This window comes from Equus quagga, chromosome 14 (assembly GCF_021613505.1).
Source record: "Equus quagga isolate Etosha38 chromosome 14, UCLA_HA_Equagga_1.0, whole genome shotgun sequence".
NCBI classification, from domain to species: domain Eukaryota; kingdom Metazoa; phylum Chordata; class Mammalia; order Perissodactyla; family Equidae; genus Equus; species Equus quagga.
The window spans coordinates 44,871,595-45,015,773 of record NC_060280.1 but is presented as its reverse complement, the minus strand read 5'-3'; the positions used below and the strand labels follow the sequence as shown (position 1 = coordinate 45,015,773).

The 144,179-nt window shown below is 43.7% G+C and overlaps 2 protein-coding genes across 47 annotated transcripts in view; one reads left to right on the top strand and one right to left on the bottom strand.

Moving 5' to 3' along the window:
- Window positions 1-43,706: 43,706 nt before the first annotated feature.
- LOC124225162 (putative uncharacterized protein WWC2-AS2) lies at window positions 43,707-104,907 on the top strand. 44 transcript variants are annotated; one of them, XR_006885013.1, is made up of 7 exons: window positions 43,707-43,823; window positions 44,996-45,076; window positions 45,945-46,162; window positions 51,021-51,106; window positions 68,671-68,768; window positions 82,657-82,733; window positions 104,134-104,907. XR_006885013.1 is itself a non-coding variant. In XM_046637645.1 (4 exons), the coding sequence occupies exons 1-3, from the start codon at window positions 44,070-44,072 to the stop codon at window positions 94,212-94,214; spliced, it is 243 nt and encodes an 80-aa protein (XP_046493601.1). In that variant the 5' UTR covers window positions 43,854-44,069; the 3' UTR covers window positions 94,215-94,230; window positions 104,146-104,907. The 44 variants fall into 44 exon arrangements, 13 of the variants coding, with proteins under 13 accessions (XP_046493601.1, XP_046493600.1, XP_046493599.1 ...); XR_006885005.1 differs by lacking the exon at window positions 43,707-43,823 and adding an exon at window positions 44,269-44,586; XR_006885004.1 differs by lacking the exon at window positions 43,707-43,823 and adding an exon at window positions 69,166-69,216 and having other exon boundaries at window positions 44,724-45,076.
- A 24,103-nt stretch (window positions 104,908-129,010) lies between these two features.
- DEUP1 (deuterosome assembly protein 1) overlaps window positions 129,011-144,179 on the bottom strand; it is an 88,354-nt gene continuing 73,185 nt past the window's right edge. For all 3 annotated transcript variants that reach the window (XM_046637498.1, XM_046637500.1, XM_046637499.1), the window contains 2 exons: window positions 141,274-141,382; window positions 129,011-130,939 (listed from right to left, as the gene is read on the bottom strand). In XM_046637498.1, the coding sequence (XP_046493454.1) occupies window positions 130,763-130,939; window positions 141,274-141,382 (286 nt within the window). In that variant the 3' untranslated portion in view covers window positions 129,011-130,762. The remainder of the gene's footprint in view (window positions 130,940-141,273; window positions 141,383-144,179) is intronic.

Below are 144,179 nucleotides of genomic sequence, written 5' to 3'. Positions count from 1 at the left end.
GTTCAGATTACTGGCCACGAAGGACTCACTGTCTTTCTCAGCACTAGCAGTAAACGCTGTTTCATCGAGGAGCCCAATCACCCATGGAAAAGGCTAGTACTGCTGTAGGCGTTGTAGGGGACAAAAGAAGCGTGAGCCATAATCCCCACCTCAAGGAGCACAGAGTCTGCTTGGGAAGACCACACCTACACACAGTGCTTAATCGCCATGGAAGGAAGGAAAAAGAGGTAATTTTGAAACAAACCCCACTGCTCTCCATGTGATCCCTATTCATTAATTTTAAATTGAATTCAAATTAATTTATTAGAGGTTCAATGTTTAATTTTTTAAACTAATGAATCATTAGCATTTTAAGAAACAAGATTTCATACCTAGTAACGAGGGTTCAAACATTACACTACCAATATCTTCATACCTATTTTGCTCATAACAAAACAAAGTCTTTCCCTCAAAAAGCTCTGCTTTTAACATGTCCTCATCCTTATTGTTTGTAATGGCAGTGAAGGGACAGTCTTGCAGTAGCCACAAATCCCTGAGTTTCTGAGGAGAGAAATGAAAAAGAAGCTTTCCCACTTCTCCACGGACCCAGGAGGTGGGGGCCACAGCCCAGCAGAGATTTCATTTGGTTACACAGTACCACACATAAAGACTTACTACATTCGGTTTCCTCCTCAGTATCTCTCTAACTTTGTTGAATGTGAAAGAGGCTGAGCTCCCAGCAGACCCAGCAGAAAAGGAGGGCAGCCACAGATTGATTTAAAAGCAATTTATTAAAGCATAATTCCTCAACACGTTTTTCCGAAATAATTTCAAATTTACAGAAAAGTGGCAAGAATAGTATGAAGAACTCCCATATAGCCTTCACCCCACTCCCTAATCCCTAATTCCCTAATGTGGTATTAACATTTTACCACATTTGCCCTGTTATTCTCTCTCTTTCCATGTATATTTATACATATAGAGTTTTTTTTGAACCTATGAGAATAAGTTGCAGATATGATGGCTCATTACTCCCTAATACTTCAATGTATGTGTCCTAAAAACAAGGACATTCTCCTACAGAACCACAGTATAGTCATCAAAATCAGGAAATGAACACTGATACAATACTACCATCTCGTCCTCAGAGCCCACTCAGATTTCTCTGATAGTCCTAATAATGCCCTTTATAATTGCAGGATCACACCCAGGATCACGTGTTGCATTTAGTTATGTCTCCTTTAATCAGTTCCAGTGGCGTGCTGCTAAACTGGCTCACTAGGAGAATAAAAAGAGCCCCGATTTGTAGTGGTTGCCAATTTTTATGGTGTAAATATTCCCATTCTGGCCAATTTCATGTTACCAGCTTGATATCACTATCACGGAACTGCAGAGTTAGGAAGAGATCAGTGGATTTTCTAGAGTGGGTCTGAGCCAATACTAGCTAGCTCCAATGTACCACTGACTTCCTCTGTCTTGTCTTGTATTTCACGACTATTTATGAATATGATATATATATTTTTTTTTGGTGAGGAAGATTGGCCCTGAGCTAACATCTATTGCCAATCTTCTTTTTTTTTTTTTCTCCCCAAAGCTCCAGCACATAGTCATATATCCTAGCTGCAAGTCATTCTAGTTCTTCTATGTGGGATGCTGCCACAGCATTGCTTGATGAGCAGCATATAGGTCCGCACCCAGGATCCAAACTGGTGAACCCTGGGACGCTGAAGCAGAGTATGCAAACTTAACCACTCAGCCACCGGGCTGGCCCTGGATATGATTCTTTTGAAGAGTATAGGCCAATTACTCTGTCCTTCATTTTGGGTTCGCCTGATACTTCCTCATGTTTAGATCAGTTTATGCACCTTGTGGCAGGAATACCACAGAAGCGATGCTGCTCTCTTCTCAGTGCATCAGATCAGGAGGCATAGGGTGTGGATTTGTCCCATTGCTAAAGATGATAAAAGAGATGTCCCAATCTTTTATCACATGGTAAATAGTGTCTAACCAGGTTTCTCCACTGTAAAGATGAACAGTAAGTATTTTATACTGTATTTGATAAGTAATTAATAAGCATTTTGTAGGGACATACTTTGAGACTACTTAAATACCCAGTTCCTTCTTGAACATTTACCTGCTGATTTTAGGACCCATTGATGATTCTTGACTGAATCAATTACTCCTATTATGATTACCAAATGGTGATTAATTCCATCAATCCTTAGTTGTCCTTCTACTATCAGGCAGATCGTTCCTTTGCCCCCAGTTTCTTTATTTGTATTAGTGTGTGCTCAAGGATCCATATTTTATGCAGTGGTTTATAATTTGTTACTGCCATTATTTATTTTGATGCTGAAATATTACAGATTTGGCCAAGTTGCATCCATGCAAGTTGGTGTCTATTTTCTTTTGATAGGTTCTCATCACTCTTGGATCAATTCCTTAGTTTATGGCACAAAATGTTCCAGCTTCATCTTGTACTTTTGCTGCATCAGCTCTGAAATCAGCCATTTTCTGAGAAGCCTTTGTTCCTTTGAGCAAAGAATGGTACTTAGCAACCAAGATCTGGACACTAGAGGTGTTCATTCCATTGGAGTTTCATTGCTTACAGGCCTTCCCAGAGCTAGGAGATACATATATGTACTCACACACATGTGCACGTGCGTTGTGGTGGACGTGAAAATGTCCCACTTGGGGCCCCCTTCAAGGAAAGATATTGTGGAGAACTGTCTTGCTGGATGGCACACCTTTCCTGTGGCAGCCCGCCCACATCTAACAACTAGTCAAGGAAAGGGTATAAAGCTGGTCATTTTGGTGTGGTGAGGAACAACTCTGATGGGCCACGTGCACTCCACAGTGGAACTGGCCAAGGCTCTCTTGGGCCTGCCTTGCAGCTCAACATCTCCTTTTGCCCAATCTGTTTTCTTCCACATGTTTTGATTCCTAACAAATACCCTATACTCCAAATTTCATCTCAGTGTTTGCTTATAGAGAACCCAGTCTGCAACAAACGCACACACACACAGAGCTATTTCTATATTTATAAATATATGAGTTCACACCAATACTTCCAATTACAACCAATTACATGCATTTAGTCTAGTCTTCCCCTCTCCTATCATCATCAATATATTTACTTATTTTCTCTGTCCCTCATATGTAAGCAATCTGTTGACCATGCAAGATGTCTCCTCATCTCCAGCCCCACTAGCCCAACTGTGCTGGCCTGATCCTTGGCCCTGGTCCTGCTGGCTTCACTGACTGTGTTAGTTGAGTCCTCAGCACTGAATAAAGGAAAGGGAAGTCCAATTCATTTTACAAGATACGGGGTTATAAAATTTCCTATAAATAATATATTTTATTTGGTTTGAATATACATTTCAACAATAATGATGCTTGTTTCCTTTTTACTGGTGACTAAGGCCTATTAAAAATGAAATTCTGTATTATAGTTTCACCTCGGGTTAAATGGAGAGAGAGTCTTCAGAATCAGCATCATGGCATATATGACAGAAGAGAAGTGTCAAGAGAAGGCCTAATTACTTTAGGAAGTTGCTCAGCAAAAATAGCAATCATTTTCAGCTGAGAGAGGAAAGTCTTTGCAGAGGAGACGGGGTTTGAACTGGCTTCTCTAGGATGTATTAGATTTGAATAAATGGATCAGAAGTGGATCAGGGAAAGAGAAAGATGGGACATGGAGTCAAGAAATAGGTAGAGTGGGTTAGAACAAGGAATATCAGGGGGAAGTGAGTAGATCGATTTGGCAGGAGAGAAAGATTTGTGTAGGGAGAATGGGAAACATAATCCTAGAAAGTTAGCTTGTGGAGGATCCTGACTGTGCTTCAGATTTTATTTTGTAGGCAGTGGAAAGCTACTCTTCATCCTTTGAGTAGAGTGATAAAGACGAATCTAGCAGCAATGGTCAAGGTGCACTGGTGTGAGAGAGAGAGCAGTCATCATTATTGCAGTGATTTGAGTGTAGATAATAAAGGCACTGGTCAGGCTGGTGGATCAGTCATGGTTTAATCGGGGAAGCAGACCCACCATGAATACCATGGAATAGAGATTTATTAGAGGAATAGATCTTATACTATTGTGAAAGAAGCTATGGAAGTAAAGATCTGGAAGGGGTGGGGGCAGTTGGAAGGTCAGAGAAAAGTTACTGACTAATCCTTCTGAAGCACTGGCATGGGTGGAAAAGTTCTAGAAGAATCAAGAGGATGGGTATGTCTAGCTTCTACAGTGAGACCACCAAGGAGAGGTGGTAGAAAATTCTAGAAAATTGTCACCTCTATGTAACTACTGTTTCTGTAGGTCTGTAGCCAACCATCTGGCAGTGAGCCTGGGTTACTGTTAGTCATCAGGGTCAGCAGTTGGGAAGGAGAGCTAATTGTCAAGTAAGGGAGAACAAGGACAAGCTGGAACCTACCTGTGCCTCTGCATCTGTCTATCACCACTTCTAATCACAATGACCCTCAGAGAGTAATGGCTGATAATTCACTTCACCTTCCAAAACTTGCACAAATTCTTTGTGTTACTCCAGGTCCTCAGGGAAACAGAAGTCAAAATGGGACTAGCTATGCAAGAGACTTTTTAAGGGAAACATCTATGAAGGAAAACGGAGAGAGAGCCAGGGCAGGAGGGAGGATGAAAGAGCCAGCAGACTGTGCTGCAAGTCTGGTCCTGGGTGAACGAGAGAGGGAAGAAAGGAAGGTTGGGTGGATCAGTGCAGTTCTAAGAGAGTTTGCCAAAGCCATCGAGGAGCCCTCACGCCAAATCAGAGGAATGTCTACCAGAGGAATGTCCCACCTCCTAGTTACAAGCCTACCTTAGTATCCCTGCCATGCTCAGTCACTGGCTGAGAGTGGCCTGTGGGAAGTGTGGCCAGGGTGCTCAAATGGTGATGGATTTCAGAGGGCAGCAGGTGAGGCCAGTCAATTGCACTCCTTGCATTTGGAAATCTGAATACAATGGGCATTTGGAAATCATTCTCACAGCCATCACATTCTTCTCTTGGTCAAGTCTTACCTGGAATCATATAGGGAAATGGACTAAATTTCGGCGTAACCAAATTGGCACAGCACAAACTGCCACAGATGGTAAGAGTGCAGATGAGCAGAGGGCTTGGGAAATGCCTGAGGAAGGTAGAAAATGAGAGGAGTTGGTGACAATGTATCAAGGGCAAAATAAATGTATGAAATAAAAATAAATATGTCTCATCTAGGCTGTTAGGTATCCTTAAGAGAAGGAGAGAAGGAAGTTAGAAGTGAGAGCTGTTCTGGAGGAACGCTGACAAATACAGTTTTAAAGGTGTTAAATTTGAGCTCCTAGAAGGGCATACAAGTGGAACTTTCTTTTCTTTCTTTTTTTTTTTTTTTTTTTTGAGGAGGATTAGCCCTAAGCTAACTACTGCCAATCCTCCTCTTTTTGCTGAGGAAGACTGGCCCTGAGCTAACATCCATGCCCATCTTCCTCTACCTTATATGTGGGACACTCACCACAGCATGGTGTGCCAAGCAGTGCCGTGTCCGCACCTGGGATCCGAACTGGTGAACCCTGGACCACCAAAGTGGAACATGCGAACTTAACTGTTGCGCCACTGGGCCGGCCCACAAGTGGAACTTTCTAACAAGCAGCTGGAAATATTAGACTAGCTCTTGGGTGAAAGCTCAGGGAGAAAGATGTGATAGCCTTGCAGGTAAAAGGATTTGTGAAAGGCATGAGACTAGGTGGATTCTGAGAGACTGCGGAAAGAGAAGAGGATTTAATCCAGATTTATGTCTACATCTAGGGGAATTCGAAGAAGAAAGGGATAGAAGGGTCATTCAGAGATACAAAGAGCTCCGAGAACCATGATCCCAGAGTGCCACCAAGGCCAGAGGAAGAATTAGGGTCTCAGGGAGGAAAACACCAGCACTATCAATGCCCCAGAGAGGCCAAGAGATTGAGGACACAACACAGCTGACACTAGATTTGAGATTCGAAGCTCATTTGTGTTTTTGCTGACTGTACCTTCCATCGAGAGGCAGATGCGAAAGCACATCTTTGGGCATTATGAAATGAGTGGCAAGTTAAAAAAGCGAAGGGTGCGCATGTGGACCAGTGGAGCCGTTTGATCAGCACTGAGAACAAGTGAAAGCTTTTCAAGGGGAGGCAGATTTGAGTAGAACTACACACCAAGAAGGAGGAATCAGTGGAAAAAGGAGAGACTGACCGTATTAAAAGAACAAAATGCTAAGAAAGCCTGGCAGAGGTGGAATCAAGAGCTCAGGAGAAGGAGTGGTTGGTGTCAGAAAGAAGACACACGTATTCTTTTCACAAATGCACATCCTCCTCCCCTGCCCCCAGCAGAGGAAATCCTGGCCCCTTCTACGGAGGGCTTGCTCGCCATCCTCACACTGATTAGCACCATGCGTTTTTACTACTAACAATACCTCATCCGCCAATCCTATATTCACAAACTAGCAATATAAGTCACCTGGCTCTTTACACAGCTTTTGCTTATTAAAACGAACTTCAGGAAGCAATTAAGAAAGAAAAATATCTTGCAACTCACTGGAGAAGGGTCATCTGTCGATGTCAGGGTTCTGGTATTTTATTTCTACATTAAATTTAAGGACATGAGGGTTTGTTAAACTGGCTCTGTATTTGGAGATTTGTGGAGTTAGCATATTCTGAATGTCTTCGGCAAGACAATTTAGGTAAGAAAGTTTGTGCATATCCGTCAGCGCAGGTGACAATATTCCAATGAAGTATTTTACAGAGTGCGGAAGACAGTCATTAATAACACAACGTCCTCAACAGTCATGCATATTTCTTTTTTATAACAAGCATCTTGTTTGGTAATGGCAGGACAGCAGAGTGAAGATCCTGCCACATTGAAATTCATGAAGTACAATCCATTTTATGAAATGCACATATAAAGACTTTCTACTCTACTCTTTCTAAATTGCTGTCTCTATCCTTATGACTTAGGGATTTGGGAAATACTCTCCTGGTAATAATACTTTAAAATGCCTCTCCCCTGCAGTATACCCATTACGTCGATTGAACTACATAAGAAATTCTTACAATATAGCCTGCCTTATCTATATAAGGATAATTATCCGTGGAGGATGCCATGCTTACAAGGAGTAGGGGGAAAGGACTAATGGCTCCAGTGGAGGATTATCCTGGGGCTCAGCATCTTTGTAAGAGCAGCTGGGAGTACATGCTGTCAAAATACATCAGGCAAATCAAAAGGTTAGAATCTCTCTCCTTTGGTAAGATGAAAGGGAAAAATGAATGAAGAGCATACTCCGCATTGCTATGGTTCACTTCCTTCTCTAAGCTGCTGGTCCAAGCCCTGCTTCTTGAGACTAACCGGGGAGAAGAAATGTCTGATTTATGGGATGTTTTCAAAGAAGTGCAATTTGAATACGCCTAAGTACAAATAGTGACTCAAACCAGGGACGAGTTTCGCCAGGTGGGTGTTCTGGGAGGGCCTGTTTTGTGACCAGAGCTTTGGAAATTTTGTAATTGGCATAGTGACTGTGTGTGCAGTAAGTTGATACTTCTAAACGATGTCTTTAAGCACATTTTTTTTTTTTTGAGGAAGATTAGCTCTGAGCTAGCTACTGCCAATCCTCCTCTTTTTGCTGAGGAAGACTGGCCCTGAGCTAGCATCCATGCCCGTCTTCCTCTACTTTATAAGTGGGATGCCTACCATAGCATGGCCATGTCTGCAGCTGGGATCCGAACCAGTGAACCCCGGGCTGCTGGGAAGCGGAATGTGCGAGCTTAACCGCTGTGCCACCTGGCCAGCCCCAAAGCACATTTTTTACTTTCGAATTTTCAATACATTTCTTGCTACTTTGTTTACCCTACTAAGTAAGCTTTCAGAAATAAACTTCAGTCACGTCCCTGTTTCATGAATTCACATTTAGTGGGACCCCAGTTCAGGAGGATTGATTTGTGTATGTGTGTGTTTGTATGTGTGTTTTAACCTATTTTATTTTTAACTCAGGAAGGAGAAAAAGAAAACAGCAAGTTATAAGCCACAATGTCATATAAATTCTGAGGACGGCAATAACGGTGGGGTCACAAGGGAAGTGAATTAATACTTTTTGAATATACGCCATGTTCAGTCACTGAATTAGGTGATTTTTTATTAGAAGGAAGGATTTCTAAATCCCAGTCCAGAGATTCTTGTAATCTAATCTTTGAATCATTTAATTCTTGTAATACCAAAATATACTCTCTTGAAAGACAGAAAGAGGCATGGGACTAGCCCTTGGGACAGAAGAGTAATCTGAGGTCATGTAGCTCAACCAGCTGAAACAAAGTAGATGACCCAGAATAAAGCCAAAAAAATCTGCCCCCTTCAAAACAAAAACAACAAAAAACTCCAAAGCAATGTCAAATACTGAGCAAGTAAAACAGATGGCCTCAATTCAGCAAACTTAAACGCATGCACTTTTCTTATAATAGAGCTTCATGACTCTTCACTCAGAATGGATTTCCTCTTATACTGGACTCAATTTTAACTGGCTTGAATGAGTGGATTCATAGCCAGCTGGAGAATAAAGGCAACCTGTTCCATTAGGGTGCCGGGAGTGGCAGCTGTAATTGCCAATGGAAGGAGGCGATATAGCCTACGGCTATAGACCAGCAGACGTCCAAACTCGCTGCCAATCAGGAGTCTCCGATGCAAAGGATACAGTGCTTCAATAATCCCCAATTATATTTCTGTACGATGGCAGAGAAAGGAGACTCTGAGAAGTCGAGCAAAGATTAATTTATGTCGAATGGACTCAGGTTAAGGCGGGAGAAATATCTAAAATATCAAAATGTTTGGAGTAGTGTTTCCACTATATTTAAGTTTTATTGAAAAGGAATATTTTACTTGTAGCACCTCCAGAACAACAGTGTTTTGTTTTTCTTTCATTTCATTCATTCTTCTCCTCAATCATTTACTTGTTCGTTGTTTTTATCCATCCAACAGAATTTAATGTGTGTGGCTGAGGTGTTCCTCTGTTAAGACATTAAGGAAATACTGTGGTTGCAGATGGCCTGATTGCCAATTGATCTTAAATCATTTATACGGGGTCCAAATGATATCTAGGGAAATCTTTCTCTGATGAAAGGGAAATGAAGAACTTTGGAGTGCCCATAAGACTTGGGCCACAACCCACGGCAGTTCCTTTGAGAAAAGCATGTCAGTGAGTAAATCTCCTTGTCATTAATGTAGGTCTTGTGCATATAAACAGAGAAAAATCATTAAGGCAATGTTATATTATGATATTCAAAAGAATAAATATTTGAATATATGGTTATATATTCAAAGGAATAAAAGGGAAAAGGAATGGGAAGAAAGAAGAAAGAAAAGGGAGAAAACAGATTAAAACAGGAGGATGAGGCCCCCACTCAGGGCAATGCAAGTACTTATCAATCTACTTCTCAACTCAGATAAAACAAACTCTTCACCAGCACCAACTCAAGAGGTGCGGAAGGCCAGCCTGAATTACATCCTAGGGCAAAGTTTTGCTTGATACCTCTCTTTGGAAGTTCACTTCCACATACACATTCAGTTCTGTCCAGCTAATTTATCAGACATTTACTGAGCCTCACAATAGGGCAGGCCTATTCCATGTGTGCAGTCTATTAAAACTGCCCCTTAGTAATTAGTTCCCCAAATCCTTGGAGACATGCACACGCACATACTTGCCCACATTTTCTTTGCTTTTAATTAATCAATTAACATTAATCAAGTGTACCATTTCCTTCTCCTTCTCCATTCTCTTCTTTTCCCAAAGAATTGGAAACTAGAGAAATCAAGTCTTACACAAACAGCCAAGAGCAATTAGAACAAAACTGGTTCAACAAAATTGTGAAATTGGTTAATTTGATCTTTGCCTTCATGAAATGCCCTTCCTGTAGCAACATCATTTAGTTTCCACATTTATTGAACACTTACTATCTTTCAGAGTCTAGGAAACCTGTTCTCAGACAGCCTTTTGGTATTATTTATTTATTTATGGGTGAATATATATATTCTTTTAGGTGCCAGGTTAGGTGCTGGTGTTTCACCAATAAACAAGATAGATATATTTACAGTCCAGTGTGTGTAAGGCAATGTGCTGTCTTCCCCAGGGTACCTGCTTTTAAATTTTCTCAGATTGCAGAATAAAAGGCTTTAAATTGTAGGAGAGGAAAAAACTATTCCTCCACCCTCTTATGTTAGGTAACTAGGGCCTGTGAATTAAGCTGACAAAAGACAAATTAACAGGAGAAAAGGTATACACATTTCATTCAATGTCAGTATTTTAATTTTTACATGCACAGAGACCTCCATAGAAAAGAAATGAAGACCCAAAGAGGCATCAAAGACTTGGGGGCTTATATGCCATCTTAACAAAGGATAATACATTTGAAGAGAAGTGACAAGACAAACGAAAAGGAGTTTGGGCTTCTGGGGGCAGTAAATCGAGGGAAGGTAAATGGGGGGGGAAATAATGGAAGATAGGGATTATCTTAGTCAAGTTTGTGCAGACCATCTTGGTGCTGACTTTCTTCTCCAGTGATAAGGGCTGCTCTCCTCCTAGTATTAGAGAGAAGAGGGGGAGCACTTTCATAAAGGAAAATTTTTTTATCTGGTTTTACGCAGACAGGGGGAGGGCAAAGAGCTCTTTCTGTGTTTGCTGCTTCTTAAGTGCCTTCAGCTCAAAATAATCTTTATGTCAAGGTGTGTATTTAGGGGGGCCTATCTTGATCTCCTTTAGTACCTTATTAAACGGTTCCAGGAGTGCAGGGACTGTAGCTGGGGGTGGGGTATTTGGGGCATGGAGACGGGATTGATGGGACTACTACTTCCCAGTCTGGATGAAAGAATTAGGAAGGCGGGGGCTTCGGGTGGCATTCTTCCCGGAAAAAGGCCATCTGCACAGCACACCCTCCAGGTGACCTTGTTGTGATGATTTCACCCAGACCAGAGAGCTGGCCTTCTTCTTCTTTGAATCAGGCTTTAACGTGTTCTCTTCATTGAACTCCCTGATCTACCCCGATGTTACGGACTTCCCTGTTCCCACCTTCCTTTCCATCTCACACCCCAGCCTCCTGACCCCGTGGAGCTGATTTCCCTGGGCTGTGAGCTTTCTTGATTACTGGCATAGGTGAAAAGTGGGCCTCAGAGACATCAAACCTGCACTCCTTAACCTATAACTCAATGATCTTGGGCAAGTTACTTAATTTTCTAAACCTCAGGTTCTTCAGCTATAAAATGGGGCTGGCAGCATCTGCTGCAAAGGTCTCTGTGAGAATTATTTTTATGGGAAACTTTCGCTTGATCTTAGCCAAAAGGCTGAGAAGCAATAGAGAATCTTTCAAATAACAACTAACATTGATTGAGCTCTCGTGGAATGCCAGGCACATTTCTAAATACCTGACATATATTTATCTCAGTAAATCATTAAAAATAACTGTGCAGAGGGGGCCGGGTCGATGGCGTAGCGGTTAAGTTTCACTCACTCTGCTTCAGTGGCCTGGTTTGTAGGCCTGGATTCCAGGCATGGACCTACATCCCTCGTCAGCCCTGCTGTGGTGGCAGTACATATACAAGAGAGAGGAAGACTGGCACAGATGTTAGCTCAGGGCCAATCTTCCTCAGCAAAAACAAAAACAAAAAAACTGTATAGAGTAGACACCATTATTATCATCCTCATTTTATAGAGGAGGAAAGTGGGGGAGGGAGGGAGGCAGAGACGCCTGAGGTCAGTGGCTCTTTAGGTGCTAGAGCCAGGTTTGGGATCCAATCTGCCAGTCTCTGGAGCTCTGGTTTCTAACCACCATCCTACTGGCAGCCAGCACAGGTTAATTTTCTCTCCGTTCTTTGAGTGCTCTCTAAGGCTTGCCAACTGGCTGCAGCCTCCCGCACGGTCAGCAGTTTTCTCTGCCGCCCCCTACCGGACACCGACGTCACAGCACTAGGGCAAGCTGAGGGCTCGCGTTAATTAAAGCTTGTGGCTCTGGCAGATGAAACCCGGCAGGACCCATCCCCTCAGGGATCCCTCTCTCTCTGTCCCGTTGCACCACCACCACAACTGCCAGTTCCTGATCACGGGCCTAATCATCTGCAGAAAGGCCCCCGATGCTCTGGAAAGCAAACACTGAAGTGCCCAGGGGCCTGGCATTCAGACCCTCTCCCAGTTTGACCCAACCTGCAGGTTAGTCACTTACACACAGTGAAACTGGCTTGATGAGTGATTTCCAGGCTCCGAGTGGACTGTGCTGTCTCTCCTGATAGCTGTTCCCAAGTATTTGAAGCCCTGAAGTGGAAGAGGGAGAAACTTACTTTGTGTAGCCCAGTGAGGCTACACCGGAGGCATAGTTTGGTTCAATATAAAGAAGACTTTAAAAACAAAAAAAAAGATAGGGCCGGCCTGGTGGCATAGTGGTTAAGTTCAGGCGCTCTGCTTCAGTGGCCTGGGGTTCGCAGGTTCGGATCCCAGGCATGGACCTAGCATTGCTTGTCAAGCCACATTGTGGTGCATCCCACATAGAAAGCAGAGGAAGACTGGCACAGATGTTAGCTCAGGGCCAATCTTCCTCACACACACACACACACACAAAGACAAGTAAGCTTGTTTCCATTGGATATAAGAAATTGTTTTATTTTCAAGTATATGGGGAAGCCATTTTGGTTTGAACTTAACCTGGACTGAGTTTTATTTGAACCAAAAAAGCCTGACTCATGGGCTGTCAAACATACATCACACATTCACTTTAATTATTACCCTAAAGTAAAAAAAAAGTACTCTTTTGAAAATAAGAGTTAATGCCTCTCTTCCTATGACACCAGGGTCACGTAGACCCACTGTGCACATGCTAATCTGTAACAAACACCTCCTTGAACCCTTGGAGGAATGTACCCCGTCACCCTTCATCTGTGCATCTTTGGTTTAAAATGGTATGCAACTGTGCTAGAAATCGCTCCTCTCTAGGCTGCTTTCTTCCTCTGCGAAGGCTGCCATTCTCGAGCTATTGTCCTCAGTTTGGCTTGAATAAAACTGTCTTTTTTTCTCTACTATAGAACAAGTATCAATTACTTGCATGAACACATCTATAGAACGGGCCACTCTCAGAAGGATGAGTTCTCTGTCTGTGGAACTGTTCAGGCCCCAGGAGGACTCCTCGTCAAGGGCACTGGAAGGTCACAGTCAACAGTAAGAGCAACGTAGATTTTGAAATCAAACTGAGTTTGAATTCCAGCAATGCTGCTTACTAACAGTACGCAGCAGACAAGTCACTTCATCCTGCTGAGTTTCCTTGTGTGTGAAGTAGAGTAAGGGCCCGGGAGAGGGTTAAGTGATATGACATACATACAGCACCTTGATTGGTTCCCACATTTAGAGGACACTCAACAAATGGTGTTTATTTATAGCTGACAGTCATAAAGGCCTTATTAGGTGTCAGACACCATTCCAAGTGGTTTGCAAATGTTAGCCATTAACTCTCATGACAGTCGTATGAGGCGGTACTCTCACTGTATCTGGGTAGAGTATTGGATGCAGTGACTTCTAGAGCCCCTTCCGACTCTGAGATTCTATGACAAGGCTCCCATGACAGCAATACTAATAGCAGATCCAGCCGGCCAGCTCTTGGTGAACAAAACTGATAGCTGATGGACTGTTTGACTATACTAGCTACAAGCTTTCCTGAACCTACGGGTCAAGCACTTAGATGAATGCACCCCTTAAGTCACATACAGCTGGGGGCCCCTGAAAATACCCCCTAATAAAGCATTTTCTCCATTACAGCCATGTCCATTAACACATTCTGCCATTATTCTTGAAAGCATGCTCTGGCTGCCTGGGAAACGCTCTCCTCTTCCCCCGCTTCTTCCTCCTCCTCTTCCCGCTCTTCCTCCTCCTTCTCCTGCTAATTAATTGCTACCGTGTGTTTAATACTTACCTATGCCAAGATCCATGTTAAACTAGATATATGTGTGTATATATACACCTACAGACAGCCATAAACATATACACATATCTGAGCAGGAGAGTGACGGGATCCAGTTATGTTTTGGTAAATTATTAAATATAGGTCCAGTCTGATCTCGTTTAGGCCCTTCCTTATTTACACAGCCACTTTAATGTGTCTGGGATCTATTCTTGTCCCCGAAGATCCCTTATTCCCTGTCGGTGAGCGCCTGCTCCAGCTAAGTAAATAGCAGAACTGAGGTTTTCCACGACAACAACTTCTCATTATTTAAAAGGAAAAAAAGTGCTTTATAATGAAAGGTGGTAAAAACAAGATTGAGGTAAAAGACAAGGTGATCAGAAGATGAAGAATGAACATGGCATCTAAAGAACTGAATTAGGCCGTGAGAGGCCAGGGCAGTGCAAGCTGGTAATTATGTGTTAAGACTGACGCAATGTATCCACGTTTCTCAAAAGCTAACATTTTGCATGATGGATTTTCTGTGAGTAAATGCATGACTTCTTTTTTTGCTCTTAGAGCTTTTTCTTTTTAATCACAGAAACTCATAGCCTAGAAGGAAGGAAGGAACAAAGGGTGAATTATTCCTTCATTTATTCATATAATTGTTCAATAATCATGTATTAAATTTTTATGATGGCAAAGTTTGGAGTCCCATAATATGAGAAGCATTTGGAAACTGTTAAAGAAACCAATTGATAAAAGGGTAAAGAAAGTTGGTCATTTGCTCAAGGAAAAAGATTGAAGATTTATCAGCAAATACCTTTAAGTATATGAGGGGTTATTATAAACAAGAGTGATCCATTATTTTTCTTTGCCAGGTAGAAAAAATAAGAAGAAATAGGTTTCACCTACAGCAAGAAGAGTTCCGAGGCTATAATGGAGCCTCATTCTAGAATTAGGAAGAGTCCACTGACTGGGCTGTCTTAGCAAAGGGGAGGCCCAGGCGTGGTTGAGAGATAAGGAGCTCCTCACGCTACTTTCTGCTGATCTCCATAACCCGCCACACCCTCACACGTTCAGTCTCCGTCCAGCAAGACAGATGATTGGAGCAATCACTGCTAATTGCCTGCTCAGCACTGCTGGACAGTCTTTGCTCTGAGGCTAGATTTGACTCCCAACAGCACATCTCCCAGCCCTGCTGGGGCGGCAGACAGAGCAGCAAGCTCAGGATGAGGACCCTGGCTTACAGGTCCTGAACCACGTCTTGCTTTCCTTCTTTGGATGCCAGTTTTCTCGTCTGTAAAATGAGCAAGTTGGTCTCAGTGCTAGCAGTCCTCAAACTTCAGTGTAGATGAGAATCTTTACTATGATGATGATGATTTTTTGGAGAGGGTACATGTTTAAAATCTAGATTTCTACCCCCTTCACTACATAACTTTTTTTTGGAGGAAGATTAGCCCTGAGCTAACATCTGCCACCAATCCTCCTCTTTTTTTTTTCTTGTGGTTGAGGAAGACTGGTCCTGAGCTAACATCCGTGTCCATTTTCCTCTACTTCATTAGTGGGACGCCTGCCACAGCATGGCTTGACAGCGGTGTGTAGGTCCACATCCAGGATCCGAACTGGCAAACCCTGGGCCACAGAAGCAGAATGTGCAAACTTGACCATTGTGCCACTGGACTGGCCCCCCCACATAATTTTTTATTTAGTTAGTCTGGGGTAAGGCACAGGACCCAAGATTCTGTTTATTACTAAGTGTCTGATATGAGGGATCCTGGGCTAGTATGTTAGGTTGCTTGGGCCACCATAGCAAAATATCACAGACTGGGTGGCTTAGACAACAGACATTTGTTTTCTCATGGTTCTGCCGGGTCCTAGTCCAAGATCAAGGTTGGCAGGTTTGGTTTCTCCTGAGACCTCTTTCCTCGGCCTGTAGAGGGGGACTTCTCGTTGTGTCCTCACAGCCCTTTCCCCTGGGTGCACGGCCCTGGTGTCTCTTTGTGCTTCCTGGGCTTCTCTTCTCAGAAGGACACGAGACCCTAGAGACCTCGTTTTAACTTAATCACTCTATCTCCAAATGTAGTCACATCTTAGGTACTAGGGGTTAGGGCTTCAGCATAGGATTTCTGGGGGACACAGTTCAGCCCCTAACAGTCAGATAATCTCTAAAATTTAACGACCAGTGAAAGCCAGATCACCCTTCTCCCCCAGCTCAGCCTCCTTTTTGAGTCTTGTTATAGAACTGTTGCAAGATAGCTAAACTCCTAGTTTTATGGTCTCTCCACTTCTCTAGCCGAAGCTCTCAACCCAATTCTGGTGACATCTGGCCTTCATCTTCTGGCCCTAACTGGTATTACCGCCGTATCTAAGGAGCCTGCCACCTCCCACCTCCCACCTCCTACTCTGGTTTCGGATCTGTTATTGCCTTATTCATTTATGTCCTTACTTCCTGTCTTTCTCCCCTGCTGGACTGTAAAGTCCATGGATCACCTGACCTATATAGAATGTTTTGTTCTCAGCACCATACACGTTGCCTGGCAGACAGTAGGCACTCAGGAAATAGTGATGCAGGAATAAATGACCAAATAAGTAAGATGAGTTGAGATAACCTTTAAAGGCCCATTCCAACCCTCAAATTCAATCGCCTTTTCCCTCTTTATTCTTCCCCTGGAACGGGGTTTAAGAGACTTCTTCCCAGCCACCGGGAATAAATAAAATATGAATAAATAAATAAAATACTGAACCACAATAATATCTACCAGAAGCCTGAGAGAGGTGAGAATCATGCTCACTTGTCATCCTACCGATGTCTTAATCACCAATATCTTAATCACCAATGCCTTAATACTGCCCTGGACCTTGAGTCCTTGAACTGTTACTACCCAGAGATAAATCAGGGACAGAGGGAGGCAGTTAACTGGCCAGGAAGAAATGTCACGCACCACCCATGATGTGTAAAGTCCTGCCGGTGACTCTGCAGGGTCCCACAACTGCAGTCTGCGGGTACTCATCAGTTTTCCTGCAGGAGCCCCAAACTCTTATAAGCTTTGGGCCAGAAACATTTGCTTGGACAACATAAGCAGTTAAGCTTTTTAACTTAAGTAATTGTCTTAGGTTGGTGGAAAGATGCTGGAGTGTGTCAGCAAAAGCAACAAGAGTAAAGCAATAAAACTAATAAAAATAAGTGAAAAAATAATAGTTTAAACAGAGAGTCTGAGGTATACAGGTGAATTATAATCTCTGATTGGGTTGGATCTGCAGACATCAAGTGAGGTCGTATCTTAAGGCTACAGAAGGCAATATTTTTAGATAGCTCTCATGTATGTCTTCATTGAACACCTCGACCCCGGGCTGAGTTGATTACTTTTTCCTTATATTTATTAAATTTGAGAGCAAATATTTGTTTCTGTGTCTGTTCCCTCCACTATACCAGTGGTTCCTTGAGAGCAATGATCAAGTCTTATTTATTTCTGCATCCCCTGCACCTGCTCCATGGCCCTCAAAAGTTGTTTATTGAATGAATGACTAACCAGGAGATTTAAATATTATTGATGAGTGGATTGCCAAAATGTTTTATGGCAGATTGGACTGAGACTCATTAATTCTGCCATGACCCTTCTAATGTATCCTGCTCTCAGAGATTTTATTTATAGAATTTTTAAAAACTAGTTTTTAGTCTAAGGCCAAAATTTCTCAGAATGGGGAATGCCAAGCATGTTGAGGGCAATAAAGAAGCCAGGCAAACAATGCCTGCATGCCCACCTCTGGGAATGCTAAATGATTTTCAAATTATCCCACGTCAGACATAATCAAGAAAGTAAATATATTGAAGAGGAGTCAAATACTGTAACATAATGCAAAGCATTTAAAGAAATCATCTCGTGCTCCAGATTATACACATTGTTAATCTGCTCAATAGTGTACCTAATAGTAAATTGACTCTAATTATTATTAACAATAGTTCCATTCACTGAGAAATCAGTTTATAATAAAGAGTTATAATAAAGAGTTGTTTAACTTCCAAGCTCCTGGGGCTTAGCCAAGCACCTGCCAGAGAGGCTGTCATGGGGGATCATTATTAATTATAACCAAATTAATTACAACCAAAAGCTAGAACAGAATTTTAAAAAAGAATTTATACAAATGGACAAGCACATGAAAAGATGCTCATTGTCATTAGTCATCAAATAAACAAAAATTAAAATCACAATAAAATACCATTGTACACCCAGAAGAATGTCTAAAATTAAAAAGACCAACAATGTGAGTGTTGGCAGGGATGTGGAGCAACACATATTGCTAGTGGGAATACAAAATGCTACAACCACTTTGAAGAACTGTTTGACAGTTTCTTGTAAAGTTAAGTCTATATTTACTGTGTGTTCAAGCAATTCCACCCCTAGCTGTTTCCCCCATAAGAAATAAAAACGTATTCCACACAAAAACTTGTACGTAAATGTTCATAACAGCTTTATTCATAGCAGCCCCAAATTGAAACCGACTCAAACATCCATCAACAGGTGACTGAATAAACAGAATGTGGTACATCCACACAATAGAATACTGCTCAGCTAAACAAAGGTGCAAACGCCTGATATAGACAACAACCTGGATGGATTTCGGAAATATTATGGTGAGTGAATGAAGCCAGACAAAAAAGAGTGCATATTGTAGGATTCAACTCACATGAAATTCTAGAAAAGGAAAACCTAATTTACAGTGGCAGAAAACATATCAGTGGTTATCTGGGTTGGGCAGGTTGGTGGAGTTTTTTACGGACTGTTGAGGGCATAAGAGAGCTTTTTGGATGATGGAAATATATTCTATACCTTGGTTGTGGTTACATGGGTTTATACATTTGTCGAAACTAATCACACTGTGTACTTAAAATAGATACATTTTTACCTTACATAAATTATATCTTTATAAAGTTAATTTAACCAGTCAACTGAAACTAAATAAATGTGTTCAACCTCTTTCTTCTCTTCCTTTCTGTTACCTCCTACGATTAATCAATTATTCAACTCTCCTGACTTGATTTAAAAAATTTCTCTCAAATGAGTCTCTCCTTTCTCGCTCTCTATTGCCTAGTCTTAGTTCAGGTCTTCAGTCTCTCTCCTCTGCACCAATTGGGGAGCCTCTTGTCTTTTCCCACTCCCTTCAACTCCAGCCAAGGCTTTCCTTCTCACTACTCCTAATCATGTTCAGTCATTCCCTTGATGGAATACTTCCATTGGCTGCCTTTTGTCTATAGGTTGAGATTCAGATTCCATCCTTCCTTCTACAGATATTTATCGGGAAGAGGCAGGCAATTACACCCCATACAGGGCCATTCCTAAACTGTTCCCTTTCAAGGTTCATCTTTAGTCGCTTGGAACTTTCACGACTCCACACTTTCATACGTTCTGTAACTGTCACCTGTTTTGTCCTTCCATCTCTTTCTTCCTATGTACTTCTGTTTCTTAGAGATTTCCTCCTCTGTGAAGCTTTTTCCCACTTACCCAGGCAGACCGAGGTGTCTCAAAAGCTTTTGCTTAACCATAACACAACACTGCCTGGTTATCACTTCATTGTGTCTGTGAAGTCTGCTCCCTTTCTGGGCTGTGTATGATTTGATGTTACAGACTCTGCTGTAGTCATACCTGTGCCTCTAACAACTAACATCACGGTGCTCAACAAATGTGTATTGAATGAAAAAACCAGAAACATCCTTGGCCATATTTCTATCGATGATAAAGTTAGCAACATAAATTCCCCTGTTAGAATTTTCTCCTCTCTGGTCCTCTCATAGTCTTTTATCAATACATGTCTCGTATCACTTATTATTCTCCCACTAGACTGTGAATTTTAAAAAATTTTAGAAATACTTTAAGCACCTAGAAAAGTATAGAGAATAATAAAGTAAACTTCCAGGAACCCATTCTTGTCAAATTTTTGTTCTATTTGCTTCAGATGTTTTAAAAAAGTAAATATGACCTTGATAGACACAGTTGAAGGCTCTGAGGACCCCTTCCTGATGCCTCTCCCTTTCCTGCCTCTCAAAGACAATCACTCTCTTAAATTTGGTGTTTGTCATTTATTTGCATATTTTTATACCTTGTAAGTATGAATTCATAAATAATGCACAGTGTTTTTTACATATTTTAAAACTTTCTACAAATACTGTAATTCTGCAAGTTGTTTTTTGTTTTGGTTCAACATTATATTTTTAGAGTTATCTATGTTGGTACATGCAACGCCAATTTAAATGAGTGAGTTAAAGAATATATGCCTGCAGAAATCTTCAACTAGATGTAATCCAACTCTGTAGAAGCAGAGAACATGCCAGATTGTGCCATTGCGAATTTTAATAATTGGTCTGCCACAAAACATGATATTCCGTAATTAGCCTTCCTTCTTTTGGCTACTGTACAGGAGACCATGCCACAAGATCGTACAGATGTCCCTGAAGAGATGATACCTTAAAAATCAGGACTGGAAAGCATCTTTCATAAGCTATAGAAATAGACTAAATACCCAAATTTCAAATTTAACAAAGACAAATGTAAGGTGTTGCATTTGGGTGAAAGAAAACCAATGGCACAAATATAGGATGGGGAGGCGTGGCTTAGAAGCAGAACATGAATAGAAAATGGAGCGGTTTAGTTGATGGGTAAGGGAGGCTGTGAAAGGACGCTCCAGTGGAGAACCACCGAGATGCAGCCTGCAACGAGGAAGTTTGGTGACAGAGTGAGCTCCTTGGGCTCACTTGGAAGGGCCTTCAGTTTCTGAATGTAGAGCTTGTTCAGGAGAAAGAAATGAAAACAGTTGAAGGACAAGGTCATGTTTCACTTCAAGAAAAGAGGTTGAGACCTGGGGGTTATCTGGATGGTTCATTTCCATGATGGGAAGGGAGTTCTATGTGGCCCTGAGAGAGGAGTGGACCAATCGTGCTCCTCTTCCTGAATTCCCACTTCAGACCACCACCCACCCTGTCACACAAACTGGAAACCTGGGAGGGGCTTCAACTCTCTCTCACTTTTTTCCCTCCTCCCTATCTGGTGGTTTTTAAGTCCTGTCAGATCTACATTCTCACCATCATCTTATCTACCCACTCAGCAGCCTTTAGTATTTGGAACCAATCCTCCTATGTGAAACTCCATCTTCTGTCGGTTCTGCACGTTGCCTATTTTCCCATATTTCCTCCTTCCTCTAAAAATGCCAGAGGCACAACCAGAATATTTTCTCAGCAGATCCACCTCGGGCCTTTTTTACACCCATCTTCTTCTAAACCATGTGGTGGAATTCCTAAAGACATGTCTCAGCCCTTTTCTCTTTTAATGCTATCTACTCTCCTGGCTTGGAGCATTTCACTCACATCTTAAAGTTCCATGACTAACTGGTGACTCCCAAGTTTATGTCCCCAGCCCTGGCCTCTCTGAGTCCCATGCTCAGACAGTCATCTTGACTAGGGTATCTCAAAGACACTGCAACTTTCTTATAGCTGAGATGGAATCATGACCTTTGTTCCTCTTGTAGGGCCGCCAACTCACTAAACGGTACCCACATCTACCCAGTTCCGAAAGTGAGATAACTCAGTGGCATCTTTAACACCTCCTTCTCTCTCACATTTATACCCAATCTATCTTCTGTCCTGTCCTATTTACCTTAAGTATCTCTTTTCTCCTCTCCATCTTCATTGCCACCATCCCAAGCCAAGGAACCATCAGGTCTTGGCTGGACCATCACAAAAGTCTCCCAACTGGTCTTCCTACGTATTATCTGACAACTGCCCCCACTGCTGCTCTTCTCTTCCTGGCTGTCAGCGTATCTTTCCAAATGGTGTGACTGATATGAACTTGATCTTAGAACGCCTTGAAGGCATCTATTATTCTTAGGAGAAGGAACAAATCTTTAATCAGGCCCTGAAGGTACTGCCTGCTCTGGCCCTGCCCAGCTTTCATCTCCTCTCAGCAAGCTGCCTCTGCTCTCTGGTCTCTCAGTCTCTCCTGCATCCCCAGCCTTTGCTTGGAAATCTCTTCCTCACCCTCCTCACTCCTAACTCCTCAATCTAAGTCAGGTTCCCATGTTATTCACCCTTAAAGAACTTTATTTCCCTCCTGAATCTCTTGATCTCTATTCAATCTTATACATTCACTAGTGTGATTGATTTGATTGATGTTAATATCTAGCTCTCAAGTAGACTCTAAGCTTCATGCAGGCTTGGACCAGGCATATCTGTGTTTGCTTTTCCATGTTTCTAGACCTTGCTCACAGCAAGTCCTTCAATAAATATTTGAGAGTGAATGGGCTCCTGGGAAATGGATAAAAAAATAGATCTATAGGATGATGCAAGCCTAGCCTCTAAGTCTTGGGTCAGAGAATCATTTACTTTGAACGAACAAGATTCAAGGACACTATAAATTGCAGAGGCATGTGCCTTGTTAGGCCAGGAAACATATCCCTCCCCGAAGGCTAGGACTTCGCAATTCCCGATACCCTGTGTCAGAAGTCAGCTGGCTGCTTGCACTTTTGAAAAACACGGTGATACATTAACCCTCAAAGACAAGGTGCAAGGGCATGACTTTGCTGTAGGGCTGCCTGACTGCAGCTTTAATAGCCTGTTCTCCAAATGTGCACTGACGTCAGTGGAAGTTGCTTGTGCTCAGCGCGGCTGACACAGCCTCCATGGTGCAATTTGGAGAGAAGGATTTGGCCTGAAGACACTTCACCTGCTACCTGTTTGGGGCTTAAAGTGAAATTTAGCCTTTCTTTGTTTTTTTTTTTTTTTGTGGCCCTGATGTAGTTTAACCTTCATTTGATATTGCATTTGCATTTCCTCCTATTTTATTATTTACAGACTATTAAATAAAAATCTGAAGGTGGAGCTGCGCTGGGGGAGGGGAGCAGAGTCAAGTTCTTTTTAGTCTTTTGCCAAAGTTCCAAACAAGCACAATGAAAGGCACAGGGAGAAATGTTTTGTCACTTTAGGATTCAATAGAGGTTGCAGGATTCTGTGTTTTATGCCTTTTTTATTATTAAAAATCTTTTTCAACCTTAAAAATAAGATGTCTTAGCCATAGGATCCCAGAAAATCCTCACCAAATGACTAATCAGAGCATCGTATTACAATACAAGAAATATGTTGTTGATGGAAAAGATTTCCTACTGAGTGTTCATAAAAAGTAGTCCTATGAAAGCTGAAGTTTCATACGGGGTTCTTTAAAATATGATGTCGCAAGATATCAGAAATGTCTGCAAAGGCCTCGAAGTTAATTTCTCCCCGTCACTGCTCTCAAAGTACCTTAGACACACCTCAGTGTCGCGCTTCTCAGGGCATTATGGTAAGTTGGCGGCGTGTCTCTTTGCTGAGATTGTGAGTCCTTGAGGCCGGAGAGCATTTTTCAACTCTCTGTGATAGGCCCAGCTTCCGTCAGGGTGCCTGGCACATGGTAGGTGCGAAAAGAATAGGAATTGGGATCAGAGAACTTTCTGCTCCAATCCTACTCTCGCATTTTCATGCTCTAGGATCTTGGCAGATACCTAACCTCCTCAGGCTCCATTATTTTGTGAAATAGGGAACCATACCTTCTCGCAGGGCAGCTGTGAGAATGAAGTATGTGTCCTGCATGCAGTAGGTACTCAGTAAATGTTACTATCAAGGACTTACGAGCTAGGATGTTGGATTCTGCTTTTTGCTAGCTGTGGGATCTTGGGCAAGTCCCATAACCTCCCTGAGCCTTGGCTTCTCATTTGTAAAATGAGAATAATAATATCTACCCATCAGAGTTGGAGTGAGAAACAGATTTTAGACTGCTGGATTTAATGGATCAAAAGCAACCAAACAAACAAACAAAGTCTAGTGACAAAGGCAGCACCGCCAATTTTTTGTTTTTCTAAGTATAAATGTTCCATAAAATAGCCTATCATCTACCCTCATCATAAAAGAGTATTTTAACACCAAAAAAGTAGGGAGGATTTATTCCTTTAAATGAATATATCTTTAAGGAAAAAGGCTTTACAATGTCTTTATTTTAGACCAGTGAAAATCTTAGTCTTGCGCCAGCACTAGTCCATGTCCAGCCTTTGGAAACTACTAATTATGAAAATTAAATGAGATGTGTATAAATAGCTGAGCATAGAGTCCAACACATAGGAAATACTAAATAAATATTAACTGTTGGTGTTTAATATTATTTTTATCTCCATCATAAATTAAAATACTTAACTATTCCATGAAAAAGTTTGATAAATGAATGAACTAAATGCCTGTTATGTTTGTGATCAGTGGAGCTGAAGAAGGAAAGGACTAGTGATAGGAATGACTGACCAGACGCTTTGGGATAGGAATATTTTTGGCAAACACTCATGGAGCGCTTCCTACGTTTCAGGTGCTCCTCTAGGTATTTCACATGTTTGATCTCATTTGTGCTTCATAAAAACCCCATTTGTACAGATGAGACAGCTGACGCACAGAGAGTTGATGGAACTTGCTCCAGGTCCCCCGTTAGGAAGCAGTGCGGCTGGGGTTCCAACCCAGGCAGGCGGGCTCCATCACCATGATCTTCTGCCTCCCTCTAGTAAAGACGAGATATATGATAAATTCCACTTTAAATGAATATAGCGTATAAATAGAGAGAAGTAAAAGACAACTGAAGGGCAGAGCAACAGATTGTGTTGTTGAACTAGATAGGAAGGAGCAAAAAAGAGCGTTAGATGATAGACACATCGTTCCATAAGCGCATCCAGTTTTATGTAATATTTTCATGCTCTAGAAATGTGCCAGATACCATTTTAAGTGCAGTTGAAGAATTTGATGTGTCGAGGGCTTGGCACACCACCTTTATTTTCTGCTAGGCCTCTCCACTTGGGTTTTCTGAAGTGTGACATATCTTTGATAGTGATGTTTCGATGGGTGAGGGGTGAGAATGAGAGGAAAGAATGTCAGTTTGGCTCTGAGTCTTGTTAAGCATTTCCAATCCATGATATTGCCAACAGCAAGAGGAAAGTGCTGGGAGGGAACCACGTTCCAGCTAGAAGAGGGGCGAGAGGCCAGGCAGGCAGGGGTAGCCTCTTTGCCACTAAATCACCTGTGTAGAACCCAGGTTAATGAATCAATCTCCCTGTGAAGGAGACCCCGCTATATTGCTCTGCACCAGCTCTGTGGTGGGGGCCAAAAGCCAGCTCTGGAGATGGGCCTGTGTAGAATATAATGAAAGAAGAGGTCACATTTTCCCAGAATCTGCCTGCCAACATGTGGCCAGCACACAGCTGAAATTGGCAGTAGTGGTCACCCAACCCTCCCTCCCGCCGAAAGCAGAGTAACTGGCTTCTTGGAGACGGTTCAGTCACAACCATGCGCTGGATCATTCCCAAGCTGACGCTCCATAGCAGGGACCCGTGGAGGACCCAGCCAAGGTTGTGGAAGGGGCTGCCAACTCAAGTTGCTCTTTTGGAGACCAGAGCCCTCTCTGCTGGGTTGAGGTTAAGCCACCAAGTTTCACAGGATGCCAAATCACACAGGCTTTCCATCATCTCATTACTAATCTTGTTTCTTATTAACCTAAACAAACACTTCAGCCTCGACTCCAGCGCTACTCAGCACAAATATTATATCCTCTTTACAGTTCAAATTGATGGCATTTTCTGTGTTCCAGGCTCTAAACACCACATGTGGATTATCTGCTTCTCACGACCACCCTTAGCAGAAAATGATGGGAAAGCATAGAGAGGTGAAGGAACTCACCAAGGGACACACAGCAAGTGTACTTAGAGCCCAGGCTAACTCCAACGTCTAAGAGCTTCCACCACATATCAGCACCTCTCTCTCGTGAGGGTTGTGAAAAGAATTATTACTTAAGTGTTAGCGTCTCTCTTTTCTTCCTGGACAGATTATAAACTTGTTGAAGGAAGGGACCATTTCTTACCAAGGTGGTTCCATAACGTGTCAGTCAGCTTAGATTGCTATAAGAAATGCCACAGAAGGGCTGGCCTCCTGGTATAGTGGTTAAGTTTGCGTGCTCCGCTTTGGTGGCCTGGGGTCACAGGCTCGGATCCCTGGTGCAGACCCAAGTACCACTCAGTAAGCCACACTGTGGTGGCGTCCCACATAAAACAGAGGAACACTGGAACAGTTGTTAGCTCAGTGACAATCTTCCTCAAGCAAAAAGAGGAAGATTGGCAACAGATGTTAGCTCAGGGTAGATCTTCCTCACCAAAAAAATAAACAAATAAAAGAAATTCCACAGACTGGGTGGTTTAAACAACAGACATTTATTTCTCACAGTTCTGGAGGCCGGAAGTTTGAGATCAGGGTGCCAATACGGTCAGGCTCTTGGTGAGGGCCCTCTTCCTGGTTGTGTACTCACAGGGCCTTCCTTGGTGAGTACATGCAGAAAGCCTCTCTTCTTCTTTTAAGGGCACTAATCCCATCCCTGAGGGCTCCCTCCTCATGACCTAGTCACCTCCCACAGTCTCTACCTCCTAACACCATCATGCTGCGGGTGAGGATTTCTACATCCGAATTGGGGAGGGGACACAAACATTCAGTCCATAACACGTACTGGTCCTTCATGCATTTGAGCACCTATCACGTACCGCGGACTGTGCTAAGCATTTGCCAATACAAAGACAAAAAATCACCGGGGCTGTTCTTTGGGAGTGAGTAGTTCCATGAGGGTAATGCCCAGCATAACCAAGTCGACGGGGCATGACATATGCCATTCTAGCAGATCTTAGCAATTATTTATGGACTGTTAATATATTTTATTTTAGATGCAGTGAATAAGGGTGTTATACTCAGACAAAATACTTAAATTAGTCCAATAGTAGGTGTGGCATAATCAGATCTATATGCTTGATCTTTGTCCCTGGTCCTGACATAGAACTCCAAAATCCCTTGGAATTTCCTGAGTAATAGGGATGGTAGGAATGCTTTTTGTTCTAATGGGCTACTCTCGGTGGGCCCCCAGATAGCTCCAGGATGAGGGCACGTGGCCAGAAGGACCAAATCTTTATTAGAAGCCTGGAACTTTAAGCACTAACCCCCAACTCTCGGGGAGGGGAGAGAGGCTGAAGATTGAGATTGAGTTAATAATTGATCGTGCCTACGTGGTGAAACCTCCATAACACACACGACAGTGTTTGGAGAGCTTCTGGTTTGTTGGACATACTGGGAGGGTGGTGTGCCTAGAAACGGAATGGAAGCTGCACACACCCCCCACCCCACTTCCTTGCCCTGTACATCTCTTCCATTTTGGCCGTTTCTGAGCTTTATGCTTTATAATAAACCAATAATAGTAAGTAAGTTGTCTTTGCCAGTTCTGTGAGTCTTTCTCACAAATTGTCAAACCTGAGGAGGGGGTCATGGGAACTTCCGATTTATAGCCTGTCGATGGGAAGTCCAGGTGCCTCGGGATTTGCGATTGGCATCTGAAGTGAGGGCAGTCTTGTGGAACTGAGCCCTTGAACTTGTGGGATCTGAGGCTACCTCCAGGTGGTTAGTATCAGAATTGAATTGAACTGTAGGACATCCAGTTGGTGCCCGAAGAAGCAGAGAATTAATCGTTGGTGTTGGAAAAAACTCCTGGGGCATTCTTGAGAGAGAAACATCAATTTGTCCATCATTAAACGTGGACATCAGAGAATACAAACATCTTCTGTCAAAAGTGTATAGCTGGGGCTGGCCCTGTGGCTGAGTGGTTAAGTTCATGTGTTCCGCTTTAGTGTCCCAGGGTTTGGTGGTTTGGATCCTGAGTGCAGACCTAGCGCTGCTCATCAAGACGTGCTGTGGTGGCATCCCACATAGAACTAGAATGACCTCCAACTACAATATACAACTATGTACTGGGGCTTTAGGGAGGAAAAAAAAGAGGAACATTGGCAACAGATGTTAGCTCAGGGCCAATCTTTCCCACCAAAAAAAAAAAAAAAGAAAAGTGTGTTGTTGACTCAAAAATGCATACAATTTCATTTTTATGAATTATATTAAGATCAAAATAAGAGATGGGTGTTGAAACATTTTATGTTAAGTTCCTGTGAAGATTATTGTAAAGACCCCCCCTACTCATCTTCCTGCTTCCACTCTTGTCGTACTCCAATCTCTCCCCACTGAGGAGCCAGGGAATCTTTTTAAAATGATAAATCAGACCATGTCACTTACCTGCTAAAAGCCCATCATGGCTTGCAATTGTTTTTAGCTTAAAACCTAGATTTCTTTCCATGGGCTGCAGTAACCTGCATGCTCCATCTCGTATCTGTCCAAACCCTTATGATGACGATGATTGACAGATAGCATTGAGCATTCACTAAGCACTCTACATGCTTTCTCTCATTTGATCCTTGTGACAGCCCCAGCTCTCCTCCTCTCTAATTTGCACAGCAGCCCCCCTCTGCTCCTTTCTGTTCCAAATCTCACAGAGCGCTTTCCTACCTCTGCATTGGTTATCCTCTTGGCCCAGGATGCCCTTGCTCCAGCTCTTCTCATGGCTGACTCATGTGCACCCCAGGTGTCAGTGCAAACGTCACCTCTTTGGAGAGGCTGTCCTTGACCACCCGGTGCAAGCAGCTCCCTCCAATTGTGATGCTCTTTCCTGCTGATGAGGACTCATCAGAGCCTGTCATGGTCACATTTATTTCTTTTCTCGTGTTTGTCTGTTTTCCTTCCTAGAATATTTTGCAAGCTCTATTTGACGGTTTGTTACCAGTCCAGCACACTAATCTATCACTAGTGCCTGTGTTTGCAAGGATCAGAGGACGTGCTCAATGTGTATTTGGTGAATGAATTGATAAATGTATCTTAAAAATATTAAGTAGCAAACGCTTAAAAAATCCCTATGCATTTCTTGTAAGTAGTGACCAGCTAACTGTGTCAATAAACAGGCCTGGTGAATTAAGGCCTGGTTTTTGTAAGGTCACCGGATGGGTGTGCATTTGGTTGCTGAGTGACCATATGAAAGGCAGGTCAGGTGAACCTTGGGGGAACATACCTACGTGTTTCAGATGTCACTGGATGATCAGGTGCACACTGTCACGCAGTTAAGAGCAGAGAGCTGTGGGAGGAAGGAGTGACCAGCTGTCTGGGCTGTCAGAAAGGCAGCAGGTGTGTGCTCCTCCGATAGGGAGTGGGTTGGTGTGGGCTGGACCTCGGGGTAGATGGGATGAGGATGGAGGGGTGAGGAGTGGCGGGAGTTGAGGTTGGAGGTTACACTACAAACAAGGAAGAAAGATTCTGAAAGATGTTAAAGAGGACAGATTTTGTGTTGAAAGCCCTGGCCGCCCATGGAAGTGGCAAAGAGCTTAGGAAATCAGAGCGATTACATTAATGCCACACAAAGAGAGGAGAGGGATTGGAGGAAGCAGAGACTGCAGGCAAGACATGAGGCCCTCCCCCAACTAAGGTAGTGCAGTAAGAATGAAGAGGATGCTGTGCACTGAGTTAATGCTCAACATGTTTGCTCAGTAAATAGCAGAGAGTCAACATATGCACATTGAAATATACAACACGGGGGTCGGCCTGGTGGCTCAGCGGTTAAGTGAGCACGTTCCGCTTCGGCGCCTGGGGGTTCACCAGTTTGGATCCCGTGTGTGGACATGGCATCACTTGGCAAGCCATGCTGTGATAGGCATCCCACATATAAAGCAGAGGAAGATGGGCACGGATGTTAGCTCAGGGCCAGTCTTCCTCAGCAAAAAGAGGAGGATTGGCAGCAGTTAGCTCAGGGCTAATCTTCCTCAAAACAAACAAACAAACTAAACAAAACAAAAAAGAAATATACAACACATTGTATGACTGGATAAAGGAAATTTGGGTGGTGTTCTGTAAGCCCCAGCACGATTGTTAATGCATAGACCAGCATTACAAGTCCTTAAATGAACGACTGTAAATGTGATTTGTAGATAAGTCACAGGATTAAGAACTAGAAGGGCCTTCAGGGTGCACCTGTGTCCTTACTCTTTTTCTCACCCTTATGGCCTTGCCCTTTCACCAGGGGCTTCTTCACACTCCCTGTCTATGCCATACACTTGCTAATCTCCAGAGTTTTACTCTTGCTGCTCTCTGAGCTCTCCGTTTCTCTCTCCCATCCCTGCCTGGTGAAATCCTACTCATTTTACTTGCCCAAGATACACAGTCGTGTCTGATGCCTTCCTTAACTTTGTTCAGATAAAATGAATTTCTCTGCTGTATGCTGCTGTGTCATTTGCATTGAGCTCTCCTATGTAGATACGTATTGGGGTGAAATTGTGTGGTGATTAACAGGGTGGACTCTAAAGCTAGACTGCCTGGGTTTGCTTGGGACTAGCCACAGAAGTTACTGGACCGCATTGTGCTTTAGTTTCCTCATCTGTAAAATGAAGATAATAATAACATCTCTAATAATATTATCCATCTCTTAGGGTTGTTGGAAGGATCTGATGAGCTAACACGTGTGAAATGCAAGAACAATCCCTGGCACATAGTAAGGTGTTGTGTGTGTTAGCTATCTTCCTGTTTGACTGTGGGTTTCTGAGGGCAGAGGGTGCAGGTCTTTTTCATCGCTGTAACTCCAGAGCCTGGTCCAGTGCCTGGTCCACCGTGGTCCTCAGAGTGCTCTGCTGAATGGGTGGATTGCACAGACAAGGAACCTGAGGCTCAGAGCAGTTAAGGGACATATCCACGGCCCCACTGGAGCATGCACCCAGGCCCTTGTGAGCCCCAGGCCAGTGTTCCTAGGTTGGCCATTGTACTGGTCACCCCTAAATGTGGAGTCAGCTATTCTGTCTGTGTGCCTTTGGTAAGGAATACTCAGTGTACTTAAACTCACTTCTCAGGTTGCCTTTTATGACATCCATGAGAGCGACATTTACAGTTATAAGACACAAAAAAATGAGTGTAAGTGTTAACTTCTGAAATTACTACGATTGAGGAAATGATAGGTGTTATTTTTTCACAAGTTTTATATAATGTGAGTGCATGCTATGGAATAATCTGAACGAAAGTTGTAAATAAACCTGAAGAGTAGTTATTTCTAAGATAGGGCATAATGGCAGTGTATGCCTTATCTTTCAAACACTTGCAAATGTGTGGTATTTCTAACAGTTTAGATGTGAGATATTTCCTCACAATATTTATTGGCCTACGACGTTGTGAAACAGGGGCATAATCATATTTTGGGGCCCTGATTTAGAACTCCAATTCTTCAAGTGTGTGTGCTAGGAAGAAGCAGGAGGGCAAGGAAGGCTCCAAAAGACCTCTTTTTTCCCCACTAGCAGGTATGCACCCTGCGCTGACTCCGGGCCCAGTTCTGATTTGAGGGAGAATTTAACGAGCCTAGATCCTTTGCAGGTTAGCTTTGCTGCTGGGACCTCTGAGGTGGGTCCTAATTCTGGTTAAGGGAACCAACTTGTTAATTGCTTGTTGATTGCCCTCTCTATGTCAGGCTCTTCCATGCTTTATCTTGTTGAATTGTCATAAAATTTCACCTGTGATGAAACAGATGCCCAGAGAGGTTAAGTGACTTGACCAAGTCCTCCTGCATTGTAAGTGGGGGAACCAGGACTCAAAACCTGGTGCAAGGTGGAAAGCACCCAAATGTCCATCAGCTGGTGAATGGATGAACAAAATGTGGTCTATCCAGATGAGGGAATATTATTTAGCTAGTAAAAAGGAATGGAGTACTGATGTACTCATATATCTATGTATTATTCAGAGTTCACCAGAGAAACAGAGCCAATAGGATACATATTTATATATATTATATTATATATATGTTACTTAAATATTTATATATTATTTATATATTTATGTATTATATATTAATGTTATATATATAGAGAGAGGAATTAACTCACATAATTATGGAGGCTGAGAAGTCCCCAAATTTGCAGCCTACAAGCTGGAGACCCAGGAGAGCCCCTGGTTTAATTACTGTCCAAGTCCAAAGGCAGGAAAAGACTGATGTCCCAGCTTGCAGACAGTCAGACAGAAAGAGATGGAGAACAAATTCTTCCTTACTCAGCCTTCCTGTTCAGTTCAGGCCCTTCAGTGAATTGGACGAGGCCCACCCACATTGGGGAAGGCAATCCGTTTACTCAGTCTACCCATCCAATGTTAATCTCAACCAGAAACACCGTCACAGACACACCCAGAATAATGCTTCACCAGATAACTGGGCACCCCATGGTCCAGTCAAGTTGACGCATGAAATTAACCGTGACACACTACAACATGGATGAACCTCAAAAACGTTATGCTAAGTGAAAGAATCCAGACAGAGAAGGCTACATGTTGCATGATTCCTTTTCTATGGAAGATCCAGAATAGACACATCCGTAGGAACAGAACGCAGATTAGTGGCTGCCAGCGACTGGTGGGGAGGGGAGAAGCGAAGTGACTGCTTAATGCGTACGGGGTTTTCATTCGAGGTGATGAAAATGTTCTGGAACTAGATGATAGTGATGGTTGACAGCACTGTGAATGTACCTAATGCTACTGAATTGTGCACTTTAAATTGGTGAAAGTGGCAAATTTTATGTTATGTGTATTTTGCTACAATAATAATAATAAAAACGCCCTGCTGCATCTCTCTTTGAAGACCTTGTTTTTCTCACACAACAGGATGTGCTTCTGCCTTGTTCCTCATTCTCAGCCCCTACCTTGTAACGGGATCTTTCTGTGGAGAAACTGCCCAGTCCCTCAGAGTCACGGGCCGCTTCCTTTTTAAGGCCACCCCACCACTTCTCTTCCCTTTGTCCTATGGTGGGAACCTATAGTGTCACTCATTCCGACTTCTGCCTGCTCGTAGCTCTTGGCTGGGGGTTCCCTCATCTCTCGATGGCTCCACCTGATACCAGCTGTTTGTCTAAACTCTCGTCTCAGCCTGTCGTTGTCGGGGCTGGGTTTCCGTGGCCTGGTGCTGGGCCGGCACGTCCCATCTCAGGGCGCTGGTCACACTGACCTGTGTCAAGTGCTCTCAGTGCCCTCCTCCCCACTCACCTGCAGTCCTTTCCCCCAGTAGACCCTTCCTACTTTCCTACCCTACTCCTGACTCACCTGTCCTGCTCTTCTGACTCCTGGTACCTGTCAAAGTGTCCCCAGAGTGACAATTAATCCTCTGCAGAAATTGAATGAAGGTTATTCATTCTGGCCTTCCTTGCCCTTCCCCGTCTTCCCAGCAAACATGTGGGCATTGCCCACCCCACCCCTGATTAATTTTCCCAATATGTGCATCTAGGAGAGCTGGTGTGGCAGGGAAGAAGCCACATAATCTAAAACAGAGAAGAACTGAAATGAGAGGAATTTTGAACACAGAAGGAAAGAAGAAATCATTATTAGCTCAAAGGGACGTAGTTGAAGCCTCCTTGGGTTCTTCCAGCATCGCTGAAATCACAGGATGCAGGTGGTCTTGCCTTTCATCCTTGTCCCCAATCCCAAGAGCCCTGTCCTCTCCTGTGGGTGCCTGATGCTGCTGAACCCCATCTTCCTGCCAACACGATCCTCATACCACCCCTCTCCAGCCCTCAGACATCTGAAGACAGGGCACAACCTGTCCATTCTCTGAATAAGCCGCCACACTTCATTTGCCATGAATTTTCCCAAAGTCCCTGCCTGAAAAGGATGATGTCATTAGACATGTAAAGGGAAAAAAAGAGCCGTTTTCATCTTCCAGCTACAAAGGAAACAGGCTGCATGTAAGAGAGACGGTGTAGCAGGGAAGAAGCCCTGAGTGAGGCCAGGCTCACCTGTGCAGGGCAGGCTGGCTAGAATGACTCAGAACCCCATCAGACTTCCCTCGTGCGGAAAGAGAAGGACGGAAGCTGGGAAATAGGCTCAATGCTTCGGGCTGAAAAAATTAACCTCTTGCTGATTGAGAGAATCAAGCAGTTTCCGTGTCTCAGTCCTACCAGGCACTGCAGTAGATACAGACAGGAATAAGACACAGCCTTGCCCTCAGGGAGGATTCTCCCTAACGGGGGTAGGAGGGGAGGCAGGCAAGACACAGACTCCCTGTCGGGTGACACCTGCACACAGTCAGTGAGCAGCACTGTGAGAAATGGGGATTCAGAGGAGGGGGAGCACTGGGGTCTGAGAAAGCTTCTCGGAGAACAGGGAACTTGAGCCAAACCTTGAGGAATGAGTGGGATTTGGAATGTGGAGAAGAGAGGCATTCCAGGTGGAGGCCCCTTGTGACCCAGTCAGGGGACAGTGAGTAGAGGAGCCTGGCTGAAGCAGAGGACAGAAGTGGCAGAGGAAAGATTGTAAGGGAAGGTGCAGGGAAATGTAGTGAAGGCTTGACTAGTTGTGCCACTTTCAGTGACCCTGTGCCTGGTTTCCTTGTCCCCGAAACAGCCATGGTTAGACCCTGTGGTGCTGTTAATGAGAAACATGGTAGGAGAGCCCTGACCCAGCGCCGGGCACTGTGCTGGTCCTCAGAAAACGGCAGTTTTGGTTCTCCCTTCCTGGGCTGAGCTGCTTGGGCATTATCCTGCCGGCTGTGTGGAGCCGCAAGGGCTGGTGAGCAGGAAGGGAACCTCAAAACCCTGGCAGAAAGGGAATCATGAAGGATGTGAGAGGGGCTGGTGAAAGGTTAATCCAGGCCTGCTCTGATGGAGGCTGGCAAGGACCAGAAGCTCTAATGGATACACTGAGGGCCGGGATGCCAGGCAAGTTACTGGAATGGGAAGTCTTTCAGTGATCTCGCAGACCCTGCTGGAAGCAATCAGATCATGTCTGAAATCTCTTCCCGAAAGCTCTCTAGAGCTCTCAGGCAGTAGGGGCTGCCAATCGGTAGTCCCCCGGGCGGAAGCAGAATGTGTGGGATAGAATGTCAGACTCTGCCCTCCCTTCTCAATCATCATTGCCAGCCGTTTTTCACTCCAGCTAAAATTTAGTAGGTGTATTAAAATGCATCCAGGCACAATAAAAGCTTGTTTGAGGTTTAAAATATAGCTTGTCAGATGAGTATTTAGTGGTGTGTTTTAATATGCATAAGTGCAAACCAGAATTTAATGTGTAGGCTAAAGCACACATTAGCAATTTCCTAAGTGATCTAAGATTGCAGTGTACATGAGCAACTTGAGGGGAGGGTGGGGTGACGGGGAGACAGGGACCCAAATACCATAAAACTTCAGGATGTTTTTTCTCTGTTCCCCGAAGTAGGACCTTGAATTCCCAGGTGAATTTATAATGGAGTTCCCTCTTACTTGGTTATTATTTTATGTTTTGTTTTATTGAGATAGAATTCACATAACATAAAATTAACCCTTTTACAGAGAATAATTCCATGGCATATAGTACAATCACGATGCTGTGCAACCATCACCACTGTCTAGCTCCATAACATTTCCATCACCCCAAAAGGAAACCCCGCATCCATTAAGCAGTCACTCCTCATTGGCCCCTCCCTCCAGGCCCTGGCAACCACTAATTTGCTCTCTGTCTCCATAGATTTACCTATTCTGGATCTCTCTCTCTCTCTCTTTTTATTTTTTCACTTTTATTTCTGTCCTATGACTCATATAAGCTTGTGTGTTTCTCTGGACCACAGGCAGTGCCTGATGCTTTGGGAGAATTTAGAGGGTGCAGTGCTGAAGCCTGTATGTCAAGGTGGTGAAAAGAGAGGAATCACAGGACAGAACCTAGCTTTCAGTATAGGTAAGGCTAGGAGACAGTGCCACCAAGGTTTTCCTAAAGAGGCTACTAGCATTTTTGTATTATCGGCCCCTTGGCGATCTGATGAAGCTCTTAGACCTCTTCTCAGAATAATGATTTGAATAAAATAAAGCAAATAGGATTACAAAGGAAACTGATTATATTGAACTGTAGTCATAACATATTAAGGTAATTGGTGATCAAGTAACATATATACTTCTTTATTAACATGTTGAGTAACAAGATCTAGCTGTGAGTGTAATAACACTGTAATTTTAAAGTCCTGAGACATGTAAATTACATTTTGAGATATCTGCAATACTATTAATGTGACAAGAAAATATCTGATTTCTATGGGTGGCAAAGTCACAGGTATTTCTAATAATACTTGTTTTGTTCCTTACATTCATAATTGAAGAGAATGTGAATGCAAGTTAGTGAAAACAAAGATGTAATTTTCTCCCATCCAAGTTCATGCACAAACCTTGGTTAAGAACCCTCGCTCCAGGTTTTTAACCCATTTTCAGCCATGAGTTCCTTTGAGAATCTAACAAGAGCTGTCTGTAGACCATCTCACACAAAAAATGCATTTATCTACAGATATAAAAATTATATCATGTTTGTGGCCCCCCGATGCCCATCCATGGACCATTTCTAAGTCCAAGGACCCCAGGTAGGAGCTCCAGTTCCAGATGTACCAGCAGTCAAGGGCACTGTACTGTTTAGCATTCTTTGGGTACGAATAACAGAAACTTACTCTGGAACTAGGCAGTTTTAGAGGGTCTGTGTAGCAGAAGCTTCTGGGCAGTGTTATCTGTATCCCACGTCTGGAATAAGTAGGCTTCAATCTGAGGCCTGGCTTTCCACCCTCTACCATTGTTCCAGTGTCTGAGTGGCCTCAACTTGGGTCAGGCGCCCACTAGGGGAAAGCTGAGCGCCTTGATGAAATACCTCTGCAGACTATATCTAATGAGGAAGAATAAATTCTCAGAAGAAATTTGAGACGCTATTACCAAAAAAAAAAAAAAAGAAGGAAAAAGAAAATAAAATTTAAAAAATGGTGTGGACATGAGGCAGGCAAAAGAGAAAGTTTACTTTTAGTCCCATGCAAAGTGGTGATGAGTACTGATTTTTTTGTACTTTCTGGATACATTTTAATGTTTCTGAAATCAGGATATGGCTCTCAATATACGTCAATATCTTGAAAGCAGCCACCCCCTCCTCCCTTCTCCCAGAAAAGCTGACTGTTGTTAAATCAGTGTTGCATCCTTCAGTTGAGGAGTCTTAGAACTGAGGAACCGTGACCTTAACAGAGTCAATCAAAGCCACACAGCCTGGATTCCTTGAAGTTTCAGGAAGGGCTTCCACACTTACGTTCTTCACGCCATTTTCTTCTAATCTCTGCATTTCTAAGCATTCTTACTTTGTCTAATTCAGCTCTTATTTCACGTCAGATGTTCAAGACACTACTAAATGCTGAGACGAAATTCAATTCCATGAAGCAAGTATTCACAGAACAGTTGCTACTAGTTAAGCTCTCTTCTAGGCACTGTGAGCGTCACAAAAGGATTATAAGACAGAGCCACCTGGTCTCCAAGACCTTAGGGCTTAGGTGTAGAGACTGCAGGCACACAGGAACCAGGCAAAATACTCATCCGGAGTGCTAACCTAAGTGCTGCAGCCAAGGGGACTCAGGGGTTTGGAGAGCAGAGTGTGGGTTGAGTGGGGAAGAGCGAGCCTGGGACATCCCTGTCCTGTGTCTGACCCGTGGGGGGACAGGGCTCCCAGGACCCCTTCTCTGAAAGCAACGAGGCACTGAGAAGCTGCATTCCTGTCCTGCTCATTATCCAAGACATACAGAAGCCTTAGCTGAGGAGGACCGTGTACCCAATGGACTCCTCACTGGGTCGACACCCATTCATCTCTCAAGTCTCTGGTTTAAGGTCACTTCCAGAGAGGTCTTCCCAGACCTCTCATTTTAAAACTAGGCCCCTGGCCTGGTGGCGCAGCAGTTGAGTTCTCACGTTCTGCTTTGGCGGCCCGGGGTTCACTGGTTCGGATCCAGGGTGTGGACATGGCACCGCTTGGCAAGCCATGCTGTGGCAGGCGTCCCACATATAAAGTAGAGGAAGATGGGCATGGATGTTAGCTCAGGGCCAGTTTTCCTCAGCAAAAATGAGGAGATTGGTAGCAGATGTTAGCTCAGGGCTAATCTTCCTCAAAAAAAAAAAATTAAAATAAATAAATAAAATAAAACTAGGCCTCTTTATTAAGCTAATAGTACCTTGTTCTTTTCCTTCAAAACAACATAATTTGTAATTGCATGTTTATTTTTCTCTCCATTGGTCAGTGAGCTTCTCTAGGCAGGGAAAAGACTGTATCATTTTTGCCTCTGTAGCCACAAAACTCAATACATTGCCTGCGCATCCTGTGTGCTCAGTAAATATGTGTGGACTGATCAAAGAGTTAAGTTCAGGCTAGAAACCATATCAGTGCTTTCTGATAATGATGATGCTTGGTTGGAGGCAAGGACACTGTTGATAGGAAACATCTTTTGATGTTAAAAATATGCCAGCCAAAAGGGACAGCTGGTGTATGAGTCACTGATGAAGATCTTGAGGATTATGGATCTGAGAGTTGAGGTAATTGAGAAGTGTGGCTTTTTGGTTTGGAATTAAAAACCCGTAGTGGACCATTTACAACCCACGCAATAAAGGTGGAGCTCTTCTGCTCTGTTCCACCCAAGCAGACTGATCCATCTTTAATGAGACTCTGAGGAGTCGTATTGTGAGTGTTGTCTTATTTTCCCAAGCAAAAAAAAACCACAACACCAAAAAACAAAAAGCAAAACACAAGCCCTTGAAAGGAGTTAGATGAGTATGAAGACAGGCAAGTTCATGAAGCTCTTCCTTCTCCTGAAATAGAAACTTAGCATGTGCCAGCAGGGAGAAAGTTGTGAAGAAACTACGTTGAAAGAATCCATGCTGTTCTTGGCTTGAGAGTTTGCCTTGGCTGCTGGTAGCGGGGGGTGGAGTAAGGATTCCTTCTCATCCTTTAGCTGAAGACTTCAGTTTCACGTTCAAACCACAGGCAGTGAGCACAAAGATCTTGGTCGAACCTTTCTGGAGTGCTCCAGCGCCTTTATCCAAATGAAAGCAGAGATCTGAAAACTTTCCCTTATATGAGATTTTACAGCTTCGCGAAAATGGGCAAGACTAGCTTTGAGCAGAATTGAGTAGGTAAATTTGTTCAGTCTTTGTTTAAAAAAAGTATGATATTACTTCCAGGGAGAAAAGGACATTCTTATGATAATACTTGACTCTTATGAAGCAGTCTTCTCTGAGGAATTCAGATCCCAGCTCAGTGTATGAAATGAGTGGGCTGGCTTCTGGCGGGGCTCTAAGTATACAGGACTTCTAGCTACACTACTTTTCAAATACAAGGAAGTTGGATCTTTTCCCCTCGCAGCTTGGGGAAGATAAATTTCACCCCTTTCCTCGTTCTAAGAGTCTTTCCATAATGTCAGGTTTCTGGGAATTCATGTCAGATTCAATGCTAACTAACACCAATTGAGCACCCTGGGAGGGAAGCATTGCCAAAGGGGTTAATTGTTTGACCTCTGTATTCGGCTAGGCCTTGGGTGGAATTACTTAAATGTTCTAGGTCTCAATTTTCCCCTTTGTAAAACAGGGAGTAAACCAGTATCTTCTCTTAGGGTTAAGCAGCTCCCCTGTGGTGGAACAGTGTTGGTGACCTAAGAAGGATTTGCTCTGCCACAAGCAGACACAAACACACACACACACACACACACAGTCACTGATCAGATCTCAAGCCCAGGGCTTCGTTCCCAGCAGGACATCTCCAGAGCCACAGCCAGCTCGCTCCTGCCCCTCGGCTGCAGAGGCAGTCCTGGGCGTGAGGCCTCTTCAGCCCCCTGTTCTAATCACGGAGCTGATATGACTGCTATGAGGCTGAGTCGTCTGATGGAGACAATAGCAACAACAACAGTTGATTTAGTGACTGGCTACTAAGTCTGAGGAGCCCTGGTGGGGCCTGCCCAGGTCTCTGAGATTGTGAAGTGGTCATTTCTGAGGCTTTCAGATTGTCTGGACCAGCAACAGTACAAAAATATTTAGGAGGGAAACTGAGGTTGCCAACTTTTAATTTTGCCAAAAAACGACCAAAACCAAAACCCCCAAGCTATCACAAATATAACATTCACTGATACAAAAAAGGAATACATTTAGCTTTATATTGCTCCAATAAGCTCTCCTTTTGCCCCAGACTGGCAAAAACCTCCCCACGGACCTGTGGCCATCAGCAGATGAGCTGGGGCCTCTGCTGTCGAGACTCACAGACAGCACGTAAGGGGCCGAGGTTTATGAACATACACTGCCGACCTCTGCTCTTGGCAGCTGCAGCCAGGCCACGAAGCCAATTTCAGTTTTGAAGGTTCCTACTTCTGCAAACACTCTGAGGCCCAGAGCTTCACCATTCTAGACCTCCTCGCTCTTGGCTTCATTGCTGATATAATTTATCCCCCAAGACAAGGACAACACAGTGCAGCATAGCACAACCCGGCACATCTCTGATGCACAAGGTAGTGTTCGTCATTTATCTTGAGTATGAGTCCTTGTCTTCTTCACAGCATCACACAGGGACCCAGCATGGCGTGTCTTTCACAAACCTGTACTCACCATATGCTCTTTGTCTTTTCTCTCCTGTTCCTCAAAGCTAATGTCATGTGGACCAAGTCTGAAGAACCACAAGGCCTATATTATTCATTCATTCATTCAATAAATATTTATTGAGAGCCGATTATGCACCAGTCTCTATGCCAGGTGACAAGCATGTAGTAGTGGGCAAACAACCACAGCTCTTTGTCTTATGCAGGGAGAACATGAGAGGAACAAACAAACAAATAAATATGTAATTATAAAATGTGATAAGAACAGTGAAAAATAAAGAGTGTCTTGAGAGAGTATAACAGATGGAGTGCTTAAGAAAACTTCCCTGAGAAAGCGACATTTAAGCTCAGGCCCGAGAGATAACGTAGCGGACATTTGTTGTTTTTGTCATCTTCGATCCACTTTCTCTTCTGCTAACGAGACCCTGATGATTATCTTTGGGGGCTTTCATTCAGGGAGCCCTGTTCTTCTGGTGCTGGAGTTGGGCATGTGGCCAGGCTGGGCCAAGCTGATTTTCTTTCAGGTCCTCTAATCTTGAGTGGGGTGATGCAAGGACAGAAAAAACTGGGGTGGATAGAGTGTTCTGTGTGAGCAGTAGAGCTGAACCAAGGCTCTGGAGGGGCAAGCTGCACCAGACCTCGTGGGGCCAGGTTAAGAGTTCAGTTTATTTTATCCTAAATACAAAGGAAAGCTGTCAAGATATTTTGATCATGAGGGGGATATTTTTAGCAGCCAGCAATATCACAAAGGAAAAACAGGACAATCCACCCAACAGTGTAAAGAACTTTGAATTGGTCATCCCGGTTCTGCTCTGAGCAACCTAAAGGACCCTAGGAATTTATTAGGTCCTTATAATCTCTCTTTGCCCCAGTTTCCTCCTCTTTAAAATAAGACCGTGGATTAGCTCATCTCTAACTTCCCTTCCTTCTCCAACGTTTCATGATCTATGGTGAAATCTTGTCAAACTGGACAAGGTGTCCATTATTAAGAAGTTTACAAAAAAGTGAGAGAGAGAAACACACGTGACCTCTATAACACCTGTTATGTTCCAAGGAGCTACAATGTTTAAAGCAGCTGACTTTGTCAGCTTGTGGTCATGTCAGCTGCCCAAGGATTTTTAACAGTACCAGGCTTGGTAGGCATTCATTGAAGAACTTTGAAAGGAGGCGTAACTTAAAGTGTGTTACCCTGATAAACTGAGACACAGAGATGTCAATTGAATGCTTCATGAAAGAAAACACTAGTAAGAGTCCTGACTCTTGGGTGAATTTCACCAAGACCTTGGAACTGTTGACAGGCCAGTGTGTGATGTATCAGTTGTCTATCGCTGTGTAACAAACCACCCCAACACTTCGTGGCTTAACACAATGGTCTTATTTCTCACAATTCTCAGGTTGCCCGGGCACGCTCACAGGGCTGCGTTCAGCTGGTGGGTTGGCGGGGGGCTGGCGTGGCTGAGATGGCAAACCTCCCTCTGCTTGGGGTCTGTCATTTTCAAGGAGGTTGGACCAGTTTTCTTCGCAGTGTTCCAAGAAAGCAAGGAGCCAGGCACAAGTGCTTATCAAATGTCCCTGCTTTTGCCGTGTTTGCTGATGTCCCAGTGGCCAAAGCATGTCACATGGCCAAGCCCAGTGTCAATGTGGGAGCAGCCACCACCAAGGGCGTGGATACTGAGGTATGATTCATCAGAGGCCATTAGTGTAGCAATATGTGAACTCTCCCTTTTAGACATGCATTGCGAGATATGCAACTTTAACTTATAAATTATGGTGCTGTCACAAAGTTACAATATACATGTTATTACTAGTATAAGGAAGGATTTGGAGTCAACCTATTAAGGGACTGAATCCTACATCAAACGGCTCTGCTTGCCTCATAAAATTATTCATTAACTTTTAGCAGTGGCCTTGGGAAGTTAGGTACATAATATTTAGAGGAAAAGAGCATTTACAATTATAATGAGTTAAAGCAATCCACGACGCAGTACCACTGCCCCAATTTGGAGCTTCAGGCTTGCTAATTTCATTCATACTTAGCAGCATCATGTCCCCCCAATCCTTCTGCCCCAGTATGTGCCTGCCTGTCTCATCCACAAGACCTCAAACTCCTTTGAGGGTGGCAATCTTACCTCACCCATGCTTGTTGCCCTCACTCTTCTAGCATCTACAACACTCAGTAGATGCTCCCTAAGTGCTTGTTAAATAAACTAATCGATAGTGGCCTTTTATTAAACGTCTATATGTTCCAGTGACTGCATGCAGACTGGATCATCAGTTCTCTCTCAACGCCACAGAGAAGCGTTATTCTCCACAGTTTACAATTGAGGGTACCGAGGTGCAGAAAACCCAAGGTGGACGGGCTGGGATTCCAGCCTTGTCCTATCTGATGCACTTGACTGTCCTCACTGCCGCTTTATGCGTGGAGCAGGAAGGAGACTGTCAGAAGCGAAAAGATGGCCTCAAGGTGTTAAGAAAGGAGCAAGAAGAAAACAGGAAGAGGCAGTAGACCGCAGGGGCCCTCAAACTGTTCACGGCCTTCGCAATAAAATAAACACTTGTTAATGAAGAGATTGGCCACCGAAACCCAGGTGGAAAACCTGCAGGAAAGCCGGTTCTACAGCTCTTCAAAAAACCAAGACCAGTTAATTCTTGGGGGCGGCAGAGGAGGCACTGGAGAGGTTTTGCCACCAGGGTTGGCTCTGTTGGGCAGGTGATGATACACGCGTGCAAGGGTATTAAGGTTGTCCTCAGGCGAAAAGGTACCCATTATCTTATATTTTGCCCATAGCTTCTATCACCTACTAGACCAGTAATAATACTACTAACAATAGTTACCATGTAGATAGTACAGTACACATGGGGGGATGGGCCGTGCAAAGTGCTTTGCACACAATGCATGATGTCAATGACTCTTCACAACAACCTTATGAAGTAGATTTTATTATTCTTTTTTTTAAAGATTTTTAAATTTTTTTTCCCTTTTTCTCCCCAAAGCCCCCCCGGTACATAGTTGTATATTCTTCATTGTGGGTCCTTCTAGTTGTGGCATGTGAGACGCTGCCTCAGCGTGGTTTGATGAGCAGTGCCATGTCTGCACCCAGGATTCGAACCAAAGTAACACTGGGCCGCCTGCAGCAGAGCGCGCGAACTTAACCACTCGGCCCCATGGCCAGCCCCGATTTTATTACTCTTAATTTATAGATAAGGTAACTGTGCCCAGGGAGATCAGCTTTCCCGGGATTTCCCAACTTTGAAGTGGCAGATCTAAAACCTGTCTATTTGACTCAAAGCCCTGAATAACATCTAGCTGTGGGCCTTGTGTGTCTTTGGCGCTGGGCTGAGGTGGGGAATGGTGAGTCCCATTTATTCATGCAAAGAAAGCTGCACACGCCTGTGTGTGTGTGTGTGTGTGTGTGTGTGTGTGTGTGTGTGATATACAAAAAACAAATCCAGGTCGGGATAGCTGTCCACTTGAAGTTTGAAAGCCTACTTGGGTGGAGAGTGGCAAAAATCTCTGTCTACTCATTCATTCACTCTTTCGCTCCTCAAGAAGTATTCATTGCGCACTTGGATATTCCAGGCAGGGCGCTTAACCCAGCCCTAGGAGAGAAAACGGCGAATGCGGGAGACGTGGTGATTGCTCCCCTGGTACCCCCCCCCCCCCAACCCCGTCCGATTTTACTATCTCCTGGGGGAGGCATTCAGAGAAGCTGGAAATGTATCAACCCGGGAGCTGCGCGGGAGCGGGAGGAAAGGCGCCCAGCGGCTGGGTGGTCAGGGCAGGCTCCCCGGAGGCAGCGGCGAGGCCGGGGGAGAAGCGGGAGGCCGGGGCCGAGGCCCGGGCGGGGGCGGCCAGCCAGTTAGGGTTAGGGCGAGAGGATGCGGCTTCCCGGCGGCAGAGGGCGCCTGGCGCTGCGGTCCGGCTCGCCGGAGCCGCCCGCGCGGGCGCCGAGAGGAGAGGCGAGGCGCGGCGAGGCGGGGAGCGCGAGCGGCGGCGGCCCCTGCCACGTCTGGCCGGCAGCGGCGGCGGGAGGAGGTGAGCGGCGCCGGCGCCGCGGGCAGGTGGGCAGGCAGCGGCCGGGCGGGCGCGCGGGGCCCCGGCTGCGGGCCCCGGGCAGGGGAGGTGGCGCCGGGACAGCGCGGTTCCCGCCACGCCGGCTCCGCCTCCGCGCGGGCTGACGGCCGAGGCCCGGGCGCCGAGCGGGTCCCGAGCGCAACTCGTGCGGCGGGCGCCTGGGGGACGCGAGCCGGGCCGCCCGTCGCGGCGCCGGACGCCGATTGCCCGCCGCTGCGGGGCCCCGGCCGCGGCCGGGAAAAGTTGGGGCGGACCGCGAGCCCGCGTGGGCCGGGCGGGAAGTGCGCGTGCCGGGCGGACTCCGGGGGCCGGAGGGACGCGGTGAGAGGGGCCCCGGGCTGGAGGCGGGCCGGCCGGCCGGGAGGGCCCCGTTTGGGAAGGCGGGAGACGCAGGGACTGTGCGGGCGGGCGAAGGGGGTGCGCTCCGCGTCTTGGGCGGGAGTGGGCAAGTGTCCGGCCGGGGCTCTGCGGGGGAGGGGGGTTGGGGGGAGGGAGGCAGGGAGGCGGGCCCGCGCACCAGAGGCTGGCCAGCGGGGTAGAGCGGTGGAGGGTGGGCTTTGCCTCCTCCCCTCCTCTTTCGGGGCAGACCCAGAGAGGGGTCAGGCTCAGAGTTGGGGACGCCGCTGGCATCTGAAGACCCGATGGGGAGTTCCTGTAAGGGGTTGGGGAGGGAGCTGAGCGTTGCTTCCTCTACCGCTTCGGTCAAGTACCGACCCTCCCCACCTGCCAGATTCACCTCCAGACTGCAGTGCTTTTGTCCTGGGGAAGTTGAGGAGGACCCCCTGAGTGGATGGTATTTTGGGGTTCCCAGGTGAGTAGGATGGGGTTGCATGAAATCGTAACTGTCGCCGGGAAAACACAGCTCTGACCTCCTCCCACACCCATCCACCCCATTTCCTCTCCAGGACCGCCAGCTCTGGATTCCCTGCGTTGGGCCAGCAGGTCCCCAGGGCCCAGCAGCATGTCTGCTAACCGGGTGGTGGGTGTCCTGAAGCGGGTATAAGACATGGCCTTTTATTCTCTGGCTGAGGTTGGTTATTTCAGAAACAAGTGGTTGTGGAGATGCTGGATGCTTTATTAGAGCAACCTGTGTGGTGTCCCTTGACAATGGAGATGACTCATGTTGGCTTTTTTTCCCCTTCAAATAAACTTTGTATTCAAGACACAAGTATGCCATGTCATTTGCAGCAGTGATAGGGGTGGAGGTGCACACTGGGGGCCTCTTGAGCCCTAGTTCTAGTCCTAGATGTATTAGAAGGAGTATGACCTTGGATGAGTCACTCGCCCTCTCTGGACTTCAGTTTCCTTATCTGTGAAATGGGGTATAAAGAGAGCTAGACAATCTGAGGGAGGCAGGAGTAGGTTTCTGAGGGAGACTGAAATCTTTCTTCTTGTGAGACTAGATCAGCCACACAAAATCAACCTCAGCCTATTCTTATAAAGCAATTAGGATGGACTTAAAACAGATAAGAAGCAAGAAAGATGGCCAAAAGCAAAACAAAACAAAAACTAACCATCATTGGTACTAGATTTACAGTATGAATACTGTTCCCATGCAGGCAATTCATGTACATGGCTGGCCAGCTATCTTTACAATAAAGTTGTTAATTGTGCTTAAAGAGAATTCCGTGTTATCTCACCTGTGGACCTGAATTTCTTCTTTTGTTTTAACCTTCAAGCCTGGAGTGATGCTCAGTTGGATTGGTCTTGGTGCAGCTTCACTCAGAGAACATCCCCAGGATCCCTCACTGCCATAGTGCTATAGATTTCCTTGTCTGACTGATGCTGGGATCCTTGTGCCACCACACTTCTGTCATCCTTTCCATTCTGGCTTGAGACCTGGTGAGCTGATTCCTGTTGCATCTGGCATTTCTGAACTTCCCAGCTTTCTTTTCAAGTGAGTGTAATTAATAGGCAAACAACAAATTAGATGCAGCACATTAAAAGTAGCTGGAGGTAATGATGTATCCACTCTACCCCTATTCCCCAACCCCCCTGGGCAGCCTCTCACTAGAACTTCCGGGTCACCTGCTGGCCATCCTGTGTTGGATGTTGAAGGTCATCACAGAGTTGAAATGACATGGCTGGGTCAAACAGCACATTAATGATCAAGCCATGGTGCTGGAAGGAGAGGAAGATTTTTTTGTATTTTATCGTAACTGAATGCTCCTGTCCTTCTCTTCTCTTCCATTAGTAGCTTTCAAAATCCATACTGGGTTTGACCACATCATTTTCAGTAATCCTTTTCTGTCAGTTTCTTGGAAGCTGCAGTTAGTGGTTATCTCTGAATTTGAGGTGGTGATAAAATTATATCCTCTCCAACAAGTAAAGGCTTGACTAATTATGCTCAGTCTTTAAAGTATCTGTAGTATATATACTTATGTGTGTGTGTATGTGTGAAGGCTATTAATAGTCTTTTTTTTTTTTTTGCTGAGGAAGATTAGCCCTGAGCTAACATCAGTTGCCAATCTTCTTCTTTTTAGCTTGAGGAAGATTAGCCCTGAACTAACATCTGTGCTAATCTTCTTCCACTTTGTATGTGTGGTGCCACACAGCATGGCTGACGAGTGGTAGGTCCGTTTTGAGATCTGAACCCACGAACTGGGGCCGCCGAAGTGGAGTGCACTCAACTACTATGCCACTGGGCCCACCCCTAGATTAATAAAAATCTTGATGCTAGTAATAGTTACCATTTGAGCCCCTGCCATCTATCAGGCACCGTGAGGTGAGAAAGCTCAGAGAAGGCACAACTCTGTAGGTGTTAGAGCTAGCTCGCACGAGTTACTGATGATCTTTGAAACCAAATAGCCTTTTGTGTTAGTGGAAAAGGAATTCTTAGCTTTTCTACAGGGTCGTGATATTAAATGAGATAATGTATCTGAAAAGCAACATGTAGACTGTAAAGTGCCCTCCAACTCAGCACGGCGTTTTAGTATCAGCACCTGGGGACACTGGAAGCTTATCAGTCCATGAGTCTTGGAGTTTGGTGGGCCTGGATGTCCCTGAGCCTGTCACCTGGCCCCCCTCAGTCTGGGTTATTCAGGATAACGTTATCGGCCTTATATTAAATGAGATATACCGGGGATTGCAGTGGGTGCTGAGTAAAGGTTGGTGTCCACCCCCTCCCTGCCCTTGCCAGTAGGCACTCGGGATAGTGGGGTTAAGTCTTCCAGTCGGAATTGTCCTCAAGAGAGAAAGTCTTTTCAAGTACGTTTTTGTACTTATGAATAATTCTTCCAGATTTTGCCCTCCCACTCCAGCCTGCAGCACACACAGTGAATATTCCAGGCCTTGCGATCACCTAAAAGGAGGGAATTGAACCAAACCAGAAGCCGGAAAGGCCAAGTCTTTGATAGGAAGTTGAAGATGGATGTAGTTAGTTTCCCTTTGCCCATTTTGTGCCCTTCTCTCCTTTTTTATTCATTTTGTTGGACAGGGGAAAGATACTGAATCTGGGGGGTTCCTGGCTGGAAGGAGGCGTTGGAAGAGCTGGTGTGTAAGGTGGGAGGGCAGGGTGGATGTGGGCTGGAAGGAGATGGAAGAGTTGAATCTGACAGTAAAAGCTGGAAAGTTTGGCGTGGGGGAAATGTCTGTCTGATGTAGGATTTGGCTAAATATGGGGCCAATTTCCGTCTAGTCCTATACGGCTCTCTTGTGGGCCTTTGAAGTTTTTGTGCTCCAGGCAGATTTTCACTGTTTGTGGTGGCATCATAAATGAGTTTCCATAGTAAGTTGTGTGCTTTAAAGGAAATTAAATTCCAAGAGGGTGTTTGTTGTGACTGATGCCAGAATTTCTCTGAGAATTTTATTAAGATTCAGTCAGTCTATAAAAGTACTCCTTAGTTCTCTGAAGATATTAATTAAGAAATAGTTTAAAAAAATAGAAGTGTCTCCTTTGTGAGCTTTTGAAATGTAATCTTCCCAAATCTCTGGAGCAAGTGAAGTCCAAAAAACCATAGAGCTTTATATTTTGAAAGCATTTCCTCCCCAAAGTAATGTTTGCCTGCTCTTCCCTCCTCTTGCATTATTTTGATAATGAATTGATTCTGGTAGCTTAGTTTTTGTGTTTATTAACCTTCATTTTTAGATCTTGAGGGTGCTTTCTTTTCCCTTGAGTTGATGCCCATTCATTGGTCTTGAAGGGGTGGCACAGCGATGTGGTGAAGAGCAGACTCGGGAGCCAGGTTGGGGACAGGTAGCGTCCTGATCATTCTTGGGGAGTTAGGCTCTCTGCTACTTGGGTTGAATCCTTGCAGCAGCTCTGGAGGTGGATCGTGTTATTCCCAGCGCACGGATGAGGAAATGGGCACACAACAGATGTGCATCCACGTAGCCAGCAAGTGGTTAGTCTGAGTGTCAGCCGTGATCTGTGCGATTCCAAAACCTGTGAAGGCAGAGGGCTTGCACGCCCTGCCAGGAAAGGGGAGGGAGGGTAGGGGAGGTCACAGTGGTGGCCAGCCCCTCCAGGAGATGAGACCACCCTTCCCTGAAGGGTGCAGTCTCAGTGGGAGCCAGGCCATACTCAGGTGAACCGGAGTCGGCAGGGGGAGGCGGTTGGTCCTGGTGGCTAGTGTCCACGGGTCCCCATCATAGGATGCACTGTTGTTGCCACGTCATGAATATGCTGGTCTCATGCCCTCTCCCCTGGTCAGTTCCAGACTCTGTAAGAAACTTGCTTGCGCTTCTGTTCTCCAGATTGCATAAACCCATGCCCTTCAGATAATTCATTCTTGCTTGGCTCAGGCCAGTCGATCAGGTTCCGACTTTATTTGGGCTGTGTCTTCACTGCGAGGAGGCCAACAGTTACCTTTATTGGACCGTGAGCTTCCCAGTATGTGCAGTCACAAGCCGTCTCTGTGGCGAGTCACTGCAGAAGAGTCAGCTCCCCTACTTTCTGCTTGGGGTCACCCCTTTCTCTTCAAGATGTGACCTCTTTTCCTTGTCCTAAGGACCCCTCTCGATAGCCCCCTAGCGGCAGACTGTTAAAGTGCCCGGGGAGTGGTGCGCTAACGAGGTCCCTGTCTTAATGGGAGGAGAGCATTTTTCCCTGAGGATGTGGGCTGTCATGCCTCCCTCTTGAACATTGTGCCCTAATCAAAGCCCCATTGTTGTTTTTCTTTTTGCTTTGTGTTTAGCTGTGTGTGCGTGTGTTTGTTTTAATTATTACTGGAAAGCAAAAATGATATTTATCAAATGTTTGAATCTACAGAAGTGCTACTGCTGACAAGCAGGAAGAATAAATATATATCTAGCTGGGATCCCATTGACTTATCTCTCCCTTTTCCACATTGTTGCTGTTGTGTTGGCAGCGCCATCTGATGTGTGTACTGGTTCCATTTGGACTTCAGCAGTGAGTGTGAAAAGATGCCTGGGCTGTTTGCCGAAGTGGAGGGACTCGAATGAGTGGGCTTTGGGGCTGCCTGTCTTGGCTCTTCCTGCGGTTCCAGGAGCCTGGCACACGGTGCCTCTGTTGGGAAGGTAGAGTGAGGCCAGGCCGTTTCTTTGGCTTCACCTGGGAGCAGCTCTGCTGGGGACAGCGGGCGGCCTCCCCTCTGCTGTGGGAAAGGGAACTCTCTCAATCCCGGGAGAGTGAGAGAGGGAGGAAGGTCTCAGAACAGCTAGTTTGGGAGCTGGGCAGGTCCAGGGTGGACAGGTTTGCAGCTTCCACAGAGCTGTTAGGAAAGTTTTCCTCGCATCTCACATTTTCTTTCTTTCCTGTTGGTCCCAATCCAGTCTGTCATGAGGGGCTTAGAAATTGAACTTAATCAGTCACTCCTGTGAACCCTGGAGTGTGGCACCAGAACTTGTTCAGATTGGTGCTGTGATCTCACACCAGAACGAGAACTCATTTTTGATGGTGGTGGTGTTGCTTTTTAATCAGTTCAACTGCTTTTTTTCTTAAATGATATAGGTAATACATGACTGTGTTATGCCCTTGCACCCCACCCTCCCACTAAATAGTAGAAGAGTACAGAGCAGAAAATGTGAGGTCCCCCTTCACCCCGCTCCCCTCCCCATGCCCCGCCTCCTTGCTGGGTCCTCAGAAGTAACCGGTTTTAGCAGTTTCATTCATATCCTGAAACTGTCCATCAGCCTGTGTAGACACAATACATATAGTTTTGGGTTTTTTTGTAAGCTTAAATCTAGTCATGTCACAGATATTGTTTCACTATTTTCTCTTTTCACGAAATATATCTTGGAGATCTTATGCATGTAGCTCTTCTCTCTTAATTTGTCTTCAGAATATTTTATAGCATGGATTTAACATAATTTAGGAGTCAGTCGCCTAGTGATAGACATATAAACTGACTCATCAGTTTTGCTATTGTATCTTCATACATACATATTGCTATGCACATATGCATGTGTTTCTAGGAGTGGAATTGGTGTGTCAAAGGTGCTACACATTTCAACGGTTACAGCGGTACCCACGCTGCGCTCTCAGGGGCTGTCCCGGTTTAAACTACCTGTGGTGGATGTGGCTGCCCATTTCACCATGGGCTGCCATTCTTCTAGGTGAAAGAGATGGATAGTGTTTAGTAGGCATTTCACTGATTACTAGTGAGGCTCTGAGACTAGTCATTTGGCTTCTGGATCTTAGTGGACGGGTCTATAGTAACCGTGGAGGATGAGAGAGCAGAGCCCTCGAGAACCGAGGCTCTGCTCAGGGTGGTGTGAGCAGCCTGCCGCCAGGGGAAGCAACGTGGCACTGGAAGCAAGTGTTCCTGGTTTCACGTTCTCTCTGCTTTTCCCAGAGGCTGGATACTGTAACAGAACACTTGGATTTTGGTGTAACCTGCCAGCGTGTTTCTGAACCTCTCCCCCGAGGAAGCGAGCGGGTGTAAGTAGCACATTGAGACCAGTCTGTGCTGCCCTGCCAGGTTGGGGATTTGAGATGGGAAAGCTGAACTGGGAGAACATTTAAGGATTGCATCCTGGAAAATTAGACCCTCTTGCTTGTGGAATAGCCTCTGTGGGTGTGGTAAAGCGAATTCTGTGGTGGTGGGTCTTTCCTTCCTGTGGTGCAGTCAGTCCCCGTCTCTCTTGGCTTCTTGTGAGAATATTGTGATGATTTGTCTTCTAGCAAGGTACTTTGGGGAGAAGCCACGGTTTCTTAGGAGGTGTTCCAGGGGCCTGATGTGGTAGAGGAGGCCTCTGGAGGCCCTCACCTCGGGCCATCAGTGCAGACTGAGGTGCCCAGTGGGTTTTGGGAAGCTCTGGCTTACTGGATGATGTTGTCCTTTACCAGCCGCTCAGCAGGGGCCAGAGAGGCGTGATGGAGGAGGCAGCCTGGGGTGACAAAGACACTCCAGGGTCAGGCCAAGCTGAGTTCCAGCTCCCATTCAGCCCCTTATGGCTGTGGGACTTATGCAAAGTTATTTTATCTCTGTGGGCCTCAGTTTCCTCATCTGTAAATCAAGAATAATATCAGTACCTACTTCACAGGGTTGTTGTGAGGATTAGGAGAGTAATGTTTGAAAAGCTCTTGGCCTATTACCTAATAAGTGCTCACTAATTTTGAGGAATTGCTACTCTTACTTCTGTTCCCCTTTCCTTAATAAATGTGTTTAAGTGCACGAATGCATATTACATTTGCTAAGTATAAAAATGCACATAAGCTGGTAGTGTTAAAGAGAGGAGGCCAGGAGATAGTAGCTACTAGAGGCAGATTCAGATCTATCAGGGTTGTGGGAGTAAGGCAGGGATGGACGGGGAGGTCTGGCAGGGAGCCTTCTGTGGGGCAGGAGAGCAAGGCTCAGGTCTCTCCTTAGACCAGACCTCCTGCTGTGAAGCACCAAGGCCCAGAACACAGAGGCCTTTCCCTTTCTTAGACAGACTGAGTGCAAGGGGTGCTCAGGACCACCTGTCCCTTTTGTTCTTGAAGAGGTGGAGCGAGGCCCTGCGAGGTGAAGTGCCTCCCCGTGCCACAGCTGGCCGGTACAGAGCGGAGATGGGGTTCAGGTCTCCTCGCCCTAGGGGGTTGAGGCTCTTTTCCCTCTTCTGCACGCTGACATGAGCTACCCGTTTCCAGATGTGGGAAAAGAGAACTACACGGTGTTAGGCGCTTTGCAGAGGTCTGCCGTTTGCTCCTCTGAGGCCTTTGTAAGACGAAGTGCAGAGACATAGAGTCAAGTCAAGCCCAAGGCGAGGCAGGGCTGAGATTCAGACTCTGGAGCCTGGCTCCCAAGCTCAGGCTTTTACCTTTTACCTGGTTACGTTGCTAACAGTGCTGGCCCCAGGTTGATGTCTGTGCTGGTTTCATACCCCTCATGATTTGTAATTGCACCCCTCAGGGACTGATGTCCACACGTGTGTGCATGTGCATGCGTGTTTATGGATGAGAGCAAGTTCATGTGAAGTCCCTGGTGTGTTTGCTGATGGTTCACCCGAACTGGAGGTCTGAGACCTGCAGGCTGAGAAAGAAGGCTGTACCTGAGATCTACAAAGCAGCCCAGGCCGCCGAGGTCGAGATGGGGAAAGGAAGCCTTGCTCTTGGGAGCCGAGCTTGGTGGGTGAGCTTGTCGTCTGCAGGCTTGGGAGGAGCAGAGCCACCCAGCAAGGACACAGGCGGGGCCTGGGCAGGCTGCGTGGCTTGCAGAGCGCCAGATGCAGAGGCCTGTGATGTGAGTCCAGATAATGTGGGTGAAAATTAACTATGCAAACGAGATCATAGTGGCCTGTGGTATGAGAGAGATTTCAGAGTAGAGTGGGGAAAGTGCCAGATGTCCTGCCCTACATGTAAGTCAGCGGAACGGAGACTTCACCTTGGCTCCAGAGGTCCGAGAAGGCTTCTCGGCAGCAGCACAGATTACAACAAACCTTGCCTGCCCCTTAGAGAGCAGGTAGCCTTGGCTTCTAATCCACCCTTCAGCTTGTAGATGAGGACACTGAGACCCAGGGGTGAGCTACCTGGTTCAGGGTCAAGGCCCTAGTTGGGGGAGAGCCAAGCCTGGAGCCTGTCCTTCTGTCTCTCCACCCCACATACATGGTTAGGGATTACTGCGTTGTGGCAGCCATCCTGCGGCACTTAGTCCCTGGAGGAGCTCCGTATTATTGTTCAAGTGAACGAACAAGGTCCCAGTTCATTTCTGGTCCTGGTTCTTATGTCTCTGAGCGAGGTTAGAACATTAGCCTCTCAGGTTTGCCCTCTGTAGGATGGGTATCGCACCCAAGCCTGCCTTCTAAACTCATCTTCATTCATTCACAACTCTCTCAGCAAATATTTATTGAGTGCCTACTGGGGGCCAGATGCTGTTCTATGCTTTGGGCATTTCGCACTGAACAAAAGAAGTTAAAATCCTGTTCTTCTGCAGTTTATTTTCTAGTGTGGGGTGACAGACGATAAATGATTATAATTCATGGTATGTGTATGGGTCTCCTCGGACTGCTGCAACAAAGGACCACGAACCAGATGGCTTCAACAACAGAAGTGTCTTCTCTCGAGGTCCCGGAGGTCCTGACCGAGCATCTGTCCCATGCTTCTCTCTGACTTCTGGTGGTCGCGGGCAGTCCTGGCTGTTCTTGTCTTATGGCAGCATACCTCTGCTCTCTGCCTCTGTTGTCGCACGGCCTTGCCCCTGTGCCTGTGTCTCCTGTTTTCTTATAAGGACACCGGTTACTGGATTAGGGCCCACTCTATTCCAGTGCGTCCTCATCTTGACTGATGACATCTGCAAGGGCCCTGTTTCCAAAGGAAGTCACAATCTGAGGTTCCGGGTGGACATGGAGTTTCGGGGGCCTCTGTTCAACTCAGAACAGTATATGAGGTGGTGATGATGGCTGAAAAGCATGGGGAGTGCCAGGGGCAGAGGGCGTGGTGGGGAGGTGCTGAAAGGGGGTTATGGCAGGCTGTGCTGGGAAGGGAGGGTTGGAGCTTGGATCTGAGGAGGGGTCGGGGAGGAGCTGATGTGTGGAGGGAAAGCATTCCAGGCAGAGGGGACCACAAGTACAGAGGCCTTGAGGGGGGTGTGGACACCTGCTGGGATGGCAGGAGTGTGTGTGTGTGTGTGTGTAAGAGAGAGAGAGATCAGGAGGATGTGAGATCTGAGAGGTAAGTGAGGGAATCAAGGATCGAGTAGGTCCTTGCCAGTCTTTGTGGGGACTTTAGCCTTTTGCTCTAGTGAGATGGGAGCCGTGATGGTGGTGTTGAGCCTAGATCGTGGTGGTGAGCATAGATGGCTGTGAGTACCCATGAAAGCAGGCTAGGCACAGACCAGCTCTTCTAGGATTTTTTTCTAAGTTTAGATGGCCATTGCTGTGCTGTGTGCACATGGCTAGATATTTTGCAGCAACTGTTTCTCTGCAGTTTCTTTTTTATTATTTTATTTTTTTTAGTGAGGAAGATTGGCCCTGACCTAACATGTGTGCCAGTCTTCCTCTATTTTGTATGTGGGATGCTGTCACAGCATGGCGTGATGAGTGGTATGTAGGTCCGTGCCCATGATCCAAACCTGTGAACCCTGAGCTGCCAAAGTGGAATGCATGAACCTAACTGCTACACCACCAGGCCAGTCCCTGCAGTTTCTTTGTTAAATGTTAGTGCTCTGTTGACCTTTGATCCACTTACCTTTCCTGTCTGTTCCCTCTCCTTCAAGAAGCTTTTTTACCCACCCGCCTCCCCACACTTAAACCACAAGCATGAAGGAGAGGGAGTAGACAGACAAGGCTGGGGGTGGCTGGGACTGCCGGGGAACTCAGCCCGTGGCAGCCCTGCTGTGAGCTGCTTATCCTCCCCGAGCCCTGGGCCCGCTGGGCCCGCCTAGTGAACACTATGCCTACGGGTAAGGTGTTCATCCCCCGGCAGATTTAGAAAATGCTGAGGTCAGTGTGCGAACTCAGTGCATTCAGCTCCCTGGATCCTTCTGTGGATAAAGTCACTACGCCGTGAAAAGAGTCGAGTCAGCTCCCTTGGGCAGGGGGCTACATTTGTCCTTGAAAATACAGGGCAGGGAGGGGAGGGCTGTCTGAAAGTAGCTGTGGAGAGACCCAGTGAGCTGTTGTGCAGTCATTGTTCACGGCCCCGGGGCCCTCTCCACCACCCACTTTGTAACTGGCTTACACAGTTCTGCACATTCTTGTTCTTATTGCCATAAAAACCCTTAGGCCCGTGATCTAACTGTCAGTCATTGAAAAGAGGAAGAAGCTCCAGCTGGGGGCCTGCCCTCAGCAGCTTGGCCTGATGGTCTGAGGCCTGGGCCGGTTTGGTTTACATGGTTGCTGAGGGAATCATAACTTCGGATTCCTTGGCGTCAGAGCTGAAGGGAAATCTCCTTATCTGGCTGACATTTAATTTCCGCTTTGGGCCACAAAAGGAAAGGGCCTGGCACGGTTGTGAATAGGGTTCCAGAGCAGTGGGTTGTGGGTGGGCCTCCTTCAGGCCCTCTTCCCTGCCTCCACCTCCTGGGGCAGTGCCAGGAGCAGCCCATGCAGGGAGGTGATCTGGGAGCCACTGCACTGTCACCCCCCCTGGGGAGCGCCGCTTTAGAAGATAATTACGAGTCCGCGGAGATGGAAATAGAATTCCCCAGCGCCAGGAGCAGCTGCTCTTCTGTGAGTTTCAGGAGTTGCCCTTGGGTGCTGCTCACTTCTCCCCGCACCCCCCAAACAAAACACACACTCGTACAAAATGAAAGTTGTGAAGACTGTTCCTAGCTAGAAAATGAGCGTTGAAAATGTGTTTTGTGAGATTGCAGCTCCTTCCCCAGGGTTATTTCTGGGGGTGCTTCCCCAGCACATCAAAAGCGCTTCCTGACAAGAGCTGCCTTTTAAGTTGCGAAGCCTGCTCTGCCAGACGCCACAGGAAGCTGTGACTCAGGTAGCATCCCCAGAGGTCTGTGGAGTCTGGCGTTGTTTCCGCATCATGTTGGAGTCAGGGAGGCCATGGCCAAGAGGGGGAGCCAGACAAAGCGCCAAGTGTCCCTATAAAGCAGCCTCCTTGTCCCGTGCCCAGGGTGGCCTTTGTCACTTAGTAAATAAATACTTGTTGGCAGGCAGGATGGACTGGACGTGGGCTCTGACTGTTTTTGCTGGCCTCCGAGCAGGCAGCATGCTGTGCCTTAACTCAGAGCCCTGGGGCCTCAGCCTTCTGGCCCCATATTGGGACTGGAGCGCTAGGCTCTGGTCTCATCCAGGAGCGGCCTTGGGGAAGTCACTTGCCTCCCTGGGCCTCAGTGGTCTCATCTTTAAGCTGAGGGTTGCAGGAAGTGGTTGGCATGCATGTTTCCCCTCTTTGCATGGGCCCTGGGATGACTGGCCTGCACCGGCTCCCTGGTCACAGTGGGAACTCCTTGACGGAGCAGGAACCTGAGCCTGACACATGCAGAGCTTCCACAGAGCTCCTCCTCCTCCCCATGGCCTTTGTCCTGCTTGGCCAAACCCCCAGGGTGCTTAGCTTCTGGGTGAACTTTGCTGGGGAAGGAGGAACAGGTGGCTGGGGGTTTGGAGTTAATCTCCAGCCTGGCTCTGGAGGCAGGTGTCTCCAGTTGTTCAATGTGAGCGCCTTGTTCCTGTCTCCAGTTTCACGTGGCTTCTTAGCCTTGCCTTGAACAAAATCCCTTTATTTCTGGATGTTGTTGTGACAATTGTTTTTGCAGTTACAAGTAAAGCAGAAAAGAGTGGGTCAAAAATGGACCACAAATGACAAGAATGGACTACAAATTTGCATATACATTACATTCCAAATTAGGAAATATCTATGCATAGGAAAAATACTGTAAAGAATTTTATTACAGTGGTTATCTCTGGATTTTGATATTATGGGCTTTTTATCGTTATATTTTTCTGCATTTTCTACATTGAGCATGTATTGTCTTTATAATAAAAACTATTAATTACTATAAATAATAAATAGCTATTTGTAGGATTTAATATTTGCTAGATGTTGTAAGAACTTGCCATTACCATCTTATTTAATCTTCACTATGAACCTGTGAGATCCTTTTTTTAAAATACAAATGTTAACCTACTTTTTTTATTGTGGTAAAATGTGTTTAACGTAAAATTTACACTTTTAGGTATATAGTTTTGTGGCGTTAAGTACATTCACTGTGAGGTCCCTTTTTTTAACCCCTTATTTTATAAATGAGGAAGCTGAGACTTAGAAAAACAAAGTTGCTTGCCTAAAGTCACAGAGTAAGTAGTGGCAGAGCCAGGTTTGAACCCAGGATCCTGAGACTCAGCCATCCGGGGTCTCTGGTTTGTGGCCTTTGGAGTCCATGATTACTCACCTGCCCTGTGCTCCCCACTTGATTGTAGAAAGCAGCTCGCTGGTGTCTCTCTCTCCCTTGGAGGTTCCAGGGTTTCGAGGGTTGGGTTTTGTGTATTTGTCAGGGAGGTAGGCCATCAGCCGGCTCAGGGGACATGTGGCTGACATGGGTGCTCCCTGTTGGTGGACGGGAGGGTTGATGGTTAGTGTGCACCTGTTTGTCTTTGTTAAGAGGGCTGGAGTGTGTATTAGAATTCTGTCTGTAGAAGGTGCGCAGCAGTGGAAAGAGCGGTGGCCTCGAGCTCAGATTCATGGCTTCGTCAGGTCTGGGTGTGCCATGCTGGGTGATTTGAGAGAAAGGACATTGAACTTGGAGTTAGGAGTTCTGTGCTTTAGTCCTGATCTTACCATGTGGTAGACATGCTTTGGTTTCAGTTTCCTGGTTTCTAAGTGGGTGATAAAAATGCTTGTTCTGCTTGCCTTCCCTGGTTGTAGATAATTACGTGTCGTGATGAGAGGGAAAGTGCTAAGTAAACGAGAGAGCTGTCGAGTAAATTCCTATGATAGGAATTTTGAGTGTACAGTGGTCAGGGGAGGAATGTCTGGGGCTCCCCGTGGGGACTTGAGGAGGACGGATTTGGAAGAATAGTGGCTTTGCTCTGTTTTGGTTTTCCCATCAGCTGGCTTCCTTTATCATTGCTTGGTTGGTGAAGCATAGTGTTCCGTTGTCTACCTTGTACCGGAGATCGGAATGCTCTGAGATTTACTGGAATGTGTCTCTGCCAAGGTCCTTGGATCACCCTCTCCAAGACTCACATGTCCCTGGTGAAATCAGTGGTAATGTAGGAGACCATTTCATCGCCGTATGGTAGTTGAAACTATGCAGGAACTTACCTTGGTTTCTCTGTCTTGCTTGCGTCTACAGCAGGTGTCGGTCTGTCAGTTTCTATTCTCTGATCTTGAGTAGCCAAGCATGTGACTGGGCTGGGATCTGGAGGAACTCTCTGCTCCCCTTCTCAGGGTGGGTGCAGTTCTTGCTTCTCACTGGACCAAGACACTGTGTGCTGTGTAAGACACGGTAGCATATCAAGGTACAGAAGGCGGGGCCTCAGCTCTCAAGGAGCCCACCGTTTCAGGAGGAAGATACAAATACTCAGGAAACAATTATGAGGGTGAGGGTTGGGTAGCTTGAAAACTGACTGTCGTGAGAGGTGTAGCCTTCAGTCTAAATGAATGAAAACACATCACTGGGGCCCGAGGTGATGAATTGTTGGCGTAACTGCTGTGACTCTTTGCTTTTTTAACAACTGTTTGAATCAGCTGTTTGATAGCTAGGGTTTCTGTCTGGTACCCCCAAGATAATTTTTTGAGTCATCCCTGTTTCGGTGCACGTTTCCTCTGACAGGAAAGACAGGGGTTCTGTGCAGGGCCCTGCTGAAGTCAGCGGCCCTGACTCACCGTCGGCTTGTTTTTGGCTTGGAGAATGGTACTCGAAGACTAAGTAGGTCACGGATATCTATTTTGAACTGAGTATGGCTGGGCTGCATGGACATTTAATTTCCGGATCAAATCCTGTTGGACTCGTTTGCCCAGGAGGTTGGCAGCAAGTGCTCTCTGGTTGGTCGTGTGGTATATTTATAAAGTGTGAAGAGTCTGGAGGTAACCAGACTCCCCTTCTCTGTTCCTGTGGGGGAACCAGCGGTGGAGAGGTTTCGGAAAGCTTTCGGAAGGAGAGGGGAGTGTAGTTTTTCCATCCTGCTTCTTGAATTTTCTCAAAATTGTTAATCTTCACTAACTTCATGCAACCTTTTCTTTCAAGGAATGAAATTTAATTTTTACCCAGTATTCGTTGGTTCTGCTTCGTGTTAGTAATAGCTTCCAGTGGCTGACTCACTGTGTGTTGAGGCTTTTATATACATTTTCTCACTTAATCCTCACAAAAACCTTGGAAAGTGGGTATTATTGTCTCCATTTTACAGATGAAGAAACTGAGAAGGGAAGTGGTGCAGTGATTTGCTCACAGACTGAGTGTGTAAGTAGTGGGCCCAGAGATTCAAACCCAGGTTCTTCTGACCAGAGTCTGGCCTTTTGTGCACCATACTGGTCTCTGGAGCCCTGGGAATGGAACGTGTCCCCAGCTGGGAGTGGGGAGCTTGGTGGCAGCTCCTAGGCCTGTTCTGAGGTGAGGGGTGACCTTCCTCTCCGTAGAGGCCAGCTGTGGGTTTTGGGGATGCAGGCCCCCAACTCACAGGGGCTTCTGTGTGGGACTGGAGTGATGTGTAAGGCTATCGCTCTGATGTGACTGGACCACAGAATTCTCAGTTTTTATTCTTTGCTGCCTTTCTCCTGTTTCACAGTTTTTCTCTAGGTGTCCTTGCCTAGGACCGTGGGCGAGCCTAGTGAGATAGTGAGATCCTCAAGACAATGTAGTTGGTGACAGAGTCATCCTAACGACGTCCTCTGCGTGCACTGGCTGTTGAACCAAATATTCCTCCATCTTCAGTACTCCGTGCTTTCCCTACACTTTTGAGGAGTACAAGTCCCCTACAGTTTTTTCCACCTAAGCTACGTTCAGAGTCCTGGCTGTACGGCTGCTGCTCACGCTGGTTTATATTGGCTGGCGTGTCGGAGTTTTTAGGCACTTTGCACAGGCAGCGCCTCACCCGGTCCTCCCAGCGAGCCACCGTCACCCCCATTTTACAGACGGAGATTCTTAAGGGACATCACAGACCTGAGACTCTTAGGTAGCATACCTCATAGCTTTTTTCTGAAACTTTCATAAAAAACATCAGGGGAGGTGTCTGTTTAAAAGCAGCCGTGTTCTGAAAGTGCGAGAATGCCTCTTCAGGTGCTGTTTCTGCTGGCTAGTGTGCCGTGGGACGTGTGGTCAGGCGTGCCTGGACTCATCCTCGTTTCCCTCCCAGCCCTTTCCTGGTGTTCTCTTTAACCTTCTGAGTCTATATCCTTTAACTGGGGGCAGTAATAATATTTAGGAGAGCTGTGGTAAGATGTATATGAGACAGTGTACATCAAATCACCCAGGACTGAATGAACAGGTTATTACTTTTTAGCCAGCGTGACTTGGAGGAATCACATGTCGCAGCCCCAGGGGCAGAGGCCTGAGAAAGGCCCCTCCCTGAGACCACAGTGAGTGGCCTCTCCTGGGAAGCCCCTTTGGAGGGCCAAAGCAAGAGGGAGAGGATGAAGCACAAATAGCCCTAAGGAACCCTTGTTTGAACTAGAATCTTTCTCATTCTTTTCAGTTTTGGGATAGGGTAGCTGATATTTGCTTCATTTGCTGGGAACCAGAGTTCTGGGAAGTCGATGACAGCCACATGCCCGCTCTCAAGTGCCCAGGCCCAGTATTTTGAGAAATTAAGAAATGACAAAACAGAATTTTAGAAATGGGGTATTTTAAGTGTGCACATGTACAATGGCTAGATAGTTATCTTGAGATGACTTTAAAAGTCTGGATTTGAGGCCTTCTGGCCTCCCCGCTCAGAAGGCCAACTTAAGCATCTAGCAGCTTCAGTCTTACATTTTTGGCCTCCTAATGGGAGACCTTATCTCCCTCCCTCCCTCCCTCCCTCGCTCCTTTTTGTAAGTTTGAGTCTAGACAAGTATAGGGCAAGTTCCAGAGGAGCCAGGAAAGTGGCCAGCGATTTTCAGTCTTTGAGGATTCCAGTTTTGTGTGTATTTGCTATTTGCTCTGGAGCAATTCTCTTTACTTCTGGTCTCCAGAAACTTGCAGTCTTTTCTTCATCCTTGAAGAAAAACGATGTTTTTCTTCAGGGCTTGAGTCTTGGCGTGATGGTGTCTGAATCTTAATGCGTTAGAAATTAGAAATTTGGGGGGGCCAGCCCAGTGGCGCAGCGGTTAAATCTGCACGTTCCGCTTCGGTGGCCTGGGGTTCACCGATTCGGATTCCGGGTGCGGATACGGCACTGCTTGGCAAGCCATACTGTGGTAGGTGTCCCACATATAAAGTAGAGGAAGATGGGCATGGATGTGAGCTCCAGGCCAGTCTTCCTCAGCAAAAAGAGGAGGATTGGCAGCAGACGTTAGCTCAGGGCTAATCGTCCTCAAAAAATAAAAAAAGAAATTAGAAATTTGGAAACTGTGGTTTTTCCTACTAAAAGAATTACAAATAAGATTAAGACCTGGACTTTCCAGCATGAGCTGCTGTCTCCTTGGGCTTCCAGACTTCAGTAACCTGGCACAGTAACCTGCTTGCTTGTCCATCTGCCCAGCTTGACAACAAGCTCTCTCTGCAGGGGCATGGCCTTGGCCTAAGCCCTGTTCTAGCTGAGGCGTGTACATATTGTACTTTTATGTGGAACATGACGGACACCTACATAGAAGATCTGAAGGGAGTCGGGATCACTTAATATGGTGGAAAGAAGATTGTCATGTCCACTGCAGCCATTTATTATGCAGAATTGCCTCTCAACCACCAGGGGGCGGTGAGAGCTGTGTGGGGCCAGGGAGGCTGAAGTCCTCCTGCCTGCCGGCCTGTCCCACAGACCAGGCTTGTGTCCCTTCCCCACCCTATGCCCACAGCGCCTCTGTTGAGGACCATGGAACCAGGTACCAGGTAGGTGCTTTGTAGCAAGCCCAAGGGGTGGGTGGTGATATGTCTTATTTTATAGTCCAAGACCTGGAGAATTCACACAGCTAACATGCAGGAGAGTCAGTCAGCATTTGAATGCAGGTCTGCAGATTTCAGATCTCAGGCCCTTCACTGATCTAATACACTGCCACCTCTGCCCTGAGGAGGTAGTCAGCCATACAAGTTTAATTAACCTGACAGCCCAAGAAACTTAAATTAGATCTAAGGAAGAACTTCCTGACATGTTTTATTTTTTTAATTAGAGCTAAAACAGGGCATCTAGAGCAGGGCTTCTTAAGCTGTCATCCACAGTCCGTAGTCACAGAATCAATTTAGTGAGTTGTCATATTTGGAAAAGAAAAAGGATAGAATAAAAAATATCAGTGCATCACACATGGTAAGGCTTAGCGTGTGTGTGTGTGTGTGTGTGTATATGTGTCCTGGATCATGATGGAAAGACGTTTCTGACTGAGGGTCATGGTCAAGGTGTCCTGGAAATAGAAGGATTATGGTTTAGATTACTGTAGGTTAGACTGTGAAATCCTTGGGGGTAGAGATTTGTTTTCTTTTCCATGTTCCCTCCATCCTTAACCCAGTCGAGTACATACATAGTTGGTTGCTGGGTCTGGTTGGGAGAACTTCCAGCTGGAAGAGGTTGGAACATATCCTGCCTGTCCTCGCGAGGAAATGAGAGTGGTGGGCTTTCTCTTGCTTTGTGAGTGAGGAAAGCGGAGAGACACCACGTGTGTGATAGTTACGAGCTTGGACTCCGAAGTCTGAAGAATCTGGGTTTGAATTCTCTGTGTGCAGCGTCCTAGTCATGAAGCTTCCTTAAACCTACTAGGCTTCATTTTCTCCATCTTTAAGCTGGGCCTGATAAGGGCACCTACTTCAGAGGTATCGTGAGGATTCAGAGATAACTCGAGTTAAGTGCCTTTAGCACAGTTCCTGGCATCTGATAAGCGCTCAGGAAGCAGTATCTGCTGCTCTTGTTTTTATGATCAGTATTAAGAGAGATTAAGTGACTCATTCCAGGTCCACTGCAGGAGGCCCCTTCTCAAGCTCGAGTTCTGCGATGGTTGTAGATCTTGAACTGAACTAGAAGCCTGAACGTGTGGTTTGGTTGTGCAGTGAAAGGAAGTGGATGTTGCAGTGGAGCAGATGTCTTTGCATGTGGGGAGATGTTCTGGTTTTGTAGTTTAGAGAAAACAAAGCATCTTCCATATACAGTGAGATAGGACTATCATTGTGGAGTCTGAGAATATAAATGGCATTTCTTAGAAAAGCTAGGTGCCTTTTATTTTATCAGAAAGCAACAGTTTCATTTTAACGTTATGTCTTTTTTACCACAATTAAAAAAACAAACCAAGAAAACTGTTTCCTGAAACTGAACATAGCCGTGTGTATATGATTAAACTAGTGATTTTGTGTCCAGCACAGTGATGATTTTAATGGAAGTTGTAGTAAATACTGATTTCTGAAGTCACCGACCGGGCCTAGCAGCACTACTGTCCACTCAGAATTAACCACATGAAAGTAAATGTGACATGTTGAAGGTGCAAGACAATGGAAAAAAGGCCAAAGGGACTTGGTTTTGACCTTAGCCCCTAATTTTTCAGGTCTGAGTCTGTTCAAGTTCTGTTGTCTAGGCTGCAGAGTCTTGAGCTCTCTCTCTCCCCTTTTTTCTCTCTGTCCTTTATATCCCTCGGTGCTGATTGTTTTTGTGTCTTGGGAGGGAAAGGTGGTAGACACCAAAAATTATCCAATGATAGAAAAGTTTCTGCTTTACACTTTAGTTGAAAATGTGGCTTTCTCCCTTGTTTGGAAATAGCGAAGTTCAGGGCCAGACAGGTATAGTGGCCAAGAGCACAGACTTTCAGAAAGACCTAGGTGTTTGTCCTGCCTGTGCTTTTTTTTCCTTTAATTTTTTTTCTAGCTCTATTGAAGTATAATTAACAAATAAAAATTGTGTATATTTAAGGTGTGCAACGTGGTGATTTGGTGTATGTGTACACTGTGAAAAGATTACCACAATCAAGTTAATTAACACATCCATCACCTCACATAGTTACCATGTTTCTTGTGTCTGGTGAGAGCACTTAAGATCTGTCTACTCTCTCAGCAAATTTCGAGCCTACAATACAGTGTTATTAACTATAGTCGCCATGCTGTACCTCAGCTCTCCAGAACTTGCTCATCTAATAATGAACTGAAAGTTTGTGCTCTCTGACCATCAGCTCCCCATTTCCCCTACACGCCAGCCCCTGGCAACCACTATTCTACTTTCTGCTTCTGTGAATTCGACTTTTTTAGATTATACATAGAAGTGAGATTATACAGTGTTTGTCATTCTGTGTGTGGCTTATTTCTCTTAGCATAATGCCCTCAAGATTCACCCATGTTATCTCAGGTCTGCCTGTGCTTCTAACAGTGTAATTTCGGGCAAGTAGCTTAACCTTTTTGCATCCCATCTGTGAAATGGGATAATAATGGTACTACTACCTTATAGGTTGTTGAGGATTAAATGGGATAATATATGTAAAGCCCTCAATGTACTGTCTGCACATAAACTCTTCAGCACGCGGGAGCTATCATCATCATCATCATCATTAATATTATTAGTGGAAGGCCTTCCAGGAGACCAGGATTATAGACCTGGCTTTGCCATTGCTAACAATTGGTCCTGGATATGTTGCTGAACCTCTCAGAACCTCAGTATTCTTTTCTCTAGAACGAGGAAGTGGCCCAGATGCCTCAGACTCCTTCTAGCTCAGATGCTCACCTTGCATGCTGGTATACTGTTTCTTCTCAGGCCTGAGTGATGCTGGCTGCCAAGAGGGTGAGACCCATCCCACTTTCTGTTGAGGACCTGTAACCCTCTGCCAGATGTTGGCCCTGTTAACTTTTGTTCTTCTTTCCTTGATTTTATATTGTCAGTGTATCTCCCTTTCTCTGGCCTCTGCCAAATGACTCTAGATGCTTTTGTATATTTTTTCTGGTGTATTCAGACACTAAGTACACCTGGTAGGCTGGAGTTAAGTCTCTGCTTGGCACAGCCTCACACATAGGGGATGTCACAAATAACTGTGATCCCATCACTTTGCTGTTGGTTTTAAAATCAGGTCTGTGTTTGTCCCTATCACATTCCTCAACCCAAGCACCGAGGGCTGCCTGTATCTGAGACTGGCCAGGGAGAGCCACCCACGAGAAAGGAATCGCTTTTTTGATTCATAATAAGCTACCTTCTTGCTTTGTTTCTTTCCAGGCCTTTGGTTTTAATTTGAACTTTAAAGGGTTTACCAGAGCTAATCTCAGTGTAATTTTATATTTTGCACGTGCATCTTTGTTAGCCCTCACTTTTGCAAAAAGTGGAGCTGTAGAGTTAATCTGGCCTGCCGCTGGTATTTCAGGTTTATCTTCTTGTTCTCTGGGACAGGCATGCACAATGAATTAATTGAGCTGTTTTCAGCCTGCTCCCTGCCTAATTGAACACCTGCCCAGCGAATGCTGCCAGTGAGCCTGTCTGGTACCTGATTTGCCAGCCGTCCCTGTCATGTTGGTGTCTTGCTCGTATCAGAAGAGTCAGTCTTGTCATTTGTAGTCAGTTTACCGTGTCCTTCAGAGGACTATTTTCTTCTTCGCTCAATTTAAAGGTGCCGATATGTCCTTTTTTGGTATAGTCCTTACCATTCCCAACTTGCCACTGCCTCCCAGTTAAAACCTTTGGTGACCGTCAGCCTCATAAGAGCTGCTGAAAGACCAGATGCAGAGAGAGAAGTGTGCGCCCTGGGTTGGTTCTCATGCTCTCCTTTTGTCCCAGGCTAAGTTTCTAGTTGTCATTCTTAAAGTAGTGCTCATGGTTTAGAGCTGATCAGGAATATTCTTGTAAGGCATGAGTCACAAGCCTTTACAAGACTTTATTGTTTATAGCAGTTTAGGTTCACAGCAATATTGAGCAGAAGGTACAGAGATTTCACATGTCCCTCCCACCCCCGACACATCATAATCACCCGGAGGGATTCACTCTTAGTGTTTTATATTCTATAGCTTTGGACAAATGTGTAATGACATATATCCATCATCTTGGTATCATACAGTATCATCTTGCCCCCCTAAAATCCTCTGTTCTCTGCCTGTTCATCCCTCCTGCCCCCAACCCCTGGCAACCACTGATCTTTTTAGTCTCGATAGTTTTGCCTTTTCTACAATGTCGTGTAGTTGGAATCATACAATGTGTAGCCTTTTCAGATTGGTTTAGCTTAGTAAAATGCACTTAAGTTTCCTCCGTGTCTTTTCCTGGCTTGCTAGTTCCTTTCCTCTTAGCACTGAATAATATTCTGTTGTCTGGATGTACCATAGTTTATCCATTCGCCCACTGAAGGACATCTTGGTTGCTTCCAAGATTTGGCAATTATGGATAAAGGTACTGTAAACATCCATATTTAGGTTTTTGTGTGGACATAAATTTTCAACTCCTTTGGGTTAATACCAAGGAGCACAATTGCTAGATCATATGATGAGTATGTTTAGTTTTGTAAGAAACTGCCAAACTGTCTCCTGAATTCCAGTGCCAAGGTATTTTGCATTCCCACCAGCAATGAATGAGAGTTCTTATTGCTCCACGTCCGCACCACTAGTTGGTGTTGTCTGTGTTCCAGATTTTGGCCTTTCTAATAGGGATATAGTAGTATCTCATTGTTTTAATTTGCATTTCCCTGATGACATATAATGTAGCAAGATTGTTTTTTAAAAGAGTGTTTGCTTTTTTTGACTCTAGGGGCTTATGTCTTTCCGAAGAGAAAAATGATTTTACTAAAAATGAGAAGCAGAGCAGAGAATCCAGTCTTCCCTGGTAACAGAAAGCCTTCCTGGCTGTGTTGGGTCCTCTCATCTGTTTTCTTTGGTTCCAAAGTCTCATAGCCACGTGGTTCCCAGCAGAGCCCTGGCTTAGGTGTGATTTTCTTGTTAAAAATTTTGTGGGTACACAGCAACCCTGTTGGTTATTTGGTAGGATTTAGTATCTTAATTTTCTCTTCCTAGTGTTCTTGGCCTTTCAAAAAAGGTTCGTTCTTCCCAGATTTGAACTTATTCAAAAATGGGGTGAGACTAGAAAAACATTTTTTAAAAATTTGATCTTGCTGTGGTTTTGCATTTTGCTTTCAGTTTTCTTTGTAGAATTTCCTATTTTTAAAATATTTTAAAGGTTTCTTCAAAAAGTTAAACATAGAATTACCATAGGACCCAGCAATTCCATTGTAAGTATATATGTGAAAGAATTGAAAACAGGGCCTCAGATCCTTGTACACAAGTGTTCATAGCAGCGCCGTTCACAGTACCCAAATGGAAACAACCCGAATGTCCATCAGTGGGTGAATGGATAAACCAAATGTGGCCTATCTATACAGTGGAGTATTTTTCAGCCATAAGAAGGAATGAAGTACAGATATATGCCACAATGTGGACAAAGCTCGAAAACATGATGCTATAGGTGAAATAAGCCAAACGCAAAAAGTCACATATTGTATGATTCCATTTGTATGCAATATCCAGAGTAGGTAAATCTGGAGACAGAAGCAAATGTGCGGTTGCCAGGCTACAGGAGGGGAGTGGGGTTTGACCACTTAATGGTACGAGTTATCTTGTGGGGTGATGGAAATGTTTTGGAACTAGATAGAGGTGGGAGTTGCACAGCCTTGTGAACATCCTAAATGCCTCTGAGTTGAACACTTTAAAATGGTTAATTTATGTTATGTGAAATTTCACCTCAAGTAAAAAAAATTCGAAGGGGCAGCCTGTATGTGTTCTTGCCAAGGGTGGCTTTTCCAGTGACACCATAGGTGAGTCGCTCTCCACCAAGGCACTTTAATGTGGGCACAAGCAGGGAGCGTGCTGCCTGCCAGCCCGGGGTCTAGCCTCACCATTCCATGCCGCCCTCGGGAAGGTTAGCCTGGCGAGTTCCCTCCCTTTTGCAGACTGTTCTCTCTACCGTCAAGAGAGCTTAAAAGTAGGCCCTACCTTATGGGATTGCTGTGGGAATCAGCTGAGATGATGGATAGACAGTGTTTGGCTCACTGTCAGTGCGTAATAAATGTTACCCTTTATCTCTGGTCTGAGGAAGGAGAGAATGGAGTGGACTCAGGGAGAGAACAAAATGCTGGAACTAGAACAATGGGGGTTGATTTCAGCCATCTAGGTTTAGGTTAGACCTTTGAGAAAAGGATCAAAAACTCCTGTTTTCTAGATTGCTTTTAGAAGTTACCATTAGCACGTACAGCCAGTGAAGCCAGTGCAAACCGACTTCTACTGGCTGAAACAAAGAATATTTGTAAAGCACTTAGAATGATGCCTGGCAGGTAGTGAGGGCTCTAGGCATGTTTGATTAGATGAAGAAGAAATTTACAAAAGCCCCGAGTGAACTGTGGCAGTCTTAACCAGGCAGCGGTGGGGTGCGTGTCCCTGCCCGCTTCCCTTCCCTGCCCCCTGCTTCCTCACGCTTGGGTAGGCTCACCCTGAGCACCAAGCACACTCTGAGCTCCTGGGTTCCTCTTTGTAGACTTGGTTTTGTGTTTCTGATTCCTGCTTTCTTCTTCAGAAGAAGGGTCTCTCATTGTCCCCTGGGCCTGGATGAACCCTCCAGCTGAGGCGAGGACTAAGAAGACCTGGACCTAAGGAGGCTCCCATCGCTCAGCTGTAAGGGGGCAGAGGGGAGATGGGGAGGCAAGGAAGGCTTGTCTGACTTTCATGGGTGAAGAAATACAGTTTTTTTCCTTCTCAACACAAAATTTTGGCGTGGAGAGCTCTAATTTTAGGATATTACTTGGATGTGAATGGGTCCATTGATCTCTCTCTCTCTTCTAATTCTGTTTGCACTAAACATCTTGACTGCACACTTAGTGCCGTATTATGTACTCGCTGTCCTTTACTGTTGTTGCTTCACAATTTGGTGCCCAAGTAATGTCAGCTGTGGTGTAGAAAGAAGAAAGCTCACCGGACTTGGGGTCTGAAGGACAGTGGCTTAGCAGTTGTAGGTACAGGATTTCCATTTATTATTATTATTTAATCTGCCTGGCCCTGTTCCATCTTTCAGAACTGGCACCCCCCCTTCTTCTGGAGAACTGCTGCTCTTGGGGCCTGCCAGGTGTGTATCCTGATCCGTGCCCTGTGCTGTAGGTGGACCTTTGAAATTTTTTTTTTAAGTAAAAGGAAAGAATTTATTATGAGGCCCTGGGTGTCTTAGAGGGTCCAAGGTAGTAATTGCAGCCAGGTAATAAGATGTTAAAATGGGGCTTTCTCTCTCTTTTTTCTAAAGAGCTACCAGTACATGGATTTCCTGTACCAAAGTGAAGATGAGGCAGCCTCCTATGTGGAAATTAGAAAGGAAAAGCATAGAACTGGTTTTACCCCTTTTGGACTCCTCAGCCTTAAAGATTTTAAGGGAGGTGGATGTTAGACTGTGGAGAGGGATGAAGATTTGATGGAGAGATGATGTCTTTGGGGAAAATGCTGTCTGTCCTGTTGTTCTCATCATCCTACCACCCAGCATAGGGCTGGGGAGAGCAGAGAGGTATAGCCGACATCATTTCAAGTCCATCTCCCCGAAGTTTTGAACTTGAGGCCCAAGAACCTTTTCCTCTGAGGTGATGAGGCTGGAGAAATGGGGATCTGGACCTCTGGGGGCCCTGATTCCTGTCTGGAGGAGTAATCTGGCCTGCCGTGGGGTAGATGGAAGCTGCAGGCAGAGAGAAGCAGAGAGAGGGAATGTGTTCGTCTAGCAGTCCCCAGCTGCCTGACTCTTCTTCCTTATAGTGAAGTTTCTTTTTCGCCTGGGCTTAATGGGAGGTTTTTGTTTATTCACTTATAACTAAGGGTCCTCAGTAATAGACATTGTGACCTTCAGCGACTCACTGAACTTCTCTTAGTCTCATTTTTTCCTCATGCGTACAACAGGGTAACAGTAATCGCCTCAGTTACTGAGTCGATCAAATGAAATAATGGATGTGAAAGCTTTGGGAGGGATTGAAACATAGGGGATCGGGAGGCTGTTAGAAGTTTCGGAATTGTTTTAACTACCTGACACTAATGATTTGACTGTTTTGAACTCTGTTGGTTTCTTAGTTTGTTAAACATTCTTTCAGAAAAAACTGATGCCATTAGTGCATCCCAATTTTTTAATCACAGAGTTAAAATAAGCTTGATCTGACCTATGTATTTGTAGGGAATGAATGAATGAGTCTTGATAAATTATGGCCTTTTCGAGTCTAAGAAGAGCATTCTCTGAGTTGAGCTCTGAGTATGTCTTGGTGAGCATCAAGTACGGATGCCATATCAGATGGGCTGTTTTCTGCGCTTCTGTGCCAGGGAAGATAGTGCTAAAATTTTAGAGCGTTCGCATGTTTGGTAGGCTTTGGAGTTACGTAGCCTTGGGTTTGAATCCCAGCCTTGCCACTTACTAAACTGTGTTGTCTTGAGCCTCAATCTTGTCATCTGTTAAATGAGAGTAACAATCCCAACCCTGCAGATTGAGGATTACGGGAGATGATGTATTTAGAGTCCTTAGCTGTGTCTTATATGTGGCAGGTGCTAAATAAATGCAGCTGTTACTATTAAAAATGATAGCGTTAGTAACAGTTGCAACTAAAGGGGGTAGGACTAGAAATTATGAATCTGAATTTGGTATTTAATGCCAAAATCAATTAATCACTATAGAAATCAATTAATCAACTACTAATGGGTGCCTGGTTTGTGCAGGGGCTGGGAGTGGGTTGGTTAAGAAGGTGTGTAACACCAATCCTGTCTATTGGGGGAATAAGTCATGTACGTATAGAAAAAATAGGTAACATACAAGGCAGCTGGGCTTTGCAGGATGGCAGAGGATTGGAAACAGGGAGGCATCCCAGAGAAGGCCTAGAGCTGATGGAAAAATGTAGCAAGGGAAGTGAGATAAAGAATTAAACTTGTAGGGTGATCTTTGGAAGAGGCCAAATGATATATACACAGTATGCCTCATTTTTCCTGTTTTATTTTTCCTTTGTCTTCCTGATTCCATCCCAGACCTGTTTAGTGTTTCTGGTCATTATGGTGAAGATCCGTACCCATTGCTCATTCCAGAGTATCACATTTTCTGCAGACTTCTTTTCTCTGTGAACAGCTGGCCTCTTGTTGGCCCACACCCTTAAATGATCAGAATTCTCCTAGCAGATTCTTTCTCCCTCCCTCCCATTTGCTCTCCCTTATTTTAGTTTTCTGTGCCATAACTGGCCTTTTTGGGAGTTTTATCATGTTGAATCGTGGCCGACCATTCAGCAGATGTTTGTTGAGCACCTACTACAGGCGGCAGCAGGGCAGCGTGCTCCGGAGGCCTGGGGAATAGAAAGATTGATGAGACAGGGTGGTCCCTGCCTCAAGCTGCTCACGTAGTAGAGGAAACAGATGGGCAGACGGACTCTAATTAAATCTGATTAGTGCTTTATGTTGGTTGGATAAGGAAAGACATTTGGCAGGAGCCCCAAATCCCTGAGTCCTCCATCAGCCACTTGCTGCTGTGCTTCGTTCATGAAGGCCGTCCACCTCCCTGAACATGGTCTGGAAGTATGCATTCTTTATTAGTAGCTACAGATCTGATGGGAACTCTCTCTACATGGTTCCCTGCATGGTAAAGTGTTTAAGTGAAGGTTCCTTTTGTGTCCCCCTCCAGGCAGGAAGTCTAGATGGAAAGAGAAAGTCTAGGCTGAAGAGTCTGATCTCTTCCTCTCCTCCCACAACTCATACCTCTCCTTCTTGGGATCACCATCTCAGAAATGGCACCATCGTCGACACAGAGGCCTGAGAGTCCCTTTAACTCTCTCGCCCCTACGTCTGATTTTTCACCAAGTCCTATCAATTCTATCTCCTCCTACTTCTCTCCTCCATTGCCATCACCCATGTCCAAGCCATGTCTCCAACTGTAGGTCAGGACCCAGGTTACTGGGTTCTGAAATTAATTTAGAGGATCCTTCCCAGCATTAAAAAAAGAAGTAGAATGGAAAACATTAGAGTGGAGTGCGTTTAGTGAGGTGGAGTTTTATTTTGTGAAACTTGCATTTGTATACAATAATAGTTTTACAGAAAAAGGGAAACATTGCTAAGGGCTTTACATATATTGACTTATTTATCCCCCATCATGACCTATGGAATAGGTGCCTTTATTATTATCCCTGTTTTACAAATGAGGAAACTGAGGCTCAGGGAAGTTGAGAAACTGGTCCAGGGTTACACAGAAAGCCAGGGTTCCAGCCCAGGCTAATAGCTTGCCTCTCATAGACTGTGGGTGTGGGCGTGTGCGTATGTGTACGTACTGGGTTGCAAAGCAAAGTGTCTTTCTTATTCTGCAAGTTGTGGAAAAAAAGATGTTTCTGTTTGACAGCCATCCATACCTTCACTTTTATTCGCCCCCCGACTCCCCCAGCCCTGGTCTCTAAGCTGCAGCCACAGTAACCTTTTACAAAGCAAATTGGATGATGCTTCTCCCGTATAGCAAGGTCCCATGCTCCTACAAGTGTGTGCAGTCTGTGTGGCCACAAGGCCTGTGCTGCAGCCTTGTCTTTGCTGGCCTCTTGAGCCTCGCAGCTCTTCTCATCTCGAAGGCTTTGAGACTCTCCATGCCTCTGCATATGCTCCCATGACCTCTTAGGCTTAGTTAGGCTCTTTGTGACCTGCCCCATGGTACCCTGGACTGCAAGTTCACAGCACTTGCTACATCCACGATAACTGTCTGGAGGCGGGGGCACATAGGCTGGATGGTATCTCCAGCCCTGAGAGCAGTGCTTGGCGTGTCAATCAATGAATGCTACTGGGTGTTGTTAGCTGTGGATGGTGAGGAATGGCAGGAGTCTCATCTTTGGCTGAGTTGACTATCTCTGTCAAAATCTTCCTTACTCTCTGCTTTTCTTCCTATCTGACCTTTCTAGAAAGCATTTCTTTAATTGGCCATGTTTATTTCTGTAGATGGGTCAAAATCTTTTGAGTGTATTGTCATTTGTATTTTTGTGGTTATCTTTTAATCCAGTGGATTCTCAATGTACACTCGACCCTGATGAAGAGCTACTGGCCTGCATCTGTTGGGGGGGCCCGCAGATCCCTTTGGGAATGGGCAGTGTGGTCTAGTAAAAGGGTCCTGGACCCCACATCAAGAGATAGAGGCCCTAGCTGCACCACTTCTTGGCAATTCAGCCATAAGACAGCTTCCTGGTCTGTAAAATGGGGGTGATGATAGCATACCCACCTTCATCTGGGCTGATCATGACAATCAGGGGAGATAAACTGTGTGTGAAAGGTATAGGACATAGCAGTGTTGGCTGTTCAGGAAGGTGGTGGTTTGGTTTTTTCTGCCTTCTTACTTGGGTCTCCTTGTGCTTGACAGTGTCCGTTTGTGTTGCTTACTGCTCGGGGAGAGGCCCTTTAGACCAGAGGTATCAGGCCCAACCAAGGTCAAGGGCAGTTCTCTCCTCTATAGAGCACATGTAGCCCCAGGGCCAAACCATTCAAATTCCTTCTCTGTGTTCACATAGTGGTGATTTTTAAAACCTTGCCGTTTGACCTTGGGAAGCTTTCTGGCCTAGATTAGTGCAGTGACAACGCTCAATTCCACTTTGGCCCTGAAATCTTAACTATGGCAATAATTACAGCTTTCGTTCATTAAGCATCTGCCACATGCCGGATGTGTGTTCAGAGTGTCCGTGAGGCATTATCTCCTCCCACTAACTTTGTGAAGTAGTTGGTGGACTCCCCATTTTGCAGAAGAGGAAAGTGAGGCCCAGTAAGTTCGAGAACTTGCAAAGGTCTTCCAGTTGAGTTCTTTTAGGACACTGCTATCATTTTAGTTACAACTACCCTGTTATGGGTTTTTTGACTTAGAAAATAATGACTGTAAGCTCCTTGAAAGCAAGTTTTACTAGTTGACCTTGTCTCTTCTGTATGGTCTGTGTTCTTGATTGGTGTAATCCAGCCTGTCCTGGGAGAGACGCTTGCTCAGGAGGTCTGGTTGTCCCAGCCCAGGGTTCTGTTCCCATGGTGGACTCTGCAGGAGTCTCGTTCGCTCTGGAGGTGCTTCCTGCTCCATCTGTTCCCCGCCCAGGGTGGAGTGCGTGCCAATTGGATGGTGTGCATACTCTGGAAATAGGAGCCGTTTTCCTCTCCTCCGACTTCTTTTTATTTCTAAATGCTTCTATTTGTCTCCTCTGGGCTGCATCCATTTTCCCTCTTTACTGTTGCAGTTTATTGCTCTTTGCTGGCTCCTTTATTTTTATTTTCCAGACTTGCCTGAAATGCATCTTGATTTTTGCATCTTTAGATGTTTAAAGCCCTGCACTTTGTTACTGATGATTTCTCTCATTTTGCAGAATTTCATTTAGTTGCCAGTCTCTTTTGCAAGACCCCGCTTCTTTCCCTTCCATCATTAAATGTTAATATTTTTCTCCTCCTGCTCTTTCATAGAAATTTGTATTTCATTTTTTAGATTGTAATAAAGGACGTTCAGTGCCCTACAGTTTGACTTCCCATCACACTGACCTGTTTTTAGAATCATATGTTTATGGAGCAGAAGGCACCTTTATGGTGTCCTTGCTCTTTCTAAAAGGCAACTCTGTCCAAATCATTTTGGTGTTCTTCACCCTTCGTTGGCTCTTGTACGATCAGTTCTGAAGACCTCATCACAGTGTGGGAGACCACTGGGGGCCCTCTTCCTGCTGTCTCCTCACCCTCACCTCAGCTGCCACGACTCCCTGCTCCCCCCTACACTAGAACAGCAGTTCTCAAACTTTTCATTTCAGGACCCCTTTAAAATTCTTAATACTTAGTGAGATTCCCCAAAGCACATTTAACTATGTGGATTTTATCTAGCAATATTTACTATATTAGAAGTTGAAGATGTAAAAATACTTACTAAGTTAGTTTAAATATAGCACCAATAAATCCATTACATGATTACGTAACATTTTAAGTGAAAAATAAGTATTTCCAAAACAAAATAATTTAATGAGAAGAGTGGCGTTGTTTTACTTTTTTCCAGATCTCCTTACTGTCAGACAGCTGACTTCTCATTAGTGCTTTTGCAAGCATTCTGTGTTGGTTGAACCGTATAAAGAAAATACAGCGTTACACAGATACGTAGTTGTAGGGAGGAGTATTTTAATAACCTTCTCCGTTAATTGTGGATAGCCTTCGAAACGACATCAGAGCTTGACAAGTGGTAGTTTCTTAAAAGTTTGTTAGAGCATGGAATCTAGAACCATGTCAGTGAACTTTTCATACTCTGTTATATTAAAATCTCTTGGTTTATCTTGCACTTTGAAAGGATCTTTTATGCATCATTTTGTAACATCGTGCATTAGTCATCTGGAAAATACCACATTTGTTAATGTCACTACCACGCTCGTCTGTAAGGTCTTTAAGTATTGGGATGCACTGAAGCTCACAGGGACAGGTGCAAGTTTTCCAAAATTTTAATTTTTGCTTGAAAGCTCAAATTTTTTTTTTAAGCAACAAATACTGTAATTTTCCTTGAAATAACAAGCTCACTTTCTTCATTTTTGAGAAAATGTCTACAAATACCCAAATCTGAATAATTCTACTTTTTATGTCAGTCATTCTTTCAAATAAAAATGGTGTTCCAGGCAAAAGAGTGGCTAATTCAGCTTGCAGCTCAGTCACATAATGCTTTTTCTTCCCGACAACCATCATACTTTGGCTTCAGCAGAAGTGCGTTATGAGTGCTTACCGTTTTGTCACGTGGGATGTTAAAAAAAGATGTGTACTCAAGGGTCGATAGTTAATAAAATTAATTTATTTTACTGCTTCATCAAGGACGCTCTTAGGTGAAATTGACTTTTTTTTTTCCTTTCTAAACCGTGAATGGGTGATGGTGGAGAATACAGTGACTACTAATACAGTCACATGCCACTGCCTCGGTTCTTGCTGACGCACCAGCAGTTTTACCCACCATTGCTTTTGCACCATCAGTGCAAATGTCCACAGTTGAAGATAGCTCCGACCTTGCAGGACCCTCAGGAAGGGTTTTGGACCACACTTTGTAAATCCTGTGTACACTGGTCCCTTCCAGTAGACTGTAGACGTGAGCCAGCTTTCATGTTTATCTTGGTGGCAGTAGCACCAAGTACTGTGCCTTTTAAATGTTGACTCATTAAACGTTAGCTATCTTCATCATCATCATCATATCATTACTGTAAGAGCTTAGCAAATGTTTTTTGAACTAATGAAGAGTTTGGGTTAGTATTTTCCCAGGGTTTCCTTAGGACATTGGTTCTCTGTGATGTCAGTAAAAGTTAAGCATGAAAGGGCATCTGTGGTTAACTAGATTTGGAAATGCTCAAACAGATTTTTAACTGGAGGATTTCCCATATCCTTTATTGTGTAACGTGCATTGTGAATCTTTAAGGGGAATAAATGACTGCACAATGTTGTATTTCCCAAATTGAGTAACTTATGAACCTTCTTTTCTTAGCATATCTCATAGGATTAGGTTTGTTGGAATTTTCTGTGGGAAGTAATCATGTAGCCTGGCTTTGCTATTTTTACAGAGGAGAAAATTGACTACATATGTTCATTCATGCATTAATTATACCTCAAATTTAATGGGTCCCTCTAAGGTCAAATAGACACTAGTAGATTTCGGGATACAATGGCAAGCAAAAAAGACAGACTTGGGGAAAAATGTGAGTACACTATTTGTATGGAGTAGACGGTTAAGTGGGAAATTCAAGTATTCATCAACCGATCACCCCAAATTACAAGTGTTATGTGAATGGTATGTAGGAAGGTACACAGTGCTTTCCCCCGCCCCCCATTTTCAAAGCTCTGCCAGGTCTGTTTAGGTGTTACTGTCAATACTTTGTCACTGCTGGTATCTCTGTGATCTACATGACTGATGAAGATTAGTAAAGATGGTGGGCCATTTGCCCAACCATATTATCAAGGAGAATAGCAAGTTGGAGATAGGGTCTTTTAAAATGTGAGCCAACTTCCTTTTAGTCCCTGGCACGTAGTAGGTGCTTGTATATATTGATTGGCTGAACAAAGAATGAATAAATTTGCTTAGAAAAATCTGGGACTAAAGGACAAAGCCCGTACAGTGGTCTCATCACCCCAGTGCCCAGACTCACTGTGCTGTACAAAGTGGACTGAATAAAACCATCTAACAGGCTTTTCGTGCCCCTCTGCTCTGACCTGGCCCATTTTGGAGGGAACCAGTGACTCTCCCCTTCTCCTCCATGCAAAACAAAACAGAAAACAGAAAAACACACTCTATTTTGATCCAGTACAGCCCACACATTGGGGAATATGTTAGTATACTCTTTATGTGAATAAATAATCAGAGGACGTGATGTTGTTATAGTAATATCGGCCTTTGGTCTTCTGTCTGCCTGGACAGATGATAGCAGGAGGATGTTGCAACACAGTAGCCTTGGAGTCAGGACTTTGGTAAGAAGATAAAGCCAGTTTTTCATTTGGTGTTTCATTCGTCAAAGTCACCTACAGAGAAATCAAACATTTACAGCTTGATTAACCAGTGCTTTTGGTTCTTGGCATGTGACCTGCATGACTTTGGGTTAGGTGAGCTCTGGGAATGCATAAAAATCTCCCATTATGTGTCCCCATCCAGTGTATGGATAGGTAGACAGGAAAACATTCACAAGCTCAGAGTACCTCCTTATTTCAAAGCCTGAAACTTCTTTGGCCACATCATGTTCCTGCCAGAGTCTGAAAACGAATAGGCTTTAGAGTGGCCCAGGGTTGAGTGGAGTTGCTTGGAGAATTTTTCAGGTGTTACTCCGAGACTGAATTAAGAAAATTCCCAGGGAGTTTTGGTCCTCTTGATTTCTAATTTTTGTGATTGAGTTAGAGCTGCAGAAATATCATGAGTTGCTAATTTTTTAAAAAATAATTTTCTTTTCTTTGTGAAAGTAATTCACACTAATTGTAGAAATTTGGAAAAATATCAAAAGGCATAATGCCGAAAATTACCCATAACTCTAGTATTCAGAGATAATCACTACAAAACATTTTGTTGTATTTTTATGCATTTTTATATGCATAATTAAGCTTAGTGGGTATAAATTTTGATTTCTACTTTTTCTGTTTAGCATATGAATATTTTCTCTTACATTGAGAGCAGTACAGTGTAGGAGCTTGTATTAGTTTCCTGTGGTGGCTGAAATAAATTTCCACAAACTGGGTGGTTTAAAACAACAGAGATGTATTCTCTCACCCTTCTGGAGGCCAGAAGTCCAAATCAAGATATAGGCAGGACTGTGCTCCCTCTAGAGCTCTAGGGAGAGTCCGTTTCTTACCCCTCCCAGCTTCTGGTGGCTGCTGGCATTCCTTGGCATGTGGCCCCATCACTTCAATAACCGCCTCTGTTTGCACATGGCTTTCTCATTTGTGTGTGTGTGTGTGTGTAAAATGTCCCTCTGCCCCTCTTATGAGGACACTCGTGATGTCATCTAGGGCCCACCGAGATAACTGAGGATATCTCTTCATCTTAAGATTCTTATCTTAATCATGTCAGCAGAGACCCCTTTTCTATATATGGTAACATTTACAGGTTCCAGGGTTAGGACCTGATATCTTTGGGCCCATTGTTTAGCCTCCCATGGGGTTTAAGAGCATGGATTTAGGAGCCAGTCCATATGGGCGGAAATCCCAGTGCCATCTCTTACCAGCAGAATAACCTTGGGCAAATGTCTTAACTCTTGGTGCCTCTGTTTTCTTATCTGTAAAGTGGGGATAATAACTACCTACCTCCTTGAGTCCCTGTAAGGAGTGGAAGAGTTAACATATGTAAAGCACCTAATAAGCTTGGGATGGTGTCTGGCCTATGTAAGGATTAGCTGTTATTATTGTAGTTGTTATTTTTATTAGAAATTCTTCGTAAAATGTAATTTTAATGGCTGCATAAAACTTTATTTATGAATCTGTCATAATTTATTTAATCATTTCCTTTTGTTGGCTATTAAGTTTATTTCCAATATTTTAATCTCATATATAATGCTGTCATGGGTACCTTTGAGCATTAAGTTTTGTCTCCATTTCAGATTTATTCCCTAGCATAGAGTTCTGAAAATGGAATTACAAAGTCAAAGGGTGTGTATGATTTTTAGCCACTTAATAAGAATTCCCCAAATTGCTTTCCAGAAAGACTGTGCCTGTTACACTCCTACCAGTAGTTGAATGATGGATGTGCCCATTTTACTGTGGCCATACCTGCATCAGGTGTCATCATTTTAAATATTCTCAGGTATTTTGACATGGTCTGCCCTTTAAGGCTGAAATGTAGCATACCAGAGGGACTCAACATAGTGGTTCCTTTATAGCAAGGAGTATTCAAGGCAAGAAAACTTCTAATGAGAAATGAAATCCTTGGTTTGTCAAGTCTCCAAGTGCCTTCTCCATTCTGTTGTGAAGTCTGGAAACTCCCTGAGTATTTCTGTGGTTACAGGGAGGGGTATGAGGGGAGAGGATATGTTCCTAGCAGACAGTGCTAGGCACACAAGGATTTTCATAAGACAGTTTTGTTTCTGTCCTCAAACTTGGACATTGAAAACTCAGAACGTTTGCTGGGGTGAGGGAGGCACACTTGATCAGAACACAGATCAATTTAATCACCTTACAACTAAAGCTGTGTGAGGGGCAGGACGATGGGGTGGGGAGGGCGCAGCTCATGCACTGCTTGCCAGATGAGGTGGGAGAGCAGCCCTGGGAAGAGCTGAGGGAACAGTCTGCAGCTGCTCTTTGCACCCCTGCCACCTGCTAGCCTCCTTTCCTTTCCTGGGGGTTGCCCATTGCTCTCTGGTCTTACCCAGCCCAGGCCTCTGTAGAGGAAGAGCAGGGGTCCAGAGTGTGTCTGCTCAAAGGGTCCTACTTCAGAGGTCATCTAGTCCACTGCTGTGGATGGTTCAGACCATCTGTGGTGAAAGACAGAGTGGTTGGTGTTTTCCCCAACACCATTGAATTGATATGAGTGTACAGTACACGTCATACATAACTAGTCACGTGTGAATTCAGCAATACTGAAACCGCTTGTAGTGGGCTAAATGTTAACCCAAAGACACGTGCATATCCAAATCCCTGGAACCTATAAACGTTACCTTATTTGGAAAAAGGGTCTTTGTAGATGTGATTAAGTTGAGGATTTTGAGACGAGGAGATATCTTGGATTATCCAGGTGGGCTCTAAATGCTATCATAACTGTCCTTATGAGAGAGAGCAAGAGGGAGATGTGGAACGCACATACAGAGGAGGAGGCAGTGAAGTGGAGTGATGTGTCCGTAAGCCAAGGCATGCTGACAGCTACCAGAGGCTGGAAAAGGCTAGGAGCAGATTCTTTCCTAGAGCTTGTGGAGGGAGTGTGGCCCTGCCCACACCTTGATTTCGGGCTTCTGGCCCCAGGACTGTGAAAGAATAAATTTTTGTTTTTACACCACTATTTTGTGGTAATTTGTTATGGCAGCCCCAGGAAACTCATACATCAGTCGATGTTCTGTTCAATAAGACAGTTCCATTGCGTGGCAGTGTAGCAATATCACATACTATAAAAGCTTCTAAGCTTCTCTTAATTTCTATACATATCTCATTGTGAACCAACAGCAAAGAGTTGGTGGATGGCAACAGTTTGTAGACTACCGTTTGAGTCTCACTGGTCTAATCTCCCTCCTTTTATGGATGAGGAAACTGGGGCTCAGAGAGGATGTGGTAGGACTGGGTCAGAGTTCAGGTGCTTCTACTGCTTGGAATGGATAGAGGATGTGGCACCAGCCTCCCAGGGGCCAGGTCTGGGGTGAGTGGACAGGAGAGCTGCCCTTCGGCCTGTTCTGCAGGCCAACTAGTGTCCCTGTCACTATCCTGTACCCTGCTGTGAAAGCTGATGCTCCAGTGAGCCCTGGAACACTGAGCTGGCCAGAAGCCAGGGGAAACTTGTAAAAACTTTGCTGCAGCTAATGAGCCAACAGCAGTAGGCCAAGGACCCTGTCGAGGGTAAAGGTCATGGCTTGCTGTCAACTTAGTTTCCAGCTGACTGCTTCAGTCTTTGTAGTTTGGGTCCTATTTTCCCTCTGCAGCCCAATTTTAACTTTCTAAATTTCTGAATGGTAATTATCTCTTAGAGAAGATGGGATTAGATTGCAGTCTTCTTGACTCTTACGTTGCTTGAATAAAGTCCATCCAACTTGGCACTCAGGGCCCCCTGAAGGACTTTCTCCTTTCCATCCCTGCCTCCCACCCCTCCCGTTTACACACCTTAATCTCTAAACACCAAAATCCTTGCTCCCTAGTAGAGGGGACTAGAAGAGCTTAGATTCTTGAAGCCCTACAGTAGGTGAGTTCATGGTTGACCAACTCAAGAACCAATGGAAAAAGTATGGCAAGGGGGTGGTAGGCATAAATCTTTGAAGATCTCAGGGAAAAAATGTTCACATTTATTAAAATAGACTGTAAAGTTATCACAAACAACTAGTCACCAGCATAACTAGCATAAGAGCTAAGCCCATCTGAGCCACCAGATGACTTTAGCCACATAAGTAAACCAGGCATGATCAGACCAAAAACCACCTGGCTGAGCCCAGCACTAATTGCCAACCCACCGAACCGTGAGTAAATAAAATGTTTATTGTTTAAAACAAAAAATAAAAGGGCAGCCTAGCAAATCAAGACTTACCTTTGGGTTATTACACTTCTTATTTTAGTAATGATAGGCATTGTGGTTACTCAATTATTCCTTGCTTGCTATAGACACTTTTCAGTCTCCCACCTTTGTATTTTCAATGAAATTCTTATTTTGTTTTGTTATAGATAATGCCCATATTAAGAACCTCTTTCCCCAGGATCCGGGCCTCCATCTTAATATTTAATACCGCTGGGATTTTATGAATTATTTGTGGGGTCTGTTCTCTTGGTCTCACACATCTCTCTCTTCTTCTTCTCTCAGATATTATGGGGCAGTAGTTCAGAGGCCTGGGTCACTTTCTTTTATTTTTACCAAGGCTTTGTTTCTGAAGCCTCTATTTCTTTACCCTCTACTTTTGTTTGCTTTTCTAGTCCCAACCCTGGATCTCTTATTCTTAAATCAGTGATTTTTGGTTGCAAGGAACAGAAACGCTCCCACGCCAGCTTAAGTTAGCAGAGGGTTTGTTGTAGGAATCTCAGGAATGGAGGGAGCAAAGCTTGACCAGTCTGTTGGGAGCCAGAGTGGGAAGGCCCCTCTACCGCAGGGGTGGCACTGTCCTGCTCATCTCCTCTGTGTGTGTGTGCGTGCGTGTATGCGTGTGGTGTGTTTGTGTCTGTCTGTTTCTCTGGATCAGGGCTCACCACTGCCTGCCTAAGTGCACGTCTTTATTCTCTAGTGAAGGAAGAAGGGAGGGAGGGAGGCACTGTGGCTGACAGTGACAAGTGTCTATCCCCTAGCCAGTCACTTGGGGGAGGGGGACCATGTGACTGCCCTCTCAGCATGGACTTGGGGGGGTGTCCAAAAAAGGGGTCTGTTGAGGGGTAGCCCCTCAAACCTATTATACCTCTTCTGATTTCTCAACAGGAATAACTCAAGTCACCTTTACTGGAAGTCACTTTGCTGAAACTATTGAAAGAGCCATTCTTGAAGTTGAAGAAAAGGTAAAGAGAAGTAAATGTCTACTAACATTCTCTTATAAGAGGCTGTTTGGGGAGGGATTTCTGTCCCTATCGTTCCTCACACATACCCAGGTCTGTATCTCATGTTTTACTCCTCCTCTCTGCCTGGCCAAGTCCTGCTCATCCCTCCTTCAGCCTTTATCCAATGCTACTTCCCTGGAAACGAAGCCTTTTGATTCCCTCCTGGCTGGCAGTGATTTCTCCTGCTTTTGAACCCCCATAATACTATCTCCTTCTTACTGACATGTATCCTTATGGGCTCTACCTTATCATTTGTGCCCCTACTTTGGCCACTGCTCTCCCATGCCTGTATCGAGTGTAGGGGCTCCTTCTCTGTGTCGCCCCCCATCCTCGTATTTCCACACTTGATTATAGTCACGTGCCGCTAACGTTTTAGTCAACGACGAACCTCATATATGATGGTGGTCCCGTAAGATTAGTACCATGAAGCCTAGGTATCTAGTAGGCTATGCCATCTAGGTTTGTGTAAGTACACTCTATGATGTTTGCACAATGACAAAATCGTGTAGTGATGTGTTTCTCAGAACACATCCCCATCGTTAAGTGATGCATGGCTGTAGTTGTGTGTTTGTGTGTTTTCCCCAATGATCTCCTCAAGGGCGTATCTGAATTATGCCTGAGACATAGTAGATGCTCCATAAATGAATGAACAGTGAATCAGCCTCCCCAACTAGAGGTCAGCTCCTGTGTGGATTCATTCTGTAGCTCCACCACTCCACCCTCACAGGGCCTGTGCTATAAATCAATCTTTCTCAAGTTGATTCTGTTCTGCCAGCATTCATCAGAAATTGCTAATCTTCTCTGGTTGTCCTTTGTGTTTTGGCTGTGGGTGAAATGAAGCTAATAGCAAAGCTTTTTTATCTGATTTTTCTTTTTCATGGACTATTTGGGCCCATGTTAAGAGCAATAATCCAGAAGCTGGAAGGGAAGGAGGTGACAGGCAGGTCAGGAAAACACTGACTGTGGGAGCATGGCTTCCAGCCTGCCTCTGCCTGCCTGTGGCCGGTGTCGAATAGGGGTTGCGCAAGGTGGGGTTTTGGTCACACAGTGGTTGTGGCCCCTCCTGTCTGCTGGATCCTTTATCTGTAGGATCTGCTGAACTGCTTCAGTCAACAGAAATTGCATCTTAACCCACCTCCCTGCTCTAAACCTTGTTGCTTTAAATGAGTGACTCAGCAGCTTCCTTTTCTCACACTGTTTACTGTGCCTGCTGAACATCCCAAAGAAGTTCCTTACTAAATTTCCCAGTTTTATTGGTCCCAGCAAAGTCCTCTTGGAGGCCTTGTCCCAGCCTTTCATCCCTAACAGTCCCAGCGGTTCTTTCTCATGTTTGTAGAGTTCTCCCCCTTCTACAGGGAGCATCTACACATGTTGCTAGATTTTCTTCTCTTGCCAATCCTGGGAAACAAGCAGGGGCAGATGGTAACTTCTCATTTTCAGTCCGGAAACAGGCTCAGAGCAGTAAGGTGTCTTGCGTGAGGTCACATAGCCAACGTGAGTAGAGTTTGGTTTTTTTCTCCCCTGTGCCATTTTGGTTCTTCCCCTTGGAAGCCACTGCTGCCGTCACAAACCCTGGGGGCTCTGTGTCCCCCCCACGCCCCAGGGTTCCTTCCAGGGAGGGGAGCCTTGGCCTTCTGTTGAGAGAGGCAGTCTGACCCTGGTGTTCTGCCCCTGCCCAGCCAGGCAGCTTTTTTGAAAGCAGATGTCTTCCTCCGAGAACTTGCAGTCAGTCTTGTACATTTGATTTTTGTCAGTGCTTATTGAAATGCAGGAAATTTAATTAGCTTGCATTAATGCTGCCCTGTCTTACTCTATGAGTAAGCTGGAAGACACCAACAGGGGTTTGATCAGCCTAATCTAGCTGTGTCTAATGATGTTCTTTCCCTCCCTCCTCCTTTAAATAGTTGTAAATGGTTCTATCAATCAAGGCAGCACAGAATGGAGCTTTATTGCCATGTGGAATTGTTTAGTTAAATGTGATTTTTTTAAAAAGTGGCTCAACTTTTAATTAGGAAGCAGATTGTCAAATTTTGATTTGTCCTTTGATGGGGGAATTGGAAAGCAGACCCATCGTGATAGGAAACCAGGTTCTAGTCCAGAAGGAGGCATATTAACTTAGAGGAGGTTTTCAGTGAGTCATTGTTTTCCTAAAATAGGCCACCTCCTCTGGTCTTTTTTTTGGGAGAGAGACCTTCCTCTGCATCTGATACCACTTTAGATTAACATGTTTCCTCGGGGAGATTGTAACCCAGAATCCCCAAACAGGGTGTAACTGTCAGGGCTCAGGGCCAGATACCAAGACCCTTCTCCTGGGACTCCTTGAAAACATCAGTATCAAGAAATCAGCAAACCTATTCTGATGCTTGTAATTAGAGAAAATATCAGGCTACATACTTTTCTTCCAGTTGTGATGTGATGCAAATCCTTTTACTGTAAAAGTTACTGTTTTCTTAGCCCCAAAGCTGGTATCTGCGTTACTACTGAGGGTCATTCTAGAAGCAGCCTGCATGTGTCCTGGCCGAGTTTGGCCCCATAAGCTCATGTGCTACACCCCACCTTGAGCTGGCACAGTGACAGGACATGCAAGCACCCCCAGAGGAGGCCTGGAAGGGTCACCAGTGAGGCCAACCCCAGGTGTCTGTCACACCACCCGACTCCTCCGTGCCCCGTAGCATTTTTTATACCTTTTCTAGCAGTTAGCAAACTTGGATATCTCAGGGCACCTCAAGCTTAATGGGTCCAAATTTTAACTCTTGGTCTCCATCTACCACAGTCCCTTTCCAGACCTCCCTGTCCGCCATCTCATTAGGCGCACAGTTGTTAACTCACTTTTTCAAGCCAGAAACTGGGAAGTCGTCTAACACTCACCTTTCTCTTCCTCCAAATCACCAGGCCCTAACAATGCTTCTCCTAAAGTAGATCTTGAGTTCATCTACTGCTCTCCCGCCTTCATCTCCCAAGTCCGTGACACCACTGTTTGCCTAGGTTACTGCAAAGGCCTTTGGACTGGTTGCCCTGCTTCCACTTCCCCTCCATTCTGCGCATCACTTTGGATACAGAGTGGTCTTTAAAAATAGTTGTCACATCATTTCACTCTCTTGCTCGAACCTGTCAATGACCTCCTTCTGCAACTGGATGAATCCCATGAACCCAGCATGGACCATGGAGAGGACTGCATGGTCTGAGCCTCAGACCTGGCAAGAGATCCACAGCATTGTGGACATCATGTTGAAGTAGTTTGTGAGACACTTTTCTCTTTCACTCTTGACTTCCTTGGGAGATTGCAATGACTTTGATTTTCCAACTGCAATAAAATAACTGTCAGGCTCTCAAAGGTGTGCTTAGAATGGATATTGTGTTCTGGGAAATGGTACAGGAAGTGAGTTGTTCCTCCAGACCCCAGAATATCAACCCCTAGAACACAGAGGTGGACCACCATTTCATTTGGAACCTTCATAAGTAAACCAATGTATAATCAGTTATACCCATGCTAATCCTCAAGCAGTCCCCCTACCAAATATTTTGTTATAAAAATGTGCAACAAAATTTTAGTTCAGGAAATCATAAATGAAACTTGGTTTCGGCTGGTAGAAGAAAAGACTCACATTCTACAGGGGGGAAAAGAAAAAAACTATTAGTACACAGCTTTCCTTTTTATTTTTTAATGTTTTTGCTGAGGAAGATTTGCCTTGAGCTAACATCTGTTGCCAGTCTTCCCTTTTTTTTTGTATGTGAGCTGCCACCACAGCATGGCCCCTGATGCGTGGTGTAGGTCTGTGCCTAGGAACTGAACCCAGGTCGTTGAAGCAGAGCATGCCAAACTTAACCACCAGGCCACTGGGCCTGACCCCAGCTTTCCTTTTTAAGCGTATTTTTCCTATCCTGAAACCTAGATGTTTTCCTTACCTTGTTCTTGAACTTTACATTTGTGTGTGTTTGTGGAACTATGCATACACAAACACACACCTGAAAAGGGATTGTCTTAGTTGAGTAGCACTTTCTATTTTCCCCTGGCCATCCATTCAAGGTAATTAATGGGAATACTGAAATTCTAGCTTTATTTTTGGTTTACTATGGCCTCAAATTAAGAGAACTTTTCTGTGATGTTGAATTTGAAGTTTTTTATGGTGCCAGTTTGATGGAGCACCCTGATGTGTTACAAGCAAAGACTGTGATGGGAATACCAGACAGGGTGACCTGAATATGGTGTGATGAGTGCCATGATGGAGTTTGTTACCAGGTGTCATGGGAGCATAGAGATGAGCCCTTCACTCACCTTGGGGACAGAAAAGTCATGAAATGCTTTCAAGAGTGTGTGACTCCAGAGATGGAGGAGTTTGTCAAGTGGAATGATGACTGGGAGAAAAGAGGTGGCCAAGGGCGTTTCAGACAGCTGCACATGTGAGGCCCGGGAGGTCGGCACAGCATGCTGTGCCAAAGGACTGCTGCGGCCGCTGCCGTTGAAGGCACGGGGTGGGGTGGGGGGCTGAAGGGTGGGCAGGGCCAGATGGAGCAGTGGAATGTACTCTAGGGAGTTACTGGATCAGATCTGCCCTTTACAGTGGGGATTGTGTAGGCTTGGTCTCTACTTCTAAGGCTTCTCCTGAATGGCAGTGTCCAAATCAGACGCACAAGCCCTTTTATCAGTTCCTGTAGGTGTGGGACTCAAAATTCCACAGACTTCCAAGCTTAAGGTATGGCAACAGGCTATCTGCCAGTAATCACAAAGACGTTATTAAAAGTTACTGAAATGTGATTGGTGTTAAATTAGTGCCCTGCTGGAGTATATCGATGACTCTATTTCATATTCCATTGGGAGTGCTTTCCATTCTATTCCATTTTAACAGTGCAACAGCAGCACTGTTACAAGATGTTGTCACAAATTCAGCATCTTGAATTTGTGACGATTTTTAGTTGCTTAGGAATCTAGATGTTTGATTATAAATTACTGTTAACTTGGCTTTCTCGTTATGAGTTTAGGATGATTTGGTTGGTCGGTAACCTTGAAGTGTGAAGTGATACATATTTATACCAGCAACTTATGAGTTTCCAGCAACTAGACTTTAAAACTTATGTGAGGTTGAAATGAATCATCCATATGCCTTTGCTAAAGAAGGTGTGTACATCTCCTGCATTTGTTTCTACAGTGATTCCTCATGATTATTACCATATTATTTTTCGCTGATAAGGGGGAAGTGTGTGGGATCGGCAAGTTGTAGCATCCTTTGCCTTACCTCCGCTGGCAGTGATTTTAGAAGGATTTAGAAATGTCTGTTATCTAGGGCTTGAGAAAGTGGAAGGTAAGGCAGAGGAACACAGGGTGGGAGGCTGTTGCAGAAATCCTCATACGAGGATGAGGGCCTGACCTGGTGGTAGTGAGGAAGGAGAAGTGGGGATATGTTTGAGAGATGTTTAGGATAAGGGACTAGTAAGATTTGAGGAACAATTTGATGTAGGGAATGGGGGAGAGGGGAGGTGTCCAGGAAAACCCCCAGACTTCAGGCTTGGGTAATGATAGTAAGAGGAACAGGCTTGTATCATGCAGCAAATACTAAACCCTGGTGGGGGCAGTGGACAAAAAATGATTAACTTTTTAAAAAGGCAGAACGGAAGGAGGGCTATTTTAAAGGCATAACTGTAGGCAAAAGGGCAACTAATTTTGAGTAAGGGGAAGTTTTCTCAGTGGCGAGAGTATGTAAATCGGGCCAAGATGAGAAGACTTGGGTGTTGGCACATGTTGGCTTGTTCTGCCATGACGTGCAGAGGAGCAGAAGTCCAACAGCTTGATGTGATGTAGGCCAGGGCTGGGCTCACGCACAGCACATAGAAGACCAGGCCAGGCCTGCACTGGGGGCCACTGAGGGCTTTTCAGTTAGAGGACTAAGATCAGACTTTGGTTTCAGTAAAACCATCCTGTCTGGAGATTGGGGAATCAGGAGGTTGGAGGCAGGAAGATGTCTGGTGAGAGACGGTGAGGGATGTCAGCGATGGCGGGGAGACCATGCAGGCTGGGGTGCGTGGGCCTGTCTGTGCCATATTTATTTCATTTATAGCTGGGGTGGGTACAGAATCTAGTCAGTGCAGAAGCACAATAATCAGCCCCTGGTAAGCTATTAGACAGGAGTGGGGTGCGGTAGACAGGGAAGGAGGGGTTGAAGGTGACTTGGAGACCCCACCCTCTTTAGGTGACTGGATTTGCCTCAGTCAGCAGTGGCCCACAGCCATCTGTGGGGACCAGCTTGCTGCTGACCTGGGGGACTACGTGCAGCCTGCAGATGGGCTACTGGCAAAATCAGTAAACCTTGTCTTCAGGGCTCCAAAGCCGTCTTGTTCTGTGCCCTTTGCCCAAACCATCCCCATGGACTGTTCAGTTTGGTAAACCAGCTTATGGTTCAACAAAAAAGACGGCATTTAAATTAAAGATCAAATATTTATCACTTTTTTGGTGACAAACTCAACTTCCACAGCCTGAGTTCATTGTCTGATGAGGTCATTCTCCTTTCCCAAAATCGACCCTTCAGAGACTCCAGAGAACGCTGACACGCCAATGTGCAAATATTTGATAGCAGCTTAGTTGGCTGCCTGCCTTTTGCAGAATATTTGCATTTTGGCAGCAGTCAAGGCCTGCAGTGAAGCACAAATGGGAGGCTTTGAGACATTTGCCAGGGGCATTGTGGAGTCCTTTGGGGCTGATCTTCTCGCCTCCTCTCTTCTTCGTCTCACTCACTGCACATCAGGTGCCTGTTCCATTCGCCCTGCTCGCTGCCTTGCTGTTCCTGCAAACCTTGCAGGCGTGCTTGTGCCTCAGGGCCTTTGTCTTCCTGGTCCCTGCCTGGCCCCCTCTTCCCCTACTCGAGGCTTGTCCCTGCTTTTCCTTCAGGCCTCTGCTCTCTAATCAAAGATGCAGTCCCTGGTGACGTGCTCTGTACTATGGCACGTCCCCTACTCTCTGTTACCTTGTGCTGCTTTGTCTTCATAGCGCTTCCCTCCTTGACATTATATACTTCTTTGTTTCTGGTCTGTCTCTCTGCTAGAACGTGCATTCCGTCAGAGCAGGAACTTTGTTCCTTACTGCATCCCACTGCCAAGACAGTGCCTAGCACATCGAGGTCGCCCTGTATTTGGTGAATCAGTGACTGATCAGGTGGACCAGTCGGTTAATCAGTCTGTGTATTCACAACAGTTGATTGGTGGCTGGCATGTGGCAGATGCTCAGTGAGTGAATGAATGAATTGGTGAGTGAGCGACTGTGTGTGACTGGCTGGTCCCCAGCAGTTAGGTGCTCAGCAAGTGTTTGTTGAATAAATGAATGGATGAGAGTGCTTGCCTGCCTCTGTCTGAGACTGACCCTTGCGGTGGGGTGAGCTCGGTTTCTGTATTTGAGGAAGGCCCAGACGTGTAGTCGTGGGTGCGTGTGGTTGCTGTTGGTAGTTGGTAATTCAGTCAATACCTCACTGTTTCTCTCTCGGTATGTCTGCCATCAGCCAGGCTCTGTAATTAACTCACCATAATTTAGCTTAGAGATGAATTTTTCATTTCAAAGATGCCATAAACAACTGGCGCTTGTGATATCTTCGTTGTTGATGAAGTTCATGCCTAACAGAACATGAGGACTGTGTGATGCGTCTAGGGGAGAAGGGGCCGTTAGCCCACACCTGGCCGTGGAAGCGTAAGGGCCCCTGACGGGTTCTGGCAGCACCGTGGTTCTCTGGTGTCCTGGGGTGCTCCACAGTGGGCCAGCACACACGCAGAGCCCTGGGTGAGTGTGTGCCTCTTCCTCAAGGGCAAAGATTTGAGGAAAATAACATTTAAAGACCATTGAAACAAGTAGGGATGAGGAGAGAATCAATGTAGCCTAGTGGGTAAGAGCGGGGCTCTGGAACCAGGCTGTGTATCTTTGAATTTGTCCCACCACTTACTTGCTTTGTGATGCCGAGCAGGTTACAAACCTCTCAAAACCTTGCTTCCCGCCTCTGAGATGGGAGCCTGGGATGCAGCAGAGCTTTCGGGCATGGGGTTGTTGTCAGCGTTCAGTGAGAGCCCAGGCAGCTTTTATCAGAGTGCCACGCATATCGTAGGTAAATAGCAAGGGCTAATGTTATGTACGATTGCTTGACATCTCAAGATAAAAGAGGGGACAAATGAATTTTATTCTTGCAGTGGCTCTGCCCCAGATGGGGCCTCCAGGGATGCTTGTTGCTCACCTCTGCCATGTTTGAGATGGAAAAGTCAGAGAAGCACTGCCTTAAGAAAACCAATGCATGCCATTGGCTGCTATGCATGTCTTCACCAGTTTCCCCCCAACCTTGCCTCAGTCTTGAGCTGTCACTAACAAGGTGATAAATTAGTGAAGCTTACTTTTAGTACTTGCTGTCTTAAAGTACCTAATAGAATAGCAGATGAAGTTGAAGGAACTTACAGGTTTGGGTAAAGAATTGCCATTTAAGGAATGACAGTACTTAGAAGAGCTTGTGACTTTTCTGAGGGCTTTCACACACATTGCTTCCATTTCATTCTCATAACAGCCTTTTAGAGAAGACTGTCAGAGTGGAAGGAAACTTCAGTAACTATTGGGTCCATCTCTTTAATCTGATTCCTGAATCCTTTCTGGAGAATCCCATTAGTCTCTTGGTTTCTTCTAGAGATAGAGAGCTCCCTATCCCAAAAGCAATCCAGTCTGGCTCCCTGTAACGTCTACTCATGGGTTCATGTTCTGCCTTCTAGAGCACAACTAAACCTAGCACTTCTTCAACGTGCAACTTATGTTCTTCTTGGTATACAGACCTCTCAGCCTAGCGTTTCCACAACTTCTCCTGGGAGCATGATCTAGATGTTTAATGGCCCTCACTGGTGGGAGATCATCTTAGTCCAGTGTTTTTCAACTACAGGTCACAACCCATCAGCTGATTGTGAAATCTCTTTTAGTGCATTGCAACTGGTATTTTTTCTAATGAAATAAAATGAAATAGAAAAGATCAGAGTGTGTTGCACATAGTAAGCTTGCACATTACCTTGTAAAATTTTGGTTTCCATTTTTGTGGTGTGCACTGAGGTTAAGTATGTTTCTGTGCATCATAACCATTTCAGAAGCCATTGTTTTGAACCCTCTTACAGGAATTTTAGGTTGACTTCTGTTTAGTCATCTTCTTTGTCCTTTCCATGGTTGAATTTGCTTCAAGTCAACTAGTTAAAAATAAAATTGCTGTGCTTGAGGTTGCTGATCGCTATTGTAGGGGAGGAAGACATTTCCTCTACCCTCTCTGGGTTTGTCTGGCCGGAGAACGAATTAAATTCACATGAGACAGAATAGCAGGAGAAAATTAAACAAAGCTTTATAACATGTATACATGGGAGAGGCTCAGGCAAGCTGAGCAACTCGCCAAAATGGCTGAAGCCACCACCTTAAATATCATATTCAGCTAAAAACAAAGGAGGATGTTGGGGGTGGGGAGTCAGTTACAGGAGGTTACCAGACAAGCACAGTAAACAGGAATAAGATTATTGTGCAGATTTAAGTCCTTGCCTTCTGCATTGATAAGAGTTTCTAGAGATAAGGTCATCCCCCCTTCTTCCTGGTACAGAGAGGGAGATACCTTTGCAGATGGAGAGTTCCTTTACAGTGTAAATGTCTCTTAACAAAGAGTAAGTAAATTCTACTTTTCAGTTGCTTTCCTGTCTGCAGTTTATTAAAAGTAACCAGCCCCAAATAATCCTCATGCCAAAGAGACATATATTGGGGTGGCCAATTCCAGGCCCCCACACTATGAATTTAACTCTAACTTCTCTATAAAGAAAAGCAGTGGGCTGTCTGGGGTTAAATAACCTTCCTTCTCCTGGTCCATTTTTCCCTATAATACAGCATTCTATAACTGCCTTAAAAAACAAGCAACAAAACAAAACTCTTGTCCTCGTATCTGCTCCTAATTCTGACTTTATTTTTATAATAATGATGATGATGATGAGGCTAAAACTTACATAGTACTTATTATGTGCCAGGCATTATTCGCATATATTAATTCCTTAGGTACGATTATTATCCCCATTTTTCAGATGAGAAATCCGAGGCACAGAAAGATTTAAGTAACTTGCCCGAGGTCACAGGGCTGACAAATGCAGAACTAGGATTTAGGCTCAGACACCCAGCCTCCAAGTCCTGTCTTGAGAGGAGGTGCCTGCTCGTGGTCTCCAGTCCCTCTACTCCCTTCCTCTCTGAGACCTACTCAGATCTTTGTCCCCTCCCCACCTCTCCACCAAAACTGCCCTCTAGAGTCACTGATTGACCAAATCAAACAGTCAGCTCCTCCTTCTCTAGAGCACTTTCTGCACTTGCCTCTCAAGACACCGTACTCGTCCGGTTTTCTTCCTTTCACACCTTTTTAATCTCTCTTACTGGTTCCTCTTTAGCTCCCGAAGATCTAAAACATTAGATTGCACCAGGGCTCAGTCCTTGGCCCCTTTCTCTGTCTGCCTCACTCCCCGTCCTTGCGGTTTTCAGTGCCGACAGCTCCCACGTTCCTGTCCTGTCTCCAGCCCAGCTCTTTCCCTGAACCAGAACCGGGCATCAACTACCTGCTCAGTGTCTCCACGAGAGATGTCTACTAGCATCTCAAACTTGACGTGTCCCGATTTCCCTTGCCCCCATCCCAACCCCCTTGCATCTTCCCCACATCCTTAAGTGGCTCCTCTATTCTTCCACTTGCTCAGGCCATGGAGGCTTCAGTCCATTTTCTTTTTTTCACACTCCATTTCCAAACTGCTGATAAATCATGTTGACCCTACCTGCAGGATGCACTCAGGATCTGACCACTTGTCACCACATCTGCCCCTACCCTGGATCAAGCCACCATGTCTGACCTGAATAATTCATGAGCATCTTCACTGATTTCCTTGTTTCAGCCCTTGCTCCCAGAAGTCAGTTGTCCAACACTGTTCTTTTTAAATATAAGCAGAGCCCCCATTTGCCCTCTACTTGCTCCCATTGCGACCACACTTCTAAATGCTTCCCTTTGCTCTCAAGCCACACTGGACACTGTGCTGCTTCTCTGATGTGCTGGGGTCGAGGGGGCACCTTAGGGCCTTTGCACGTGCCATGCCCTGCCTCGGAGATCTTCCCAGGATTCTGCACAGGTCACTTCCTTACTTTCTTCGAGTCTCTGGTCCAGTGTCACTCTCTCATGAAGCCTTCCTTGATTTGGTTGCTCTAAACTTGCCGCCTCTATACCCGCCCCCCTTATTTTCTCTATAACACATAGCATCATCTGACACACATTCTATTCATTTGTTAGTTGTCTGTCTCCCCACATTCCCTGTAAACTACCCGAAGGCAGCATTTTGCCTGTCATATTCACAGCTGTATCCCCAACATGTCCCCTCACATATAGTAGATACTCAAAAAGCATTTGACTGATGGGTATTTTTACCCCTGTCTTACAGATGGAGTAATGGAAGGTCTGAGAGGGTAAGTTACTTACCCACGGCCACAGACCCTCAATAGTGGCAGGATGGGCACTGAGACCCTGACATGAGCTTAATTGCTCTGTACGCTCCTTTTTCTTGTTAAACCAGGACAATAATACGCAACACGCAGAGTTACTGTGAGGATGTAAAGAATCATGCACAGGAAAGCACTTCTTAAACCACAGTGTGCCACAGGAATGTTGCTTATCTAATTTATCGAGAGCCCTAGCTTTGTGTGTCTGTGTTATTCAGCTACCCACCCAAAGGTTCTTTTATGTTCTTGAGTTTTTATTTAGGAGTAGCTGATAGTGCCGCCGCCAAATTACCTATTTTCTCCTTCCTTCTGTCCTTGCTGAAAGAACTGTGTGCCTGTATGTTTGTGTCTGTTGGCTTCTGTCTGTAGCTTGGATCCCCCCCACTGGCCATCAGGTCGAGAGCTTCACTGACCTCTGTGGCCCGGCAGCAGCAGGGGACGCTGGAGCCGGTGTGCGTGTGGCTGTCATTGTTCGTTCACGTCTCCGCTCCTGGGGAAGGCGCTTATGTTATCAGCAGGTGCTTAGCGGGTGTCAGGAGTCCCATCTTACACAATTCCTCTGGCAGCCTGCCCAGCCCCTGCCCCCACTCTCTGCAGCAGACTGGAGCAAAGTGATCACAGGCCCATTATGGCTGAATACCAGGGACATAAAATGAAGCAAGCACACTTGATGAACCGCGGAGCTGCTGCTCTCGAGTGCGCAATTTCTATCTCCCTGAACCCCGGGCAGCTTCCTGGGCTCGTAGCATAGAGCGTGGAGCGGTTCGGCCCTTCTCATGCTTCACAGTATGATAATGAGACAGCTACAAGATGGAGTGGTGGAGATCCCCCCCCCCCCCACAACACCCTTGTTATGTGTTGTTTATTCATTTGCGTTTGTGGTTTTTGAAGTAGGAGAAAAGTTGAGCCGTTCTCTTTGGGAGCACCTTAAACTGCTTTTTCTAAAGACCAGAGAGCTGTGGTGTTTAGAAAAGGTGAACAGCACTGAGAATAGGCGGGTAGTCTTTGGCTTCCATCCCTGGGAGTGATCTTCCAGGGGGAGCTGCCACCTGGGCCTGATTTCTCTACTCGAGTTGATTTTTCTGGGAGGGGAAGGTACTGTTAACCCAGTCCACAGCCACTTAACATTGTCACTAGGCCAGGTCACGCTGTTCTTGGTGGGCACCCCTCCAGCAGCCCATGACATCCTGGGGGCCTTTGAAGCAGCCTGTCCTATGGTGAAAATTCACCCAAGATGCAGTGCATCTTTAAACCCAGGACAACTGCCCAGCCTGGGGCAGGCATGCAGGGGTACCTTCTAGGAATTAGGGTAAGCAAGTCTGGTGTGAGGCACAGGCTTTATCTGCTGCCAGGTGAGACCAGCCCAGAGAGCTTATGCTCCCGCTCACGCCCTCCCTGTGTCCTCATTCCCTGATGACGGGCAGGAGTCAGGGGTGGACTCTTGATTTTGCATCCCATCATTCCACACGCTTCTAGGGGATGGCCTGGCCACCTGGTGGCAGCTGTGTGGAGTGAGAGGAGCACAGTTTCTGAGCCAGACAGAGCTGGGTAACTGCTGCCTTACCACCCAGGGCCTCCTCTCAACCTCAGTTCCCATGTCTGCAAAATGGGATGAACGCTGCAATGAGGTTTGTGTGTTTCTCGAGGGCTTTCGTGGGGTAGTCTGACAGGCAGGGAGCCTTCAGGAGGTGACAGCTGCTGTTCTGAGTTGCGGGGTGACTGGGAGGCACTGTGGGGTCACGTAGAGAGGATGAGTGGCCTTCGAAATCACGCCTGAGGTCAAACCCTCATTCTGTTCATTCATTAAATATCGAACGAGTGCTTCTTATGGGTTTTCTGCTGGAGTGGAGACCTTGCTGATTTCCGATAGTCTTCGATCTTGGGCAAGTCACCATGCTTTTCTGAATCTCAGTTCCTTCGTGTAAAATGGGGGTAAAAAGACCAATCTTGCAAGATTGTGTTGAGAATGAAATGAGCATTTATAAGTAGTAGCTAGCTAGTTAGTATTTTCTACTATATCTTTTACTGCTCTCCTGTGGAATTTTCTACAGTAACTCTTTGGTTAGTTATGTAAGATGAGCTGCTTGTCTTAAACTATTCCAGCTTTGATATCCAATCCAGCAGATGCTGGTTGAGCACCTGCTATGTGAGTGGGCTCATGCCAGCCCAGATTATTATTACCAGCAAGACACATTTGCCATCCCCAAGGAGCACACAGTCCGGTAGGACAGTGGAGGCCCAGCCAGTTAGGCAGTGGCCACTGATCAGTGCTGCTAAAGGCATAAACTGAATGCTGAGACAGCGCTGAGGAGGGAGCCATTGCTTCTGCCCGAGGAGGCTGGTGAAAGCCGTTTGCAGGGACTGACCAGAGACGAGAGAGACTGCAACAGGCGGATGACAGTGCGAGGGGAGAGGGCATTGCCCAGAGGTACTGCATTGGCACAGGCACGGAGGTATGAGCATGCAGGTTGGGGCTCAGGTGTGTTGTTAGCTGTGGGTCACTTGGGGTGCGATGAGGCTGGAGATTGGTTAGGGCTAGGTTGTGGAGGCTCGGAAGTCCTTGCCGTTGTGAGTTGAGGCTGTGGTGTGGAAAGCTTATAAGAGGGCAGAACATGGTGCTCCTTATTACAAGGGGCATGCACAGTGCTGTCCAGGGAAAATGTAATGTGAGCCGCTCATGGAATTGAAAGTTTTCTAGTGGCCACATTAAAACAGCAAAAAGAAAACAGGGGAATTTAATTTTTAAAATATATTATCTAACCCAGTATATTCAAAATTTACCATTTCAACATGTAATCAGTATAAACAAATTGTAGTGAGATATTTTACATTCTTTCTTTTGGTACTAAGTCTTCAAAATCTGGTATGTAATTTATACTACAGTACAGGTCAGAACACTAGGCTAGTTTGGAGCCTGGGCACATTTCAAGTGCTGGTAGCACATGTAGCTAGTGGCTGCAGTATTGGACAGCGCAGGTTTAGCAGATCTGGGATAATGGGACATGGGTGTGATCTGTGTAATCCTGAACCTTCTCTTGATAACCTGAACCAACCTTCTTTTCCCATCAAACCTTTGAACAAACCTGCCCGACAGGAGATTGGTCACTCTCGTAGTTTCTTGTAGGGAAAAGAGGAAAAACTGGGGGATTCCATCATCCATGGATTGTATGCTGCATCTCCACCAGACACACCTCCCTGGATAGCAAGTCACTATATCCAAGTTATTGAGCATGTGGTAGGACCTGTTAACTTTCCAGATACTTCAGATAATACATTCTTTCTAATTTTTCAATAAGCGTACAGAGCAGAGATTCTTACCCCATTTTACAGAGGAGGAAAGTCAGGATGTGAGAGATTAAGTACCTTGCCCAACGTCATACAGCTAGATGTGGCAGAGCTGAGGCTCAAACCTGGTTTCAGACCCATGTTCTTCCCTCTACTCCTGGCTGTTTCCCTAATATTTGGGAGTCTAACACTATGTACGTTATGATCTCTAAACTGGAAAATGATACCCGTAAAGAACTTAATAAGCATGTGTGTGCACATGAGTATGTATATACAGAAAAAGACTGGAAAGTTATAATCAGAGAAAAATCATAAACTTAAAGCAATTCTGTCCGAAAGGGTGTTTCCCCACCCCCTTCCTCCCTGCCCCCTGCCCACACACCAGTTGGACCAGTTGGAGTGTTCCACTGCTGACCAGTTGCCAAGGGCTTCCGTTGGAGGGGGAGGGGGCAGAGCAGGTGGAGTTTCATTAGAATCTGGTGGAACTCAAGTGTGTGTGAAGTCTTCCGTTTCCCTGGTTAGGGGAGTTAGAGTCAGTGGCGTGACCAGGTGGCAGTCTCAATTGTAAGGCTGGAACTCTGCTAGTGGCTTCCCCATCCTGCCTGGAGTATTTGCTGGGAAGAAAGCCAGACTGTGCCTGGATGCTTCATCTTTGATTTCCTCTCTGCCAGGGGCTGGTGAGCAATGATGTGGCCCCAAAGTGGGTAAAGGGCCGGGAAGATACGTGGGGCAGGCACAGGAGGTTGGTGACTACTCAGTTTTCGAAGTCAGACAGATAGGGGTTTGACCTTTGACTCTGCCACTCCCTAATTTTTGACAGTGGCAGAGCCTTGGACTCCTCATTTGTAAAACTAGAGTCATCATTTTAGCCAAGGCTCTTTTCGATGGAAGATACAGAGGCCCTCTGGAGCCAGCTCAAATTAAAAGACGTGTCTGTTGTAAGATACAGAAACATGACAAGGTAATGTAAGGACAGGAGCCTTTATAGAGCTGGGCCTTGCGGGGACTGCACTAGAAAGATAAGGGCAGAGTCCCCCTCTTGGTCTCTCAGGAGTGCTCCCCTCTACTCCACTCTCTTCTCCCCAACCCTCTTCTGTCTTCTGCACGTGGCATCAGATGGCTTCCTTGGTGCCAACACCAACATCTGCATGATTGTCCAACTTCAGTGTCCCTTCATGTTTCTTAGTTTGGATTTCTGAAAGAGGCTGATTGGTCCAGCTTATCTTTTTGAGGCCATCCACACATTTCAAAGATCCTGGCAGAGTCTGGATGAGCCAGCCCTGGCCCAGCAGGCCACCTGGTCCAGTCAGCTGAGGCCAGGGCCGGTGGTGAGGTGGTCCTCAGCAGCCCAGAGGCGGGGCATGGATATTAAGAAAGTCAGTCATAAGGGCTGGTGTTTCTCTGCTAAGTTTGCTCTTCCACCCTCTAACATGGTTATTTCATGCCTGCTCCTTCCTCAGGCCTGCCTACCACTCCCCAGAGCTGAAGCCCAAGCCCTTTCCTGTTTCACTGAGAAAATAGGAGCCTCTTGTTCCCACCACACAGTATGGACCCACCTCCTCCTGAGGCATCTTCTCCGCCTCGCCTCCTGCTGGATTCGAAGTCGTGCCTTTGCTTCTGTCTGAGGCAGAGCTGTCCTTTTGTGCCCTCAGCTTTCTCCCAAACATATCCCCCCTTTTTCAGCATCAGGGTTTTCTCCTGTTCTCTGGGACCCTCGCACATCCTCTAAGTCTCCAGGCCCCACATGCCGTTCCAGCAGAATGTCAGACCACTTGTCCATCCGAGTGCTAGTCAAAATGTTGGCATGCACACCGCTCATCAGAAGTCGTCACAAGATTAAGGCGTTTGTGCCAGAATGTAAATCAGCTGTGCACTGTGCATAGGTTAGTCCAGCTGAAATTTATTTTCATGGCAAAACTTTCTCACTGAAGGAAGCAGTGTGTTCATTTACATTGTGGCATAAGCCCTCTCTCTTCTCAGACAAGTAACAGTTTGTGGGCCATGCTTTTACTAGCCCTGACCTCTCACTCCACTGAACTTACTCATGTCAGATCTCTATGTTGCCACATCCATTAGATGCTTCTTTATCTTCACTTTAATTGTCTCTCAGGAACATTTTGAAGCAATGCCCTTCTTGACTCTTGGTCCCCAGGACTCCACTCTGAATCTACACTTTCCTCTTCTCTCCAGGTGCCTTTGCTTGCCCCTCTCCTGCTGCCCTCTGTCACAGTGCAGGGCTCAGGGGGCCCTTTCTCCATCTGCCTTGCCCCTAGTGAGCTCACCTCGTCCAATAGCTGTTGACTTCCAAATATAGATCCTCAGCCTGGACTGAACTCCTGACTCATTTCTTCAGCTCCCTGCTTGATATTTCCATGGCGATGTCTAATAGGCATCCTCACACGTGGATAGGTGTGAACAGAGCACTTAATGTTCTTTCTCAAATCCCGCCCACCCCCATTCTCCCTCGTCTCTTGAGGCAGCATCACCATCCAGCCCAAACCATAGGTCCACCTGTGCCTCCCCCCGTCCCTCACGTGCCATGTCTAATCTGCCATTAGGTCTTGTCCTCACCTCCCAAATAAAACCCCAGTCCATCCTCCTCCTCATCATCTCTGACCCTCCCCAAGTCTAGGCCAGCCCTTCCCTCCCTGGCCTGCTCCAAGAGCCTCCCTTTTCATTCCTCTGTGCCCCACTCTCCGCGGACCCACCAGAAAAAGCTTTTTAAAACATGCACCTCCCTATGTGAAGCCCTTCGGTGCTCCTGCTGCCCTTGGAATAAAACCCACCTCCTTACGACGGTTTGGGAGCCCCTAGAGGACCTGGCCTCTGCCACCCTCTCCAGGTTCATCTCCTGTTACCTTCCTCCTGGTTCCTCCCACACCCTCTGCCTGCTGCTCTTCCCCAGCTTTGTCCTGGCTGGTCGCTTTTCCCTGTCCTCAGCTGTCATCTCAGAGATGTTTTCCCTGACTCCTCCCCACCTCCATCTTGGAGGGGCTGTGTTTTGAGGCCCGCACCACAGGTAAGTGAGAGCAGGGAGGCTGCCCACTGTAGCCTAATGAAGAACCCAGGATTCAGACTGGTGTGTTTGTCCTTGAAATCCTGACCAGATCTGCCCTGTCCCTAGCAACTTGAGGCTTTTTTGCAAGCCTCCGGGAACTCCTGAATGCATCTTACAGTGTCAAGAGCCAGTCATCACAGAGGCTGGTGCCTTTGATTGTAACTGCACATCCATGGGAGGATGCAGACAGCAGCTAAGGGATCAGGATGAAAGTCGTGGCCCTCACCATTAGCCAGAGCTGCCACGGCCCTTGTTAACTCTGGGGCCCCGGGTGCTGCCGGCCTGCAGGGTCCTGTGAGGCGTCCTGTGAGGGGCCAGAGTGGGCTGCTCCTTTTTTTCACAGGTCTGGCAGGCCATTAGCTCCACAAGGAAATGGCCACAAATCAGAGAGCTGCTAATGGCTTGTCTCTTTTCAAACATTTTGTAGAGCTGTGTCAGAGAGAATGGACCATGGCTCTTAGCTTAGGATAGAGGATGCTGTCCATTGCTCTGTTAGAAGCCCTTGATACTATTTACAGACTCAGGGACTGTTGGCAAGACATTTTTCCTCTTGCTCCTTGGTTTCCTCATGTCTAAAATGGAAATAATGAGCCTGCTTTGTCTAACTCACAGAAGTTATATAGTGTCCACTAAAACAGATTGAGTGCCTTCGCTCTGCCAAGCACTGTGTTACTAGATTCTTATCTCATTCTCACCACGGTCCTGTGAGGGGGGCACTGCCATTATTGCTACCCCCCAGGGGGTGGTTGAGGCTTGGAGAAGCTCAGTGAGCTCTGCTCAGGGTCTTGGAGCAGGTACAATAGTTCTTTTTCCCCAAGAAATACGTTCTAAGACCCCCAGTAGATGCCTGTAACTGTGGATAGTACCCTATATATACTGTGTTTTTTCCTATGCATACATACCTATGATAAAGTTTAATTTATAAATTAGGCACAAGAAGAGATTAACAACAATAACTGTTAATAAAATAGAACAATTATAATAATATATTGTAATGAAAGTTACCGTGTATCTTAGCAACCTCAGCATATGATTGTTTTTCTTTCCTTATTAAGTTGAGAACTTTCACCTTTTCACTTAAAGGAAGCACTTTATGGCTTCTCTTCAGCTTATCTGAATTGCCAGCATCATTACTCTTGTACTTTGGGGCCATTATTAAGTAAAATAAGTGTTACTTAACACAAGTACTGGACACACTGGACAAAGGGATGGTTCACATCCTGGGCAGGATGGAGCAGGACAGTGCTAGATTTTATTGTGTTACTCAGAATGGCATGCAATTTAAAACGTATGAATTGTTTATTTCTGGGATTTTCCATTTAATATTTTCAGACTGCAGTTGACCGTGGGTAACAAATCTGGGAAAGGGAAGCCAAGGATAAGGGGGGACTGCTGTATGTGGTGGGAAGTGAGGAAGCTGGCTCTGTCTGGCTCAGGCAGCCTCTGCTGCCTCCCTGCGGGCCTACCCGTGCGTTTTCTTTTCAGATCCCCCCAGTCATCCTTTATGGAGAAGTTGTTCTCCTTGTTCAGATGATGACACTGAGGGCAGTGAAGTTAATTGACTAACCCAAAAGCCATTCAGCTAGTAAATGGTAGGTCCTGGCTTTGAACCCAGGTCTGTCTGAAAGTTCTTTGAAAGATTTGAAAAGGAGAACTGGTAAAGCCAGGGGTTCCTATACCTGTCGGGTCTTAAGAAAGTAATAGTGACTACTTTTAAAAGCCTAATGGAAATTGTACACTTGCCCAAATGGGACTGCCCTGAACTTTAATATTTGCATTTGGCTGGCATTATATCATGCCACTGCAATAATATTAGTCATCTAGCACCATAAGAAACTCTGCCTGACTGTGGATGATACAAAAGAATTCTGGGGTCCATATATATGGGACAAGAGGAGTAGGGAGAGATCAGAATCTGTCTGCTTACAAGAAGGTATCATACAAGACCTTTCCTGACTTGGAATCTGCATTTCATATTCTGCCACTTAACACACTCACTTAGGTGAAAATGTCATCTTTCTCATCAGGGTGGTGACAGGCCATCCACTGCCCTGGGACAAAACTGGGCACACAAATTCTTGTTACAAAAGTCTGCTTGTTAGAGGAATATTGGCATACACTGCTCTTCTGCCTCCGAGAGCACCTAACTGCATGCTCGTCTCCCAGGGTTTTATGATGCACATTTGTCTTTTTTGTTTCCCTGCCTAATTCCAACCCCTACTTCTTCACTGTGTTTAGAAAACACTCCACCTACTGTAGACGTTGGGAAGGCTGGGCTTTTGGCATACGGGGCCTCGGCTTGGCCGATCAGATGCACATGGGAACTGGCGTTGCACTGGAGAGCTCATCCTGGAGACAGTGACAGCAGCTACATCTAGTTTCCAGGGACAGGAGCGGTGCCCTCAGTGCCTCTTGCCCCATTGGCAGGTCCAGCTGATGATATGACCTGTAGCATCCTCCTGGCCCTTGGTATGAGTTGGGCTCCAGTGATGGCCGCACAGCTCCCTTGTCCTGCTCATTTCCTGAGCCTGGTCCTCTGGCATTTTGGGGGATCCTGTGAGGTGCCAAATGCTTCTGAATAAACTCCTCAATTTAAATCAGCCAAAGTCTATTTCTGTTGCTTAAAGTTAAGAACCATACTCGTATGGAGCTCTGTTTAGTAGTAGTCCACGGATTTTTGTTCATTCCCCAGGCCCCTGACAGCACTGCTATCACCTGAGCACCTCCACAGGGCACAGAATTTATGAGAATCCCAGGCTGAGTAGGTGGCAGGACCACAGGCTCAGCCAATCCCCCTTTCATTGTCTGATCCAGATTCCATTCTGCCCGCAACCCATCGTGTACCCCTAGACTGTGGGTTTGTGAGGACAGAACTGAGTCCTCCACCTCCTCCTCGCTCCTCGAGCAGTCCCAGCACATGGCAGCTGCTCAGGAAGGGTAAAGGAACCAGTGGAGACAGGAAGTCGGTGCCTCTAGGCTCTCTTCAGCCCTAGGGAGGCTGACCTGGCCTGAGATCAGGTCCGCAGGCTTGGGCGAAGGGAATCTGCAGGTTGCTTGTGGTTCGACACTGGAGGTTGGCTGGAGAGATTGTGGAAGTTAGAACAGCAAAGTAAGTAGGTAGAGCCTTGGAAGGGAGAAACATGCCCCCTCCTCTGAGTGGAGGCAGCGTAGTTAGTGCTTTCCAGTCCTTTCAGGTCATGGCACAACAGAGAGTGGTTATATGTCTATGGTACCATGGGCCTTGTCCAGCTGCCGTGGAGCTGTGAGACCCTGCCTCAGCCTTCTAGTGACCCATTCATTCACAGTACACCTGTGTGGGCTGGCTGGGCCACGCTGACGGAGGTGGAACCCCAGGGCATGTCCAGCTCATCCCCACTGCCACCACCTAGAAGGGCCGATCTCTGCTATGTGACCTCTGCTCTTCCTAACCCTTCGTCTTACAAGTTGCAGACATTTTTCCTAGTTTAGCATTTGCCTTCAACTTTGTGATGTCTTTTTCCTTCCACTCTGTTCGTTCTTGATCACAGATCTCTCTACAGGAGATTCTGCGCCTTGACCAGAGGAGTGTGGCCCTTCCTTCAAAATCCTCTGTGGACACGCCCTCCTAGCGTCCCTGGGGAAAGATGCGGCAGCTCAAGGGGAAGCCCAAGAAGGAGACGTCCAAGGACAAGAAGGAGCGGAAGCAGGCCATGCAGGAGGCCCGGCAGCAGATCACCACGGTGGTGCTGCCCACGCTGGCCGTCGTCGTGCTCCTGATCGTGGTGTTCGTGTACGTGGCCACGCGCCCCACCGTCACCGAGTGAGCCCTGTGGCTGGGTGGACTCCCCCATCAGGGAGCGGAGGTGCGGGAGGGGGCGAGCAAGAGAGAAATGGCTTTCCTATTCGGAGATGTGCCTGATGCTGAGCTCTGAGCAGAGCACCCTGTCTTCTCTGATCTCTGACTTGATTAAAGTTTCTCCACTTTTCTTGGGAGGGAGTAGGGAACGTTTTATCAGTGAACGTGCCATACACTTTATGGTCCACTTCATGTGCCTTTCAGACTTCAAAGCAGTCTGTGTGTTTCTTTTTTTCTTCTGAAATCGATGTGTAGCTCCACCTGGTGAGAGGAGGCATCTCTGGGTCCTGAATCGGTTGGAATCAGCGCTCACCCCATTCCCATTGTTTTGAACATGACTCTTGCCTACATGTGTTCACAATTTCCAAAGGGACTGTGTTTCTTCTCTGTGCTTAATGTGATTTGAAATATGTCAACTCAAAAGTGAAATATTTATTTTTTGAATAAAGGAGATAATAGCCTTAAACTGGATGTTTATCTTGCCTTGCGAGGAGGCGGCCTTGTTTTCTGTGGAGGCACAGGAAGGCGCTGTCTGTGGGGCTCCCTCTCTGGCAGTGTCCCTCTTGCCTCCACTCCTCTCCCCTGAGGCTTTCTCCACCTTCCCCCTTGACTCCCTGCTGTGAATCACTTCCAGTAAAATTGTGCTTTTTGATTGGATCATCCTAAGATTGAGAGAATCTTGAGAGGAGCAGAAAGGGTGCGTTCATAGGTTTGTTTTAGCAACATAAGAGTTCTAATTGGAATATGAGCACAAGTGCTTTCTACACCAGTTAGGATAGCAAACAGCAGCACAAAAGTAATCCTGGAGGTAAAGGTCAGGCTTGGTTTTGTTCCCGGATGAAAGGGTGCAAATATGTCGGCCAGCTAAGTTTTTCTGCAGTTTGGCCATGCGGGAAGTGTTGCTGCATTGTGTTCTCATGGCGTTGTTAACCTCGGTCCTCGTTCCTGATGGAGCTGCCCCTTTTTGGAAGTCAGATTCCTAGTAACTGTTCTGAATGTGTCTGTCCTCCTGTCAGTGCTGATTACAGAGAGATTTGTGGGGAGAGAAGCACTTTGCTAATCTCGGCGGCTGCCTGACTCGCTCACTGACGGCACAGGCTGTACTGGGGACCTGGGGCCTCTTGGAGTCTCTCAGGAAGACAAGCAGCTGTTGAAAGGAAGGACTCCAGCTGATGCTTGGAGATTCTGGGACGCTGCAGGGCTGAGGGAGCTCTGCTAGCTGCTCCCGAGAGCCGGCATCTCGCAGAGCTGGTCTCCAAGGGCGACACCGCGCTGCCTCACGCTCACTCAAGTGCCCATGGCTCTGGAAGGAGATTTACTAAGATATTTATCCAATGCAGAAGCTGTTAGCATAAAGTTCCTCTTAGGTTTCTATTTTCCTCCCCCTTATCTGGTTCTCTAACGAGCTACAGTGCTTGTTGGGCTGGGAAAGAGGGAAAGCTGCTGCCCCAAGGACCAGCTCATTCAGGGGCGGAGGGAAGAGGGAGACGTCTGTGGCCATTTCTGCTCCTCACGGTGTTCACGGTGGCCGCTGTTCTCCCCTCTCTGGCCCGAAGAGTGGATGCCATTTACTGTACGAGGCTGGTGCAAGGACAGCCTGTCCACCGGGTAGAAAGACCTCAGCCTGCATGTTTTGTAATTGCCTGATCTGTATTGAGTTCCCAGCCTACACTCAGAACTGTGGATTACTTAACCCCATCGAGCCTCAGTTTCCCTATCTGTAAATAACTGGTGGGACATCTAGTAGAAAACAGGTTTTTAGAGAAAACCTGGGTTTTTATGCAGGTTTTGCTACCAGAACCCCTCTGAGTCCACTTCCTTGTGTGAAAATGGAGGTTACCTTGCCTCATAGGAGGATTCAGTCGAAATAGTATATTTGTAAAGGCATGTCTGGGACATAGTAGTTACTCAATAAATAGTATAGTAGCTCAGCATTTTACATGTGTTAACTCCTTTATTTCTCATACAACCCTGTGTGGTAAGTACTGGTAGTACTCAATTTTACAGACAAGGAAACTGAGGCAGGCCAAGAAACTTGTCAGTGTCATTCAACTACTAAGTGGAGGAACCCAGGCTTGTTTATTTTTGTGCTTTTGTTACGGGAAATTTCAAACATACACAAAAACAGAATAATGCAATATACCTCATGTACCTGTTATCCAGCTTCAGCAAACCTCAACACATGGCCACTCCTGATCATGCATCGCACTGTGCCTGCACCCAGATACCCTCCCATGCACATGGGCATTGGGGTGTTTTGCAAAAAAAAAACAACAGGAGATGGGACTTAAAGCCAGGCAGTCTGGCTCCAGAGTCCATGCTCTTCCTCATGAAGATCTGTTACCTCTTAATAAATACTAATCTCCTCCTCTCCAGTCTCTTGGTCTAAAGAAACCCTTCCTGCCCCTGTGTGTGTGAACAGCCCTCACTTGGTAGCAGTTGCTATGAACAGTCTTAAACAGCATCTTTAGACAAACAGGCTGTGAGTTCAGCCTTACCCACTGGGTATCTAACGCCCCGCTCAATCTCTCGTCTGTTGCTCATGGGAGAGGAGTCTTATCCCCACAGCAATCAGGGAGAAATATCTGTCCCATGGGCTTGTTATTCAAACGTTTTGTTATTCTTACTTAGGACATTTTGGGTATGGTGTGAGAAGAGCATGAGCTCTGGGAAGCCAAGGCATATGTGACTCCTCACTTAGGCCATTTTCTAGCCAAAGGACCTCAATCAGGTCCCATAACCTGAGCTGCAGGTGTGCCACATCTATCAAGTAAGGTTAATTTTATTATGTAGAGGATGTTGGGAGGATAAATTGAGATAGGGAAAGGTCGTGACATTGTGCCTAGTACACTGTAGAGCTCAATAAGTGGCCATTCTCTTCCTTGTCAGTGTGTTCACACGCCACAGAATGTAAAGAAATGAAGGCCTGCCTCCCAAGACTTTGCTTGCCAGGCTGACACACCACCACACCCTGGACAATAGATCCTTTAGGTGCTTCTGGCTCTTCTGTTCACCCACTGTTTTCCTCTTTCTGGTCTGTCAGGAGGTCTAGTGGATTTGAGTTGGATTTTCAGTAGAAGGCAATTACTAGACAGGCTTGGGGAAGGTAGGCTGAAGAGGGACTTTGAAAAGTTCACACAACTTTGATGTGAGCCACCTCCCAGCAGGGATGAGATGCCAATTTACTGTGGACTTGCTGGGTGAAATTTTAACAATTCTCAGGGTAAATAGTACTCCCATGTGGGGGCACTGGGTAATGATTTGAGACACCAGCTTCCAAATTATGCCCCGTTATTCAACGGCTTCAAGGCAAAACTGAACAATTTATTAGGAGCTTCACAGGAAGTCATGCTGGGGTTTTTGCAGAAGGATCTGGGGCTCTTAGCTTTCAGGGTCCTCATTACCAAGCCTAACATTTCTTGAACAGCAAATTCCAAAAGAGGAATCAGATGAGAAACAGGAATAGAAACCATTGTCATTGGTTTAAAAGGTGTCACTTGATGTGTTTTTAAAAAATCATGATACCAAGAAGAATTTGTGTGTGTGCTGGTTCTGAAGCCACCAGCTTTAAGTCCTTTCATTCCTTCCCAGCCATTCAAAGATGGAGCTGCACATGCCCATCCTTTCTCCATGTGTCCTCCATGAGGTAATAGGAAGGAAACCTGTAGCCAGACTCAGCTGCACATTAGAGATGATAATATCCGCCTCGGGGACGTTAGGAAGATTAAAGAGATGACTGTCCTTCTCTTTTCCCCAAAAGGATCTCACATCATTATTTACTTGCTATGGTAGAAAAAGAAGGAAATCTCTTGAAATGATGGCTCTTAGATTTTTTGGGAAGTCTACCATCATATATGTGTGTGTGTATGTATTTGTGTGTGTGTATGTATACGTATATATCTCCATCCTTTATATCTCTGTATTAGAAATATCTCACATGGTGTGTCACCTGAAGAGTCGGTCTTGCTTTGAATGCAATTTTTTTTCAGGAACCATGTCTAATTCTGTGTCCTCTACAATATTTGCCACAGACTTGCTTAAACATTAAAAATGAGACACAGACTCTTTGGATCAAGGAAGTATATGAATAGCTTCCTCTCAATCCTTCCAGGATATCTGTACTCGAATTAGAGAAAAGGTTTGCACATCCTCTGGATTCCTGTCCCACTTTCCCCCATGCTTCAAAGATCAAGGAAGAGCAATTGTGCACATTAGTTTGGTCTCACCCACTCTATCAGGCCCTTAATTTTTTCCCATGGGTCTTTGCGTAATTCAGTGGCCAGTCTGTCCTCTTCCGTTCTGAGTATGTTCTCATTACTTCACAAGCCAAGTGTCGCCGACTTTAGTGTCTTGCAGCTGGGTCATCTGTGTTATCTCCCTGCCTGCCAGTTCTATGGAAAAGAGCCAGTCTTTGCAAAAAGCTTTTAATCCCTTGGGCTGTTGAGTAATAATTTAAGGAATGTAGATCTGAGCGAGCATTTGGAGGCTCGGTAATGCCATGGTGAAGGCTCTCTCTCCTTCCCTTGTCGTTCCATTCCCCATCATTACATGAAGGTTGTCTGTCTTTGAACCCTCCTGGGAAGGAAATTTTTCTCCAACCTGTGAATATTTCTTTTTCAGTTGAAACAAGGCACAACTGGCCACACGCTGATCACCTCAGCTCTTTGGGAAAGCATATTAAGCCTTTGGGGATTAGGCCTAACTCCCAAGGCATCAACTCTTTTGGATTAGAATAAATCAAGAAAGCCCATTAGGAACTCCTTTCATAAGCCCCTCCTCTTGGAAATACCTCTACCTCCAGCTGCATTCCTGGCTCAGTTGAAGGTCTACCCATCCATGTCATCCACCTAGATTCTCCAGGGAGATTGAAATCCCCTGCCTCATAGGGTCCTCTCAGATTGGATTTTAAAAGATGTAGCAATATCTAAAAAAGACATATTTAAAGCAAAAGTGTACTAAAGATTGAAAATTAAAAAGATGGAAAAAGATACGGCAGGCAAACTGAACAAAAGCTATGGCAACAATTTTAACATCAAAACAATTATAAAGTGAACATGCCATTAAAAGGCAAAGGATGACAAATACTAGTAATTTAGAAAAGATATTATGATCATGGATATGTACGTGCTAACAATATAGCCTCAAAATATGTAAGGCAAGTGACAGACTAGAAATAGATCAATAGTTTTAGTTGGAGATTTTAAGATACACCTTTCAGAAAAGGATAGATCAAGCAGTCAAAAAGGGCAAAGATGTAGAAGATATCAATAATAAATTTTGATCTAGTAGATAAGTGTAGATCTTTTCACACAACAGAGGGTAAACATTTTTTAAGAACACACATGGAACATTAATAAAAATTGGCTTAAAATTTTTCAAATTCGATGCAAAATATAAACCCATAGATTCAAGAAGCTCAACAAACTCTAAGCAGGTTAAACATAAAGAATACCTCACATAGGCCTCTCAAGGCCAGATCGCTGAAAACCAAAATAAATTGCCATAGGGGTAGAAATCAGATGGGCGTCAAACGTCTTTAGCATTTAGCACCAGAAGAGCAATGCTGACAAAGTTCTCAGGAGGAAAAAGCCTGACCCAAGAGCTCTTTTGCATTTTGCCTTTGTATATAGTTCATTTAACAAATATATATATAGCGCACCTACTGTGTACTAAGTACTGTTTTTGGCACTAGAGATGCACCAATGGGCAAAACAGACAAATATTTCTGTCTATGTAGGGTACATTCTAGCAAGGAAATGCATCAGACTAGGACTTACATATGAATGTAATATGTAAACATTGATAATATATTTCTCACGAGCATTATATAAAGAAACTTCAGGAAGATAAAGTCCAAGCAATCAAGAGATAAATGGAGAAACTACAGCAAAAGAATTTGCTACTGAATGAAAACAGATCAACTGTGGAAATTAGGGTTATAGAAATGCTATAACAGAAGTTGGAAGTGAGAGGAAACGGTAAGAGATGGCATAAGTATTGTCCTTTCTTACTCTTTTATTATTAGGAGTAAAAATTATTTAAAGCTGATAATATACTTTATAAGGGTAAGTACTGAAGGAATAAATAGAAATAATCAGCTGATTTGGTGGAGAGGGAGGTAGAGGAAGTAAAAGCATACTGTTATTGTGTTATTGCTGATATATGGTGTTAGGAGATAGAAGCTAAAGAAATAGAGGATTCATAAATGAAGTAAACATTTAAAGGTAAGACAAAATACAAACTTCTAAAATGGTCAGAACGCATACACAGGCAAAGAAAACTAGTCATAAATTGGTAGTTTTAAAGCATTGATGGAAATAGACATTATAATGTAAAATATGATGACAGAAACAAGACCATACAGCTATCATGTCTGTAAATGTAAATGGCCTAGACATACTTATTTAAAGAAAAACAAATTGGATTATAAAAGATTCACCATAAAAAAAAGATAAACCTTAAAGTGATTTACACTTTGATGTTGAAACAGTTAAAAATAAAGAATGGGCAAAAGTATGTAAGTGACACATCTTGAAAATAACAATACCATTAAAAGTGTGGTGAGAGGAGAAATCATAGCTTTACTTATATCTATAACCATGAAAAAGTGAAATTGTCAGGGAAACAAAAAAGCAGTGGTCACATCCTCATTTAAAGTTGAACGGGAGCAAAAAGCATAAAAGACAGGAGACATGATGATGATAAAGTGTATAATTCATAATGAAGATCTAAAAATTATACAACTAATAAAATAAATTTAAAAAATTATGAATGTGTTCAAAATGATCAAGTTTTTCTTAAACTTTAGGAACTACAGGGGCAATAGAAACACATTAGTAAATGGAGACTTTAGCTCATCACTTTCAGCCCAGGTCAGAGCAAAAGAGTTTGAAAAAGAAGGGTTTAGAAGATCCAAACAGCATAATAAAGTCGATCCGACTCATATATACCAAACTCTGACCCTAAAAAACAGAGGCTGTATATTTTCTTTCAAGTTCCAGAAACATTTACAAAAATTGTAACTTACTCTACTTCCTGTGAATTATGAGCTCCATGAGATGAGAAGGAAACTTGTCTGTCTTGTTAACCCTATTTCCCCAGGAACTAACAGAGGTGACCAATAAATATTTTTGAATAAGTGAACACATAATTCACAAAAGAAAAATATAAATGTCTAGTAAGTCTATGAGGGAAAAAGAAGCCCAACTTTATAAACGAAGCTATTGCTGTTGGAATAAGAGTAGAATACATTTTACCAATCAAATGGCAAAACTTTAAAATAACGTGCTATAAATGCTTTGTATACAACTGCATACCTGGATAATGTGTCAACTCTGCAAAATGTCAAGGAGAATAGGTAGCATAAATAGTTCTTCCCAGTTCTTAATCCCCTCACGCAAACATCCATGGTGAGCTATGACCTTGAGAAAATGCACAGCTTTGTGTTATGTCACATCCTAACTTTTGCTTTATTTCCGTGGGTGGCATGGCACCAGGCAGGATGGCGTATCATCTTGATGGGCCCACAACAGAGGTCAACCCACTTCTGAACCATCCCCAGGAACTCCCTGCTTAGCTGTTCTTACCTGTCACTGTCAGTTTGCCCCACTCTGCTGTTGTCTCCAAGGGAGTGTCTCCCCCAGGCTGGCATTTAGCCTATTGCAAACATGTAAATTTGCTACATGGAACTCAGCACATTTTCATCTAGCAATAAAGATGCATATTTCATGGTTGGATTTCCAGACTATCCCGCAAAAACCTATTTGAATTTTAGAACCTCAGAGTTGGAAGGTCCATAGAGGTTACTAGTTCAATCTCCTACCTCTTCCTGTAACATCTTGATAGATTCTGATTAATTTAGCATTGGGGAGCCTACAACTGGAAAAGATGGGTCCCAAATGCTGGTATTAAAAAAAAAACAAAAAACAGGAGAAAAAGGATGTTAAAGAAGACTCCACATCCAAATGAAGATATCTTACGGTATTTTCTCCTTCACGTTAGGCTCAGGATTTGACCCCCTGCCTTCTAGTCTAACTATCTGCAGTAATGAGAAGAACTAATGTCAGCTACGTTCAAAATGATAATTTGAGGGGCCAGCCCAGTGGCACAGCGGTTAAGTGCACATGTTCCGCTTCTTGGCGGCCCGGGGTTCACCAGTTGGGATCCCCGGTGCGGACATGGCACCGCTTGGCACGCCATGCTGTGGTAGGTGTCCCACATATAAAGCAGAGGAAGATGGGCACAGATGTTAGCTCAGGGCCAGCAAAAATGAGGAGGACTGGCAGTAGTTAGCTCAGGGCTAATCTTCCTCAAAAAAAAAAAAAAATGATAATTTGAGTCCACGGGCATGAAGTAACCATGGGGCAGGAGGCGGTGGCAGAGAGAAGGGGAAGATATTCCTATATCCCATCTCTTCACTGGATAAGAGTGATGACAAACCCAGATGTCATGTTAAACCCTTACAACCACATTAATTCCTGATGTGTTGGCTCAGACTATGATTATTTGAATAAAAACCTCCGGTTAATGATGGCGAGTTGAGCCCATGCTCCCTCCTGCTGATAAAACAACAGTACAGTAAAGGAAGAAGACAAATCCCAGGATGAAGAGACAGGGAGCAGAGATAAGAGCAACAACATTCAGAAGATGGAAAGCAAATGGATGAGTAGTAACTGGCTTAGCAGACCTGAGAGCACTGAGTTACAAGCTAGCAATGGGAGTTCCAAAGAATCAATTCAACTTTCACTGCAGATCCCCATAAAGCTCAGGAACTGATATCATCAGGTTCTTTTCTAAGTGATTATGAAGGTGGAGCAAGAGAAAAGAAGATTGGTTGAAAGTCAGTCCAAACTCGTTAGAACCCGAGATTTCTTCCCTAACCCTGGCAGAAGGCAGATGGTTCTTAGAAGAAGGTAAAACACATGGTGTCTTGGCTAAGGGCACCAGGTAAGTTGAAGGAGGAGGTCTTGTATTAAAAATATGGCACTTAAATGATTTACATATCAAATACTGAGATCCCCAGCCTTCTTTCCACATCTGGTCCCCAGAATGAGGCACAGAGAATTATACTCTTCAGACAGAGAAGTAGAGCATCTTCTCTGGGGAATTTAATAAGCCCAAGACTAACATTGTGGCCTATCCAAAGAAATGATCTGTTTGGATTAGCCTTCAGCAAAGCCTGGGTCAGTAAGCTCCATCCAGCCTCACCCATGGGCACAGAGCTTTTTAGTGCCCCAATCTTAAATACCATCAGACAGCAAAGGATCACATTTTTAAAAGGAGGCCAAAATCAAAGTAATGCAGAGGAAACAGAGACCATCCTGAGTGACTGAATAATGATTGTTGTGTTGCATCAAAGTAGATTTCCTAGTATGAATGTGAATATAGATGTTTTAAATGTGGTTTTAATGTATTTTGTGCAGTGGACAAAACATTGTAAATGGAAAGACTGAGAAAGTTAAAACTAATCTATACAATTCAAACAGAGCTCTTGTTCAAAGAACCATCATATTTACATGGTCCACAACAGAGTTGGATAAAACAAACACCAGCTTCCATGATGTAGTGAAAATCCAAGACGTAGGAAAACAGCAGTGGTGTACAACTGGAGAAGATGAGCTCATGATGGAGATATGAGAGCAACAAGAGAAAGAGGATTTTGAAGATTCCACATCCAGAGGAGGTTAAATTCCCACTGCTCTTATCCCCTTCAAGCTAGGATTGGGAACGGCTGCTTGCCCTCTAGAAAACCACTATAGTAATTATAAGAACTGATGACTGAAAACACATTTTAAGACCTGTGCTTGTGTTTAGATCTCTATAAAGTTTTGGCATCTAATACACTATTGAATGAACATATAGTGTTTCTTGGTGTTTGCATTAAACTCTTTAAACTACTACAGCCTGTGGGGCAAATCCAGCCTGCCACCTGTTTTTGAACAGATGGAGAGCTAAGAATACTTTCTTTAAATTGAACTTTTTATTTTGAGATAATTTAGATTTGAATGCAGTTGTAAGAAGCAATACTGAGAGCTCCTGTGTATCTTTTACCTAGTTCTGCCAATATTAACTTTTTCAAACCTATAGTACAATATCCTAGTACAACCAGGAATTGACATTGACACAGTCAAGACACAAAACAGATCACCATGAGGATGGCTTATGTTCCCCTTTTATAGCCACACCCACTTCCCTACTCCCTCCTTATACAGTGGCTACCACTAATCTGGTCTCCGTTTCCATAATTTTGTCATTTCAAGGATGTTAGGTAACAAAATGTAACCATTTGAGATTGACTTTTTTCACTGCTTAATTTTCTGGAGAATCCTCTAGATTTTGTATGACTCAATTGTCTTTTTTATTGCTCAGTGGTATTCCATGGTATAGATGTACCACTTCTTTTTTCTTTTTTAAATCATTCACCTGTTGAAGGACATCTGTGTTTCCAGTTTGGGGCTATTATGACTAAAGCTGCTAGGAGCATTCACGTATAGATTTTGCGTGTGTGTAAACATAAATCTTCACTTCTCCAGGATAAATGCCAAGGAGTACAATTGCTAGGTCATATGGTAGCTGCCAAACTGTTTTTCAGAGTAACAGGACCAGTTTACATTCCTATCAGCAATGTGATCCCCAATTTCTCCATGTTCTTGCCAGCATTTCATGTTGTCATTATTTTTAATTTTTAGCTATTCTGATAGATGTGTAGTAATATTGTGGTTTTAATTTGCATTTCCCTAATGGCCAATAGTGTTGACCATCTTTTTGTGTATTTATTTGCAACCTGTATATTTTTTTCAGTGGAATTTGTCTTCTCGTCTTTACCCTTATTCCAACTGGATTGTTTACTGTTTGGCTATTGAATTTTGAGAGAATTTTATACATCCTAGATACAAGTTCTTTGTCAAATTGTGGTTTGCAAATATTTTCTCTCCATAGTCTTTTTTGTTCTGTTAACAGGGCCTTTAGCAGTGCCAAAGTTTTAAATTTTGATGACTTCCAATTTATAAATTTTTCCTTTCATGTGTTGTGCTTTTCTGTCATGTCTAAGAATCTTTGCCTGGCCCTAGGTCCCAAAGCTTTTCTCCTATGTTTTTGTCCTAGAAGTTTTATAGTTTTATATTTGAATCTGTGATCCTTTTTTGTGTCATTAATTTTAGAATTTGTTTATTAGCAAAAAAAGTTAATTTTTGTCTGAAGTATGAGACTTATATGTATTATATCTTGCTTACTTCTCCTATAAATTAAGTCTTAAAATTGGGTAGATTAAATCCTCTCTCTTTATTTTCTTTTTCAAAATTGTTTTAGTTATTCTAGTTCCTTTGCCTTTCCATATAAAGTTTAGAATAATCTTGTCTATGTCTACCAAAAAATTTTTCTGGACTTTTGATAGGAATTGTGTTAAACCTGTATGTTGATTTTGGGAGAACTGAAGTCATTACTGTGTAGAGTCTTCTAATCCATGATATAGCTCTCGTTTATTTAAATCCTCTGATTTCTTTCATCAGTGTTTTAGGATATAAGTCCTGAATGTATTTTGTTAAATTTACACCTCGGTATTTTATTTACTTGAATGATTGTAATTGGTATTGCATTTTTAACTTCATTGTCTACCTGTTCATTGCTATATAGAAAGACAATTGTTTTTTGGATGTTTACCTTGTGTCCTGCAAGCTTGCTGAATTCACTTATTAATTCTAGGAATTTTTTTGTAGATTCCTTGGGACTTTCTACTAGACAATCATGTCACCTGCAAATAGGGCAAGTTTTCTTTCTTTCTTTCCGATCTTTGTACCTTTTCTTTCTTTTTCTCCGCTTATCATACTGGCGAGAGCTTCTAGCAACATGTTGAGTAAAAGTGGTGAGAATGGACGTTTTTGCTTTGTTCCAGATCTTAAGGGGAAAACATTCTTTCACCATTAAGTAGTATGTTACTCATAGGTTTTTTGGTAAGTGTTCTTTATTAAGTTGAGGAAGTTCCCTTATATTGCTATTTTTCTGAGAATTTTTGGTATCATGAAAAGATGTTTAATTTTGTCAGATGTTTTTTCTTCATTAATTGATACGATCATGTGATTTTCCTTCTTTAGTCTTGTTATGTCTTTAGGTGCATTATGTGGTGATTGATCTTTGAATACTGAAACAGCCTTTATCTCTGGAATAAATCTCAGTTAGTTGTGGTGTATAATTCTTTTTATATATTACTGAATTCTATTTGCTAATATTTTCTTAAGGATTTTTATATCTATATTCATGAGGGATATTGGTCTGCAGTTTTTTTGGAAACCATCTGGACCTGGAGATTTCTTTTTTGGTAGTTTTAAAATTATAAGGTCAATTTCCTCAATAGTTTTAGGACTATTTAAGTGATCTGTTTCATATTGGGTGGGTTGTGGTAATTTGTGTTTTTCAAGGGCTTGGTCCATTTCAACCAAGTTGTCAAATAAATATTTGTGTTTATGGCATTGATAACAGTAGTGTTCATAGCATTTCCTTATTATCCTTTTGATTTCTGCAGGATCTGCAATGATATCCCCTGTTTCACTCCTGATATTGGTGATTTGTGTCTTCTTCCTTTTTTTCTTTGTCAGTGTTGCTAGAGATTTGTCAATTTTATTGATTTTTTCCCCAAAGAACCAGCTCTTTGTTTCACTGATTTTCTCTATTGTTTTTCTGCTTTGTTTCATTGATTTATGTTCTTATCTTTTTTATTTCCTTTCTTCTGCTTGTGTTGAATTTATTTTGCTCTTTTCTTTCTAGATTCTTGAGAGAAGAGCTTAGATTATTGATTTAAGACCTTTTCTCTTTTCTAGTGTATGCTTTTAATGCTATAAAGCTCCCTCTTTTCTTCTTCTTCTTTTTTTTTTTTTGAGGAAGATTAGCCCTGAGCTAACTACTGCCAGTCCTCCTCTTTTTTGCTGAGGAAGACTGGCCCTGAGCTAACATCTGTGCCCATCTTCCTCTACTTTATATGTGAGACCCTACCACAGCATGGCATGCCAAGCAGTGCCATATCCACACCTGGGATCTGATCTGGCAAATCCCAGGCTGCTGAGAGCAGAACGTGAGCTCTTAAACGCTGCGTCACCGGGCCAGCCCCTAAAGTTCCCTCTTGTTATTGCTTTAGGTTTCCGACAAATTTTGATAGGCTATATTTTCATTTTCATTCAGTTCAGTATATTTTAAAATTTCCCTTGAGACTTTCTCTTTGACCCATTATTATTTAGAAGTGTGCCGTTTAGTTTCCAAGTGTTTGGAGATTTTCCTGTTATTCATTTCTAGTTCTTTCTTTTCCCATTTTTGATTTTCTAGTTTCTTTCTGTTATTAATATCTAGTTTGATTTCATTGTGGTAGTAGAATATGCTATATATTATTTCATTTCTTCTAAATTAGTTAAATTTGTTTGATGACCCAGGGTATGGTATATCTTGGCGTATGTTCTACAAGCATTTGAAGAGGATGTGTGTTCTGCTGTTGTTGTGTGGAATAATCTATACTTGTTGATTAAATTTTGTTGGTTGATGGTATTGTTGACTTTTTCTGTATTCTTGCTGATTTTCTGTCTAGTAGTTCAACAGTTGATGAGAGAGAGAGCTGTTGAAGTCTCCAATTAGAATTGTGGATTTGTCCGTTTTGACTTTTGTTCTACCAGGTTTTTTGTTTTACTTTTTTATTCAGGTATAATTGACATACAACATTATACTAGTTTCAGGTGCATCCGTTTTTGCTTTATATATTCTGCAGTTCTGTTGATTGGTGCATACACATTTAGGATTGCTTTTTTTCTGGTGGATTGACCTTTTTATCATTATATAATTACCCTCTTCATTTCTGGTAATTTTCTTTGCTCTGAATTCTCCCTTATGTGATATTAATATAGCTTCTCCTGCTTTCTTTTCATTAATGCTTGCATGTTATATCTTTTCCACCCTTTTACTTTCAGCCTACCTATATCATTATATTTGAAGTGAGTTTCTTGTAGATGGCATATAGTTGGATTGTTTTTTAATCCACTCTGCCATTGTCTGCTTTTAAAATGGTACATTTATGTTTAGTATAATAATTGATATGTCAGCACTTACATCTGACATTTTATTTTTTATTTTGTTTGTTCTCTGTTTTTAATTTTTAATTTTTGTAATTTTATTGCATTAACATTGGATTATAACATTCTATAGCTTTCAGATGTACATCATAATATATTTTGAATTCTGTGTAGGTTACATCATGTTCACCATCCAAAAACTAATTATAGTCCATCACCCCACATGTGAGCCTAATCACCACTTTTGCCCTCCCCCCTCCCCTTCCCCTATGGTAACCACCAATCCAATCTCTGTTGTTATGTGTTTGTTTGTCATTGTTTTTATGTTCTATTTATGAGTGAGATCATATGGTATTTGACTTTCTCCCTCTGACTTATTTCACTTAGCATAATACCCTCAAGCTCCAACCACGTTGTCACAAATGGCTGGATTTCATCATTTCTTATGGCCGAATAGTATTCCATTGTGTATATATACCACATCTTCTTTATCCATTTGTCCCTTGACGGGCACCTAGGTTGCTTCCAAGTCTTGGCTATTGTGAATAATGCTGCAATGAACATAGGGGTGCATGTATTTTTATGCATTTGTGTTTTCAAGTTCTTTGGATAAATACCCAGCAGTTGGGAAAACTGGACAGCCACATGCAAAAGAATGAAAGTAGACCATTACCTTACACTAAGTATAAAAATCAACTCAAACTGGATTAAAGACTTGAATGTAAGACCTGAAACCATGAAACTTCTAGAAGAAAACATAGGCAGTACACTCTTCGGCATCAGTCTTAGCAGCATATTTTCAAGTACCATGTCTGACCAGGCAAGGGAAATGAAAGAAAAAATGAACAAAAGGGATTATGTCAAACTAAAAAGCTTCTGCACAGCAAAGGAAACCATCAACAAAACTAAAAGACAATCTAACAACTGGGAAAAGATAATTGCAAACCATTTATCAGATAAGAGGTTAATATCCAACATATACAAAGAACTCATACAGCTCAACAACAAAAAACCAACAACCCAATTAAAAAATGGGCAAAGGATCTGAACAGAGATTTCTCTAAAGAAGATATATGGATGGCCAACAGGCATATGAAAAGGTGCTCAACATCATTAGCTATCAGGGAAATGCAAATCAAAACTACAATGAGGTATCACCTCACTCCAGTCAGGATGGCTATAATTAACAAGACAGGAAACAATAAGTGTTTTTAATTTTTCTGTTTACTTTTTCCTGTCTTCCTCTGAGTCACTTGAACATTTTTAAAGAATTCTATTTTGATTTATCTATAGTGTTTTTGACTGTATCTTATTGTATAGCTTTTCATTGGTTGTTCTTGGTTACATCATATATGTACAACTTATCACAATCTTCTAGTGTCATCATTGTACCAGTTCCAGTGATGCATAGTAACCTTACCTCCTTTCTGTCCCTTTACCCTCCCTGGTTTATAACATAGATGCTATAACATAATATCTTAAATATTTCTTCTACATATATTTAGAATCACATCATAAAGTGATTTTTCTTCAACCATCAAACATAATTTTGAAAACTCAAGAGTAGAAGGACAGTCTATTGTATTTAATCATATTTTCACTCTTTCTAGTGTTTTTTTCCCTCCAATATCCCAAGATTCCTTCTTTTATTTCTTTATTTTGTTTAGAGAACTTGTTTAGCAATTCTTTTAGGGTACTTCTAATGGGCACAGATTCTCAGTTTTGCTTCATCTGAGAATGTCTTGACTTCCTCATTCCTGAAGGATATTTTCACTGGGTATAAGATTCTGGGTTAATGGTTCTTTTCTTTCAGCACTTGAAAATATTGTGTCATTTACTTATGGTCTCCATGGTTTCTAATTAGAAATCCACTAATTAAAATTTTTCTCTCTCTTTAATTAAAATTGTTAGTGTATAGGTAAAGTGTTATTTCTCTCTAGCTACTTCCAAGGTATTTTCTTTGTTTTTAGTTTTCAGAAGTTTGACTATAATATGTGATAATGTGGATTTCCCTGGGTTTATCCTGTTTGGGATTTGCTCAGCTTCTTGGGAAGTTTTCAGGCATTATTTCTTTGAGTACTTTTTCAGCCTTGCCCTTTGTCTCCTCTCCTTCCAAGTCTCCAGTGATGCACTTGTTAAGTCCTTTGTTATAGTTTCCTGAGATTCTCTTGGTTGTTTTTCCATTCAGTTTTGTCTCTGTTGTTCAGATTGGGTAATTTCTATCGTTCAATGATTATTTCTCCATTTTGCTGTTGAGCCCATCAAGTGAGTTTTTATTTGATACCATATTTTCGGTTCTAAGATTTCCACTTGGTTGTACTTTATATCTTCTATTTCTTTGCTGAAACTTTCTATATTTTCATTTTTTCAGGCATGTTTCCAATTCTTGCTGAATCATTTTATGATAGCTACTTTAAATCTTTGTCAGATAATTCTAACCTCTGTGTTATCTTGATGTGGTCCTCTATTGATTGTCTTTTCTCATTCAAGTTGAGATCTTCCTGGTTCTTGGTATGACAAGTGAGTATTGATTGAAACCTGGATATTTTGGGCATTATATTATGAGACTCTGGATCTCATTTAAATTTTGTATTTTAGTGCACCTATTCTGACAATGTGGGAGCAGGGGAATGGGTTAGAACATCATTACTGACTGATGGTAGTGGAAGTCTAGGTTCTTGACTCAGCTTCTGTTGATACCTGCAAAGAGGGTCTCCTCATTACTGCTGGGTGGAGGTGGAGTTCTGGCTCCCCAGTAGTCTTTCACTGATACCACCCTGGCTGGGAGGGGCAAAGGTAGCTCATTACTGCTTCCTTCATGGACTCCAGTGACACTGTGGGAGGTGAGAGGGGTGGCAACCTTCTTACCACTGAGCCGTAGTGAATATCTTGACTCTCCACTAGGCTTCCACTGACACCATCATAGTGTAGAGGGGTAGGCTTGCCTTGTTACTGCCTCGTGGGGGCTCTCCACATAGTGTCCACTGATACTGCTGAGGGGGATGCCTCAACACCTGTAGACAGGGATGAAAGCTCCTCCACCCTACTCAGCCTTCTCTGATACCAATTTGGTAAGAGGTTTGGGATGCGGGTAGAAATCTAGGCTCTCCATCTACCTTTGCTGGTGTGCATGGGAGTGGGGCCATGGTCTTTCTGTGGTGTTTGGCTGAATTAGAGTGGTTATTGTCTAAAAGTTTTTTGCCTTGCTATGCTGCCCCTTTCCTTATCTTTTGTCTAGAGAGAGCAGGCTCTGCTGGGGCTTTTTTGTTTGTGCCCATTGCCATTTCAAGGTTGTCAGCTTTTTCAGCTCCAAATCTGGGATATATGAGTATATTAGTTTGTTAGGGTTCCTGTAACAAAGTAATACAAACTAGGTGGCTTAAACAACAGACCCAAAATTTTGGGGGCCTTATAGATCTAGCATAGTGTCTTTAATTAAATATATGCATTTTCTCCAAAATGAAGCTATTGTGTTAGGCCATTAAGTACTATATTAAAGTACTCATATTTTTAATATTAAAAATAATGACCGAGGCCGGCCTGGTGGTCCAGCAGTTAAGTTCGCACACTCCGCTTTGGCGGCCCGGGGTTTGCCAGTTTGGATCCCAGGTGCGGACATGGCACTGCTTGGCAAGCCATGCTGTGGCAGGCGTCCCACATATAAAGTAGAGGAAGGTGGGCACGGATGTTAGGGCCAGTCTTCCTCAACAAAAAGAGGAGGATTGGCAGCAGATGTTAGCTCAGGGCTAATCTTCCTCAAAAATAAATAAATAAAAATAATGACTGAACTATCTGTGTTTGTTTTCCAAGCTCTGATACTGTTCTTGACTCATGTCCACTATATTGAGCTATGATTGACATTTAAAAAGCTGTACATATGTAATATATACAACTTAATGAATTTGGAGATAAGTATATCTCCATGAAACCACAATCTATGTCATAAACATATCCATCACCTCCAAAAGTTTTCTCCCTCCCTCTTTATTATTATTTTTATTGATGATTATTTTCATAGCTTCATATGCGTGTATATATATATATGTACATATGTGTGTGTATATACACGTATATGTATATATTTGTTTATTCTTCCAAAATTCTTGGGTGCAACTCTTGTTAATATAAAAACCTTCGATTATAAACTAAACGTTGTACGTAGAAACTTTATATTTGAAGCCAAAGAGCTGTTTGGTTACTCATACTTTTATCCATCAAAATCATTAGGGAATGACTCATCAAATAATTTATCTGAGCCGAAAGATATGTTTGGGATTGGAAATGGTTTGAGCTCAAACAATACTGACTTTTGGAAGATTTCCTCAAGCTGACGAAAATGAGGAATTTCAAAGCTGCAATGTCCTTGTTTTCAGAAACAAACAAAAAACAAAAGAAATCATACCAAATGGGAAGAATGTTAGCTTGATTCTTTTCTATTTTATCATTTTAATGTATAAAATTTTGTGATGAAGAGAGATCCTTTGTGTACAACTCAAGTACAACACAATGTCTACTTAGTATGGGCCCTTTGGCTTCATCTTAATAATAATCTTTTAGGCAATTCGCCATACCTGATAAAAGACATTGATAAGTGAAAAGCTTAATTATTTATTTTGTGTGAAGCTCACAAAGACAAATGAATTTTATCTCTGATAGGTTCTTCCTGTTCGGGGAGCAACCATATCATTTCCATGTGAGTACACAACATTTAGGACGTCACACATCAGGCTCTGCTTGTCTAGCAGAGGTCTTGATTATCAGTTGTCAACTCTTTATAGCAAAACAAGTGTGGTTCATTCTAACCACTTATATCCTTGGGCATTTTGTTTTTCCCCTCTTTGGCAGGCAAGGGAGGGAAGTGTGTCAGTCTAAATTGTTAAGTGCAGCCTCTATTGTTGGGTGCCTTCCCAACAGGCTTTACCTGTGAGCATCATGCTGGGACTCCTAAGACAGCAATTCTCAATGGTGCCTTAAAGATGAGAGAACCCTGGTCTGTGGGGGTCATCTCTGCTCCCAGCAACTAGGATTCCAGGGAGGCACAAATCTTTGAGGAAAAACAAAGCTTCAATTGAATAGGGCATCCACAAAAAAGGGTTGCTTTTAGTGGTGGCCCTGGGGTGGGGGTGGGGGGGTTACTTTAAAAAGGCCTGTCTTTTTAGAGACAATGTGACCTGGTGGAAGCTGCATGGACTTTGGAGCCCCACAGACTGGCCATTTTTAGATATCTGACCTTGAGAGAAATCACACAATCTTTTAAGTCTTGAAATAAAATGGGTTTAATTCTTACTTTGAAGGGATTATTATAAAGATTAAATTGAATTTTAAACGAAACAAAACAAACACATAGATACAGAGAACAGATAGGTGGTTACCAGAAAGGAAGGGGGACTGGAGGAGAGCAAAATGGGGAAAGGGGGTCCATTATACAGTCACAGATAGAGACTAGATTTTGCTGGTGAGCACGCTGTAGTGTATGCAGAAACTAAATTTTAATGCTGTGCACATGAAACTTATGTAGTGCTATAAACTGATGTTAGCTCAATTTAAAAAAAGTCACAAATCACTGAAACTGATTCAAGAAGAAATAGAAAATCTGAATAGACCTGTAACAATGGAAGACATTGAATTAATAATTAAAATTTTCTTTATAGAAAAGCCCAGACCCAGATAGCTTCACTGATGAATTCCACCAGACATTTGAAGAAATGCTAGTGCTTTATAAACTCTTCTAGAAAATAGAATAGGGGGAACTTCCCAATTCATTCTATGATACCAAAGCCAGAGAGACGTGACAAGAAAACTGCAAACTGCTCTCCCTCATGAATACAGACACAAAATTCCTCAACAAAATATTAGCAAACTGAATCCAGGATTATACATTATGATCAAGTAGGATTTATCCTAAGGGTGCAAGATTGGTTTATCCTAAAAGATAATGTAATATACTGTATTAATAAAGGAGAAAAACCGCATGATCTTCTCAATAGATGGAGGAAAACATTTGACAAAATCTAACACCCAATCATAAAAGCTCTCAACAAACCAGGAATAGATGGGAACTTCTCAAACCGATAAAAAGCATCTACAGAAAACCTACAGCTAAGATCACACTTCACGGTGAAAGATCGAAAGCTTTCCCCTCAGTTCAGGAGCAAAGAGAACACGGTTGCTCTCGCTGCTTTAATTTAACGTGGCCTTGGAGTTTCTAGCTAGTGCAATTAGGTAGGAAAAAGAAATAGAATGCACCCAGAATGGAAAGGAAGAATAAAATCTGTCTTTATTTAAAGACAACATGATCCTGTATGTAGAAAACTTTAAGGAACACACACTACTAGAACAAATGAGCTCAGCAAGGTCACAGAATACAAGACCAATATACGAAAATCGATTGCATTTCTATATATTAGCAAGAAATAATACAATAATGAAATCAAGAAAACAATTTCATTCACAATAGCATCAAATAGAATAAAATATTAGAAATAAATTTAACAAAAGAACTGCAAGACTTACATGTTGAAAACTGTACAGCATTTCTAAGAGAAATTAAAGAAGATCTGAATAAAGGGAGAGAGAATTCATGTTCACGGATTGATTGGAAGTCTCAGTATTATTAAGATGGTAATTCCCCCCAAATTGAGATTCAATATAAGTCAATTTGGAGAAAATTGCCATTTTAATCCCTATCAAAGTCCCAGCAGGCGTTTTTTTTGCAAAAATTGCAGCTGACAAGCTAATCCTACAACTTACGTGGAAATACAAAGGGCCCCAAATAGCCAAAACAACCTTGTAAGTTGGAGGTTTAATACTTCCCAATATCAGAACTCACTACAAAGCTACAATAATTAAGACTGTGGTACTGGCATAAGGGTAGACTTCTAGATCAGTGGAACAGAATTAAGAGTGCAGAAATAAACCCTTATATTTATGGTCAATTGATTTTCAGCAAAAGTGTCAGGACAATTCAATGGGGAAAAGAATAGTGTTTTCAACGAATGGTTTTGGTACAATGGGATATCCACATGTAAAAAGATAAATCTAGACACTTACACTCTTATACAAAAACATGAACTCAAAATGAATCATAAACTGATGTAAAACCTGAAACTGTAAAGCTTTTAGAAGAAAATATAGGAGAAAATATTTGTGACCTTGAGTTGGGCAAATACTTCTTAGATGTGGTGCCAAAAGCATGACCCATGAAAGAAAAAAATGGATGAATTGTATCAAAATGAAAAACATGTGCTTCAAAAGACACCATTCAGAAAATGAAAAGCTATAATCAGGGAGAAAAAAATGCAAATCATATGTATAAAAAAGGACTTATACCCAAAATATATAAAGAGTTCTTATAACTCAATAAGAAGAGAAATAATTATAAAATGGGCAAAAGATTTGAATAGACATTTCACCAAAAAAGATGTATGAATGGTCAATAAACACACAAAAAGATGCTCAACATCATTAGTCATTAGGAAAATGTAAATTAAAACCAGAATGAAATACCACTTCACACACACTGAAATTGAAATAACTATAATCCAAAGGTAGATAGTAATAAGTATGGAAGCGGATATGGAGAAATCGGAACCCTTATACATTTCTGGTGGGATGTGAAATGGTACAGCTACTTAGGAAAACAGTTTAACAGTTTCATTTAAAAGTTAAACATAAATTTGCCATGTGACTCAGAAATTCTGCTCCTAGGAATCTACTCAAATAGAAATGAAAATGTGTCCACACAGAGACTTGTATGTAAATTTTCCTAACAGCTTTCTTCATAATAGCCCCAAAATGGAAACAACTGAAATGCCCATCAACTGATGAAATGGATAAACAAAACATGGTTTGTTCATTCAACAGAATACCATTCAGCAATAAAAAAAGAACAAAATACAGATATATGCTACAATACGAACCACAAAAGCATACTAAATGAAAGGAGCCAGATCCAAAAAGCCACATATTATATGAATCCATTTATATGAAATGTCCAGGTAAATCACAGGGACACAAAGTAGTTCAGCGGCTGCCTGGGGTTGGGCGTGGGAAGAGGGAGTGACTGAGATAGACATAAGGGATCTTTTTGGGGTGATGGAAACATTCTAAAATTGGCTTGTGGCAATGTTTGCACAACTTTGTTAATTTAGTAAAAATCATGAATTATCCCCTTGAAATGGGTGGATTTTATGGTATGTAAATTATTCTTAATAAAACTGTTAATGATTAAAGGAGTTTAATTTATACCATAGGGGCTGGCACATGGGCCTCAATAAATGATAGTATTATTCTCTGAGGAGGTGTTTCATCTTGTGAGCTCAGACCTGATGCCTCAGAGGGCAAGGATGGCAACAAGTGCTAACAACCGACGTTTACTGAGTACTCACTATGTTCCCGATGTGCTAACTGCTTTCTGTACATCACCTCCTTTAATCCTCACAAGAATCCTCTGACACAGGTAGTACTATTATGCCTGTTCTACAGATAAGGAAAAGGAAGCTTCTTTAAGGTCCCAGGGCCAAGGCTTGGAGAATCCCTTGCCTCCAACAGACCAAACCTGTCTTCATGCACAGGAGAATCTTGAGACCTAAGAATTTCTAGCCTGGTCCTGGGGCCAGCTGGGTAGCACTGAGCACCTCCTTCGTTCTACGCTTGGCCTTGCTGAGGGCTTCCCTGTTGGAAACCTTGCTGTTCTAGATCACCTGGCAGTTCTGCTCTGCAGTGAGATTGTTGGTCACCATAACAGTAATTGCCTGCCTGACTCTGACTCATGTTTATCCTTGTTACAAAATTGTGACCCCTCTTGACCCATGTTGGAGGATGGTGATGAGTGGCAGCTTCTGAACACGGCCTGGCTGACTTCTGTGACTTTTGCCAATGCTTCTGCCTCACCTCTGCCCTGGAAGTTTCCCAAAGGTCAAGAAAACTTTTCCCCAGGATCTTCCCTCAGCCAGGGCTGAGTAGCTCCATTTATTATCATCCTTGGGCCATCTGGTGCAACCTCATTATAGAGTTAAGAATCTTTCATCCTTTAGGGTGTAGCTCCTGGTGATGCTCTAGGCTATAGAGGTGGAAGGGTTGTGCAGAGTTTCAGTTGCTTGTGTAAGTCCTTGGGTCCAAATCCCCCTCACACTTCCTCCTGCGTTGCTCACGTCCTGGGATTTTTATGGTTTCATTTGCTCTGACCATTAAGCACCATGGCGAATGTTCCATATTAGATTCCTATTAGACATTAGTTGAAACATGTAAAAGGAGTGGGTAGATGCTCAGATAGTCCTATGTGAGGTCAAATATGAGTGAAAATCTCCCTCCACACCCACTAGCATTCAGAAAAATTCAGTTTGTGCACTTTTCTGCAGCTAATCATTTGGTACACCTAGTATTTTGTCATTGTACCCTAAACTGCTCCAAACTTCCTCTCCTCCTTGCCTTTGCTAAAGGTAGCCCCCATGTCAGGATTTAATCCACCCATCAATCACTACTTATCAAATACCTCCCATGACCAGGACCTGTGCTAGGTACACACGGGGGCAAAGGAGCCTAAGAATACTCCTCTCTTGTGGCAGCTTTCAGGCCAGTTGGAGATTCAGGAGGCATGTATATAAAGAGGAAATTTACACTGAGGTAATGGGATGAGGAGAGGATAACCCCATATCACTTAAAACTACAATCGTTTCTAGGTTGCTTGGGTCAGATTAACCATGGTTGAGGTATAGCAGGGACCTAGACAAACTCACCTCCAGGCAGGCCTCTTTAATTAGGCAGACGAAGTTGCTTAGCTCTGGTTGCTCTCCCAGAGTGGAAGGAGATAGTCAGGGCCTGGGTGGGGCTGAGTCACAGGATGATGGCACTGGGGAGACTCAAAGCTCCATTTAGCCAGAGCAGCTCTGTTAGCAGATAATCAAGAGCTATCTGTCATTTTGTCTTAACTGAAATTTGAGGGTTATCTGTGATTTCCCAGCATCCCTCCCTTTCCCAAATTTGCCCAATTCCCAAACCAGTTAAACTGTTCCTGGATAATTGAGAAGTAAAAGTGTATATTTAAGCCATTAGGAGGCAAAAGTTAACTCAAGTCACAACACTTCCTCTTGGGGCTGACTTCCAGTGTTAGATGGCCAATTGGTCTTTCTCCTGTATCCCTCCTCTTGCTCCTTCCATCATATGTTAGCTACATCACGGGCTAAATTGGCTTTTGTGGTATGGAGGAGGTTATAAGCGTTATCCATGACTTGTTTCTGTAGGAAAACGTATTCCATGCTAAAGTAATCATAGCAAATCCGCCTCTCCTTCAGACCCTCCCACAACTTCTGGGGCAACTGCTCCATGGAGTCCCTTTGGCCTGTGGAGGGTAGGAGGTGATAGAGTGAGGACGAACCGCAGGGAGGCCTCCCTCCTGCCTTCCTTTCAACGTGCAACCAGAGCTGCCTGCTTTTCCTCTTGATTGTATACTCTTGGGCTTCAGCATGTGACTCCTTTTGAACACTGAATGCTGCTGCTAAACAAAAAAATACTGAAAACCTCTATTTTAAGAAAGCTGGTAGTAAGTGGAATGCTGAACTACTGATTTAAAAGAAGTTTGCTTATGGACTTGAAATAATAATTCCAGAGGAACAAATTCACTGTTAGTCCTGGACATTCTCCAAGTTCGCTAAGCTCTAAGAACATCGTAGCCTAGATCTTTATTTCAGCACACAACCGTCAATCACGTCTTACCCTTGAAGAGAAGGAAGTGGCATTCAGAGTTCAGGGATGATAATGATATGCATATTTAAACTTTTGCATTGTTTGCATTTGTGTTAGGGATAAAGGTTTTAGAATTTCTTTATGGAATTCGCTTTTCCTAAACATAATTTTTCTTCCCATCTTCCAAAGATAACATTGAAAAGTATTTTCTTTGTGTCTAGGCTAGAAATGTAACTTTTATTATTTTCCTCCTGTGAGGCTTTCTGGGGTACAGTAAAGGCTTTGTACCCTCTGATGTTTTGTGATGACATGGCTTCTGCAGATACAGCATTGTTCACCTCTGCTTGCTCGTAAGAGGCGATACCGGCAAGTAGTAAGAGTCGGAGCCAGGAATCAGAAGCCAGGTGTTCCTGACTCTTGCTCACGGTGATTCTGAGTGAGTTCCTTAACAGCTTGATTTTCAGGAACAAGGACGCGAACCTTGCTGACTTCACAGGCTTGTTTGGGGCTGAAATGAATAATGCTATGCGAAGGCTTTTTGCAAAGACCAAGAGCTATACAAATCCACGTGGTCTTGTCAGTGCTCTGCATTTTTCACATGACAATGACACTGGTTATCTAAACACATCTTGACTTACCTGTGGTATGTTGAGATTTAGTTTCTTCCAAGAGAAAAAGAAAAATATAAAAGTTGTAGGACTTACCTTGAGTAACTACATAGGGATTTTTTCATAATCTTTATATAAATATCATTTTGAAAGAAACAATAATGGATTATCATGTTTGCATATTTGTAACTTGAATTTTATTGTTCACTACCATGCTATTACTGTTCTATACAGATTTGGCATTTATGTTTTAAGTCCATAGAATTTTGTATCCCTTTAACATATTAAAAATAGAAGTGATTACAAACGAGAACGTAACAACAGTAATGCTTTATATTTGCTTTATCTTGTTCACGTCCATGAAGCAATTAGCACTAACAGGAAAGCATTAATCTTTGGCACATATATTTTGAGTGTGTACACAGCACATTCCATGTCCTTTATTGTGTTGAAACAGAGAAACATCACAAAGGGAAATGCAGAAACAGTAGACTATATCTTTTTTTTTCCTAAAAGAAATTTTAGGATGTTTACGTAGCTCAAAAATACTTAATGTTTTCATTTATAAAAATCCTTGAGTTTTCAAACCTAGCACAACTGGGCTGCGCTGGATTCATCTAGGTTTGGAATACAGTGCTTTTCTTTCCCTCCTTCTGCGTTGTTACAGAGGAAACGGGTTTTCAGTATACACGATTTAGGTGGGAAAACAACTGCATATTTACTTCCAAAATAGTCCTTAGACTGAAAAAAAAAATCTCTTCTGGAGTTGTTTTATTTTATAGTAACTCTACAGATGAACAATTCATTACGTGAATGCAGAAGTACAAACAGTTTTATCGAAGAAAATACTATTTTCTAGCTGCCTTACAAAATGATTTACTCAAGAAAACAACAAAATTTCTCAGTTTCATTAATCAGCTTTGTAAATATTTTGCCAGAGCTTTTTTGCTTGGGGTAGGGGAAGCAAACAAAAAAGTTTAAAAGCTCATATGTGTCTATTTTGTTTTAGCTTGGTGTATTTATTAAGAGTAAATTCTGTATGTTTTTGCAGTTCATCAATATGCGTATTTAGAAGTTTTTCAAGTTCTTTTGCTCGCATTTCTTCCTCCAGAAGGAATTGCTGTGCAGCCAGAGAAGCTGGGAAAGACATGTCTGGGGGAGACTAAAGAAAGAAGGAAACGTTAGATGAGGAACACAAAGCCTTTTGAATCTTCCTATTTCCAGACATGCTGCATCCCTGACATTGTCAAACACTGCGCTCTTAATGAAATAATACATCGTAAGCTCAACTCCCTTTACCAAAGTAATGCAGTCACTGCTAATGAAATCCTCAAGGAACTAAAACACCACGGCTCCAGTACATTGCAAAGCTCTAGAAGTGAATATTATCATGTTCAACTGTAAATGCAGGGACAATGTAATTACCATGGCACCTGCTCAAACATACTCCAGGAATTTGCAAAGCCAATGATTTTCATCTTAAAATAGGTAACTCCCAAAAGTTAAAGATTATAGGAGGATTGAGTAAAGAAAGCTTATGTAGGAAAAAAAAAATTAAGATTGGCTTAATATGGGGGCTAATTGCTGCTTGAAGCCAACCAGCTGGGGAAGGCTGGCTGCCCGCTACATCTCAGGGGAAAAGCGGCTTCTCAGTGGGGAGGGCCACGATGCTGGATGTGTCTTGTTTGTCCAATTACGGTTGAGAAAGCGTTAGAGATGACTGCCCAGTTCCACCCTTCATGGTCATGTGGAAATGCTGTTGAACTGTTTGTGACGTGTTTAATGCTTATTTACATGTGTGCATGCGTACACACACACACAACCAAAATCTGTGGCTGATGAATAAAGGGTAATATTAGATTATTTTATGGAGCTTCATTCAAAATAATTTTTGGGTTAATTTAAAAACATAAGTTGAGGAAATATGTACCTTAATTTTCCAGCTCTGTGGTCCCTAGACTCTTCCTCAACTTTTGTTGGATGAGGAAGAAGGGGACTTTATAAAGTGTTTGAGGAGGCAACAATCTGTGTGCAGTGAATTTCATTATAGGGGGATTTAGTTCCCAAGTCTGGCCCCTGCCAAAAATATATAGACCTTGGTAGATGACAGTGGATTACTGCAAACTTATCCTAGCGGTAGTCCCACACTTAGCTGCTATGTCAGATAGAGTATATTTACTATGCAGAATATCACAGCCTTGGTACATGGTATGCTGCTGTTGATCCGGAAAATGCATTCTTTTTAATACCCAATAAGGAGGAGGATCAGAAGCACTTAGCATTCACATGGAATGGACAACAGTATCCATCCACATTCTTATCCCAATGTTATGTTTCATGTTAATGATGCCATCACAATGCCTAGATCATCTGGCCTTCCAAGGACTATAGTCTATAGGACATCATATATTAACGTTAATATCATGCTAATAAGACCTGATGAGCAAGAAGTGGCAAGCATGTTGAAGGCTTGGAAAGACACGTGTACTCCAGTGAAAGATAAGCCCCATAAAAGATTCAGGGGCTTGACACATTGTTTTTAGGTGTCCAGTGATATGGAGCATGTCGGAACATCTCCTCATAAGCACACATTAATGCCTTGTATTTCTAATCACTACAAAAGAAGCACAAAGCTTGGTAGATCTCTTCAGGTTTTGGAGGCAGAATATTCCACTCTTGGGTGGAATAATCTGACTCACTTATTGGGTGACACAGAAAGCTGTTTTTTTTGATCAGGGCCCAGAACAAGAAAGAGCTCTGCAGTAGGTTGGGAATGGGGTACAAGCAGTCCTGCTACTTGGGTCAAATGACTTAGCAGATCCCATACTAGAAGAATCTCCGGTAAAGAAAAATGCCTTGTGGAGCCTCTGCAAGTTTCAGTGGGAAAGTTGTGCTGCAAACCCTTACGATTCTGGAGCAAGGCCATGCCATCCATAGCAGAAAACTGTATAGTACTTGTGAAACAACTGCTGTCATGTCACTGAGCCCTGGTTGAGACAGAGCATCTGAGAAGTGAACAGGATGACTTGATCTAGTCTCTGTCCTTGGCCACTCCAGTAGAAATATGCATGGGTCCAAGAGCATGGTCTCCCTTTCACCAAGGTTAATCCAGCTACTGTTGATGTGGAATGTCTGATCTACGTGCAACAGAGACCAAAGCTGAGTTCCTGAGATGGCATCAGCCCTCAAGGAGACCAACCAGCCTCTTGGTAGCAATCAGATCACAGCAGGTCCCTTACACCTTGGAAAGGGCAATGTTTTATCCTTACCAGAATTGACATGTACTCCATGGGTCTGCCTTTCCTGCCTGCAGAGCCCTGGCCAGCACCACTATCTGAGGGCTCACAGAGCGACTAATTTACTGACATGGGATCTTGATTAATAGTAAAGGAACCTAATTTACAGCAGAGGAGTATGGCAATGGTGGCATGACCATGGTATCCATTGGTCCCACCACAAACAGCACCACCCACAGGATGCTAGGCTAATAGGCTTCTTGAAGGCACAGCTGAAGCATCAGCTTGAAGATCATATCCTATGAAGACAGGGTGCCATTCTTCAGGATATGGTATAGACTTTAAACCAATGGCTGTTATATGCCACTGTGTTTCCAACAGGTAGAATACACAGATCTATGAACAAAAGGGAGGATGTAGGAATTGTTCCACTCTCTATCACTTCTGTTGAATCACTTGGAGAATTTGTACCTTCTGTCTCAGTACCTTCAGGCTCTGTTGCTCTACAGGTCCTGGGTCTCAAAGGGGGAACATCTCCACCAAGAGACTTGTAAGAGTCTCTCTAAACTCAAAGCTTTGGCTGGCACCTAGTCACATTAGGCTCCTTGTGCCAACAGGTCAGAGGCACAGAAAAGAGGTACTACACTGGCAGAGGTAACTGACCCTAAGTATCATGAAGAGGTAAGACTACTACTACTTAATGGAGGCAGCGAGGAAATGTTTGGCAGTCAGGTGACTCACTGAGGTAGTCTTGTGGTAGTCTCATGCCTAGTTTTAACTGTAAATGGCAAACCACATCCTGATAAGGGTATGGGAACCAGGGGCTCAACCCACAAAGGCAAACAGCTTTGTTCAACAGAAGTGCCAGCCAATGGGAGGGGAATCTAGAATGGGTAAGGAGATGATGAATATCAGTTAAGTCCTTGAGACCAATTACAGCATCAAGGGCTGTAGTTTGTCCCACTAACCCTCCTCTTATAAGTTTTCCCAGAAATTACGACCAGCCAGAATCTTGGAGAAGCTATACCTGAATGGAATGAACAATGTGAGAAGAACATGGATCTGAGTGGTTCAAGAGGTGGACTATAGTGGATGCTGTTGGTGCCCTACCCACATCCCCTTCTCCAGGCTGGTGCCTCTATCCTCCAGCTGCTGTGGGTGTTGGCTGCTAACAGCTCACAGCTGGCCACTTCTCTGGAGACCTGCCCTCAGCTGAACTAGAGCCTTCCGCCGCCTCTGGGAAGTTGCAATCTCCCCTCAGCCCGTTCCCTTTCCTCTCAGAGGCAACGACTGATTGGCATGGGATCACAAAATGCCAGAGAGCTTGTCTCCAGGGGAACCAACTGTGTTGTACAATTGATGCTTCAAGCTCCTGGGGAGACCAGGCTAAACTGATCTGTAGCTGAGACCTCATCCTTGTTTAGCCTTCCTCCCCTCGCCTTGCCTGCGTCCCTCACTCTCTTTCTGCTGAGAATACCTCCTCAATAAGTCACTGTCACAAGAATCTCCATCTCAGGTTCTAGGAAACCTGACCTCAGACAGATGACTTCCTAGACTCTGGCTTGAATGACTGGGGGACATCAATGCCATTTATTGAGAAAGGAAAAACAGTAGAAGAAACCCATTAAGGGTAAGGTTTTATCTATTTTCCCCAGATTCTAGCACAGATTCGGGCACAGAGTATATTTTCAAAATTTTTGAATTTAATATATGAATGAAGGAAATGCATTCGATTTTGAATAATGCTGAGTTAGAGGTGACTTAGGACTCAGACCGATTGTCAAGCAGACACTGGGAAATAATATATCAGTCCAGATCTCAGAAGACAGGTCTGGATCAGAGATATATATTTGCAAGTTATAGATAATAATTAAAGCCAACTCATCCAATTTCAGTTGGACTCATCCAACTGAGTCTATTTGCATGTCATCCAAGATATGCAAATAAAAGAAGAAGAATTTCAAAAATGAATCCTGGGGAACACTTCATTTCAGGCACCCACTCCCATGGTCATGTTCTTGACACCATCATCAATGATAACCGCATTATTTACTATTCAAGCTTTTAAGCACTCACCTATCATTCTTCTGGCTTACTTAGCCTAGTACTCCCACTTTCTCCTGTCATGCGTTCCCTTCTAACTCTGCTTATATTCCATATCCATCATTATAACCAGTCAGCAAGTTGCCCCTCCCTGTATCCTGTCCCCATCCCAGGTACTTGGTAAAACCCAGGCCTAATTAAACGGTCTGAGCCACGTCTGCACCTGAGCAGCTGAATGCTGGGATTTACATTACTGCAGGGACTGGTTTCACTTTAAACTTACAATCACAAATGTCAAATGGCCAGTTAACACTGCCTGGCCATTCTACTGCACTTCTCTAGAATGTTCACTTTCTTAGTCATTACCTCGTGGCCTCACCTCTTTTGCAAGTGGAAGCGCCCTCATGTCTCCACACCCATGTGCACCTGGAGCCTTATATTGGGCCACACTCTGTTTCAAAGACTCTTCTACGCGTGCTGTGGTTCTACTCCTTCTTACCTTCACATGACTTTGCTTCTGCAAATGAACCTCGTCCCTCCCTAGGTCCCACCTCCTTCACCATCAAACTTTCCTCCTCTCCTTGAAGATTCCCACTGGACCACTAAATGCTATGGTCAAGGCTTTGTCTTGGGACAGTTTCTTCATTTATAGTCTTAAGCATTCTCATCCAGTCCCACAGATTTAAATATCAGCCATATGCTGATTACGCCTATATTTTATTTCCAGCTCTGATCTCTTCCTCGAATACCAGATTCACACATTCTATTGCTTATTTGATGTCTCCATTTGCATGTCTAAAAACATTTTAAATTTAAATGTCCAATCTAGAAATCATGATTTTCTCCTCTAACCCTGCTCCTTCCCCTAGTCTTTCAGGTCAGAAAGTGGTCCTAGCATCCACCCAATGCTCAGACTGAGATCCTAGGAGTCATCTTTGAGTCCTCTTTTCCCTCACTCCCCATAGCCAATCCATTGTCAAGATTGGTCTGCCTCCAAAACATTTCCTGGATCCAACATGTTGCTCTACCTCCACTGCTGTGAAGCCAATATCATCATCTCTTGCCTGAACCACCAAAATAGCCTGACAATTGTTCTCCCCACTTCTACCTTTGCCCCCCTATAATGGATGCTTTATTTGCAAGTCAAACGGATCTTTTCAAAAATTTTAAACAGATCATGTACTCCCCCACTTGCAGCTTTCCAACAGGAAACAAATCAAATTCCAAATTGCTTTCCATGGCCTACAGTCTCTGCATATCTTGACTTCCTCTGCCTACTTCTCTGTCTCCATTTCATTCCATTGTCTTTCTTCCCTTCCAAGCTCCAGACCCTTCAACCCCTTTCTGGTTCTCGAATTTACCAAACTTGTTCCTGCCTTACAGATTTGCAGTAGTAGTTCCCTATTCTTGAAGCACTCTTCCTCCAGGTCTTTGCAAGGCTGGATCTTTTTTTTTTTATTTACATCTCAAATGTCCCCTCCTCAGTGGGGGCCACTCCACCTACAGTAATCCCCACAGTTGCATCACTCCTGATCACATCACCAGCTTTTCTTTCCATCACAGCATTTATCACTATTTTCTTATTTGCTCATTTGTTTCCAGTCATTCATTGATCCCTCTTTTCTTGCAGTAAAGTGCACATAAAATAAAATTACCCATTTTAAAATAAACAATTCAGTGGCATTTAGTACATTCACAATGTTGCACAACTACCACCTCTATCTAGTTCCAAATATTTTCATCATCCCAAAAGGAAAGTCTGTACTCATTAAGCCGTTGCTCCCCATTTCCCCCTCTCCCCTGCCCCTGGTAACCACCAAGCTACATTCTGCTTCCGTGGATTACCTATTCTTGGCATTTCATATAAACGGAATGATACAATATATGATCTTTTGTGTCTGGCCTCTTTCACTTTGCATAATGTTTTCAGGGTTCATCCACAGTATAGCGTGTATCAGTACTGTACACGTATAGCATGTATCAGTACTTCACTCCTTTTCATGGCTGAATAGTATTTCATTGTGTGTATATACCACCATTTATTTATCCATTCATCTGTTGATGGAGTTCCCCTCTTTTTCTTACCAGACAGTAGACCTGTCTGTGTCATCGAAGATGTGTTTGAACAGAACCTGCCATATAGTTGGTGCTTAATACGTGTTTATTTTATGAATGAATGAATGAATGATGAACACTAATGTTTAAGGAACAGGTATAGGAGGGAACTTTGGAAGCAGACTGGGAAAGAGTAAACAGAAAGGAAGCAGGGGAACCAGTGGAGAATAGTGGCATAGAAGCCAGAGACCATAAGCGTTTCAAGAAAAAAGGACTATGGGGCCAGCCAGGTGGTGCAGAGGTTAAGTTTACATGTTCCGCTTCTCAGTGGCCCAGGGTTCGCCGGTTTGGATCCTGGGTGTGGACATGGCACCGCTTGGCACTCCATGCTGTAGTAGGCATCCCACATATAAAGTAGGGAAAGACGGGCATGGATGTTAGCTCAGGGCCAGTCTTCCTCAGCAAATAGAGGAGGATTGGCAGCAGTTAGCTCAGGGCTAATCTTCCTCAAAAAAATAAAAAATAAAAAGAGGACTAAAGAAGTGCTCTTAAGGGTGTGTATTGCACTAACAACGAGGAGGTCAGTGGTTGTCTTGGTAGCAACAGCATTGATGTAGAAGTCAAAATGCAGTAGTGGATGGAAACCAGTGGACCCAGAAGAGTGGGTTGGGCCATCTTTCAGGGAACTTTAGTGCCTCCATCACAGATTAAGTTCCCCATGCCCAGACCTACAACAGTTGAGAATTTTCTTTCCTGGTGATGCTGGGGCTTGGAACTCATCAAGGGAGTAATGTTGAATTTTAGAGGTGGAAGGGAGCCCAGTGTTCACCAGTTTAACATGACAGATATTCCTGCATGCCTTTTACGTGCCTACTAGTGTCAGGCACTATTTTAGGTGTTGGGGTTACAACAGTAAACAAAAATAGAAAAAATCCTTACTTTCATGGAGCTTCAATTCTAGAGGAGGGAGCAAACAAACAAGCAGACAAATAAATGTCTTTTGGGGAAGTGCTATGAAAAAACTAGAAAGAGGACAAGGGGATAGGGCACAAAGAGGGTGGTGCCACGGCAGGGTGGCTGCTCAGGCGTCTCTGAGGAGGTGATGTTTGAGCAAAGATGAATGATCCCCAAATAATAAAATCGTCTGATATGAGAACAATGGAGCATTTAGCAATTTATCACTTTTTTCTCTTGCTTGACTGGAGTATGTGCTTACTTTGGAGTCCTTAAAGATTGAAGTTTTGTTGATACAGAATTTGCTAAGACCCCTTAGAGGTTCCCATAGCTTAAATGAGGAACTTTATTTAGTTTACTTTATTGCTATGGAATTTTATTCTGTCCAAATAATTTTGACATTTTACGTGGAGATGAGCACAAAGACGCATTTTAGGGCTTTAGAGATCTCTAAAACTTCAAACGTTATTTGTCTTAAGTGTTTTCCTTCTTCCACAATAGCTTAAATCTTACTTCCAGTCTCTCCCAAAAGAAAGAGAGAGATTCCGGAAAAGCAGAAGAGCACTCACGGGATACCCCATCCAGTTTAAACATTTTCTGTTTTTGTTTTGTTTTTTGTTTGCTGTTTTTTATAATTTGTATCCAATATCAGTATATCACAGAGAAGCACGGAAACATTACTTAATATACTCTGAATACAAGTGAAAGCAATTGTAAGAGTACTACTATTTACTTTCGGAGGGGAAAAAAATCTACATATCTTTAAAAAACTGTGATTATTATGTTCAATAAATTAAATTCAAGGTAGAAACTTTTAGCAGAGAACTGGGAACTGTAAAAACAAATCAAATGAAAATTCAAGAACTAAAAAATATTAAAACTGAAATTAACCTACATGAGGCAACTTCTTCAAGACCAGGAGAGGTGGCTCTTTTATCCTATGTATAGAAACCAACACAGAAAGTCAAGGAAAATGAAGAAATAAAGGAATATGATATTAAGAACCCTTCCCACCTGTTTTATCAGGTCAGCATAATCTGATACCAAAGCTTGGCAAAGACAACAAAGGAACGTTATACGCTAAGTTCTCTCATGAATGCAAAGCAAAAATTCCGAACCAATATAAACAGGCCAAATCCAGCGATTGAGGGGGCTTTATTTCAAGAATTCAAAGTTAGCTTAAGAATCTAAAACCAAGAAAAAAACATCACAGTAACAGAGCAAAGGAGAAAATCATATGGTCATTTCAGTAGAGTCAAAAAAGCATTTGATAAAATTCAATATCAATTCATGAAAACAAATTTTGCAATCTAGGGAAAAAAGGGAACTTCCTTAATTTTTTACAAGGAATCTACAAAATATCTAAGCAAATATCAAACCCCAATGGTGAAATTTTGAAAGCTTTTCCCTTGCAATTGAGAACAGAGAAGGGGGCTGGCAATATCACTTCTACTACTCAACTTCTACTGGCGGTCCCAGTCAGTACAATAAAGCAAGAAAAAGAAAAGATTTAAAGATTTGAAAGTAGGAAATTGAACTGTCATTATTTTGATTTTGAACATAGAAAATCGAAAAGAATCCACAAGACTGGAATACATGTTCAAGTTCAATTGACTGTTTCCATGGGAAAAAGGACTGAGAATCCTATCTTGCAACATGTGCAAAAATTAATTCCAGATGTGGATCTAAATATGAAAAGTAAAGAGCCCAAGCTTCTAGAAGATAAAATAGGATAGTATTTTTATAACTTTGGGACTGGCAAAAGTTTTAAATAGGAAACCAAAAAATATTAACCATAAAAGAAAAGATTCGTAAGTTTGAATGTATTAAAACGTATGGTCATCAAATGATCATCAAAAAATACCTTTAAGTGAAGAGGCAGGTCAGGGTAGGAGAACATATCTACAATACATATAATCAATAAAGGGCTAATATCCAGAATATATGGAGAACTCCTACAAATCAATAAGAATAAAGATAAATAGAAAATTAGGCAAAGCAATTGACAGACACTTAACAATGAAGGATATCAAAATGGCCAATAAACACATGAAAAGGTGCTCAACTTCATTAGTCACTAGAGATATAAGAATTAAAACCACAATAAGACGTTACTACACCCTGACTATATAAGCTAAAATAAAAAAGACCAATCATACCAGGTGTTTGAAAGAATATAACACAAAAACACTCACATACTACTTGTTGGGATATTAACTGGCTCAAACAGTTAGGAAAACAGCTGGGCAGTACCTCCTAAAGCTGACCTTACGAATATCCTATGACCTAGCAATTCCACTCTTAGGTATATACCCAATGGAAACGTGTACACATGTACACCAAAAGACACATGCAAAAATGCTTTTAGCAGCATTGTTTGTAATAGCCACAAACAGGAAATAACTCAAATGTTCGTCAACAGTAGAATGGATAAATTGTAGTATCATTGTATGTAGTATTTATACACAACGGAATACTCAGAGAAACAAAAATGGATAAACTACAGCTATATAAAACAATATGGACGATGAATCTCAGAAACAATGTTGAGCAAAAGAAGCCAGACATAAAAGAACACCTACAGTATGATACTATTTATATAAAATTTACAAATGGTCACAACTAATTTCTGATGTTAAAAGTCAGGATAGCGGTTACCTTGGGAGCAAGTCAAAGGAGTGACTGTGGGGACATGTGGGAGCTTCGAGAGCACTACTAATGTTCTATTTATTACCTGGGTGGTAGTTTCATTGATGTGTTCCCTTTGTGATAATTCACCAAGTTGTCCAATTCTGATTTGTGCATATTTCTGTACGTATGTCAGAGTCAATAAAAAGTTTTTTAAACAGGCACAGAAGATCCCTCGTAGCTCTTTAAAACATACAGATCTTTGAGGGCTCATGGAACGTCCAGGGGTAAGTCTCGAACACTTGCATTTTAAAAAAGCATCACCAGCAATTCTGGCCTGCACTAGAGGCGAATAACCATGGACTAAAATACTTCATGAAACCTTACGGATCTCTTTTCTTTCTATAGATAGGCATGGCCAAACAACTCACAGACCCACCTTGGAGTCTTATTCAAGGAGCAACTTTTTTTTTTTTTTAACAACTATGTACACATCAGTATATTGGTATCAGTGTAAGAGTAATCGCCCCTTAGAGGAAAAAAAAAAAAACCCAACAAACCCCAACAACCAGCAACTCACCAGTGGGAATACTTCATCATCACTAAGCAAAGGACTTGTCATTTCTTTGGTTTGAAACGGCAAAGGTGGCAATGGAGGTGTTGCACTTCTATTTGGCTCACAATCTTGGCTAAGTGTAAAAGAGAAGAAATGGTGGTCACTGTTGCTACCAGCGACACCTGTTTGTTTATGTAGCTAAAGATTTTAATTTCTCTGATGTCTAACTGGGGGGGAAACACAACAAATGTTTGGGCTTGTTATCTGGGTATTTCTTTGAAAATAATTTTCCTGATGAATAATTTCTACTACATTTAAAAGACTTAGAATGATGAATAATGAAACCAAAAACTTTGTAATTGGTAAAAATATTCTGCTATCCTTATTGCCTATATTGCTTCCCTTTCTGTGTTTTACTTTTGTATCTCTTTGTCATTTAATTAAATAACATGAAACCAGTTTGAGAAAAATCTCATAACAGCTAACACAGCTGCCCTTGACAGTTCTAAATAGATACTCTTTTCCTATTCTCTATTTCACTTAACCTCACTGGCTTTCTTAACAGAATTATACTTTTTTTTTTGATGCTTGAACAAGTCTTTGTATAATAATCATTCTAATTCCTCCAGGACTTCATAATTTACAACACGTTTTTAATTTACATCCTCTCCTAAACTCTTCCACACTTATTTGCATGACCTTGAGGAGGTGATTTTATCTTCCTGTGACTTTAATTTTTTCATATTAAAAAAAGATTGTTATGAGAATTGCACTCCACAATTTAGATGAAAGGCACAGTACAGAATTTGTTGTTCATGCTATGAATAAAGGGAAGAAGATAAGACCGAATAAAATACCAGTGAAATATTAAATTCTGGTATGCTGACTAAGACAAACCAATTTACCCTAAAATTTTACATAAAAAGGTCCAAATAGTATGGGCTGCTTGGGACTAAATAAATATCTTTCTGTACATTAATTCGTGAAAATGGGGTTTAAATGAAATCATCAGAGACCATGAAAACATAAAAATCCCTTCTATTTATTTATGTTTACTAATAATTCAAATTCTCCACAGGTATTGATTAATCATTTTGAAAGCCTTCATATTTTAATTTACACAGTTCAAAAAAATTTACGTTATATTTCTCTGTTCTTGTCTGAAGATTGTCTATATAGACTTGTTTCTTATTATGCAAACATTTTCAAAGCTATGCATACAAATAGCAATAAAAGTTGAGTGAGGCATCTGTAAATTAGTACATACAAACAAACACAAGATATTTTCCATTTTTACTTATCTTGAAATATATCTTTTTTTATCCATTTTCTCAAATCATAATTACCATGGAAACAGAACAGCAAATTAAACTGAAATAACATGGTTTATGATGTAGACAATAAGATGAAACATCCCACAGTTCAAATAGAATTATAACAATTGCATAGTCCATCTGCATAGAATTTTTAGCTGAACCTTTTAATCTGAGTGAGGCGACCATCTATACTTCAAAGCATCCTCGAAAAAAATAAGATAATTATAGAAGTGATTCAAGAAATATATATCCCTTCGTAATCTCAATTATACAGAGATTTCAGGGAAAGTATTATTTGTCCTAAATTATCTAAATAATTATCTCAATTATCCATTTTGCTTTGGCTGTATAGATACAGTTTTATGGTATTAATTACTAAAATTTATATGTGAACATTCCTTTTATTTTAAGACCAATAAAGTGTAGAGATTGAAAGGAGAGGCTACGTTATGAAGTAAAGTACTTTCGCTTTAAATCATCTTTATATCTGACAAGTTCTTCTTCTAGAATACAGCTATTCAAATACTTCATAAAACCACCTAGCATAAAATGCTAAGTATATCAATTTAAAAGCTATCTTAAAAATTACTTCAGAAGGCTCTTAATACCCCCTTCACAAGCTGGTCTGTTCCATTAGCTTTGCCACAGGCCCTGTTTGGAGGCCTCTGCCTACTTTTTTGCCAGGAGGGCAGGACCCAGTTGCTTCGCTGGGGAGTAGAGCTCTGCCCACTTGAGACTTGAGTCGACTTTCCACACAGTTTTCAGAGCTGTCTGACGGCTACACCCAATCCTGGCCCTCCATTCATTTTCCCTGGGCTGTAGGATGATGTCCTCAGCATGGAATAAGATCCCTTCACAAACTATGCTAATTGACCTGCTTCCAGCCTCACCTTCTCAGGCTCCACAGGATTGCTCCCTATTCTGTGAACCGCTCATTACTTCCTGGCCTAGAACTGCTCAGCCTGCTGTTTGGTTCCTTGTTGAGTAGCACCATGGTACAACATTTTCTCAACTTTTCACTTGTAGGTGACTGTTCATTCCTTGACAAGGGATCCTGTGAGAGCGGTTATGACAAACCTTTGTGGTTTTTTTAGTATTAGAAACTTTTAATTTATTAACTATATTTGAAGCCATTTTAATGATTAATGTTTGCTAAAATCTTTCCATTTTCCAGTACATGATATACCTTTTAAAATCATAAATTCACTTTTAAGTATGCATCTTAGATAGAGATAAAACTCCATTTATTACAAAACTGATTTGCCATTACAATTATCATATATTAATAGCTCTGGATGTCACTATCCCAAAGTAGCTTGTAAATTATCCTGAAACTTCAGAACTCTAACTTTAAAGAATTTTTAAAATATTCAATACATTTTCACCAAATTCAATTACATTTCATTCACAATTTTTTTTTTAAAGTGCTAAATAACTGTCTTATTGGAAAGCAAATCCTTTGGAATGTCCTAAAATGCTTCACATTTTAAGTGGAGGAGCATGAAAAACTTCTTATCACTTCTAACAGGTGTGAAAAACAACAACAAAAATTGAGTTGCTTCTGAGTAGATAAAAGACTATTTTAATAACATATTATACATACCTTCCTCGGTT

What these genes read in the sequence shown, in the direction of transcription:
- LOC124225162 (XM_046637632.1), top strand. Translation starts at nt 43,907, where the DNA reads ATGTATCAACCCGGGAGCTGCGCGGGAGCGGGAGGAAAGGCGCCCAGC. An exon ending in GGCAGCGGCGGCGGGAGGAG is followed by an intron (nt 44,227 to 44,995) that starts GTGAGCGGCGCC and finishes CCCACCTGCCAG; the next exon opens with ATTCACCTCCAGACTGCAGT. An exon ending in TGGTATTTTGGGGTTCCCAG is followed by an intron (nt 45,077 to 104,133) that starts GTGAGTAGGATG and finishes TCTTGATCACAG; the next exon opens with ATCTCTCTACAGGAGATTCT.